At 46.0% G+C, this 144179-nt stretch overlaps 2 protein-coding genes and 2 non-coding genes across 6 annotated transcripts; 2 read left to right on the top strand and 2 right to left on the bottom strand.

Moving 5' to 3' along the window:
* Positions 1-36509: 36509 nt before the first annotated feature.
* LOC143816186 (chymotrypsinogen 2-like) lies at positions 36510-90838 on the top strand. 3 transcript variants are annotated; one of them, XM_077296272.1, is made up of 11 exons: positions 36510-36729; positions 55821-55933; positions 56253-56373; positions 63540-63760; positions 64942-65009; positions 65125-65273; positions 81526-81670; positions 83194-83429; positions 85591-85703; positions 88095-88264; positions 89047-90838. In XM_077296272.1, exons 2-10 carry the CDS (start codon positions 55883-55885, stop codon positions 88257-88259), a joined length of 1269 nt encoding a protein of 422 aa, XP_077152387.1. In that variant the 5' UTR covers positions 36510-36729; positions 55821-55882; the 3' UTR covers positions 88260-88264; positions 89047-90838. The 3 variants fall into 3 exon arrangements, with proteins under 3 accessions (XP_077152387.1, XP_077152386.1, XP_077152388.1); XM_077296271.1 differs by having other exon boundaries at positions 88095-90838; XM_077296273.1 differs by lacking the exon at positions 55821-55933 and having other exon boundaries at positions 88095-90838.
* Positions 71238-71455, top strand: LOC143763220 (small nucleolar RNA U3). Its single transcript, XR_013212304.1, has one exon. It is a non-coding gene; the product is annotated as a small nucleolar RNA U3 (small nucleolar RNA).
* On the bottom strand, positions 75263-75478 carry LOC143763260 (small nucleolar RNA U3). Its single transcript, XR_013212341.1, has one exon. It is a non-coding gene; the product is annotated as a small nucleolar RNA U3 (small nucleolar RNA).
* On the bottom strand, positions 89294-124973 carry RHBDD2 (rhomboid domain containing 2). The gene is made up of 4 exons (XM_077296274.1): positions 124683-124973; positions 120298-120699; positions 95444-95594; positions 89294-92551 (listed from the first exon to the last, which is right to left on the bottom strand). Exons 1-4 carry the CDS (start codon positions 124873-124875, stop codon positions 92254-92256), a joined length of 1044 nt encoding a protein of 347 aa, XP_077152389.1. The 5' UTR covers positions 124876-124973; the 3' UTR covers positions 89294-92253.
* Positions 124974-144179: the final 19206 nt, after the last annotated feature.

Genomic DNA, 144179 nt, shown 5'->3' with positions numbered 1-144179 from the left:
AGTGGAGTTTGGAGTCAGACTGTTTGAGGGTGTGCACAGGTGTCTTTTTATACTGATAACAAGTTTAAACAGGTGCCATTACTACAGCTAATGAGTGGAGGAAAGAGGAGACTCTTAAAGAAGAAGTTACAGGTCTGTGAGAGCCAGAAATCATGATTGTTTGTTTCTGACCAAATACTTATTTTCCACCATAATATGCAAATAAAATGATAAAAAAACAGACAATGTGATTTTCTGGATTTTTTTTTCTCGGTTTGTCTCCCATAGTTGAGGTCTACCTATGATGTAAATTACAGACGCCTCTCATCTTTTTAAGTGGTGGAACTTGCACTATTGCTGACTGACTAAATACTTTTTTGCCCCACTGTATTACATGCTGCAGACAAAACTGCGCTGGCATACTGCGCACTATTTTCTGCAGCATGTCATTTTGGTTTTCTTTGCGGTCATTCCACTGCTTTTTTTTAAATGTCATTGCTGATATTGAATGTTCTATAACAGACTGCAGAAAATACTGCGCTGAAATATTGCGTTGCATTTTCTGCATTTTTTTTTTAATTTGGGTTTGATGACATGCAACTGCTTTTTTTTCTGTCATTGGTCATTTTAAATGTTATATTACATGCTGCAGACAATACTGCGCTGGCATACTGCGCACTATTTTCTGCAGCATGTCATTTTGGTTTTCTGGGCGGACATTCCACTGCTTTTTTTACACCGGTTTCATGCTTGTTTGATTGTGTGTCCCGTCCTTAAAAAAAAATTAACAGTGAAATTAACAGTGCCATATTGAAACTTGTTGGTCTGTGCAATTTTTTCTAACATATTTTTTTTTTTTTTTTAAAGTTTCCTAGCTACGGGTGAATCTATGACTTCGCTCCATTACCAATTCAGGCTGGGCATTTCCACTATCTCTGGAATAGTGAAGGACACATGTCGGGCTGTTTGGACCACTTTGCAACCAGAGTATATCCCCCAACCATCCATGGAAATATGGTTGCGAAGTGCAGAAGAGTTTCAGCAAATTTGCAATTTCCCTAATTGTGTGGGTGCAGTTGACGGGAAACATAAGGATTGCGAAACCGGTAGGAACAGGATCGGAGTATTATAATTATAAGAAGTATTTCTCCATCGTCCTTATGGCTATTGCAGATGCCAACTGCAGGTTCCTTGCCGTGGACATAGGAGCGTATGGACGGTCCAACGATTCCCAAGTTTTTAAAAACTCACCAATGGGTCGTTGCCTTTATGGAGAGAGCTACGATTTCCCGTCAGCCAGACCACTGCCAGGAACAACTGAACCAGCCATGGAATATGTCTGTGTAGGTGATGAAGCCTTTCAACTGTCGCCGAACCTACTGAAACCGTACAGTAGCCGGAACTTAACCCATACCAAGCGGGTCTTTAATTACCGGCTTACTAGAGCACGAAGAGTCGTGGAGTGTTCTTTTGGCATATTGACGGCGAAGTGGCGAGTTCTGCTGACGGCTATCAAACTGAAAAACACAACTATAGATGAGGTAGTTAAAGCCTGTGTGGTGCTCCACAACTTTGTCCTTTCAAAGGAGCCCGTTTCCTTGGATGACGAAGAGTTGGAGACCACCTTGTGGGACTACCGCAGCAGCTCGGTTCGCTCTACAGGTTCTGTTACAAGGATGAGGGACCAGTTTGCCGATTATTTTGTGTCACCTGTCGGGCGGATCCCATGGCAAGACATGATTGTGTAACCTGTTTCCCATGTGTTTTGTTTATGTAAAAAATGTGTTTCTACCAAACCAAAAAAAAAAAAAAAAAAAGGCCCAAAAGCGTGGTTTTCTTGCTAGTAAAACCATTATGTTATACCTTTCACACGTCTGGTGTTTGTTTTTATTTTACCTTTTTTATTTATATTACCTTAATAAATCCACACACACACAAAGACTAGAATTTAAATCAGAGAAAATTTTATTTTAACTCTTTTTTTTTTTTAAATAATTTTTTTTTTTGCCAAAAAAAATATATTTTTATATTTTATTTTCCAATTTTTTTTTTGAAAAATTTGCACATTTTTGTAACATTTTGTAACATTTTGTAACATTAACATTTTAAATAAATTTTTACAATTCTTCAAAGTGTGGGGTGGAGATACGAGGGGAGGAGGGGCAGGAAGGTTGGACCACGTCGATAGGTGGGGAAACCCTACTTGTTTGGGGTGCAGTGGAAGGGGGGGTAAAACCAGGAGGCTGACCAGAGGGGGGTGGTGTTGGGGTAGGGGGAATACTAACTGGGGAAGGTAAGCTGGGCAAGGAAGAAAACAGTGGGGAATGAATTTGGTTTGGGGGCCGGGATGGGTATGGGGACTGGGTTGGGTATTGGGACTGGGTTGGGTAGTGGGACTGGGTTGGGTAATGGGGCTGGTGTGGGGATTGGGGCTGGGTTTGGTAATGGTGCTGGTGTGGGTATTGGGGCTGGGTTTGGTAATGGTGGGTATGTTGTGGAAATGGGGACTGGGGTTGGGCATGGTGTGAAAATGGGGCCTGGGGTGGGGCCTGGGGTGGAAATGGGGCCCTTGGTGGGGCCTGGGGTGTAAATGGGGCCTGGGGTGGAATTGTAGTGGAGGTGTGGGGAGGTGTGTGGGTAGATTGGGGGTCGTTAATGGCCTGCAGTAGAGCATTATGGCAGGTATTCATTACCCGCATCTGTTGCTCAAAAGAAAGATTCTCCATGCTCCTGAGCATGGATTGAAAAAAAATATTGGCCGGATCGGGACTTACAGCTGAATGCAGCCTATCCAAGCGACTGCTGGTTTCCTGGCTTGTTTCACTGATGCGGGATTACACCATGTTGAAACCAGCAGTCACTTGCTCTCCCAAAATTTTGAAAGAGCCTTGGAAGGATGCATTCAGGTGTAAGAACTCAGGAGCATAGCTCCTTTCCTGACCCCTCTGTCGCTGACGCCACGAACCTAATGGTGGTGTCGAGGTGGCAGGATCAGAGGGGTGGGGTAAAGGGAACGCTAACTGTTCAGCATCAGATGCGAGCAATGAAGCCTGCAATAATGCTCCACTGCTTGGGGCGTATGAAGTGGAGGGGACAGAGGGGTCAGAGGAGGGGACAGAGGGGTCAGAGGAGGGGACAGTGGTGTGGGGCCTACCGACGTGGCCCTCAGTGGCGGACTCAGGAGGGATCGCTCCAGAGGGCGCAGAGGAAGATGCAGGCGCACGGTGGCTGGAGAAGGTGCTGTGAAAGAAAAAACAAAAGAAATTAATACATTGATATGGAAAAGCCCTGACTGAAAGCAAACTAAGTAGACAGGTTAACATGGTTAGTAGTGGGCTGTAGAATACTTACACTCTGCTCAGCATGGTTCGCCTCAGGAAGGAGAGGGCCGGGCCATGTTTATATTTGCTCCTCTTCCTTCCTGCTGAGCCACTCGGGGCCTGCATCTCCAGGTTGAATTCCCTCTTAAAGCGATCCCTCAGTGACCGCCACCGCTTCCTAACCTTTCCACCTGTGAAGACAAGAATCAAAAGAAAAAAAAAAAAAATTGGTAAATGCAATACCTAACAGTCAGCTCAAAACATCACTGGAAAGTGAATACTTACCTAGTTTGCTCAGCTGCTGAGGATGAAGGCTCTCCCACCTTGGAAAGAGGTTGTGACACACTTCGTCCCAGAGCCGACGGGTGACACCGGTATCGGCATGCCTGCGGTCAGCCATGTTCCACAGCGGCTCCCGCTCGCGAACCTCCTCGATGAGACCATCTATGTCGATGTCGTCATCATCGTCATCTCCTGCGGGAGCACGCTGTGAAGCCTGTGCCAAAAAAAAAGAATAAGAAAAACAAACAAATTAGTACACTGAAACACTAAAGTACCAATAGAATCCCCCTCCCAAAAAAAAAAAACTCACTGATGGCCGACCGCGGTGACAAGTCCGCCGACTCTGGGAGTGTCAGGGAGAACCTTCAGCGGCAGCAGCAGGAGCAGCAGCAGCAGCAGCCTGAAATAAAGGAAACAAATTCTCAGTTAGGTAGGCATATATTTTCTGTGTTTAGTTATGTATGAAAATCTGTTTTGTGTATGGTGCAGTGTGATGTGCGAAGCAACTGTTTCACCACTACTTACACTTGGTTCCTCCTCCACTTGCATCTCTCCACCCGTCTCGCCCCCTTCTGAAAAAATTTTTGTGTTAACTTACCAATACACGCTGTTGCTGTGGAGGAGGGCTGTCAGAAGAGGACATTGTTTTGGTAGCAAGGCCGGCGGCTGTGGTCCTGGTGTCTCTGTAAAAGTTAAAATACACTTGCAATCTGCTCTACACATTGAAGTAGCAGATTGGGGTCTTCAAAACTTACTTTGAAAGTTTTGTGGCTGTGGTCCTGGTGGGCTGGTCCTGGGCTGACAGGCGGCGGCTGTGGTCCTGGGCTGACGACAGGCGGCGGCTGTGGTCCTGGTGTCTCTGTAAGTTAAAAGACACTTGCAATCTGCTCTACACATTGAAGCAGCAGATTTGGGGTCTTCAAAACTTACTTTGAAAGTTTTGTGGCTGTGGTCCTGGTGGGCTGGTCCTGGGCTGACGACAGGCGGCGGCTGTGGTCCTGGTGTCTCTTTAAGTTAAAATACACTTGCAATCTGCTCTACACATTGAAGTAGCAGATTGGGGGTGTTCAAAACTTACTTTGAAAGATGTGTGGGTGTGGTCCTGGTGGGCTGGTCAGTGGCTGCGGTCCTGGTGTATCTGTAATATGTATAATTGATTTATAGTTAGACCACCCCCTGAACTAGGTAATGTTTAACGATAAACACCCTGCAAAAATGATGTCAGAAATGTTCATTACAAGTGAACACCAAAACACCCCCAAAAAAGTTGCACGTTATAGCATTCATTTCCATGTCCCAAAAAATAACACTTTGAAATGTTAACCCACCATCCAAAAATATATTTGCCACATTTTATTTTAAAAAATCACCTCCCCCCCTAAAAAAAACCTTTACAGTATAACCTTTATTAAAAAATAAGCCCTCAACCAACTCTGTATTGCATGTGTAACCATTGGTACATACACCAGTTTAAAATTTACCTTTATGAAATGATACTACGGACATTTTTTTAACAAACATTTTATTATTTTCTTTTTTTTTCACTTTTTTTTTTTTTAAATCACAATTAGGAGCTGAAATGCTCTTTATTTTAAATACAAGTACATCAACTGCAAATGGTTTTAACAGTAAAATAAAATCAACACTTTTAAATAGAAAAAAAAACCACACTCACACATTCAAACCACAAGCTGCAGACCGCTAGACTTTTAAAAAATACATCAGATTTAAAAAAAAAAAAAAAAAAAAAAACACATTTAGGGTATGTTTCCACGGTAAGGAAACGCTGCTTGTTTGACGCTGCGCAGAGCTGCAGCGTCAAACAAGCAGCGTCCAGATGTTCCAGCATAGTGGAGGGGATTTGATGAAATCCCGTCTCCACTATGCGTAGAAACCCGCACGCGGCGGCCCTGCGACTACGGACATGCTGCGCGTCTTTTCAGATTGCAGCATGTCCGTACACCTTGCGGGGACGCAGCGTCCCCGCAAGGCATATCACAGGGCCCTATGGGAGAGCGCGATCATCCCGGATGTGAAGAGTTAACACATCCGGCATGATCGCGTCCCAGAAAGGGGGCGGGGCTTAGCGCCGAGCGGCTTCGCCGCTGCGGCGATACCGCCGGCCATCCTGACAGTGGAAACATACCCTTAAACCACATGCTGCACAGACCACTATACAGTCAATACATCAGAAAAAGGCAATTAACCAATTAAAGCATGGACAAATGCACATGCAATCAACAAGACGCACACAAACATGCATGGTATGTGTCCACATTCCGGATCGCATCAGGATTTGGTCAGGATTTTCCATCAGTATTTGTAAGCCAAAACCAGGAGTGTAACAATTAGGCCGGAGACACACTGGTGCGAGATACGGCCGAGTCTCGGTGGTTAAAAGCAAGCTGTGGCACCTGCACTCCGGAGCGGAGCGTGCAGCTGCATAGCAATACATGGAGCCGCACGCTCCGCTCCGGAGTGCAGGTGCCACAGCTTGCTTTTAACCACCGAGACTCGGCCGTATCTCGCACCAGTGTGTCTCCGGCCTTAGAGGGAAAGTTTAATAGGAAAACAGGCACACTTTTGCTTTTATCACCCACTCCTGGTTTTGGCTTACAAATACTGATGGAAAATCCTGACCAAATCCTGATGCAATCCTGAACATGGACACATACCCTCCCACATGAACAGGCATAAGATTGGCAAAGGCATAATAAGGTGCAGGCACATGAAGACATACTTACAAAAGCACACAGCCGTACAAAAAAAAAAAAAAAACACACATGCACGCACATAAGCTTTATGCAAATACACATATGTACAACAAAGGCAGAAAGGTGAACCCAATCAGAAGACGCATACACACACACACACACATTTTTACACACACACGTAAAAAAGGCTGGCAGTCCTCCGGCTGTAGCTGGATGTCTTCACAGTGTCAGGCCTCAGGGTGGATCTGGACTCTAGCATGGCACTGGCTGGTGCAGGACGATGGCAGGCCTCAGGTTCTCTTCAGGTTTTAAGCTCTTGCTGTAGTCAGTAGTACCTCATACACACAGAAATGCACAGGCACACAGATGCACACAAAAATTGCAATACTCACACTGGCTCTATGGTGGCTGGAGTCCTGTGGCTGGCTCCTTCCTGTGGCTGGCTCCTGTGGCAGGCTGGGGTCTTGTGGCAGGCTGGGGTCCTGTTGCTGGCTGGGGTCTTGTGGCTGGCTGGGGTCTTGCTGGCAGTCTTCTCCTCTCTGGGTCTTGCAGGCATATGTGGGGTTGAAGGCCCAGGCCAGGTTTATATAGATTTGGGGGTGTCTGGCCAATTGGCAACAAAATTCTGCTTCTGAGCATGCTCAGTGTAAAAAAACGTATTGCAGCGCTGTATTGCGTCGTACGACGTGTCCCGACGCATCCGTCGCTCATAGGCTTCCATTGCAGCCAACGACGTATGCCGCAGGATGCGTCGCGACACGTTTTTTAGGCGGAGACAAAAAACGTTACAATCAACGTTTTTTTGAGACGACGTGTCGCCAAATTTCGACGCATACGTCGTAAAACGTACGCGACGTATGTCAATCCGTCGCCAATACAAGTCTATGGGGAAAAAACGAATCCAGCAAAAACTTTTGCTGGATGCGTTTTTTCGAAAAAAAGACGTTTTGAGACGTAATGCAGTTAACGCTAGTGTGAAAGTAGCCTAAAAGGTTAACTCCTAGACAGGCCACATGGTCCTTGATTTTCTCTCGGTTTAATTATTCTATTACATTTAGGCCAGGGTCTAATAATGTGAAAGCTGATGCTTTATTTCTTAATTTAGATTCCATTTCTCCTCCAGAACCTCCATCCTCCCGTTATTCCTCAGGGTAATGTAGTGTCTATGGTAACCGCGGAATTGGAAGAGGAGATTCATAAAGTCCAGTCGTTGGCTCCTTCCACTTCCCCGATGGCCAAATTATTTGTGCCTGTGTACCTAAGATTGCAGGTGTTACAGGAATTTCATAATTCCGTTTTAAGTGGTCATACTGGGGTTACTGCCACAAAGAAAGCCGTTTCTAGACTTTTTTGGTGGCTGTACATGCAAATGATATTAAAAGGGGGTGATTTGAACTTTTATATTTTTTTCATATTTTTTTAAAAAAAAATTTTTAACTTTTGCCATGCTTCAATAGCCTCCATGGAAGGCTAGAAGCTGGCACAACTTGATTGGCTCTGCCACATAGAGGCAATGCTCAGATCACCTCTATGTAGTAGAATTACAGCATTGCTATGAGCGTCGACTACAGGGTGGCGCTCACAGCAATCCGGCATCAACAACCATAGAGGTCTCAAGAAGACCTCTGATTGACATGCTGACTCTCCGATGACACCCGATCACGTGATGGGGGTCACCGGTGCACGCATTTCCGGCCGGATGGCCGGAAGTGCTTGTTAAATGCCGTTGTCAGAGTTTGACAGCGCCATTTAACTAGATAATAGGTGCGGGCGGATCGCGCACCTGTTTCGGGCACAAGTCAGCTGTTCAAAACAGTTGACCTGTCTCGGCTTTGATGCGGGCTCACTGCTGGAGCCTACATCAAAGCGAGGGTTCTACCATCGGGTGTACTATTTCGTCCGATGGCAGAACGGGGTTAAAGGGAACCTGTCACCAGAAACAATGCTATTAACCTGCAGATATGGGGTTCATCTGCAAGTTAATAGGAGTTAATCTGTTAATCTGGGGTTAACCTGCTCAGCGCCTGCACTGTGTGGGTTCAGTCACTGCTCTATGTATAGAGAGGGGCGTCTGCAACCGCAACCCCCAGCCCTGACTGACAGTGGCTCAGCATCAGGGCTCGCTCAGACTGGCATATAGCCAGTGTATAACGCAGACGAGTGCTGTCCGATCTTTCATCGGCTAGCAATTACTTTAATATTATGCAATGGAGTAGTGCCAACTAGTGTCTATTTTCTCATGCCGAATCGACATGAAAAAAACATGGCTGAATCCTGCGATTGGCAGCATGTGTCAAGGGTGCATGCAAAACATCAGACTGCACTCTGATGCCTTCCGAGTGCAGTGTGAATACCGCAGACACCGACAATGGAGGAAATGTAGAAATTACTTATCACATCTGATCAGAGGCATAGCTAGGGTTTTGGCTCAGGGGGGGGGGGGCGAAGCTAATGAGTGGGCCCCTAACCAGATAACCTTGATTACAACTGGGTGACGCGCCCTAATAGTGGAGGAGATCCTCAGCAGATGACGGCCCTATTACTGAAGATAATCTCTATATAAAGACCAACATGGATATTACCGCCATATGGTCAGTGGTAGATACCAGTCCTACAGAACATATAATAGATCACAGCACAGTTACAGATAATGACTTACCGCTGACGTTCTTTCTGATGGAATCGTTCATTTTTCCCATCTATTCCATCTGGCCCAGACCGACATGACAACTTCTTCCAGACAAGACTCGTCTGCAGAGATTACAACAAAGACACGTTTCACTTCTCATATTCCAGCCCCACCACCATCTATTCCCAACCTGTACAAACTCCTCATCCTGCTGATATCCCAATACTGAGCCGCTGCTGCCGTATGTGACCCTATTACTGCACCTGCTGTGTGGTTCTTTGTGCCTTCTAAATTCTAAAGCACCCTTCTATAACATAGTAATGCCGGGTGCAAGTGCCCTAGAAAACAGTGCCCATATTTTGCCCCCTAGAAAGTAATAATGTCCTGTGTGTGCCCCTTTGATAGTAACAGTAACCTGAGTTCTCCTATAACAATAAGTGCCCACTTTACATTTAATAAAGTCCCGAGTCTCCCCCTCTACAGCTCCCCTATACACAGCATGATGCTCTCTTATACACATGCCCCCTCACTGTATAATACCATCCACACAGTATACTGACCCCTTAGTAGCCTCCAAACCGTTTGATGGCTCCAACACTGTATGATGGCCCCTTCACTGTAATCCCCACACTGTATGATGGCCCCATAGATAACCTCCATTTAGTATAATGCACCAGATAGTCCTAAATATAATACACTCCCCATAAGCCTTCATATAGTATAATGCACTCCCCATAGGCCTACTATATATTGTATAATGCACCCCCCATATGCAGGCTCTATAGCACAAGGCAGCCCCCATAGGTAAACTATATACTGTATAATGCATCCCCCATGGGCAGACTCTATTGTACAAGGCAGCACCCATAGGCAGACTCTGTAGTATCAGGCAGCACCCCATAGGCAGATCTTGTAAAATAAAGCAGCACCCCCATAGGCAGACCCTGTAGTATAAGACAGCACCCCTATAGGTAGACCCTGTAATGTAAGGCAGCACTCCTATAGGCAGACCCTGTAATGTAAGGCAGCACCCCTATAGGCAGACCCTGTAGTATAAGGCAGAACCCTCATAGGCAGATCCTGTAGTATAAGGCAGCACCCCTATAGGCAGACCCTGTAATATAAGGCAGCACCCGCATAGGCAGATCCTGTAGTATAAGGCAGCACCCCTATAGGCAGACCTTGTAGTATAAGACAGCTCCCCCATAGGCAGATCCTGTAATCTAAGGCAGACCTTGTAGTATAAAGCAGCACCCCCATAGGCAGACCCTGTAATATAAGGCAGCACCCCTATAGGCAGACCCTGTAGTATAAGGTAGTACCCCTATAGGCAGACCCTGTAATCTAAGGCAGACCTTGTAGTATAAAGCAGCACCCCCATAGGCAGACCCTGTAATATAAGGCAGCACCCCTATAGGCAGACCCTGTAGTATAAGGCAGTACCCCTATAGGATAGGCAGACCCTGTAATACAAGGCAGCACCCCCATAGGAAGATCCTGTAGTATAAGACAGCACCCCTATAGGTAGACCCTGCAGTATAAGGCAGCACCCGTAAAAAATAAATAAATACTCACCTCTCTTCCTCCGCAGCTCTGTGCGCCCGCTCATCTCCTGACAGCGGGCGCCGGCTAGTGAGGTCATTATGCCCCCTGTCAGTGTCTGCGTCAGTGACATCAGACGTTGAGAGGGGGATGATGGGAGAAGGATCGTAGCGCTCCTTGTCCCATCAATGCGATCAGCTGTATCGGCTAAATGCTGATTTTCTCCCAGCAGCATTCTGCTAAGTGCAGGCGCCGGGCAGGTTAGTAATACTATTAACCTGTAGATTAACCACACATCTGCAGGTTTATAGCGTTTTTGTCTGGTGACAGGTTCCCTTTAATATTCTCACTACTGCCACTACTTTCTCTGCAATCCAAGGCCGTTCTTCTCGTCTTCTCAGTGACGTTACCACAGTTACGACTGCCCGACTCACTCTATGCTCTATGTGTGAGCCGAAAGTCTCATTTACAATGTAAGTCTATGAATCCTCGTTTTGGCGCTCCATAGGCTTACATTGTAAAAGCCACTTCCAGTTTACACAGGGCGGAGAGTGTGAAGAGCGTAGGTGTCACTGAGAAGAGCACAACGGCGCTGGACACTGGAGAACGCCGCTGTAGGTGAGTATATTAATATAATGACAGTACACACCACAAACATACACATATTTAATGAAAAAAAATTCATGGAGGGGCTCCTTTAACCCCTTCATGACAGAGGTATTTTCGTTTTCTGTGCCCATTCTTCCCAGAGCCATAACTTTTTTATTTTTCAGTCAATATGGCCATGTGAAGGCTTGTTTTTTTGTGGGACAAGTTGTACTTTTGAACAACACCATTGGTTTTAACATATCATGTACTGGAAAATGGGAAAAAATTCCAAGTGCGGTAAAATTGTTCTGCTTTTTTTTTACCATGTTCACTAAATGCTGAAACTGACCTGCCATTATTCTCCAGGTCATTACGAGTTCATAGACACCAAACATATATAGGTTATTTTTTATCTAAGTGGTAAAAAAAATTCCAAAGTTAGTTAAAAATAAAAATTGCGCCATTTTCCGATACCCGTAGCGTTTCCATTTTTCATGATCTCGGTTTGCATGAGGGCTTATTTTTTGCGCATCAAGCTGATGTTTTTAAAGATATCATTTTGGTGCAGATATGATCTTTTGATCGCCTGTTATTGTATTTTATTGCAATGTTGCGGCGACCCACAAAACGTAATTCTGGCGTTTTTTCCTTTTTTCTCTTTTCTACATTTAGCGATCGGGTTAATTTTTTTTATATTGATAGATCGGGCGATTCTGATGGCGGCCATACCAAATATGTGTATATTTGATTTTTTTTTTAATTGTTTTATTTTGAATGGGGCAAAAGGGGGGTGATTTTAACTTTTATATTTTTTTATTTTTTAAATATTTTAAAAACTTTTTTTTACTTTTAACATGATTCTTTAGTCTCTATTGGAGACTAGAAGCTGCTATAACCCGATCGACTCTGCTACATACAGGCGATGATCAGATCGCCTGTATGTAGCATAATTGCTCACTTGCTATGAGAGTAGCAAGTGATCATAGCAATCCGGCAGTGACAACCATAGAGGTCTGCTGGAGACCTCTGGTTGTAATGCCAACCTATCGGCGACCCACGGTCATGTGACACGGGCACCAATGAGCAGGATTTCCGCCGCTCTTGTCAGAAGCGCATGTTAAATCCTGCTGTCAGAGTTTGACAGCAGCATTTAACTAGTTAACAGCCACGGGTGGATCGCTATTCCACCCATGGCTATTAGACGAACAGGTCAGCTGTTCAAAATAGATGACATGTGCCATAAAAGATGAGGGCTCAGCGCAGGAGCCCACATCAAAGGGAGGGTGTCCCATATCGGCGTACTATTATGCCCGATGTCGGGCACTATTATGCCCGAAGTCACAGTATTTATCTTTTTATACCCTTCCAAGTATTTGATGTAGTGCAAGTTACAAAATCTGACATAGGCCCCGGATTCATCATTTGGGGATTTTTTTGAAAGTCCGTTTCCTTTTTTATCTTCAGGTGTTAGTTGCCGTTTTAGCCACCAAACTCTTCCTTGCTAAGTCAAAAATGTACTTTTTCTTCTGTCTCGAAGTGTTTTTATGCAACCTATTAGTTCCAAAAGTTGCACATTTCACAAAATGCTGCAACTTTTTAAAAAGCCGCAGTTGAATCAGGCTAAAACATCTGGAATCGCCAAACTCTGCCCAGAAAGAGGAAAACAAAAAAAAAATGCATGCACATATAAAAGAGACTTAAATAAGGCGCAAATACAATAATGGTGAAACAAAAAAAACCCACAAAACTGCACAAAATACAGTTGAAAAGGCAATGAAGAATTGGGGCCATAGTATACTCTCCTCGCCGCTCATTTTTCTTGCCACCGTAACTGTTTTCCTCCGTCCTCTGCTGACCTCAGATGGCTTTGGTCTAACCAGGTACTGTCCTGACATTATAACTTGTGCCACATGAAGCCGCTGCATAGTGAGGACAGATGTGGAGCAGGACAGGAGGAACAGAAGACACCGGAGCTGGTGGGAGCCGATGGAGAACCAGATGGTGAGTTGCGAGGGAAGGTGAGTATATAATTTTTAAACCCCTTTCCTGACCACCATTTTGCTGGATTTGCATGAAGCTAATTACAAAAAATGGGACTTGGGTGAATCCAAATTTTCAATTTATTTTGTAAAATTCAAGGTGAATCTTCTCTAATTAGAAGGTACATGCCATGGATCTGTTGGTAAGTAGTGATGAAATGTTGGATCTCCCCCTGTTGTCCATAAGTGTCATTGCAGCCCCACATTTGAGGTTTTTTTCTATTCCCAATTATTCCTAATTATTAAGAAACAAAACAGCACTGTGTACTGGGTGTAAAAGGCTTAAACGTGTTAAGGCAGGCTCGACTTACAACGTACAGATAATTAGTTGGAAAAAAAAATGCAAACCAGAATATTTAACCTCTGACCCCATTACTGGTAAATGCCAAGCTAGGGTAGACAACTTATGAGGATGGTCATTTACACAGTCAGTTCTAACATCACATTAAAGGAAACCTGTTAGGATGATTTTACTACTGAAACTAGCAATTTGGCTGTATAGGTCCTAGCACAAAAATAAAAATGACACCAGTTTTATAGTAAACCGATGAGCCAGCACTGAGAAATCAAGCTTTGTGCCACATGCAATTAGCCTGGAGGTGCATTGAGGGCGTGATCATGCACTTCCGGGCTTTTATTAATACAATTAGACAATTAGGATGCATTTCTATCTGAAAGTGTCAACATCTAGTGTGCAGGAACATGGGAATGGAGTGACTCCAAGCCGCTGTTTGTGGAACACTGACTTAAGGTACCTTCACACTAAACGATATCGCTAGCGATCCGTGACGTTGCAGCGTCCTGGATAGCGATATCGTTGAGTGTGACAGGCAGCAGCGATCAGAATCCTGCTGTGATATCGCTGGTCGTTGGTTAAAGTTCAGAACTTTATTTGGTCGTCAGATCGCCGTGTATCGTTGTGTTTGACAGCAAAAGCAACGATGCCAGCGATGTTTTACAATGGTAACCAGGGTAAATATCGGGTTACTAAGCGCAGGGCCGCGCTTAGTAACCCGATGTTTACCCTGGTTACCAGTGTAAAATGTAAAAAAAACAAACAGTACATACTCACCTGCGCGTCCCCCGGCGTCCGCTTCCTGCACTGACTGTGAGATCCGGCCGTAAAGTACAGCACAGCGGTGACGTCACCGCTCTGCTATTAGGGCCGGTACTCACAGTCAGTGCAGAGAAGCGGACGCCGGGGGACGCGAAGGTGAGTATGTACTGTTTGGTTTTTTTACATTTTACACTGGTAACCAGGGTAAACATCGGGTTACTAAGCGCGGCCCTGCGCTTAGCAACCCGATGTTTACCCTGGTTACCCGGGGACCTCGGCATCGTTGGTCGCTGGAGAACGGTCTGTGTGACAGCTCTCCAGCGACGCTGCAGCGATCGGCATCGTTGTCTGTATCGCTGCAGCGTCGCTTAGTGTGAAGGTACCTTTAGACGCTAAAGCCTTATTCAGAACACAGCTGTGTTATGAATCCCCATTGTGGTAGTCAAATATACGGCATGCTTAGAAATGTATTGTCCATATTGTACAATATCCCGGTTCTTCTTCCATACAGAACATTTATTTACATGAAGAATTCTATAAGAAACAAAAAATGCATGTTCCATTGTTTGCACATCATGTTAAATGGGTATTCTAAAGAAGACTCTATAAAGGCAGACTGAGCGGTTAAAAGCCCCCATACCCATTAAAGTGGTCCGAGCCTGCTGACATTAGCTGACAGTCTAATGTACAGTATATGGGGGCCTCCCAATTCTTCCCAGTCAGTTTAAGTCGAGGAAGGTAGAATCTGACCATTGGAATTCCTCTTCTTCTCTGAATAGATAAGACACTACCAGAGGAGTCTAAAGGTACCTTCACACTAAACAACTTTACAATGAGAACGACAACGATCCGTGACGTTGCAGCGTCCTGGATAGCGATCTCGTTGTGTTTGACACGCAGCAGCGATCTGGATCCCGCTGTGATATCGCTGGTCGGAGCTAGAAGTCCAGAACTTTATTTGGTTGTCAGATCGGCGTGTATCGTCGTGTTTGACAGCAAAAGCAACGATGCCAGCAAGGTTTCTTCATGGAGCGAACAACCAGCAAGAACGATAAGTACGTCACTGGATCGCTCCTGCATCGTTCTGCTGTTGCCGGTGTCTGACCTCTCCTAGCGACCTAAACAGCGACGCTGCAGCGATCGGCTCGTTGTCTATATCGCTGCAGCGTCGCTTAATGTGACGGTACCTTTAGGCTATGTTCACATGTTACGGATTCGGCTTAGGAATTTCTGGTGCGGATTCTGTCTCTCCTGGCAGAAAAGGCACCTGCGGTTTTTTGTGCGGTTCCGCAGCGTTTTTTTGTGCGTTTTTGCTGCGGTTTTCTTGCGGATTTGTTGCGTTTTTTACCCCTGCGGTTTTCTATAATGGAGTGGGTACAAAAACGCTGCAGATTCACAAAAAAGAATTGACATGCTATTTCTTTAAAACTGCAGCGTTTCCGCAGCGGATTTTCCGCAAAGTGTGCACAGCATTTTTTTTTTCTCATTGATTTACATTGTACTGTAAATCAATTGCGGATCTGCAGCGTTTCTGCACCTCAAAAAACGCTGCGGATCCGCAGAGAATCCGCAACGTGTGCACATACCCTTAGAGTGGCTTTCCCCAGGGTCGTACCGATCGATCACAGTTACAGAGGGTCCGACTGTTAACAGATATATGGATGCAACAGCGCTGAGAAGGATGACTCAGTGGTAACTTAACCAACAGATGTTTATTTGATTAACACAGATATACGTGATGCCTGACACAATATCAAAGGGTTGAGCAAACAGTGGAATTACTGTAAATTATTATACAGTGCGAATGCAACAATTCTTCTATACTGGGTATTAAGACAGTTCTATTAACACACTATTGTTCTGTAATTACAAGTAACCAACTATTATCGTTAGTGGTGTCGAGGACCTGACATCTCAACCTGAAGTGTGTCACAGTACTATCCGGTCTGTCACCGTCGACTCTCAGCAATACGTACTGTCGTACAGGCCCTAACGGGAGTCTACGATACTCTGCCGCTAGGACGCAAGTCCCATATCGATAAGCAGGACAAGGACAAAAAATATTGGCGCCCCACCACCACCCTGATGAACTTCCAGGACCAAAGTAAAGGAATGAGTCAGGTAAATGTACACCCCCCCTTCACCCAAAAATACCGGCAAAACTAGAAAAAGTGATGTGCTTTAGGGGTGAGGCTCAACAGAGAGTGCGTTTTCAAAGTTAGATATGGAATGAGTCATTGTTTGTGGACCATTTACACAATACAAGGGATAAATGGTGATATTCATCCCTGATATCCTGTATTTTATGTCAGACCCAAGGACGGACATGGAAACTAATATGACTTAACTATAATGGGGGCTGTTTTGTTTCAAAGAGTCCAACATTTGGCTGACGCCCTAATGGAAACTAAACAGACCCCATTATAGATAAAAGGATATAGATACATATGATTGTTTTTAACCTCTTCACCACGAAGCCTGTTTTCACCTTCCTGGCCAGGCCAATGTTTTCAATTCTAACCACTGTCACTTTATGAGGTCATAATTATGAAACGCTTCAATGGATCCAACTGATTCTGGCTATGTTTTCCCAAGATTGTTGTGAATTAGACTTTTTTGGCTCCCTCTAGTGGTTACTAGTGATATGACTCTGGGATTTCCTTCCCTCTGTCTGCACCCAGCTGGGTCGTTACTTCAGGGGTGTTGCTATATAAACCTCCTGGAACCTTAGTCTAGTGCCTGGCATCGGTGTTATCAGACACATTCTGTTTGCTCCTGTTTGCTGGTCCTGGTTCGTGCTAAATTAAGCTAAGTCTTGCTTCTTTGTTTTTTGGGTTATTTGTTTGCTATCATTTTTTGTCCAGCTTGTACTAAATGTGATTCCTGACCTTGCTGGTAGCTCTAGGGGGCTGGTGTTCTCCCCCCGGGCCGTTAGACGGTTCGGGGGTTCTTGAATTTCCAGTGTGGATATTTTTGATAGGATTTTTTGCTGACCATATAAGTTATCTTTCTATATTCTGCTATTAGCTAGTGGGCCTCTCTTTGCTAAATTCCTAGCTCATTCTTATGTTTGTCTTTTCCTCTTACCTCACCGTTATTATTTGTGGGGGCTTCTATCCAACTTTTTGGGGTATTTCCTCTGGAGGCAAGAAAGGTCTTTCTTTTCCCTTCTAGGGGTAGTTAGCTCTCCGGCTGGTGCGAGACGTCTAGGATCAACGTAGGAACGTTCCCCGGCTGCTGGTATTTGTGGTGCTATTATTAGTTATATGGTCAGCCCAGCTACCACTGCCCTATGAGCTGGTTTTCTGAATTTACTGACTTAGCATTATTCCTGAGACCCTCTGCCATTGGGGTCATAACAGTATGCCAGGCCAATATTGAATGTTTAAAGCATTGCAGAAGTGGGATAATAAGAAAGGAAATTCTGAGTTTTTTTTTTCCTTCCTTCTCTTCCTCCCCTTTACCTTTGAGTGGCGTGTGCTTGCTGCAGACATGAATGTGCAGACCTTGATTACAAGTGTTGACCAGCTGGCAGCTCGTGTGCAGGGTATACAAGATTTTGTTACCAGTAGTCCTATGTCTGAACCTAAAATACCTATTCCGGAATTGTTTTCTGGAGATCGATTTAGGTTTAGGAATTTCAAGAATAATTGTAAATTGTTTCTTTCTCTGAGACCCCGTTCATCTGGAGATTCTGCTCAGCAAGTTAAAATTGTTATTTCTTTTTTACGGGGCGACCTTCAGGATTGGGCTTTCTCGCTAGCGCCAGGAGATCCGGCATTGGCGAATATTGATGCGTTTTTTCTGGCACTCGGATTGCTTTACGAGGAACCCAATCTTGAAATTCAGGCAGAAAAAGCCTTGTTGGCTATTTCTCAGGGTCAGGATGAAGCTGAAGTGTATTGCCAAAAATTTCGGAAATGGTCCGTGCTTACTCAGTGGAATGAGTGTGCTCTGGCCGCAAATTTCAGAAATGGCCTTTCTGAAGCCATTAAGAATGTGATGGTGGGTTTCCCCATTTCTACAAGTCTGAATGATTCTATGGCGCTTGCTATTCAAATTGACCGGCGTTTGCGGGAGCGCAAAACCGCTAATCCTCTGGTGGTGTTGTCTGAACAAACACCTGATTTAATGCAATGTGATAGAGTTCAGACTAGAAATGAACGGAAAAATCATAGACGTCAGAATGGGTTGTGTTTTTACTGTGGTGATTCTACACATGTTATATCAGCATGCTCTAAACGCCTAACAAGGGTTGTTAGTCCTGTCGCCATTGGTAATTTGCAACCTAAATTTATTTTGTCTGTGACTTTAATTTGCTCTTTGTCTTCTTACCCTGTTATGGCGTTTGTGGATTCAGGTGCCGCCCTGAGTCTTATGGATCTGTCATTTGCCAAGCGCTGTGGTTTTGTTCTTGAACCGTTAGTAAATCCTATTCCTCTTAGAGGTATTGATGCTACGCCATTGGCGGAAAGTAAACCGCAGTTTTGGACGCAGGTGACCATGTGCATGACTCCTGAACATCGGGAGGTGATTCGTTTTCTTGTTCTGCATAAAATGCATGATTTGGTCGTTTTGGGTCTGCCATGGTTACAGACCCACAATCCAGTCTTGGATTGGAAGGCAATGTCTGTGTCAAGTTGGGGCTGTCAGGGAATTCATGCTGATTCCCCGCCGGTGTCTATTGCTTCCTCTACTCCTTCGGAAGTTCCTGAGTATTTGTCTGATTATCAGGATGTATTCAGTGAGTCCAGATCCAGTGCTCTGCCTCCTCATAGGGACTGTGACTGCGCCATAGATTTGATTCCAGGTAGTAAATTTCCTAAGGGAAGATTATTTAATCTGTCAGTACCTGAGCATGCCGCAATGCGTTCATATATCAAGGAGTCTCTGGAGAAGGGGCATATCCGTCCATCCTCTTCCCCTCTTGGTGCGGGATTCTTTTTTGTGGCTAAGAAGGACGGATCTTTGAGACCTTGTATTGACTATCGGCTACTGAATAAAATCACTGTAAAATTTCAGTATCCTTTGCCTCTCTTGTCGGACTTGTTTGCCCGGATTAAGGGTGCCAAGTGGTTCACCAAGATAGATCTTCGTGGTGCGCACTAAGCAAGGTGATGAATGGAAGACTGCATTTAATACGCCCGAAGGTCATTTTGAGTACTTGGTGATGCCTTTTGGGCTTTCTAATGCTCCCTCAGTATTTCAGTCCTTTATGCATGATATTTTCCGGAAGTATCTGGATAAATTTATGATTGTTTATCTGGACGATATTCTGGTTTTCTCTGAAGATTGGGACTCACATGTGGAACAGGTCAGGATGGTGTTTCAGGTTTTGCGTGAGAATGCCTTGTTTGTTAAAGGCTCAAAGTGTCTCTTTGGAGTACAGAAAGTTCCCTTTTTGGGGTTTATTTTTTCCCCTTCTGCTGTGGAGATGGACCCAGTCAAGGTCCGAGCTATTCATGAGTGGACTCAACCCACGTCGGTTAAAAGTCTTCAGAAGTTCTTGGGTTTTGCTAACTTCTACCGTCGTTTTATCGCTAATTTTTCTAGCGTTGTTAAACCTTTGACGGATATGACCAAGAAAGGTTCTGATGTTGCTAACTGGGCTCCTGCAGCCGTGGAGGCGTTCCAGGAGTTGAAGCGCCGGTTTACTTCGGCGCCTGTTTTGTGCCAGCCTGATGTCTCACTTCCCTTTCAGGTCGAGGTGGATGCTTCTGAGATTGGGGCAGGGGCCGTTTTGTCACAGAGAGGCCCTGGTTGCTCGGTAATGAGACCATGTGCTTTCTTCTCTAGGAAGTTTTCGCCTGCTGAGCGGAATTATGATGTGGGCAATTGGGAATTATTGGCCATGAAGTGGGCATTTGAGGAGTGGCGTCATTGGCTCGAGGGTGCTAAGCATCGTGTGGTGGTCTTGACTGATCACAAAAATTTGATGTATCTCGAGTCTGCTAAACGCTTGAATCCTAGACAGGCCCGCTGGTCATTGTTTTTCTCCCGTTTTGACTTTGTGGTCTCGTATTTACCAGGTTCAAAGAATGTGAAAGCTGATGCTCTTTCAAGGAGCTTTGTGCCTGACTCTCCTGGAGTCACAGAACCTGTTGGTATTCTTAAAGAAGGAGTTATTTTGTCAGCCATTTCTCCTGATTTGCGACGTGTGTTGCAGAGATTTCAAGCTGGTAGACCTGACTCTTGTCCACCTGACAGACTGTTTGTTCCTGATAAGTGGACCAGCAGAGTCATTTCCGAGGTTCATTCCTCGGTGTTGGCAGGTCATCCGGGAATTTTTGGCACCAGAGATCTGGTGGCTAGGTCATTTTGGTGGCCTTCCTTGTCACGGGATGTACGGTCATTTGTGCAGTCCCGTGGGACTTGTGCTCGAGCTAAGCCTTGCTGTTCCCGTGCCAGCGGGTTGCTCTTGCCCTTGCCTGTCCCGAAGAGGCCTTGGACACATATTTCCATGGATTTCATTTCTGATCTCCCGGTGTCTCTGGGTATGTCTGTCATCTGGGTGGTATGTGATCGCTTTTCAAAAATGGTCCATTTGGTGCCTTTGCCTAAGCTGCCTTCCTCTTCCGATCTGGTTCCTGTGTTCCTTCAGAATGTGGTTCGTTTACACGGCATTCCTGAGAATATTGTGTCTGACAGAGGATCCCAGTTTGTTTCCAGGTTCTGGCGATCCTTTTGTGCTAGGATGGGCATTGATTTATCGTTCTCGTCTGCCTTTCATCCTCAGACTAATGGACAAACTGAGCGAACTAATCAGACTCTGGAAGCTTACTTGAGGTGTTTTGTTTCGGCAGATCAGGATGATTGGGTGACCTTCTTGCCGTTGGCTGAGTTTGCCCTAAATATTCGGGCTAGTTCCGCTACTTTGGTTTCGCCATTTTTCTGCAACTCTGGTTTCCATCCTCGTTTTTCCTCGGGACATGTGGAGCCTTCTGACTGTCCTGGAGTAGATTCTGTGGTGGATAGGTTGCAGCAGATCTGGAATCATGTGGTGGACAACTTGAAGTTGTCACAGGAGAAGGCTCAGCGTTTTGCCAACCGCCGCCGCGGTGTGGGTCCCCGACTTCGTGTTGGGGATTTGGTGTGGCTGTCTTCTCGATTTGTTCCTATGAAGGTCTCCTCTCCTAAATTTAAGCCTCGCTTCATCGGTCCTTACAAGATATTGGAAATCCTTAATCCTGTGTCCTTTCGCTTGGATCTTCCGGTTTCGTTTGCCATTCACAACGTGTTCCATAGGTCTTTGTTACGACGCTACGTTGTGCCTGTGGTTCCTTCTGCTGAGCCTCCTGCTCCGGTGTTGGTTGAGGGCGAGTTGGAGTATGTGGTGGAGAAGATCTTGGATTCTCGTCTCTCCAGGCGGAGGCTTCAGTATTTGGTCAAGTGGAAGGGTTATGGTCAGGAGGATAATTCCTGGGTGGTTGCCTCTGATGTGCATGCGGCCGATTTGGTTCGTGCCTTTCACGCTGCTCATCCTGATCGCCCTGGTGGTCTTGGTGAGGGTTCGGTGACCCCTCCTTAAGGGGGGGGTACTGTTGTGAATTAGACTTTTTTGGCTCCCTCTAGTGGTTACTAGTGATATGACTCTGGGATTTCCTTCCCTCTGTCTGCACCCAGCTGGGTCGTTACTTCAGGGGTGTTGCTATATAAACCTCCTGGAACCTTAGTCTAGTGCCTGGCATCGGTGTTATCAGACACATTCTGTTTGCTCCTGTTTGCTGGTCCTGGTTCGTGCTAAATTAAGCTAAGTCTTGCTTCTTTGTTTTTTGGGTTATTTGCTTGCTATCATTTTTTGTCCAGCTTGTACTAAATGTGATTCCTGACCTTGCTGGTAGCTCTAGGGGGCTGGTGTTCTCCCCCCGGGCCGTTAGACGGTTCGGGGGTTCTTGAATTTCCAGTGTGGATATTTTTGATAGGATTTTTTGCTGACCATATAAGTTATCTTTCTATATTCTGCTATTAGCTAGTGGGCCTCTCTTTGCTAAATTCCTAGCTCATTCTTATGTTTGTCTTTTCCTCTTACCTCACCGTTATTATTTGTGGGGGGCTTCTATCCAACTTTTTGGGGTATTTCCTCTGGAGGCAAGAAAGGTCTTTCTTTTCCCTTCTAGGTGTAGTTAGCTCTCCGGCTGGTGCGAGACGTCTAGGATCAGCGTAGGAACGTTCCCCGGCTGCTGGTATTTGTGGTGCTAGGATTAGTTATATGGTCAGCCCAGTTACCACTGCCCTATGAGCTGGTTTTCTGAATTTACTGACTTAGCATTATTCCTGAGACCCTCTGCCATTGGGGTCATAACACAAGATATATTGTACTTCATGATTGTGGTAAAATTTCTTTGATATGACTTGCATTTATTTGTAAAACAAAACGGAAATTTGGCGAAAATTTCACAATTTTCAAACTTTTAATTTTTACACCCCTAAATCAGAGAGTCATATCGCACAAAATAGTTAATGAATAACATTTCCCACATGGCCACTTTACATCAGCACAATTTTTGAAACATCATTTTTTTTGTTAGGAAGTTATAAGGGTCAAAAGCTGACCAGCGATTTCTCATTTTTACAACAAGATTTGCAAAACCATTTTTTAGGGACCTACCTCAAATTTGAAGTGACTTTGAGGGGTCAATATGGCAGAAAATACCCAAAAGTGACACCATTCTAAAAACTCCACCCCTCAAGGTACACAAAACCACATTCAAGAAGTTTATTAACCCTTCAGATGCTTCATTGAAATTTTTGGAATGTGGAAGGAAAAAATAAACATTTACTTTTCTTTCACAAAAAAATTCCCTTAACCCCTTAACGAATGTCAATACACCTTTTAACGGTGGTAGTTAAGGGTACTTAAACTTATACTGTGGAAAAAGTGTATAGCACCCCTCAGAGTCAGAGTTTGGATTAGGGTTAGGCTTGAGATTAGGGTTAGGGTTGAGATTAGGGTTAGGTTTGGGATTAGGGTTAGGTTTGGATTAGGGTTAGGGTTGAGATTAGGGTTAAGGTTGGGATTAGGTTTAGGTTTGGGATTAGGATTAGGGTTGAGATTAGGGTTAGGGTTGGGATTAGAGTTACGTTTGGGATTAGGGTTAGGTTTGGGATTAGGGTTACGGTTAGGATTAGGGGTGTATTGGGATTAGGGTTGGGATTAGGGTTAAGTTTGTGGTTAGGGTTATAGTTGGGATTAGGGGTAGGGGTGTGTTGGGGTTAGGGTTGTGATTAGGGCTATGGTTAGGGTTGGGATTAGGGTTAGGGGTGGGATTAAGGGTGTGTTGGGGTTAGGGTTGTAATTAGGGTCATGGTTAGGGTTGGGATTAGGGTTAGGGGTGTGTTGGGGTTAGGGTTTTGCTTAGGGTTATGATTAGGGTTAGGGGTTTGTTGGGGATAGGGTTGTAATTTGGGTTATATTTAGGGATGGGATTAAGGTTAGGGGTGTGTTAGAGTTAGGGTTGTGATTAGGGTTATGGTTAGGGTTGGGATTAGGGTTAGGGGTGGGATTAGGGGTGTGTTGGGTTACGGTTGTAATTAGGGTTATGGTTAGGGCTGGGATTAGGGTTAGGGGTGTTTTGGGGTTAGGGTTTTGCTTAGGGTTATGATTAGGGTTAGGGGTGTGTTGGGGTTAGGGTTGTGATTAGGGTTATAGTTAGGGTCGGGATTAGGGTTAGGGGTTTGTTGGGGTTAGGTGTTGTGATTTTGCTTTTTGCTCCCTCTAGTGGTCATTAGTGATTTGACTCTGGAGCTTCTGTCTTTTCCTATATCCTCACCTGGGCCGTTAGTTCAGGGGCGTTGCTATATAAGCTCCCTGGACCTTCAGTTCAATGCCTGGCATCGTTGAAATCAGAGCTAATCTGTTGTGCTCTTGTCCTATGATCCTGGTTCCTGTATTTCAAGCTAAGTCTGCTTCCTTGCTTTTTGCTTTTGTTTTGTTTGGTATTTTTGTCCAGCTTGTTCCAATCTGTATCCTGACCTTTGCTGGAAGCTCTAGGGGGCTGGTGTTCTCCCCCCGGACCGTTAGACGGTTCAGGGGTTCTTGAATCTCCAGCGTGGATTTTTATAGGGTTTTTGTTGACCAGATAAGTTATCTTGCTATATTCTGCTATTAGTAAGCTGGCCTCTCTTTGCTGAACCTGGTTCATTTCTGTGTTTGTCATTTCCTCTTACCTCACCGTTATTATTTGTGGGGGGCTTGTATCTTGCTTTGGGGTCCCTTTCTCTGGAGGCAAGAGAGGTCTTTGTTTTCTTCTCCTAGGGGTAGTTAGATTCTCCGGCTGGCGCGAGTCATCTAGCGATCACCGTAGGCATGATCCCCGGCTACTTCTAGTGTTGGCGTTAGGAGTAGCTATTTGGTCAACCCAGTTACCACAGCCCTATGAGCTGGATTTTTGAATCTCGCAGACTTACACGTTCCTCTGAGACCCTGTCCACTGGGGTCATAACAGTATGCCAGGCCAGTATTAAATGTTTAATGCATTGCAGAAGTGGGATTATAAGAAAGAAAATTTTGAGTTTTTTTTTTCCCTCTCTCATTTTTTTTTTTTTTTTCTTTTCCCCTTTACCTCAGAGTGGCTTAAGCTTGCTGCAGACATGAATGTCCAGACCTTGATTACAAGTGTGGACCAGCTTGCCGCTCGTGTGCAGGGTATACAAGATTATGTTACCAGAAATCCTAGGTCTGAACCCAAGATTCCGATTCCTGAACTGTTTTCAGGAGACCGATTTAAGTTTAGGAATTTCAGGAATAATTGTAAATTGTTTTTGTCCCTGAAACCTTGTTCGTCTGGAGACTCTGCTCAACAAGTAAAAATTGTTATTTCATTCTTACGGGGTGACCCTCAAGATTGGGCTTTTTCGTTGGCGCCAGGAGATCCGGCATTGGCTGATATTGATGCGTTTTTTCTGGCGCTCGGTTTACTTTATGAGGAACCCAATCTTGAGATTCAGGCAGAGAAAGCCTTGCTGGCTATGTCTCAGGGCCAGGACGAGGCTGAGGTGTATTGCCAAAAATTTCGGAAATGGTCCGTGCTGACACATTGGAACGAGTGTGCACTGGCCGCTAATTTTAGAAATGGCCTTTCTGAGGCCATTAAGAATGTTATGGTGGGTTTTCCCATTCCCACAGGTCTGAATGATACCATGTCCCTGGCTATTCAAATTGACCGGCGGTTGCGGGAGCGCAAAACCGCAAATTCCCTCATGTTGTTGTCTGAACAGACACCTGATGTGATGCAATGTGATAGAAAAACCGCAAATTCCCTCATGGTGTTGTCTGAACGGACACCTGATTTGATGCAATGTGATAGAATCCTGACTAGAAATGAGAGGAAAATTCATAGACGCCGGAATGGCTTGTGCTACTACTGTGGTGATTCTACACATGTTATCTCAGCATGCTCTAAACGTATATCTAAGGTTGTTAGTCCTGTCACCGTTGGTAATTTGCATCCTAAGTTTATTCTGTCTGTAACTTTGATTTGCTCACTGTCATCTTATCCTGTCATGGCGTTTGTAGATTCAGGTGCTGCCCTGAGTCTTATGGATCTCTCATTTGCTAAGCGCTGTGGTTTTATTCTTGAACCATTAGAAAATCCTATCCCTCTTAGGGGTATTGATGCTACGCCATTAGCAGAAAATAAACCGCAGTATTGGACACAGGTTACCATGTGCATGACTCCTGAACACCGCGAGGTGATACGTTTTCTCGTTCTACATAAAATGCATGATTTGGTTGTTTTGGGGCTGCCATGGTTACAGACCCATAATCCAGTCCTTGACTGGAAGGCTATGTCAGTGTCTAGTTGGGGCTGTCGTGGTATTCATGAGGATTCCCTGCCTGTGTCTATTGCTTCTTCTACGCCTTCGGAAGTTCCGGAGTATTTGTCTGATTATCAGGATGTCTTTAGCGAGTCCAGGTCCAGTGCATTGCCTCCTCATAGGGAATGTGACTGTGCAATAGATTTGATTCCAGGCAGTAAATTTCCTAAGGGAAGACTGTTTAATCTGTCGATACCTGAACATACCGCTATGCGTTCATATATCAAGGAGTCTCTGGAGAAAGGACACATCCATCCGTCTTCTTCCCCTCTTGGTGCGGGATTCTTTTTTGTGGCTAAAAAGGACGGATCTTTGAGGCCTTGTATTGACTATCGGCTTTTAAATAAGATCACTGTCAAATTTCAGTATCCTTTGCCGCTGTTGTCTGACTTGTTTGCCCGGATTAAAGGTGCCAAGTGGTTTACCAAGATAGACCTTCGTGGTGCGTACAACCTTGTGCGCATTAAGCAAGGGGATGAATGGAAAACCGCATTCAATACGCCCGAAGGTCATTTTGAGTACTTGGTGATGCCTTTTGGGCTCTCTAATGCCCCTTCAGTTTTTCAGTCCTTTATGCATGACATTTTCCGGAACTATGTGGATAAATTTTTGATCGTTTATCTGGATGATATTCTGTTTTTTTCTGATAATTGGGACTCGCATGTGGAGCAGGTCAGGATGGTCTTTAAAATTTTGCGTGAAAATTCTTTGTTTGTCAAGGGCTCAAAGTGTCTTTTTGGGGTTCATTTTTTCCCCTTCTGCTGTGGAGATGGACCCAGTCAAGGTCCGAGCTATTCTTGATTGGACTCAGCCCTCGTCAGTTAAGAGTCTTCAGAAGTTCTTGGGTTTCGCTAACTTCTACCGTCGTTTTATCGCTAACTTTTCTAGCATTGTGAAACCTTTGACGGATATGACCAAGAAGGGCTCCGATGTGGTTAATTGGGCTCCTGCTGCCGTGGAGGCTTTCCAGGAGTTGAAACGTCGGTTTACTTCGGCGCCTGTTTTGTGCCAGCCTGATGTCTCGCTTCCCTTTCAGGTTGAGGTGGATGCTTCAGAGATTGGAGCAGGGGCCGTTTTGTCGCAGAGAGGCCCTGGTTGCTCTGTTATGAGACCTTGCGCCTTTTTCTCTAGGAAGTTTTCGCCTGCGGAGCGAAATTATGATGTGGGCAATCGGGAGTTGTTGGCCATGAAATGGGCATTTGAGGAGTGGCGTCATTGGCTCGAGGGTGCTAAGCATCGTGTGGTGGTCTTGACTGATCACAAAAATCTGATGTATCTCGAGTCTGCTAAACGCCTGAATCCTAGACAGGCCCGCTGGTCATTGTTTTTCTCCCGTTTTGACTTTGTTGTCTCGTATTTACCAGGTTCAAAAAATGTGAAGGCCGATGCTCTTTCCAGGAGCTTTGTGCCTGATGCTCCTGGAGTCGCTGAACCTGTTGGTATTCTTAAGGATGGTATTATCTTGTCAGCTATTTCTCCAGATCTGCGACGTGTGTTGCAGAGATTTCAGGCTGATAGGCCTGATTCTTGTCCACCTGACAGACTGTTTGTGCCTGATAAGTGGACCAGCAGAGTCATTTCCGAGGTTCATTCCTCGGTGTTGGCAGGTCACCCAGGAATTTTTGGCACCAGAGATCTGGTGGCCAGATCCTTTTGGTGGCCTTCCTTGTCTAGGGATGTGCGGTCATTTGTACAGTCCTGTGGGACTTGTGCTCGAGCTAAGCCTTGCTGTTCTCGTGCCAGCGGGTTGCTCTTGCCCTTGCCTGTCCCTAAGAGACCTTGGACACATATCTCCATGGATTTCATTTCTGATCTTCCGGTGTCTCAAGGCATGTCTGTTATCTGGGTGATATGTGATCGCTTCTCCAAGATGGTCCATTTGGTTCCTTTGCCTAAGCTGCCTTCCTCTTCCGATCTGGTTCCTGTGTTTTTCCAGAACGTGGTTCGTTTGCACGGCATCCCTGAGAATATTGTGTCAGACAGAGGATCCCAGTTCGTTTCCAGATTCTGGCGATCCTTTTGTAGTAGGATGGGCATTGACTTGTCGTTTTCGTCTGCTTTCCATCCTCAGACTAATGGACAGACGGAGCGAACTAATCAGACTTTGGAGGCTTATTTGAGGTGTTTTGTCTCTGCTGATCAGGACGATTGGGTGACCTTCTTGCCGTTGGCTGAGTTTGCCCTTAATAATCGGGCTAGTTCCGCCACCTTGGTTTCGCCGTTTTTCTGCAACTCTGGTTTCCACCCTCGTTTTTCTTCGGGTCATGTGGAACCTTCTGACTGCCCTGGGGTGGATTCTGTGGTGGATAGGTTGCAGCGGATCTGGAATCTTGTGGTGGACAACTTGAAGTTGTCACAGGAGAGGGCTCAGCGCTTTGCCAACCGCCGCCGCGGTGTGGGTCCCCGACTACGTGTTGGGGATTTGGTGTGGCTTTCTTCCCGCTTTGTTCCTATGAAGGTTTCCTCTCCCAAATTTAAACCTCGTTTTATTGGTCCTTACAAGATATTGGAAATCCTTAATCCTGTATCCTTTCGCCTGGATCTTCCTGTGTCGTTTGCTATCCACAACGTGTTTCATAGGTCCTTGTTGCGGCGGTACGTTGTGCCTGTGGTTCCTTCTGCTGAGCCTCCTGCTCCGGTGTTGGTTGAGGGCGAGTTGGAGTACATGGTGGAGAAGATCTTGGATTCTCGCCTCTCCAGGCGGAGGCTTCAGTACCTGGTCAAGTGGAAGGGCTATGGTCAGTAAGATAATTCCTGGGTGGTCGCCTCTGATGTTCATGCGGCCGATTTAGTTCGTGCCTTTCACGCCGCTCGTCCTGATCGCCCTGGTGGTCGTGGTGAGGGTTCGGTGACCCCTCACTAAGGGGGGGGTACTGTTGTGATTTTGCTTTTTGCTCCCTCTAGTGGTCATTAGTGATTTGACTCTGGAGCTTCTGTCTTTTCCTATATCCTCACCTGGGCCGTTAGTTCAGGGGCGTTGCTATATAAGCTCCCTGGACCTTCAGTTCAATGCCTGGCATCGTTGACATCAGAGCTAATCTGTTGTGCTCTTGTCCTATGATCCTGGTTCCTGTATTTCAAGCTAAGTCTGCTTCCTTGCTTTTTGCTTTTGTTTTGTTTGGTATTTTTGTCCAGCTTGTTCCAATCTGTATCCTGACCTTTGCTGGAAGCTCTAGGGGGCTGGTGTTCTCCCCCCGGACCGTTAGACGGTTCAGGGGTTCTTGAATCTCCAGCGTGGATTTTTATAGGGTTTTTGTTGACCAGATAAGTTATCTTGCTATATTCTGCTATTAGTAAGCTGGCCTCTCTTTGCTGAACCTGGTTCATTTCTGTGTTTGTCATTTCCTCTTACCTCACCGTTATTATTTGTGGGGGGCTTGTATCTTGCTTTGGGGTCCCTTTCTCTGGAGGCAAGAGAGGTCTTTGTTTTCTTCTCCTAGGGGTAGTTAGATTCTCCGGCTGGCGCGAGTCATCTAGCGATCACCGTAGGCATGATCCCCGGCTACTTCTAGTGTTGGCGTTAGGAGTAGCTATTTGGTCAACCCAGTTACCACAGCCCTATGAGCTGGATTTTTGAATCTCGCAGACTTACACGTTCCTCTGAGACCCTGTCCACTGGGGTCATAACAGTTAGGCTTGTGATTAGGGTTATGGTTAGGAGTGTGTTGGGGTTAGGGTTGTGATTAGGATTATGGATAGGGTTGGGATTAGGGTTAGGAGTGTGTTGGGGTTAGGGTTGTGATTAGGATTATGGATAGGGTTGGGATTAGGGTTAGGAGTGTGTTGGGGTTAGGGTTGTGATTAGGGTTATGGTTAGGGGTGTGTTGGGGTTAGGGTTGTGATTAGGATTATGGATAGGGTTGGGATTAGGGTTAGGGGTGTATTGGGGTTAGGGTTGGAGTTAGAATTGGGGGTTTCCACTGTTTAAGTACATCAGGGGGTCTCCAAACGCAACATGGCGCCACCAATGATTCCAGCCAATTTTGCGTTTAAAAAGTCAAATGGTGCTCCCTCCCTTCTGAGCTCTGCCGTGCACCCAAACAGTGGTTTACCCCCACATATGGGGCATCAGGGTACTCAGGACAAATTGAACAACAGCTTTTGGGGTCCAGTTTCTTCTGTTACCTTTGGGAAAATAAAAAATTGGGGGCTAAAAAATAATTTTTGTGGAAAATTTTTTTTTATTTTCACGGCTCTGCATTATAAACTTCTGTGAAGCACTTGGGCGTTTAAAGTGCTCACCACACATCTAGATAAGCTCCTTGGGGGAATCTAGTTTCCAAAATGGGGACACTAGTGGGGGTTTCTACTGTTTAGGCACATCAAGGGCTCTGCAAACGCAACATGATGTCCGCAGATCATTCCATCAAAGTCTGCATTCCAAAACATCACTACTTCCCTTCCGAGCCCCGACATGTGCCCAAACAGTAGTTTTCTCCCACATATGGGGTATCAGCGTACCCAGGACAAACTGGACAACAACTTTTGAGGTCCAATTTCTCCTGTTACCCTTGGGAAAATAAAAAAATTGGGGGCTAAAAACAATTTTTGTGGAAAAAAATTATTTTTTTTATTTTCACGGCTCTGCATTATAAACTTCTGTGAAGCACTTGGGCGTTTAAAGTGCTCACCACACATCTAGATAAGCTCCTTGGGGGGATCTAGTCTCCAAAATGGGGTCACTAGTGGGGGTTTCTACTGTTTAGGCACATCAAGGGCTCTGCAAACGCAACATGATGCACGCTGATCATTCCATCAAAGTCTGCATTCCAAAACGTCACTACTTCCCTTCCAAGCACCGATGTGTGCCCAAACAGTGGTCCACCCCACATATGCGGTATCAGCATATTCAGGACAAACTAGACAACAACTTTTGGTGTCCAATTTCTCTTGTTACCCTTGTAAAAATAAAAAATTGTGAGCCAAAAAAATCATTTTTGGAGAAAATAAAAAGATTCTTTATTTTCGTGGCTCTGCGTTATAAACTTCTGTGAAGCACTAGGGCATTCAAAGTGCTCACCACACATCTAGATAAGTTCCTTGGGGGATCTAGTTTCCAAAATGGGGTCACTTGTGGGGGGTTTCTACTGTTTAGGCACATCATTGGCTCTGCAAACGCAACATGACGCCCGCAGGCCAGTCTATCAAAGTCTGCATTCCAAAAGGGCACTCCTTCCCTTCCGAGCTCTGCCATGCGCCCAAACAGTGGTCCCCCCACATATGGGGTATCAGCGTACTCAGGACAAATTGCATAACAACTTTCATGGTCCAATTTCTCTTCTTACACTTGTGAAAGTAAAAATTTGAGGGTGAAAATATAATTTTTGTGGAAAAAAAATGATTTTTAATTTTCACGGCTCTGCATTATAAACTTCTGTGAAGCACTTGGGGGTTCATAGTGCTGACCACACATCTAGATAAGTTCCTTAAGGGGTCTAGTTTCCAAAATGGTGTCACTTGTGGGGGGTTTCCACTGTTTAGGAACATCAGGGGCTCTCCAAACGCAACATGGTGTCTGATCTCAATTCCAGCCAATTCTGCATTGAAAATGTCAAACGGCGCTCCTTCCCTTCCGAGCTCTGCCATGCGCCCAAACGGTGGTTTACCCCTACATATGGGGTATCGGCGTACTCAGGACAAATTGCACAACAACTTTGGTGGTCTAATTTCTCCTGTTACTCTTGTGAAAATAAAAATTTGGGAGCGAAAATATTATTTTTGTGGAAAAAATATGATTTTGCATTTGCACAGCTCTACATTATAAACTTCTGTGAAGCACTTGGGGGATCAAAGTGCTCACCACACAACTAGACAACAACTTTTGGTGTCCAATTTCTCCTGTTACCCTTGTGAAAATAAAAAATTGTGGGCAAAAAAAATAATTTTTGGAGAAAATAAAAAGATTCTTTATTTTCATGGCTCTGCGTTATAAACTTCTGTGAAGAACTAGGGCATTCAAAGTGCTCACCACACATCTAGATAAGTTCCTTTGGGGTCTAGTTTCCAAAATGGGGTCACTTGTGGGGGGTTTCTACTGTTTAGGTACATCAGGGGCTCTGCAAACGCAACATTACACCCGCAGACCATTCCATCAAAGTCTGCATTTTAAAACGTTACTTCCCTTCCAAGCCCCGATGTGTGTCCAAACAGTGGTCCCCCCCACATCGGGGTATCGGCATATTCAGGACAAACTAGACAACAACTTTTGGTGTCCAATTTCTCCTGTTACCCTTGTGAAAATAAAAAATTGTGGGCTAAAAACTCATTTTTGTAGAAAATAAAAAGATTTTTTATTTTCATGGCTCTGCGTTATAAACTTCTGTGAAGCACATGGGGGTTCAAAGTGCTCATCACACATCTAGATAAGTTCCTTAAGGGGTCTAGTTTCCAAAATTGTGTCATTTATGGGGGGTTTCCACTGTTTAGGCACATCAGGTGCTCCCCAAAAGCGACATGGCTTCCGATCTCAATTCCAGCCCATTCTGCATTGAAAATGTCAAACGGCGCTCCTTCCCTTACGAACTCTGCCAATGCGCCCAAACAGTGTTTTACTCCCACATATGGGGTATCAGCTTACTCAGGACAAATTCCACAACATCTTTTTTGGTCTAATTTCTCCTGTTACTCCTGTGAAAATAAAAATTTAGGAGCGAAAAGACCATTTTTGTGGAAAAAATACGATTTTTTATTTTCACGGCTCGAAGTTATAAACTTCTGTGATGCACTTGGGGGTTTAAAGTGCTCACCATACATCTAGATAAGTTCCTTAAGGGGTGTAGTTTCCAAAATGGTGTCACTTGTGGGGGTTTCCACTATTTATGCACATCAGGGGCTCCCCAAATGCAACATGGCGTCCGATCTCAATTCCAGCCAATTCTGCATTGAAAAAGTCAAACAGCGCTCCTTCCCTTCCGAGCTCTGCTGTGCGCCCAAACAGTGGTTTACCCTCACATATGGGGTATCAGTGTATTCAGGATAAATTGCACAACAAATTTTGTGGTTCATTATCTCTTTTTACTCTTGAGAAAATAAAAAAAATTGGTTCTGAAGTAAAATGTTCGTTAAAAAAAGTAATATGTTAATTTTTTGCTTCCATATTGCTTCAGTTCCTGTGAAGCACGTAAAGGGTTAATGCATTTCTTGAATGTGGTTTTGAGCACCTTGAGGGTGTAGTTTTTAGTATGGTGTCACTTTTGGGTATTTTCTGTCTTGTACACCCCTCAAAGTGACTTTAAATGTGAGGTGGTACCTAAAAAAAAAAATGGTTTTGTAAATTTTGCTGTAAAAATGAGAAATTGCTGGTCAACTTGCTTCCAAAATTGTGCTGATGTAAAATAGACATGTGGGAAATGTAATTTTTTAACTATTTTGTGTGACATATCTCTCTGATTTAAGGGCATAAAAATTAAAAGTTTGAAAATCGCAAAATTTTTAAAATTTTCACCATATTTCTATTTTTTCATAAATAAACGCAAATAATATAGACGAAATTTTACCACTACCATGAAGTATAATATGTAATGAAAAAACAATCTCAGAATTAGTGGGATCCATTAAAGTGTTCCAGAGTTATAACCTCATAAAGTGACAGTGGTCAGAATTGAAAAAAATTGGCAAGGTCATTAAACTGGCTCAGTCACTAAGGGGTTAAGACCTAATTTTTTTTACTTTCGCATGGGTCACAGGAGAAAATGGACCATAAAATTTGCTGTGCAATTTCTCTTGAGCATGCCGATACCCCATAGGTTGGGGAAATCTACTGTTTGGGCACACAGCAGGGCTCGGAAGGAGCACCATTTCACTTTTTGAATGGAAAATTTGCTGGCATAATTAGCGGACGCCATGTCATATTTGGAGAGACCCTGATGTGCCTAAACAGTGGAAACCCCCAACAAGTGACACCATTTTGTAAACTAGATCCCTTAGGGAACTTATCTAGATGTGTATTGAGCACCTTGAACACACAGGTGCTTCACAGAAGATCATAACGTTGAGCTGTGAAAATAAAAAAAATCACATTTTTCCCAGATAAATTTATTTTAGCCCCAAATTTTGCATTTTCATAAGGATAACAGGAGAAATTTCAGCATAAAATTTGTTGTGCAATTTCTCCTGAGTGCGCAGATACCCAATATATGGAGGAAAACAACTGTTTGGGTGCACAGCAGGGCTTGGAAGGGAAAGAGCGCCATTTGACTTTTTGGATGTAAAATTTGCTGGAATAATTAGTGGATGCCATGTCGCATTTGGAGAGCCCCTGATGTGCCTAAACAGTGGAAACCCCCAACTTATACCTTTTTACATTGTCCCATCCTGGGACATCACTGTATAGTATGATATCGCTGCTCTGATACTCTGCAATGCATCTTCACTGCAGAGTATGGGGGCAGCATCTGACAGACAGGGAAGGAGGCATGTCAGCACCTGCTCTCAGCAGGCGCTCACAAGCCACCTTCCCTGCAGGACCTCGCTGCCATCTTATGGCCGGGGGTCTCCATGGAGACCATCAGGACAACGTGATCACATCTCATTGTCCTGATGGAAGCGCACAGGGAACTCATTCCCTGCGCAATGCTCCTCTATGATGCTGTCACTACTGACAATAGCATCAGAGGGGTTAAATTCCCGCCATCTGTGCTAGCACCAATCGTGGGCGTAGCTGCGGGGTGTTAGCTCTCACACAGAGCTGACACCCGTACCCAATCGCCGCGGCATTCAGCATTAGGCCGCGCGATCGTGGCACCGTACATATACTGCTGTTTGCAGGAACGCCCTGGCCCTGCTCACTCGACTCAGATCTCCCGGTTCTGGTCTCCCATCTCCTGTTCTGGTCACTCAGCCCAGTATCTGGTTACTTGGTTCTTCACTCGGTCTGGTGACTCAGTTCTTCACTCGAGTCTGGTTACTCGATTCCTCACTTTGGTCTGGCTACTTGGTTCTTAACTCGGGTCTGGTTACTTGGTTCCTCACTCATGATGGCAGCCACAGCTATCACCTGACCTGGTGTCTCCTCTAATCTCTTCCTTCAGGGAACATGCACTTCACTTTTCAGTCCCTACTATTGTAATTCTCTTTGCTCTCTCTCTTTTCCTATTATGTTTGATCGACAGATGGTGGTGCTCACTTGCAAACTCTCGATTTAGGCATTAACTGTGTGAATCTTCTGCCCGTTGCTTGCATGCTGAAGTCTGCTGCCGGCTACAGAAGAAGACACCGTGCGTCATTGGAGTGTGAGAAGCTGAGTAAAATCGTTTTTTTTTCATGAGTTAAAGAACAGCGGCAGAATGGGGAACATATACAGTATACCAAGTAATGAGACATATATACCGGATGTGCCCAGTATGAAGGACATATATACCAGGATGGAGGACATATATACCAGGATGGGCTCAAGATGGGGACATATATACCAGGTTGGGGGATATATATACTAGGAAGGGTCTCAGGATGTGGGACATATAATTTAGGAAGGGTTCCAGGATGGGGGAGATATATAAAAATATGAGCTCCGGATGAGAGAGACATATATACCAGGATGGGGGATATATACCAGAATGGAGTGCATTAGTAAAGGATTGAGGACATTATACGAGATGGGGGGGACAATACGTTTGTCCTTGTAGTATTTAGAATGCTACAACGGCCCATACATCTGACTAACATGTGGGAAGGGGGGCAGATTAAAATTTTGCACTGGGTCCCATCACACCACTTGCTCTCCCATAGAGAGCATGAAAGCAAATGGGGCATCCTGTGTACGGGGGGGGGGGGGGGGGGGGGGGGGGGATGGTTGTTGTTGCTTGAACGATTATTCAGTCAACAGCTATCTAATCTGTATGTGGGCCTTAAAAGTAGTCTAGTCAAGGCAATTTATCACTAATCCACATTATAGGTGGTATCTTGCTGATTGGTGACTGTCCCACTGCTCTGCCATGGAGCTGCCAGAAAAAAAATTGAGCGCAGCACTCAACAGTCAAATAGAGAATGAATGTAGAACAGGTCGAGCATTAGCACTGTTGCTCCATTCTAAAGAAAAATAAAATGCCACATTTGTCCATCTATCGTATGGATAGGTGATAACTCGTTTTAGCACTCTGAGAATATGCAGTCGCTCTGATATGGTACTATAAGAATCAAGGGATGGCACTCCATATAGATGCTGAAAATATTATTTATTCATCCCAATCAAATCGGTGTAATCACTTGAAAACTTGTTTTAATCAGACAACCCATTTTCTGCTCCAAAACAAAGTACGATAGGGGCTGTTGACTTTACAGTGTGCATGAGGATGAATGTTATGTGTATGCAGATTTACCATTATCTATGCTGACTAAAATAATATAGATTATATCACTGCATTTTAAGTATACCTCTGCCTAGCATCTAGCAAGCTTACAGAAGAAGAAAACAAGAGTTGAGCGCTTTGCTAGTGTCCTTGTTATCATATATGTCAACAGATACTGCCTGCATCATATGACAGGCTCACTGTGACACTGTATAGGATAAAGGATCCCAGATCTGAATAAATATTGTGCATTCGACATAATGGAGCCTGGAAAAATCCAACCAATGCCGCTCATTATTTGGTCAGGTGTCTCAATATAAATGGCTTTGAGGTTTGCTATTATTATCGATGTCTTGTACATTTGGAGCATCATTTCCTGCAGATGCAGAAGCCAGAGCTTCAGATACATGGAGGATTGTCCTTGTTAAAAAGATATAAAATTCATCAGAAGAGGAGGACTGGCGGCCAAAATTCATGTGAGTAACACAGAAAAGGATTGTTTAATGCCAACGGCTGCTTTTCCTTTAGAAATAACCTATTTTTCTTATGCTTGTTTCATAAGACACCAATGAAGTAATGCGTTCACCAAATAGAAATCAATATTTAATTATATAGATTCCATGTAACAATGTATCCAGACACAACCATACTATGCAAAAATAGCAAATGACAGTAGTGTAGACGTTACTCGGTGGCCTATGTGTCTTAGATGTTCCACCGTATCAGCTACAACCGACAATGAATTAAAGGAGTTGTCCCCTCTTATAGGGTCCCCCAAGTTTTGAGTTATTCGCTTGCCCCCACCAAGGTGGAATGATTACAACATTTTTGTTGTATTTTTTATTTTAACAATTTCCTAGTGAAAAGTTGACTTGAAAATCCATTTCCATATATTTTAGGGAATTTTGTGTTAATAGAAGGGTTTCCCAGTGACACGGAAATCCCACTGATATGAATGGGCACTCTGTATTTTCCCTGTGGCCGTGGGAGTGAGGACCCGCCTCCCTGGCTAAAGACAGGTATTTTGGATAAGTTTCAAAACGCTTTATTTTGGGAATACTTGAACCAAAAACTAAAAGAGCCACCTTGTTAGAATGCAGCATTACTGCTGCACAAGGTGGCTCTTTTAGTTTATAACGGCTGGAGGGGGGTGACAGTGGCCCTTTAAAGGAGCAGTGTCACAGCAACAGTGACCCGGTCTGTGGCCCTGGGCGTCCAATTAAAGGGAAAAATTGTAGTGGGTTCGCAATGACATGCTTACGAATGCGTTCGATGCGCATGCATACTTTAGACTGCACATGTCCAGAAAATGATGTTACCACCTCCACCATGTGCATAAAACCTGCAAACGCATGCCAATACGCATGCACATGCAGCGTTTTTGTTTGCGTCATGCGCAAGATGATGCGCAGGCGTAAGCATGCTTTTGCATGCGTTTGCGCATGCAGACAATATGCTGCGGACACATACGCAAATGTGAACTATTTATCACTTTTTTTCGTGTGACATAGAGCTCCTTCATGCTGGAAGAAGCACTGTCCATCACTAAATTTCTCATATATCATTGGGAGAAGTTGCCCTTGGAGGAGATTTAGATACCATTCATGTTCTAAGGGTTCCTACTCACTTGCGCGAGACTCGGATGAGCCTCGCATGTTAATACCTGGCGCTGCTGCCGGCACTCAGATCGGAGCATGCGGCCGCATAGGAATACATGCAGCCGCACGCTCCGCTCCTCTGTGCCAGGTGCAGTGCTGGGTATTGCCGTGCGAGACTCATCCGATTCATACGCAAGTGAGTAGGAGCTCTTAGGCAACTCAACTTAGCCCACTCCATGGATGAAAAGTCACCCCACACATGAATTGAGTCTTTGCATAAACATAATGTATTTGTCAAAAAAAGTGTAAAAATGTATAAAATGCTTACAACTGTACTCCTGTAAAGTGCCAGAGGGCAGTAACATAGTAACATAGTTATTAAGGTTGAAGGAAGACTTTAAGTCCATCTAGTTCAACCCATAGCCTAACCTAACATGCCCTAACATGTTGATCCAGAGGAAGGCAAAAAAAAACCATGTGGCAAAGAGTAAGCTCCACATTGGGGAAAAAAATTCCTTCCCGACTCCACATACGGCAGTCAGAATAGTTCCCTGGATCAACGCCCTATCAAGGAATCTAGTGTATATACCCTGTAACATTATACTTTTCCAGAAAGGCATCCAGTCCCCTCTTAAATTTAAGTAATGAATCACTCATTACCTCATCATACGGCAGAGAGTCATGGGCAAGCTGTTACTCTGTGTCTCCCTGGCACTCTACAGGAAATTTGTGTGCCCGATCAAATGAGCTGTGATGTGTGGTGTGCGCTGCACTCACTTGTAGGCTGCAGGTCTCAGATGCCTCAAGGTCTTCAGTATCAAGAGCCGCAGCACATGAATCAGGGGACATCAAGTTTGTTTCATCATAAAGAACTTTACTCAACAGTACGTGTACATCATAATGAAACTCATAGTGTTGGGCACAACACTTTCCATTTCCTGTGTCCACAGCATAGTACACTTCCAGATTTTCCTTCCGTTCTACCTGGACTATCCCTGCTGACCCTACTTCTGTCAGACCCAGGGATTCCCAGCCTAGTCCTGCAGTACATCCTAGCTCCATTACTTATCCCAGACGAGTCTCTATGTCAATCTTCTTCAGAATGCTGTAGATAAGCCCCTGATGCTGGTGGCCTTAGCTCATCTTCGATTTTGGGGGGTGATAGGTTCCCTTTAACCCAGGAAAGCTTCCAGGAGCTCTCAACTGAGATGATTAACCCCTGCACTGCTAAAATAAATTTACACCGTTTAATATGAAGATGAAGTTCTTCTAATCAGTGCAGGAGTAGGAGAAATCAAATGCTGGGGTCTTCTGGCTCCTCTCTGTCGTAGTAAACCCGTGATATTGACCTTTCTGGTGCCTCACGGAGTGTTGTGCCGTACCACCAGTTTTCTATTTCCGGGAGCAACCTGCACCTCACCATCATTTTTGTGTTATCTCTGCATCTGCTTTACCAACAATGGCGCCGACTCTCTGCTGTAGGCATTCTTCTCCCCTGCCTTCTGTTCTCCATTAGCTTGCTGCAACAGGCGAGGTTTCTTTTTCTTCCACCATGCCCACCTGGGGCAGATACAACTCCCAGGCAAAATGAATCTTGCCACCGTGTGGTTTTCCAACACAATGATGGGCGGAACTTCCTTCTCTCAGTGTACCTTCATCCGCCATCTTTGAACACACCGCAGTCGCCATCTTTCTCATCACAGGAGCCCTCCCCACATCCATCAATCCTGCTGACTATGCCACTTGTAAAGTGCCAGAGGGCGGTAGCGGTGGGCTAGCTCCTGCTCTGTCGCCCTGGCACTCTACAAGAAATTTGTGATCCCTATCAAATGTGGTGTGATGTATGGGGTGCATTGTATTCACTTGTAGGCCGCAGGCCTCACATACCTCCAGGCCTTCAGTATCAGGAGCAGCTCAGGGGACACAGAGTTTGTTTCATCACAAAGAACTTTACTTAACAGTCCACATACATCATAATGCAACTCGTAATATCAGGCACAACACTTTCCGTTTCTTGTGTCCACAACATAGTACACTTGTACTTGTCTCCATGTCAATCTTCCTCTGTATGGATGCGCTAAAGTGCTCTCCATAGCACCAGAATCAAGACTTATGCTCCAGATGTTTCAGGCAGGTATGGATGGGGCTGAAATTCAGCCCTGGCATTTGAAATCACACAGGCCCATGCTGCCCCATCCCCAAGCACCCTATTACTAATATTACCCTGGATGGAGGAAAGCAAGATTTACTACAAGACCAATATTTCTAATAATACCTGTGGCCTGCTGGGGTTTGTGACGGAGTCAGTGACTTTGTGCTCATCACAACTCTTAATAGTATGAGTGTCTTGAGAACACCGATTGTTAACAACGTAGCAGACAAGGCGGCCCATGACCAGACAGGCCCTTCTGGCATTTGCCAGAATTGCCAGATGGCCAGTCCGGCCTTGGTTTCAGGAGTATACAGCTCTGGCAAAAATTAAGAGACCTCTGCAAAATTCTCAGTTTGTCTGATTTTTCTCTTTATAGGTATATTTTTGAGTAAAATGTAAATTGTTCTTTTATTCTATAAACTGACAACATGTCTCCGAATTTCCAAGCAATACACTTTGTATTTTTTTTCTGAAAAGGAAAAATTGTCAAAATTAAAAAATACCAGTGCTTTCAGACCTCATATAATGCAAAGAAAACAAGTTCATAATCATTTAGAAAAAAACAATACTAATATTTTAACTCAGGAAGAGTTCAGAAATCAATATTTTGTGGAATAACCATGATTTTTAAGCACAGCTTTCATGCGTCTTGGCATGCTTTCCACCAGTCTTTCACACTGCTTCTGGCGCAAAAATGAAAGCAGTTCTTCTTTGTTTGATGGCTTGTGACTATCCATCATCCACTTGATTACATTCCAGAGGTTTTCAATGGCGTTCAGGTCTGGAAATTGGGCTGCCAATGACAGGGTTTTGATGTGGTGGTCTCTTAATTTTTGCCACAGCTGTATTTGCCCAGGGAACTTTAGTAATGCCTCGTACTGCCCAGAACGTGTACTCTTCCTTGCTGTCCAGCCCTTGCTTCATACATGAATGTGACCTTGGCCCAAACTGACTATCAGGAAGTTCCCCGCTGTCTTCCTACATAGCCCTCCCACTGTGGGCTAGTCCCAAACATCAACTCTTACCTTACCCTAATGTCATTACCTTATCCTACCTATCTGATGTCCCAAGCCGTATACTATGCTTTACCCTATGCTTTCCTACATTGTACAGTACCAGCACCATGCATTACTTTTACATTACTCATGCACTATACATTACCAAATCTCAATACGCAATATATATGTATGTATATATATATATATATACTGTGTATATCTATGTATATATACATGATATATGACATAGTCTATAATACAATACAGTGTGATTGGTGTCTTCAGGGGCAGGAATGCAACACTCCAGTCCACTCCTGTTGTGAATTAGACTTTTTTGGCTCCCTCTAGTGGTTACTAGTGATATGACTCTGGGATTTCCTTCCCTCAGTTTGCACCCAGCTGGGTCGTTACTTCAGGGGTGTTGCTATATAACCTCCTGGAACCTTAGTCCAGTGCCTGGCATCGGTGTTATCAGACACATTCTGTTTGCTCCTGTTTGCTGGTCCTGGTTCGTGCTAAATTAAGCTAAGTCTTGCTTCTTTGTTTTTTGGGTTATTTGTTTGCTATCATTTTTGTCCAGCTTGTACTAAATGTGATTCCTGACCTTGCTGGAAGCTCTAGGGGGCTGGTGTTCTCCCCCCGGGCCGTTAGACGGTTCGGGGGTTCTTGAATTTCCAGTGTGGATATTTTTGATAGGATTTTTTGCTGACCATATAAGTTATCTTTCTATATTCTGCTATTAGCTAGTGGGCCTCTCTTTGCTAAATACCTAGCTCATTCTTATGTTTGTCTTTTCCTCTTACCTCACCGTTATTATTTGTGGGGGGCTTCTATCCAACTTTTTGGGGTATTTCCTCTGGAGGCAAGAAAGGTCTTTCTTTTCCCTTCTAGGGGTAGTTAGCTCTCCGGCTGGCGCGAGACGTCTAGGATCAACGTAGGAACGTTCCCCGGCTGCTGGTATTTGTGGTGCTAGGATTAGTTATATGGTCAGCCCAGTTACCACTGCCCTATGAGCTGGTTTTCTGTATTTACAGACTTAGCATTATTCCTGAGACCCTCTGCCATTGGGGTCATAACAGTATGCCAGGCCCACATTGAATGTTTAAAGCATTGCAGAAGTGGGATAATAAGAAAGGAAATTCTGAGTTTTTTTTTTCTTTCCTTCTCTTCCTCCCCTTTACCTTTGAGTGGCTTGTGCTTGCTGCAGACATGAATGTCCAGACCTTGATTACAAGTGTTGACCAGCTGGCAGCTCGTGTGCAGGGTATACAAGATTTTGTTACCAGTAGTCCTATGTCTGAACCTAAAATACCTATTCCGGAATTGTTTTCTGGAGACCGATTTAGGTTTAGGAATTTCAAGAATAATTGTAAATTGTTTCTTTCTCTGAGACCCCGTTCATCTGGTGATTCAGCTCAGCAAGTTAAAATTGTTATTTCTTTTTTGCGGGGCGACCCTCAGGATTGGGCTTTCTCGCTAGCGCCAGGAGATCCGGCATTGGCGAATATTGATGCGTTTTTTCTGGCGCTCGGATTGCTTTACGAGGAACCCAATCTTGAAATTCAGGCAGAAAAAGCCTTGCTGGCTATTTCTCAGGGGCAGGATGAAGCTGAAGTGTATTGCCAAAAATTTCGGAAATGGTCCGTGCTTACTCAGTGGAATGAGTGTGCTCTGGCCGCAAATTTCAAAAATGGTCCATTTGGTGCCTTTGCCTAAGCTGCCTTCCTCTTCTGATCTGGTTCCTGTGTTCCTTCAGAATGTGGTTTGTTTACACGGCATTCCTGAGAATATTGTGTCTGACAGAGGATCCCAGTTTGTTTCCAGGTTCTGGCGATCCTTTTGTGCTAGGATGGGCATTGATTTATCGTTCTCGTCTGCCTTTCATCCTGAGACTAATGGACAAACTGAGCGAACTAATCAGACTCTGGAGGCTTACTTGAGGTGTTTTGTTTCGGCAGATCAGGATGATTGGGTGACCTTCTTGCCGTTGGCTGAGTTTGCCCTAAATAATCGGGCTAGTTCCGCTACTTTGGTTTCGCCATTTTTCTGCAACTCTGGTTTCCATCCTCGTTTTTCCTCGGGACATGTGGAGCCTTCTGACTGTCCTGGAGTAGATTCTGTGGTGGATAGGTTGCAGCAGATCTGGAATCATGTGGTGGACAACTTAAAATTGTCAAAGGAGAAGGCTCAGCGTTTTGCCAACCGCTGCCGCGGTGTGGGTCCCCGACTTCGTGTTGGGGATTTGGTGTGGCTGTCTTCTCGATTTGTTCCTATGAAGGTCTCCTCTCCTAAATTTAAGCCTCGCTTCATCGGTCCTTACAAGATATTGGAAATCCTTAATCCAGTGTCCTTTCGCTTGGATCTTCCGGTTTCGTTTGCCATTCACAACGTGTTCCATAGGTCTTTGTTACGATGCTACGTTGTGCCTGTGGTTCCTTCTGCTGAGCCTCCTGCTCCGGTGTTGGTTGAGGGCGAGTTGGAGTACGTGGTGGAGAAGATCTTGGATTCTCGTCTCTCCAGGCGGAGGCTTCAGTATTTGGTCAAGTGGAAGGGTTATGGTCAGGAGGATAATTCCTGGGTGGTTGCCTCTGATGTGCATGCGGCCGATTTAGTTCGTGCCTTTCACGCTGCTCATCCTGATCGCCCTGGTGGTCTTGGTGAGGGTTCGGTGACCCCTCCTTAAGGGGGGGGTACTGTTGTGAATTAGACTTTTTTGGCTCCCTCTAGTGGTTACTAGTGATATGACTCTGGGATTTCCTTCCCTCAGTTTGCACCCAGCTGGGTCGTTACTTCAGGGGTGTTGCTATATAACCTCCTGGAACCTTAGTCCAGTGCCTGGCATCGGTGTTATCAGACACATTCTGTTTGCTCCTGTTTGCTGGTCCTGGTTCGTGCTAAATTAAGCTAAGTCTTGCTTCTTTGTTTTTTGGGTTATTTGTTTGCTATCATTTTTGTCCAGCTTGTACTAAATGTGATTCCTGACCTTGCTGGAAGCTCTAGGGGGCTGGTGTTCTCCCCCCGGGCCGTTAGACGGTTCGGGGGTTCTTGAATTTCCAGTGTGGATATTTTTGATAGGATTTTTTGCTGACCATATAAGTTATCTTTCTATATTCTGCTATTAGCTAGTGGGCCTCTCTTTGCTAAATACCTAGCTCATTCTTATGTTTGTCTTTTCCTCTTACCTCACCGTTATTATTTGTGGGGGGCTTCTATCCAACTTTTTGGGGTATTTCCTCTGGAGGCAAGAAAGGTCTTTCTTTTCCCTTCTAGGGGTAGTTAGCTCTCCGGCTGGCGCGAGACGTCTAGGATCAACGTAGGAACGTTCCCCGGCTGCTGGTATTTGTGGTGCTAGGATTAGTTATATGGTCAGCCCAGTTACCACTGCCCTATGAGCTGGTTTTCTGTATTTACAGACTTAGCATTATTCCTGAGACCCTCTGCCATTGGGGTCATAACACACTCCCCTTTACACTTCAGTAACAATAGAAATATCTGGCTAAAAGATCTAAAAGCACTGAAGCAGCAAACTTTATGAAAAATCTAACTTTCTGTCAGTCCCAAAACTTTTGGCCACAAGTGTATAACACTACCAGCAGTACCCACCATGTATGGAGTAGGCTAAGTCCTGAGGTGGCCCCATGTAACATCAACCAAGTTGTGACACAAAATATGCATCACATGTCATGATAAGGTGAATATAGTGCTTTTCCATGTATCTAAACATTAATGTCAGTCTTAAATACGGTAGGTATTCTAAATAAATTATCAGTTATTCAATGAAGTGCTGATAATTGTTAAACTATTGTAGATTCCGCTATTAAGACCCTCACTGATTGCCAGAAAGCAGGACTAACATATGCCGCCCTCACCTGGTTTAACCCTGGCCACAATTTAGTGGCATAAACTTTGAAGGGAGCAGCAGGACGCAAATGCGACCAGCTGCTCCATTCAGCTCCTCCTAGTCATGGTTCACAAGTCCCCATTCTAGCATGTATCATCAGTTCAGTGAATAGCTGATTTATCTAACCAGGAATACCCCTTTAATGTTTATGCGTGAGAGTGAATCAGCTTGTGAGATTTGTACAATTTGAAATGCAATGCCACCCTGCAGACATACTAAGAATGAATATATGTGCAAACCTATTATACAATAAAAATCAACTTAAACTGTACATGCAGTATCCATTGTAAGATGTTGTATAACAGTGTTATTTGCTGGGAACAATTGTTAATAGAGCACCACCCAGTAAGCAAACAATCATCCATCTGCTTGTATACAGGATACCTTTAGGAACAATGCCAAGTCTAGTCCTAGATGAGGTCATCCAGTGTCCAAGATTCGGGGCACTCTTAACATGACACGCTAGCATTAGAGTGGCTGTGGCTCTTTCCAAAGTAAAGCAGGTCAGATACATTGGAGCGCTGTTGGCTGAACATTGGTTTGGCAATCGTTTGACCAGAAGCCATCTCCTTTGTCTCTCCTATACACCAGCGCTCTTTTGCCCAAGCGCTCCTGTGCACTCTATGGAAATGCCACCAGCGGTTCTAGGAGAACAAAGAAGTTGATAGTTTGAAATCAGACATGCCAATCGAGATGTCTCTTGATGATCAATTGGTTCCATGCACATTAGAGTGTCTGTGGGTTCTGCCAACATTAGTCTTATTTGCATGGGGGCCTTAAATATCTGGTTCTTATTCCATCTGTCAGGCACAGCTTCGTCAGGGGAAGTGACTCTGCCGAAGTTGTGCCTGACACGACAATACACATGGGGCCATGTCCTTGGTCCACTTATGCTCCTTAGGTCCATGTGTCCCTAGGATGACCAGAGGATTTCCTTCACAGTTACTAGAGGAAATGCACTATATTGTAGTGTCCCCATCTTTTGGAAGTTTTTTCAAGCCTTCCATGTTTGCGGTATTAATTGCTTATTGTTGTACATTATATTGTTATGAGCATTAGGACCTGGACCTTTGTATGGTTTTGTTTTTAAATGTATGACTTTAGCTTGTCAATAAATCTTTTTTATTTCATGTAGATTGTTTTGAGTGTGCACATTATTCTGTAGTTCTTTTTTCTTCTGCATTGCATTTTCAATGAAAAACTGTCATCGCTCTTATCATACTCTTTCTAAGACTGGCGTGTACAATGCCAGGCTTAATAAATTGCGCCCTCAGTGTGCTGTCGAGAGCATGAGGCCTTCATTTCATAATCTTTGTATTTTCTTTATATTTTTCTTTTCTAAATACAGCAGTTGGAGAATTTCTGCCTATATTCATGGCCAAGCAATCAGGTGCCCCAGGTCTAGTGTTTTTTTTGTGTATGGGTTTTTTCCTAGGATTATTGAGTTCAGCATAGCGTAGAACAGAAACGCAGAGCAAATATATGTGCAGACTCTTCTCAGAGAGGGATTCTGTCCTGTCTCTCTCTTCAGCTACAAGTCACATCAAGTCTCGTCAGCTTCCCTGAGCTGAATACCTAAGGTGAACAGCTAGCCTGGTTATATGCAGGCTAGCTGCGTGATCTAGTTAGAACCTGTGGAACTAGGATTTAACCCTAGCCTATATATACATTTTACATATTGTAGCAAAGCCAGGTAGGCTAGGGTTAAATCCTAGCCCCACAGGTTCGAATTAGATCACCAGGCTAGCCTGCATATTAGCTGTTCAACTTAGGCACTCAGCTCAGGGAAGCTGACCAGACAAGATGTGTTATGAAGCTGAAGAGAGAGAGAGACAGGACAGAATCCCTCTCTGATAAGAGTCTGCACATAGCCGTGAGCAGAGAACCGCAAGTATCAGTGGTTACTTTGACCAATAGCTGTTTTGCATGACCGAACTCAGGCTAGCTCAGCCATGTATGAGTGGCCAATGTCTGTTCTGTTTAGATAACGCCTGCACAAGGCTAGGGATTTATGTTTATCAGTTTGTTTTGGTGCTGTGTAACCTGTGGAAAGCAATAAAAATTGCACATGTTTGGACCAAAGCTGGATTGCCTGTGTGACCGCTATCTAAGGCCTAATGCCTAGCAGAAAGAGTGAACCCCTACAATATATAGCAGGGGATAAGGCATTTGTAGAAATGTGTCGGTAATGTAACCTGTACCAGTAATACTAGGTTACTGAGAGGGTTTAATGTGACTGGATTTTGTGTCTAGGTTTTTTGAATAACAAACAGAACCTGGCTGGGAAAAGTCGATCCTATGATCCAGTCTGGGGTATACAGGCCTAGTAACTGCAGCTGGGTTAGCTTAGCAGCCTAGAGTGTATTGAGACTGGAGAATGGTAGAGCTGATGGTTATTCTGCTCTGGAAAGAGAGGTGTGCTGGAGCCAAACAGACAAGTGTTTGTTTGGTGAACGCCTTTAATACAAATTTGATCTGCTGCTGGGAATACTGAGGAAGGTGAGGCTGTTACATTTCTGTTGTTTCATTCTGCCTGAAGAAAGAACTATTTATGTTAGGCATTTGTACTGAAGAAATGCTGTTTTTGTTTTGGAGCTGTAAAGTTTATGATGGCCATTAAACTACATGCTGTTTTCATCTAAACCCCTACATTGGTGCATATCCAAGCGACTACCAGAGAGATCCACTGCGTTTTAAGCACCAGCCTTGTACATGAGATGTTAAGATCTCTTTCGCACACACTGCAATAATTATCTGCAGCATACATTGACCACCTCTGTGTCACTGTATATTTTACCTCTGCAATGTCCATTGTAAAATGTGTGGCATACCTGCACCATTTTCACAATTATATCCGCAGCAAAAGGAAACACTGTAAAACTGTGAATGTCCCTTTACCATTCCCAAATTCAATTGGTTATACACATTCCTTATATCTGCCAACATACAGTGAAGGAAATAAGAATTTGATCCCTTGCTGATTTTGTACGTTTGCTCACTGACAAAGAAATGAACAGTCTATAATTTTAAGGGTAGGTTAATTTTAACATTGAGAGAAAGAATATTAAAAATAAAATCCAGAAAATCACATTATATAAATTTATTTGCATTTTGCAGTGAGAAATAAGTATTTGATCCATCTGGCAAACAAGACTTAATACTTGTTGGCAAAACCCTTGTTGGCAAGCACAGCAGTTAGATGTTTTTTGTAGTTGACGATGAGGCTTGCGCACATGTCAGGAGGAATTTTGGTCCATTCCTCTTTGCAGATCATCTCTAAATCACTAAGATTTTGAAGTCGTTGTTTGGCAACTCGGAGCTTCAACTCCCTCCATAAGATTTCTATGGGATTAAGGTCTGGAGACTGGCTAGGCCACTCCATGACCTTAATGTGCTTCTTTTTGAGCCACTCTTTTGTTGCCTTGGCTGCATGTTTTGGGTCATTGTCTTGCTGGAAGACCCAGCCACGACCCATTTTTAATGTCCTGGTGGAGGGAAAGAGGTTGTCACTCAGGATTTTAGGGTACATGGCTCCATCCATTCTCCCATTGATGCAATGAAGTAGTCCTGTGCCTTTAGCAGAGAAACACCCCCAAAAACATAATGTTTCCACCTCCATGCTTGTCAGTGGGGAAGGTGTTCTTTGGGTCACAGGCAGCATTTCTCTTCTTCCAAACACGGCGAGTAGAGTTAATGCCAAAGACCTCAATTTTTGTCTCATCTGACCACAACACCTTCTCTCAATCACTCACAGAATCATCCAGGTGTTCATTGGCAAGCTTCAGATGGGCCTGCACATGTGCCTTCTTGGGCAGGGTGACCTTGCGGGCACAGCAGGATTTTAAACCTTTACGGTGTAATGTGTTACCAATGGTTTTCTTGGTGACTCTGGTCCCAGCTGCCTTGAGATCATTAACAAGTTCCCCTTGTTTAGTTTTAGGCTGATCTTTCACCTTCCTCGTGATCAAGGATATCCCACGAGGTGAGATTTTGCATGGTGCCCCAGATCAATGTCAATTGACAGTCATTTTGTATTTCTTCCATTTTCTTACTATTGCGCCAACAGTTGTCTCCTCACCCAGCGTCTTACATATGGTTTTGTAGCCCATTCCAGCTTTGTGCAGGTTTATGATCTAGTCCCTGACTTCCTTGGAAAGCTCTTTGGACTTGCCCATGTTGTAGAGGTTAGAGTCTGACTGAGTAATTGAGTCTGCAGACAGGAGTTTTTGTTATAAAGGTGACTATGTAAGACAGGTGTCTTTAATGCAGGTAACGAGTTGATTAGGAGCGTCTAACTGTTCTGTAGGAGCCAGAACTCTTAATGGTTGGTAGGGGATCAAATACTTATTACTCCCTGAAAAATGCAAATACATTTTTATGATTTATACAATGTGATTTTCTGGATTTTATTTTTGATATTCTATCTCTCAATGTTAAAATTAACCTACCCTTAAAATTATAGACTGTTCATGTCTTTGTCAGTGGTCAAACTTAAAAAATCAGCAATGGATCAAATACTTATTTTCTTCACTGTACATTACCATTAGTGATGAGTGAATGTGACTAACACCTTATCTGAGCATGCTGGGGTGCTAACTGAGTGACTTCGGTGTGCTGGAATAATATATGTTCGAGTCCTCGCCCTTGCATGTCTCGTGGCTGCTCGACAGTCGAAACACAAGCAGGGATTGCCTAACAAACATGCAATCCCTGCATGTGTTGTGGCTATCGAACAACTGCGAGAAATGAAGCAACTGCGACTCAAACATATTTTTTGAGCACGCCAAAGTCACTCGGTTATCACAAGACGATGCTGGGATAACACCTTATCCGACCACGTTCGCTCATCACTAATCACCATGCATCTGATTATCCACAGGCTGTTTATTGCTGTGTCTGATATGGTTTATCTCCCTATAGAAATAAAAATACATAATAATAATAATTTTTATTTATATAGCGCCAACATATTCCGCAGCGCTTTACAACTTATAGAGGGGACTTGTACAGACAATAGACATTACAGCATAACAGAAATCACAGTTCAAAATAGATACCAGGAGGAATGAGGGCCCTGCTCGCAAGCTTACAAACTATGAGGAAAAGGGGAGACACGAGAGGTGGATGGTAACAATTGCTTTAGTTGTTCGGACCAGCCATAGTGTAAGGCTCGGGTGTTCATGTAAAGCTGCATGAACCAGTTAACAGCCTAAGTATGTAGCAGTACAGACACAGAGTGCTATTAACTGCATAAAGTGTATGAGAACATGATGCGAGGAACCTGATTATGTTTTTTTTTTTTTTTTTTTATTAGGCCACACAGGGATAGTTAGGTTAATGCGTTGAGGCGGTAGGCCAGTCTGAACAAATGCGTTTTTAGGGCACGCTTAAAACTGTGGGGATTGGGGATTAATCGTATTAACCTAGGTAATGCATTCCAAAGAATCGGCACAGCACGTGTAAAGTCTTGGAGACGGGAATGGGAGGTTCTGATTATTGAGGATGCTAACCTGAGGTCATTAGCGGAGCGGAGGGCACGGGTAGGGTGGTAGACTGAGACCAGAGAGGAGATGTAGGGTGGTGCTGAGCCATGGAGTGCTTTGTGGATGAGGGTAGTAGTTTTGTACTGGATTCTGGAGTGGATGGGTAGCCAGTGTAATGACTGACACAAGGTAGAGGCATCGGTATAACTATTGGTGAGGAATATGATCCTGGCAGCAGCATTCAGGACAGATTGGAGCGGGGAGAGTTTGGTAAGAGGGAGGCCGATTAGTAGAGAGTTACAATAGTCCAGACGAGAATGAATGAGTGAGACAGTAAGAGTTTTTGCAGAGTCGAAAGTAAGAAATAGAATTCTAGAAATATTTTTGAGATGCAGATAAGAAGAGCGAGCCAGTGATCGGATGTGGGGAGTGAATGAAAGCTCGGAATCAAGGATGACCCCAAGGCAGCGGGCATGTTGCTTGGGAGTAATGGTGGAACCGCACACGGAGATGGCAATGTCAGGCAAGACAATGTCAGGCAGACATACTTGCTGATCCAAGAATAAATGTTTATTGGGGAGTCTGTGACAAACTTTTATTCGTCTACAATGTTTTATTTAAATTAAAGATTAATGCATTGTTTAGAAAGCCGGTTAATCCAGTCTTTGTTAATCTGCATAACAAATTGCAATTTAGAGAGGATGGTACTAAATATTGTTAATAAGCCAGCAATAACCTTTTTATATATCCTCGGTGTCATACAGCAGGAACATATTACCTTGTAAATTCACTGTATTTGATAAGTAAACAACTACATCTAACTCCTCAAGCCCGGAATTGTTGCAACAAGAGAAGTATTAGCAGTACCTGGGTGTGTAATAGCTGGAAATAAGACAAAATAAATGTGGAACTGGTTCTGAGTAAGGTACAACATGTACTGTCTCCCGTTACACTTAAAAAAGTTATTCAACCTTTAAAAAAAAAGAATTGTAAAATCATCAGCAGATGTGATAACAAACTATGCTCCACTCTTTTCACCCAGTAATTTAACGCAGCACATCCAGGGACCCCCTTAAGTCTTTGTTTACATGCAGTCAGTATGTGACTACTACAGCCAATCAGTGGCTTCAGTGATCATGTGTCTTCCACTAGTATCGCTGCTTAACAACGACGTCCACAATGCCAGATGTATGACATGTGAGTGCTCAGGCCACTGATTGGCAGCAGTGGTCACATGCTTCCCACTTGTAACCAAAGACTGGGAGGACAACTAGTGCTTCTACACTTAGGGAAAAAGGAGATGACTATAGTTTTTATTATCGGTGGCTTCAAATTTTGTTTTTCAAAGCCTGGACTACACCTTTAAAGATTAACTTTTACTGGAACTAACATTATCGTGTCTCCAAATTTATCTCCCATGTCTCTTTACTGCATTTGGAAGTTTTTTTAGGTATTAAAAAAAAATTGGGAACTGTTCTTGGTCTTGTTCAATTGGAATTATTTTATTTTTCTACTATTTTCTACTACTATTATTTTTATTTTTTCTTATCTATTTATATAATTTACTGTGACTTGCTGTGATGGTGTGATATGTTATGTGGGTATCATTTTGTGTATATTTAAATTTTACTGATTTTCATAGTGTTCTCTTGTTGCCCTGTATCATTCCGTGTATTCCCCATATTGTCTAGAGTCTCAATTACCTTCCAACAGGCTGATAATTGAATTAGCTCACCTACTGTCTGCAGCCTCACTGTATCTATGCCTCTTGATGACCCCCTGTAGTGCCTTAATCCCTGAGGCACCTTTGTCAGGTCTGGGAGGCCTGAAAACCACCCCAACCTGTCTGACTACCCCTGGACATAAGAAGGGGGCTGGGGAGGACAGGAGCTGGGAAGTCAGATCCTGTGTGGAACTATGATGTGATCACAGCACCTCAGAGAGAAAGAAGAATATATGGACTATGTTATCCTCTGTCTGCTGGATTGTTGGACTCTCATCTCCCAGGGCTTTTATCCTCTTACTGAACTGCATTTGGCTTCTGGACTATCTTATCCTTTGTGTGGTGGATCGTATATGGACCTTTCGTATTTTTGCCTAAATAAAGGTCTTTGAATTGTTCACTATTCTCTTGCTCTGTTGATTGTGTGATACCAGAGAAGGACCCTGTGACACTTGCATATATGTATGCAGAAACTTTGCATTGTAAGGCCTGTTTCACCTTGCCGTAATTTTGATCTGAATAACATTGGAGTTGTACAGTGCCGAAAAGTGTATATAGCCCCCCAATACAGTTGTAGGCATCTCACTTCATATGTAGCCTTTCAATCAGTCGCTGTCTTTGGAGAATATGATTAGAATACATTCTGTGCCTTCAACTTCATGTGCTCTATTGAATACTATTTTTCTCTATGTTCTAAATGGATTTAAAATTCAGTAGTAATTTCTTAGTGTGTTTTTACCTTATTTCTAGCTTTGTTTTTTATGATACCAAGCTCTCGGCTCTTGTACAGACAGAGATGTAAAAGTTAACAAGATGGATAACTATAGTGTACCACGGAAGGGAGTTTAGGAACAAACAGCATTCCGCTATGCATGATGACCTATCCTTCAAATATGGTTTCGGTAGAGAGGTCTAATGACCATTATAGGTTCTTCCTGCATTTTGTTATGTGGCAGTTTATGGAAAAAAAAATTCTGCATATATTTTATATATATAAATATATTTTTTTTATTCTAAAAACTGATTTAACGGAATACAATGGATACATGGTGGATACGATTTCCGTCTGTCTGTTCCTAAACCTATAATTTCTTTATTTATTTTTTTCCTTTTGAGAAAATAAATTAATTTTTATTAACATTTTTCACTGGAAGTGGATGCATTAAAAAAATCCTAAGGTGCTTAGCGCCACATTTGCTTGGAGTTTATTTTCCCTTTGTGTTCCTAAACCAGGACAGACAAATGTAATTCCCAAGCATAGCCTTAAAAAAATCTTCTCTATTCAGTATTAATACTTACTACAAAGTTCCATCTACAACTACATCTAGGAGTGACAACAGAACACAAGGTTTTGAAAATGCATCTCTGTGATAAAGCAGCTTCACACACGCTTCATATTAAATCAAGCATCTGCTGGAGTGGTGTGGGCACTGGAGACATGTTCTCAATGGTGAAGGATCAAGTGAACCTACTAGTGATGAGCAAACGTGTTTGGATAAATTGTTTTCCGAGCATGCTCGTGTGCTGAGTGTCTTCGGCGTTCTTGAAACATATTTTCAAGACCCCGCGGCTGCATGTCTCGCGACAGTTAGGGAATCCCTGTATGTATTTCCTGCTGTCTAAGAGCCACAATACATGCAACATATTACTAGAGCACGCCAAAGATGCTCGGCTAGCACCCAAGCGTGCTAACACCCTATCAGAGCACATTCGCTCATCACTACTCATCACTAGTACCCACCTATCTGCAAATCTGGTGGAGGCAGGCTCGGACTGGCCCATAGGGTAACAGGGGAATCCCCCGGTGGGCCCCTGTGCATATCTGGGCCCCGAACCCCACTATATGGGCAGTACTTGGCATAATTCACATGATTTCCTCTGTACAGAAAAAAGCAGCATCTCATAATTCATTAACCAAACTACCCAGTCTATTATTATATAGAGACATAGGTAAATTTGTGAATGAGGGTAGTGTAATATTTGTATGCAGGTGCAAAGTGGGCCCTCAAAGTCATTGTTACTGGTGGGCCCTTGGCATCCCAGTCCGACACTGGGTGGAGGTATCTGGGTTGGTGGATGCTAGGAGAATGCACAGTGTCAATGAGACTTATTTTTCAAATACTATTTATTAAAGAATATATACAGTAACAAAGGTGGCAACAGTGCACTCTCCGATGCTGCTAACAGGGGCAGCTTTTCCACTTAAGCATCAGAGACACTGTATCTGGCGGGATTCAATCAGCTCAGAGGGGCGCTTGCAAGCTGTGTATCAAACAGTGTAAAGCACATGCTCCTTGCCTAGAAATCCAGCCACTCACAGTAACCTGGGCAAAAAGCTGTACACTACAGAATTAAAAAAATCCTCCGTTCTTGAGAACAGAGAGGATTTTTAATAAGAGGTAAATTGCAAAGTTACTTGTTTATACAAGCACTTCACAATTTCAATAGTGATGAGAGCGCGTGCTTGGATAAGGTGTAATCCGAGCACTCTCGTGTCCTAATTGAGCATTTTCGTCATGCTCAAAAAAATGCTCAAGTGGCCTCGGCTGCATGTCTCGCGACTATTCAATAGCCACAACACTTGCAGATTCCCTGTTTGCTAGGCAATCCCTACATGTGTTGTGGCTATTGAATAGTTCCGAGACATGCAGCCGAGGCGACTTGAGCATTTTTTTGAGCACGACGAAAATGCTCAATTAGGACACGAGAGTGCTCGGATTACACCTTATCCAAGCACGTTCGCTCATCACTACATTTTAACCATTAATGAACATTAGACAAGCTCTTTAAAGATGATTAGCATTGAAGTTGTTCCAATGTAACAACCTCTGCAATGTCTCCTTGAATTATATGGATGTTATCTCTATGTAAACGAGGATACAGCAGTTCAGGAGGATGTCACGTGCCCATTCATTTGAATAACCAGCACTTTATTTATTTATTTTACTCATTTATATAGCACCATTAATTCCACAGTGCTTTACATACATTATCGGCACATTATGAAACATTTTCACAAAGGCAGGCTCCTTTTGGAAAGGTATACGAGAGATAAAGTAAGCTGTGACTCGGTTTAACCTTCCAGAGCCATAAGGGGCAACTTAATGTCAGGAAACAGGACCTTCAACGATGCAAGAAGACTCATGGACTAATGAATGTGTACCAAAGCTCCAAAACACAAATGGTAAAATCCAGCACAGGAAAAGATGTTCCATAAAATCCAAATTCTTTATTTAGTCAGAGTATAAAAATACCACATAGGTGTTACAGTTAGCAAGAGTAGGTAGCTATATTTCGGTTAAGCGCACCAATAGTCATGGCTGCATTAGATATACCACAAACATATTTATAAAAAAGCTGACCAATGAACGATGGAGAAAAGTACTGTGGAACCACGTTATGACACGTTAAAATCATATATACCTATTCTGATCCAGGGACCAGTCCTATACTTACTGCACATATAAAGGACATGATTAGACGTTACTGTATGAGGAGGATCCACGTGCAGGTTCTGTGTCATCAGCAACTGCGGCGCCCCTTTATGGTGCATTTTTAATCTGACAAAAATAAAACTTTGGGGGTTTTATGGAACTTCTTTTCCGGTACTGGATTTTACCCCATGTCTTTCGGAAAGCCGTTGTCTTTATGAGAAAACCCTCTTTGAATTGTATAAGTATTCTGTTTTCTAACCTATTTTTTCTTTTAAAAGATGAAAAGAAAAATTTTGATTGGAAAAGATAGAAGTGCGTTCCTAGCAATCTGTTTTAAGTAATGGCTTTAATGACAGAAAAAGATGGAGATCAAAAGTTACTGCATAAGAAGGTATGAAATAAAATTCTCAGATTGCCGAACTTGTGAGACGACTAATGGCCATTACTGCATTCAACTTTTACCTACAATATCATTTGACACTCATATTTTTCGAATTTATTTATGTCCAAAAGATAGAAAATAGTACAATTAAAGGGGCACTTTGATTTGATCAACTTATTATAATGAATAGTGATAACTGTTAGTTTGGTGCGGGGGCAATGGGACACACACCAAAATGATTGTATTTTACATATTCTAAGAGAAATTAATGTATGAGGCAACCCCAATATATATAATCTTTATAATATCTTCTAATCTTCTTTTCCAGCCAAGGACAATATGCTGCAGTTGTTGCGCCTGCTGCTGTTCCCACTGCATTCAGTGCCTGAGTGGATTCTTTTTTCTTCTAGCAATAGCTGGTCTGGTTTTATGTGCAAGGTTTTTCTTGGGTAAGTAGGAAATATAAAACTTAAATTTACTAAAACAAACAAGCTATTAGCACTTTCTCCACTTCTACATTGAGTCTTGTTTCCAGGTACGTTATGCACATCCTTACCTATGAGCTAAATATCCCACGAATAATAATGAATTTATTGCACGTGGCACCTTTTCTTCTGGGATCCAATACAATTTATGAGCATTTATTGGACATTTATGATATTTGTTATGTTCAAGTGTAAAATAGACACATAACGCCAATCTATTGCGTACTCCTTTTTTTATTGTTTAAAGTCAGCATTGCTGGAAAGTTGAACACTATCAACTAAGGCCCAATTGCAAGTTCAATAATCTACAAACAGGTATTTAAAAGAACACTCATTATTAAAGGGAATATGCTGGTAGGTTTTTTTTTTGCTATGTATTCTGAGAGTATCATGATGCAGAGACCCTGATTCCAGTGATGTCATACTTATTGGTCTGCTTGATTATCACTAGAGGACTAGATGTCTCATGCCATGTAGTCCTCCATATTCACACTGTCCCCACCACTTTTTGGCACCTCTTTATATACAGTACACACAGAAAGTTGCCAATCAGTGTTGTTTGTTGTGAATTTGGATTCTGGGCTCCCCCGGTGGCCGCTTGTGGAATTGGACTTGTCATCCTCTTTCCTGTTTCACCTGGTTCCATCAGTAGTGGGTGTCGCTATTTAAGCTCATTTCTCTGGTGGTTTCTTGCCGGTCAACAATGTTATCTGATGCCTCTCAGTGCTTGTTCCTGCTTCTAGACAACTACTAGATAAGTTGGACTTTTGTCCATGTTTCGTTTTGCCTATTTGTTCCAGTTCACAGCTGAAGTTTTGTTACTGTGTCTGGAAAGCTCTCGTTGATCAGGGATTGCTACTCTGGCGTTATGAGTTAATGCCAGAGTTTAAGGTAATCTCTGGATGGTGTTTTGTTAGTGTTTTTCTGCTGACCATGAAAGTATACTATCTGTCTTCTGCTATCTAGTAAGCGGACCTCAAATTTGCTAAGACTATTTTCCTGCTGCGTTTGTTGTTTCATCTGAACTCACCGTCATTATATGTGGGGGGCTACTGTCTTCTTTGGAATATTTCTCTAGAGGTGAGCCAGGTCTTATATTTCCCTCTGCTAGCTATTTAGGTCTTAGGCCAGAGCTGGGCATCTAGCGATAAATAGGAAATGCTACCTGGCTATTTCTAGTTGCGCGGCAGGCTTAGTTCATGGTCAGTATAGTTCCATCTTCCGAGAGCTTGTCCCTCTATAGGCTTGCTATGATCTCTGCCTGCAGAGATCATGACAGTTTGACCGGCCAATAAAGTGTTAAAGACCCAGGTTGAGAAAGGAGAGTTATAAGAAGTCTGCTGGAAATTTTTTTTTTTTTTTTTTTTTTTCCCTCCAGTCTGCCTTGCTGCAGTCTTTTTCCTCTCTCTCCTCCTAATCTCTGTATGGCTCTGTGTGCACCTGACAATAATGGATCTCCAGAGTGTAACTGCGGGTTTGAATAATCTCATCACGAAAATACAAAATTTACAAGATTTTGTGGTACATGCTCCGGTATCTGACCCGAGAATTCCTTTGCCGGAGTTCTTCACAGGGAATAGAGCTAGCTTCCAGAATTTCCAAAATAATTGTAAGCTTTATTTGTCCCTGAAGTCTCGTTCAGCTGGAGACCCTGCTCAGCAGGTTAGGATTGTGATTTCCTTGCTCAGGGGTGACCCTCAAGATTGGGCCTTCTCATTGCCAGCAGGGGATCCTGCGTTACGCGATGTGGATGCGTTTTTTCTGGCCTTGGGCTTGCTTTATGAGGAACCTCATTTGGAACTTCAGGCAGAAAAAACTTTGATGGCACTATCTCAGGGGCAAGACGAAGCTGAAGTTTTCTGCCAAAAATTCCGTAAATGGTCTGTGCTTACTCAGTGGAATGAGTGCGCCTTGGCGGCAACTTTCAGAGAAGGTCTCTCTGATGCCGTTAAGGATGTTATGGTGGGGTTCCCTGTGCCTGCAGGTCTGAATGAGTCCATGACAATGGCTATTCAGATTGATAGGCGTCTGCGGGAGCGCAAACCGGTGCACCATCTGGCGGTGTCTATGGAAAAGACGCCAGAAAGTATGCAGTGTGATAGAATTCTGTCCAGGAGCGAGCGACAGAATTTTAGACGGAAGAATGGATTGTGTTTCTATTGTGGGGATTCTACTCATGTTATATCAGCATGCTCTAGGCGTACAAAGAAGCTTGATAAGTCTGTTTCCATTGGCACCATTCAGTCTAAGTTTATTTTGTCTGTAACCCTGATTTGCTCTTTGTCATCCATTGCCACGGACGCCTATGTTGACTCTGGCGCCGCTCTGAGTCTTATGGATTGGTCCTTTGCCAATCGTTGTGGTTTTGATTTAGAGCCTTTGGAGACTCTTATTCCTCTGAAGGGGATTGACTCCACCCCATTGGCTAATAATAAACCACAATACTGGACACAAGTAACCATGCGTATCAATCCGGATCACCAGGAGATTATTCGTTTCCTGGTGCTGTATAATTTACATGACGATTTGGTACTGGGATTGCCATGGTTGCAGTCTCACAACCCAGTCTTGGACTGGAGAGCAATGTCTGTGTTGAGCTGGGGATGTAAGGGTATTCATGGGGACTTACCTTTGGTTTCTATTTCGTCGTCCATTCCCTCTGAAGTCCCTGAGTTCCTCTCTGATTATCAAGACGTCTTTGACGAACCCAAGCTTGGGTCGTTACCTCCGCACCGTGAGTGCGATTGTGCCATAGATTTGATACCGGGTTGTAAATATCCAAAGGGTCGTCTGTTTAATCTGTCTGTGCCGGAACATGCTGCTATGCGGGAATATATAAAGGAGTCTTTGGAAAAGGGACATATTCGTCCATCTTCTTCTCCCTTGGGAGCCGGGTTTTTCTTTGTCTCAAAAAAGGACGGCTCTTTGAGACCATGTATTGATTATCGGCTTCTGAATAAGATCACTGTTAAGTATCAATACCCATTGCCATTGCTTACTGATTTGTTTGCTCGTATAGAGGGTGCTAAGTGGTTCTCTAAAATTGATCTTCGTGGGGCGTATAATTTGGTGCGGATCAGGCAGGGGGATGAGTGGAAGACCGCATTTAATACGCCCGAGGGCCACTTTGAGTATTTGGTCATGCCTTTTGGTCTTTCTAATGCCCCTTCAGTTTTCCAGTCTTTTATGCATGATATTTTCCGCGATTTTCTGGATAAGTTTATGATAATATATCTGGATGATATTCTGATTTTTTCTGATGACTGGGACTCTCATGTCCAGCAGGTCAGGAGAGTTTTTCAGGTTCTGCGGTCTAATTCTTTGTGTGTGAAGGGGTCTAAGTGCGTTTTTGGGGTCCAGAAAATTTCCTTTTTGGGGTATATTTTTTCTCCCTCTTCCATTGAGATGGATCCCGTCAAGGTGCAAGCTATTTGTGACTGGACTCAGCCCTCCTCTCTTAAGGGTCTTCAGAGATTTTTGGGCTTTGCCAACTTTTACCGCCGATTTATTGCTGGTTTTTCGGATGTCGTTAAACCACTGACTGATTTGACCAGACAAGGCGCTGATGTTGCTAATTGGTCCCCTCATGCTGTAGAGGCCTTTCAGGAGCTTAAGCGCCGTTTTGCCTCTGCCCCTGTGTTGCGTCAGCCTGATGTGAATCTGCCTTTTCAGGTTGAGGTTGACGCTTCGGAGATCGGAGCTGGGGCAGTGTTGTCGCAGAAAGGTTCCGACTGCTCCGTCATTAGGCCTTGTGCCTTCTTTTCTCGCAAATTTTCGCCCGCAGAGCGGAATTATGATGTTGGGAATCGGGAGCTTTTGGCCATGAAGTGGGCGTTTGAGGAGTGGCGCCATTGGCTCGAGGGGGCTAGGCATCAGGTGGTGGTATTGACTGACCACAAAAATTTGATTTATCTTGAGACTGCCAGACGCCTGAATCCTAGACAGGCGCGCTGGTCTTTATTTTTTTCTCGCTTTAATTTTGTGGTGTCATACCTACCGGGTTCTAAGAATGTTAAGGCAGATGCCCTTTCTAGGAGTTTTGACCCGGACTCTCCTGGTAATTCTGAACCCACAGGTATCCTTAGGGAGGGAGTAATTTTGTCGGCCGTTTCTCCTGATCTGCGGCGGTCCTTGCAAGAGTTTCAGGCGGATCGACCGGATCGTTGTCCGCCTGATAGACTGTTTGTTCCGGATGATTGGACCAGCAGAGTCATCTCTGAGGTACATTCTTCTGCATTGGCAGGTCATCCCGGAATTTTTGGTACCAGGGATTTGGTGGCAAGATCCTTCTGGTGGCCTTCCCTGTCACGAGATGTGCGAGTCTTTGTGCAGTCATGTGACGTTTGTGCTCGGGCCAAGTCTTGTAGTTCTCGGGCTAGCGGACTGCTGTTGCCCTTGCCTATTCCTAAGAGGCCTTGGACACACATCTCGATGGATTTTATTTCAGATCTGCCTGTTTCCCAGAAGATGTCTGTCATCTGGGTGGTCTGTGACCGTTTCTCTAAAATGGTCCATTTGGTTCCTCTGCCCAAGTTGCCTTCTTCTTCTGAGTTGGTTCCTCTGTTTTTTCAGAATGTTGTCCGATTGCACGGTATTCCTGAGAATATTGTTTCTGACAGAGGTACCCAATTTGTGTCTAGATTTTGGCGGGCATTCTGTGCTAGGATGGGCATAGATTTGTCTTTTTCATCTGCTTTTCACCCTCAGACTAATGGCCAGACCGAGCGGACTAATCAGACCCTGGAGACATATCTGAGGTGTTTTGTCTCTGCTGACCAGGATGATTGGGTTGCTTTTTTGCCATTGGCAGAGTTCGCCCTCAATAATCGGGCCAGCTCTTCCACCTTGGTGTCCCCGTTTTTCTGTAATTCGGGGTTTCACCCTCGATTTTCCTCCGGTCAGGTGGAATCCTCGGATTGTCCTGGAGTGGATGCGGTGGTGGAGAGATTGCATCACATCTGGGGGCAGGTTATGGACAATTTGAAGTTGTCCCAGGAGAAGACTCAGCGTTTTGCCAACCGTCATCGTCGTGTTGGTTCTCGGCTTTGTGTTGGAGATTTGGTGTGGTTGTCTTCTCGTTTTGTCCCTATGAGGGTCTCTTCTCCTAAGTTTAAACCTCGGTTCATCGGCCCTTATAGAATATTGGAGATTCTTAATCCTGTTTCTTTCCGTTTGGACCTCCCTGCGTCCTTTTCCATTCATAACGTTTTTCATCGGTCGTTATTGCGCAGGTATGAGGTACCTGTTGTACCTTCAGTTGAGCCTCCTGCTCCGGTGTTGGTTGAGGGTGAGTTGGAGTACGTTGTGGAGAAAATTTTGGACTCTCGTGTTTCCAGACGGAGACTCCAGTATCTGGTCAACTGGAAGGGTTACGGCCAGGAGGATAATTCTTGGGTCAATGCATCTGATGTTCATGCTTCTGATCTTGTTCGTGCCTTCCATAGGGCTCATCCTGGTCGCCCTGGTGGATCTGGTGAGGGTTCGGTGCCCCCTCCTTGAGGGGGGGGTACTGTTGTGAATTTGGATTCTGGGCTCCCCCGGTGGCCGCTTGTGGAATTGGACTTGTCATCCTCTTTCCTGTTTCACCTGGTTCCATCAGTAGTGGGTGTCGCTATTTAAGCTCATTTCTCTGGTGGTTTCTTGCCGGTCAACAATGTTATCTGATGCCTCTCAGTGCTTGTTCCTGCTTCTAGACAACTACTAGATAAGTTGGACTTTTGTCCATGTTTCGTTTTGCCTATTTGTTCCAGTTCACAGCTGAAGTTTTGTTACTGTGTCTGGAAAGCTCTCGTTGATCAGGGATTGCTACTCTGGCGTTATGAGTTAATGCCAGAGTTTAAGGTAATCTCTGGATGGTGTTTTGTTAGTGTTTTTCTGCTGACCATGAAAGTATACTATCTGTCTTCTGCTATCTAGTAAGCGGACCTCAAATTTGCTAAGACTATTTTCCTGCTGCGTTTGTTGTTTCATCTGAACTCACCGTCATTATATGTGGGGGGCTACTGTCTTCTTTGGAATATTTCTCTAGAGGTGAGCCAGGTCTTATATTTCCCTCTGCTAGCTATTTAGGTCTTAGGCCAGAGCTGGGCATCTAGCGATAAATAGGAAATGCTACCTGGCTATTTCTAGTTGCGCGGCAGGCTTAGTTCATGGTCAGTATAGTTCCATCTTCCGAGAGCTTGTCCCTCTATAGGCTTGCTATGATCTCTGCCTGCAGAGATCATGACAGTTGTTGCTGCATTTATACAGAATTCAGCATTCAAAGAACCGATAGATCTGATAGCTGATAAAACAGTGATTTTATCAAAACTGCCCCAAGCAGCTCTCTGACACATTCTGGAATTAGGGTCTCTGCCCCTTCATCATGCTGTGCTCAGATTACAAAGCAAAAATCAGGTGACAAATTCCCTTTAAATTATCAGTGGATGCATGAGCAAAATTTGGGTTTGGGCCACTCCATTGGAAATCTTCCTTCGTGAACGCTTTTCTAGATTTTTCTTCATTACTTAAAAGAACAAAACAGAGAAAATGTGTTTCTTTCTGGGCCCGTGCATGACTGTATTTTCAAAGTTATTCAATGGGGCTGTGCAGATGTCGATTTTTTTCATGAGACATGAAACAAAAGTCGTAGCATGCACTGGTTTCTTCTGTAAATCGGATGAGGCGCATCCAAGCCTATGGGTACGCATAAAAAAATTAATAAATAAATCGGATGCCATACGGAGCCACAGGATAGCATCTATTTTTTACGGATACATTGCAAATCCGTAAGATAGGAAGTTGTAAATTGTCTTGTAAATGATTAATAGCTGCTGATGTAAAAAAACGGATTGTGTATGGATGACAAGGGAGAAAAGGCTGACAATGGTAATATTACTACTGGGCAGCACCAAGCAGTAAAACGGCTTCAACAGTATAGGGGATTAGGCTGTATGCCACGATCAGATTAACCCCTGACATCACAACACCTAGGGTGGCCATTCACCCTTACAGTCATGTACAATAATGGTGTGTCTGCACCCATATTAAATCAATGACTTCACTGACTTTTCATTTTCTCCTGTAGGCCTCTGACAAATGTCGAATTATAAGAAATACTAAGACAATGTTAGCATTATTTTATCTTGCAGAGTTTCCAGTGATTATGAATGGCTTCAGAAACACCTGGAATTACACTGAGGAAACAGTTGATGCATCGCTTGCTGACTCAGGAACAAGCCAACCTGCTTCCACCCAGACATGCAGAATGTTTGTGGGCTCCTTTACATTAACAAATGAAGTGTACCTACCACCGTATAATGATACATCATCTGCTGACTTCCAGAAGATTGCTCAGCGCCTACAAACTACGGTAAGCTGACCGTCCCCATACTATCTGTACATGGACCATATGTTGTATAGACAAAAAAAAGGGCAGGTAGTCAGCTCACAGATGAATTATTTCCCAATTTTTTCCATAGCAGGAACCTTACTGAGATATATGTAAGAGGGAGTATATCTAAGTGTGGGTAACAAAGAGATAGAAGTAGATGGTATGAGAAGTAAGGCAAGCAATAATGTTATATCTACACTAAAATCAAAATTAAAGTTAGATTTCACTAAACATAATAAATACCCACATGACTCCAATACTGCAGCAAGGTGATTAAGGAGTCCCACTGCACCAAACGCGCGTTTCGCAAGGAATGCTTCATCCAGGGGTGACAAAGAATTCCTTGCGAAACATTTAGTGAGATCTGACTTTAATTTTGATTTGAATTTTATGTAGGATTCTTACCTAGATATACAAATATCAATTGCCTTAATTCTCTTACCATCTACTTATATCTCTTTGGTACCCGCATTTAGATATACTCCCTCTTACATATATCTGTATAAGGTTCTTACTATGGCTTAATTTCTGCCTTCTGGTGCCCCCCGTTTTCTTATTACCTGTGGAGTCTCATTTTTCTTATATGTTCTTTAATTATTGTGTTTTCTATATACTAATAAAAATTTGAGTATGATTTGAATGGCTTCCATTTTTTCCTTATTGGTGTTACAAATAAATGTAAGACAAATATAGACTGTATTCCCCTTGGTTGTGTATGTATTGGAGGCTGGAAAATTGGTGAATACAGAAAGAAAAATGCATCTTTTGTGTAGATTGCTGGAAATGAATACAGGATTGAAATGTTCCCAGTCATGAGCTTTCAAGGCAGAACAAAAAGAGCTGTCTGTGGAAATGGGCTCGACTATGTGATACGGGCAGGTGCATTACATCCAAGCCAGGTCAAAGTAATTACAGAGCTGTACTGAATCCTGGCTCTAGTAATCCTATTCACCTATTACCAGATTAATACAGAAAAAATAAAATAAATGTGCAATGAATGAGATCTGGCATGTCTGGCCCTTGTCACCTGGCACACAGTGTAGCCTTATTATCATTCTATTTACGCCTTCCATTTGTGTCCATTGTTTTATTATAGGTTTACTATTGTAAAGTGCAGAATATGTTGAAATGACAGAACTAAAAAAATTTTTTTTTTTCAGATAAATATGTCATTAAATAATAGTCTGCTGACAGGGAGCTACAGAAATGCATTGGTCTTCCTGCTAAGGTAAAGGTCCCAATATACACTATAAATGAGGACACCATCTTGGTTGCATGTACAAGAAAACAAACTAGTAGGTGACATGGCTGACCAGTGACGTGTGTTACATGTCTTGTTTCAGACCTAACCCCACCACGGCACATTTCCAGCTGCTGTTTTGCAATGATAATGCTACAATAAGTGGGATTAAGGCTGACACCGTGGTACAGGTTCTAGGAAATAACAGCACTGCCAGTATATCGACTAGCGTGGACAGCATCACAGTAGGAGGTAATAACACATTTTAATAAAATAAGAATCGAAAAGTACGGTAAGTAAAGGTCACCAAGACCACTGTGAGAAGTATGCCGCTGACAAGATCACACTGTATATATCAGTGCAATGGCACCTGATCTTCAGATGTGTTGGATGCAGAATAAATGGGCAATCAAAAAGATCTTAGGGCCAAATGTGATAGCTGGACAACGAAGTCAGAAGATCTCCAAAATGACAGATATTGTGGGATGATACTAGAATGCAGCTGCAAAAAGTGGTCATGCTGAACCCTGTCCACCGAAATAACCACCATCGAGTGGAGAGGAATGGAAGACGGTGGCCTACTCTGATGAATCACACATCACGTCTACAGATGGGTGTGCCACTTATCTGGGGAAAAGAAGGCACCATACCACATTCTAAGCAGAGGCAAAGGTACAGAGGTGCAGTGGATCAGCAGGTACTCCCAACCATGAGTAAGGCTCGTATGAGATAAAACGCGTAGGTCTTAGACACTGGTGGAGCCGCCATGTACTTTTACCTTGTTTTTCTACATTTTGGATTTTATTGCACATACCTGCTACTACGCTGGACCTCCTTTTGCCTCTGCTTACAGCCATCACATGGGCTTATCCATGTGAAGCAAACAGCAGGATCCATGCTGCATTGATACGGTGAGCTGACTCTCCTTCCCATTCCCCCTTTTTGTGTTCATAACACACTATGGGACAAAAGCAAGCAGGGGAGGCAGTGTAATAGCCTGTCATTCCTGCGGACGTTACTTTGACATGTCACCTGTATGGCAACAGTATTTACTCCACAGAATAATGTGTCATGTGGCAGAAAGTTAGAGAGGTTGTCCAGTGAAGAAACGTAACCACCTATTCAGAGATTAGGTGATAATCTAAAAATCGGTGGGAGTCCGACTGCAGGGACCTACACCAATAGGCAGGAAGAGCACTTTTATACCCATAAGAATGCAGTGCAAGTCTGTATGCCCAACTGCTGCTCCATTCACTCTCTGTTGGGCTGCTGCTTTTTCCGGTAGCGCCATAGGGAATGAACGGAGCCGCAGTCAAGCATACGCACTGCTGCTGCATGCTAAATGTCCTGTTATGTCATTCCCATTAGAAACCACAGTCAACAGTAAGTGCAAAGTCTAAGCCCCTCTAAACTCTCCCACCCACAATGTGATCATAAGGTGTTGATAGGCTGGAATAGGAACCAGGCTCCTATGTACAGTATGTGAGTCTAATCACACAGTAGATACATTCAGACACTGACTTCACCTCCTATAATGGGACATAGCATTGTAAACAATGTAACATTGTAGTTTAATTTGCTACAGATATTCTACTTGGAATTCACACCAAAAACCTTCCACTGCTGATCAGCTACATTATGGGATTGGATCTCATCACATCTACACTCAACTCCTGAAATTGCAACACCAAGCAGAAAAAAATCATAGAATTATGGGTATCAATGAGGTTATTAGGGATTGTTTGTGGAGTGCTCTGCCATGGCGAATCAACTTGGGCACACAAATCATCATGATCCTTGGACCATGGACTTGTTTTTCATTGAGCACATCTGGAACGTCGTTGGTGGGCATAGTGAGCTACCGCAACAGCTGTAGATGATTCTTGTGCCCAAGTGCATTCAGCATGGCAGAACATTGCTCAGACAACCAAGACCAACCTCACTGAGAACATGCAAAGAGTGTATTGGTGAGCAATACTGAGTAAACCAAGAGATTTTGAACATTTTGTTTAAAATTTGTCATCATTTGCATATCATTAACAGGTCTATCCATCCACCAATTTCCACAATTCCACAACTTCTTCATTGTTGAGGAGTGTTTATATAGGGCTCAATACAGCCAAGGGAATTTTGGTATGGCCAAGTTAACAATTACATTTAGGCCATACAGTCAAAGACGCTTTCCAGGATTTTGAAAGTTCTTCATGTAGGCTAATTTGAAGACAAACCCTTGACATTGCTCTGGGTTTGTGACTTGTTTTCGACTGGTTTGCAGAACAGAGCCTAAAGGAATTAGCATTTACGGGAACATAATAGTAGTATTCATTAAGATATGGATGATTCAGGATAGTGTGTGCTCTGGATGGTGCTGGTGTATTTGTAGCATTTATTATTTATAATGCATTTATTATTTATAATGACAACCTGATAATTGGAAATTGCTGCAAATTAAAAAAAAAAAAGGCCAGAAAAGTTCTGCAATTTACACTTGATGCCTTGGCCCTTTGCCTTGTACACAGAACTCGAGATTAGGGCTTCACTCAACCCTGATATTCATTACTTCAAGCAGCGCTCAGGCAGAAGGAGAAGTACAATACAGTATAAAAAAGTCAGGCTCGTGTTTTTTGCTGATTTTTTTAGTTTGGTGACATATTGTCCCATGGCTGCATTGCAGAAAAAAGTTACGGTATGTCCAACCAAATACCAAGGGCAGGAAACAATTTTACATATATTTGAGGCCAAAATCTTTTTCATCACTATAAGGTAAAAATGCCATATTTTGTGATTCTCTATGAAAATGGGTGGGAAGCACCACTTTGTTATCTTTGTCAACTGCGTGTTCTCCCCATTAGCGTAACGGAATGTAGTTTTTTGTACATGTTTTGTTTCATTTTTATCTGTTGTCATTTCTGTTTGAAAGCAGAAAATGTTTGTGAAGTGGTTTAATTCTAATTTTTAAAAAATATATGTAGCAATGCAGTAAAGGTAAAGTCCACTGTTTTTAAATGAGGTGTGAGTACTCCAGGGGGTACCCTACCCACCATGGCCGAGTATACAGCCTGCGCTGATCCTGTCGCTGTGCATGGTAGCCTGCGTGTGTAGCCCGTTACTCGTAGGCTGAATGTAGGTAGAGAGCATCGGAGGTGCAGGAGGTGTGGTGCCAATAAAGGGAAGGGGGGCGAGTCCTAAGACGTCAGTATACTGAGGCTTTGCACGTCATCAAACTAGGCAGGCTATTATATTGAAGGGTCCATAGATGTTGTTATGCTAGGATGAGGGTCTTATTATAATGGTCCTATGGATGTCATTATAGTAGGGTGCCTATTATAATAAGGTGGCTATAGAGGTCATTGTGCTGAGGATTCTTTCAACTTTGAACAGGTGAGGGATATTGTTGTTTTTTAGATTTGTTTGTTTACAGGGGACAATGGCTTCAGAGGATTAGGTGTTAAGGTGAGTATAAAGTGATTTTTTCATTTATTCTTAATTTTACACCTGAATGTAACTCTCAGCATTGTCCCCTGCTTGCGCTTGGGCTGGCCACAGACCTCCCAACCTGAATGCAACACCTTAAGGGCCCGTGCACATATGCAATATTTTTGGCCAGAGTGCAATCCGACAAAACATCAGATGGCACTCGGACCAATGGTATTTTATGGGGTTTTGCACATGTCCATTTTTTTCTGCAGTTGGCAATGCAAGTCAATAGGTCTGTAAAAAAAAAAATATCAAATTGCACTCTGATGCAATGCAAGGGCTGCCTGATTTTCGCAGACTGACAGATTGGAGAAGATAGAGAAATTATTTTTTCCATCTTCACCGCATCCAAGGAATTCGGATCAGCATAATTGGACCAATTTTTCTGGGATAAGTCGTGTGACACTTGGACCACAACTTACAGACATTTGTATACGGTCTAAAGCCTCATTCAGACATCAGTGATTTTTCTGGTATGCAGAAAAAAGTTCTGATTTTCACCAGTATTCCAGTATTTCTGGTGTGAGTTTCATCACAGCGCTCATTTTTACCAACAGGGTTTCATCAGGGAACTTCTTGTCTGAAAAAAAATATAAACACATTTTATATAACTTCTCTTATTCATTCTATTGTAAATCATTGATCGCATGTGGACTCATAGACTTGTATGAGTTATTCTGATCCATGACTTGCATCAAACACGGACGTATCTCTGTGATTTTTTTAGTCACACAATCTGTTAAAACACCCTGGCCATGTGAACAGCTCCATAGACAATAATGGGTAGGTGTACTATCCGTGCAAACTACAGATAAGACAAGTTTGTGAAAAACAGAGGTCTGGATGAAGCCTTCGGGTAAGGTTAGATGGTGCAGAAAAAACTATAGAGTAGCCATCAGCCAGTGAAGCGAGCACTGTTCTCCAAGGGACACAGCGGTTTCATCCACAAAACCACACAACTGACTGTAATGGTCGCATGGTTTTGCAAGTGAAACAGCTGTTCCCCTTCAAAATGAAATTATTAACAAGTGATCTGAAAACTGCAGTGTCTGACTGCCTCAGGTCTGGCCTAAGGGGCTGTTCACATGCCTGTGTATAAATCACAGACATGTCCCTTTTTTATTAAAGCACCAATACAATCCATGGATCTGTGAAAACCATGGTCCGCAAATGGATGGCAGCAGTTTACAATCTAAGATTAACATTGCAATGAACAGAAGAAGCTTTTTATCTGTATGTGCTAATAACTGAGGAAACCCCGATTGGTAAAAACTGACACATGGAGCGTGCAAGCCCTGATGACGCAAGGAGCGAGCAAGCGAATGACGCAAGCAAGCCCAGATGACGCAAGGAGCGAGCAAGCCCTGATGACTCACGGAGCGAGCAAGCCCTGATGACGCAAGGAGAGAGAAGCCCTGATGATGAAAGAAGCCCTGATGATGCAAGGAGAGCAAGCCCTGATGACTCATGGAGCGAGCAAGCCCTGATGACTCACGGAGCGAGCAAGCCCTGATGACGCAAGGAGCGAGCAAGCCCTGATGACGCAAGGTGCGAGCAAGCCCTGATGACTCACGGAGCGAGCAAGCCCTGATGACTCACGGAGCGAGCAAGCCCTGATGACGCAAGGAGCGAGCAAGCCCTGATGACGCAAGGAGCGAGCAAGCCCTGATGACGCAAGGGGCGAGCAAGCCCTGATGACTCACGGAGCGAGCAAGCCCTGATGACTCACGGAGCGAGCAAGCCCTGATGACGCAAGGAGAGAGAAGCCCTGATGACGCATTGTCATGTTATGTGTAAATTATGTGTAAATGAGAAACCATGGCAGTGTGACTGGGGCCTTTGCTGTGTGGAAGGAGCTCGGCGCCCGCACACCCGTGGTGGTCAGTCTGCAATAACCAGCAGTTCCCACCCCGGGTCCCAGCACGTGGTTGCCGTCACTGGCGCTATCGGGGCTTATTCCTGCGCACCCGCCCATGGGGCCAATGACGGCCATGAAGCCCATAGACTCCCTTGTGCTCCGGCTGACCTCCTAGTCGGCAGTGTGCGCCTCTCTGACACGGGCACTAATCTCAGGACATTTTTGTGGCATCCTCAAGAAAACAAGCGGACGCTGCGGACAGTCTCGTCAGACAGATCCGCCTGAATCCCGTTTTTGAGGCCTTCACATGGAACCGCTGAGCTGTGGCAAGCTGCGGAACAGCCGGGAGTACATGATGTCCCGACACTCCAGCTCCGGGTCACAACAACCATCGGGGAGATAAGGAAGCAAAGAACCGGACGGCCTGCCTGTATACCCATCGGTAAAACAGGAGCGGACCGCCCACCTCTCCGCCATCCGCAGCCATCATACTGCGCCAGCGCGTCAGCATCACACGACGTCACAGTACGCGCGCCGGCCGCACACGACCCCTGACCTCGTCCTACATTAATAAGCTACCACTTCCGCATGCGCCTGCGCACTTTCCCTAACCTGCAACTGCAGAAGGGAGTTTGATACTGCACCCCGATTGGTTGGTGGGCGTGTAATATGCAGATTTACAAGAAATGGTTTCTCCTTGCGTCTTAGAGCTTAGTTACTACATTTATTACTTTATAATCCGGTAATGAAGCACGGGGCTGTGCGCTGTGGGAGCGGAGCGGGCTGTGCGCCTACTAAGTAGGGGAACACAATGTTGTCTCTCCATGAGGTGCAGTGGTAGTGAGCAAGGTGTGGAGTGTGATGGCCGCGGGTTACAGGTTAAGACTATACTTTCAGGGATCATTTCTATAGTGTGTAACTTGAGAAATGTGCTCTAAAGTGTCCAAACTTCCCAACCACGAGGAGGAGCTGTAGTGATCTCTCCTGAGCGTGAAGTGAGCTCTCAGTTCTGCTTCATTGCAGGGGCTGATTGCTGGTGATGATCGTTCTCCTTCTCTTTTACAGAGAGGGTAGAGGGAGAGGTCACAAGCTGAGTGGCTGGGATGTTTTTTTCTACAAGTGAAAAATAGAGAAATAACTATGATCTTTATTTTTATATAGCGCTAACATATTCCGCAGCGCTTTACAATTTTGCACATATTATCATCGCTGTCCCCATTGGGGCTCACAATCTAAATTCCCTATCAGTATGTCTTTTGAATGTGGGAGGAAACCCACGCAAACACACGAACTCTTTGCAGATGTTGTCCTGAGTGGGATTAGAACCCAGGACTCCAGCGCTGCAAGGCTGCTGTGCTAACCACTGCGCCACCGTGCTGCCGAGAAAGATGATGTAGTATTATGTAAACTTTACGGATATATTGTCTGTGTAAGTACAAGACTGCTTTTATAGTATTTAACTCTGAGCAGCGCTTCCTTTGGCGTCCTGTGTGATCAGATCCCACCAATGTATGTAAGGCTACGTTCACATTTGCGTTGTGCGCCGCAGCGTCGGCGCCGCAGCGCACAACGCAAACAAAAACGCAGCAAAACGCATGCACAACGCTGCGTTTTGCGCCGCATGCGTCGTTTTTTTCATTGAATTTGGACGCAGCAAAAATGCAACTTGCTGCGTCCTCTGCGCCCCGACGCGGGCGCCGCAGCGACGCATGCGGCGCAAAACGCAAGTGCGCCGCATGTCCATGCGCCCCCATGTTAAATATAGGGGCGCATGACGCATGCGGCGCCGCTGCGGCGCCCGACGCTGCGGCGCTGGCCGCAAATGTGAACGTAGCCTTAGGTATTTCTGTGGGATTCTTCCAGCTTTGCTCATACTGACAGGGAATTTAGACTGTGGACCTCAATGGGGGCAGGAATGACATCTGCAAGGCGCTGTGGAGTCTGGTGGTGTTATATAAGGGCAGGTGCGGACAGGGCCGTATAGTTGATCCGAGTGTCATCCTACAAGACATCAGGTTGCACCCGAATTAATGTTAGTCTATGGAGCCACGCCGTATATCCAAGTTTGATCTGATCTTAGGATCGCACTCAGCTATGACACTCATCGAAGTGTGTGGAAACCATCGGACTGCAGTCAGATGACATCTGACTGCAGTCTGACTTCTGCACACTGACACAATCGAGAAGATGGAGAAATTCAGTGTGCTCTGATTTTCTCATGCAAGAGAATCAACTCAAACGCTGATCAGAGTGTCATCAGCATAACCGGCCCGATTCTCTCCGATGAGAAACTCTACAGCCGTCTGCACCTGCCTTAAGCTAGTAAAATAAATATATAAATTGGTGCATAAGTTACTAAACACACTTATTGCATTTTTTTAATTAAAGGGAATTTGTCACCTTGAAAAATGCTGTTTACCTGAATATACAGGGTTAGGCTGCCGTCACACTATCAGTAGTTGGTCAGTATTTTACCTCAGTATTTGTAAGCCAAAACCAGGAGTGGGACAATTAGAGGAAAAGTATAATAGAAACATCTGCACCACTTCTGTATTTATCACCCACTCCTGGTTTTGGCTTACAAATACTGAGGTAAAATACTGTCCACATACTGCTAGTGTGACGGCAGCCTTAGTGTGCATGTAAATAGCATTACGTAGCACGGCTACGGAGAGCCATTGGCTTTTATTAATAAGTGATGGCTTCCAGTGAGCCGCGGCTGTAAACACGCCCTGGAACAGTCAATCACAGTGCCAAGGCCATGATCACAGTATAGGGAGCTGTAGCCTCTCCCGTACACGACCCCATTCATAAAAGAGGCTCCCAGGATGAAATCTATGCAGAGTCTCTCAGTAGACAGCAATGTCACACTATGTGCCTGCAGATTAACCCTATGCCTGCAGGCATATACCATTTTACAAAGTGACATGTTCCTGGGACTCTTTCATCAGCAAAATACAGAGGCTTATTCAATATGCTGTCCAACAATAATACTGCTCTCGTGAGTATGGAGGTAGGATGACGCTCGGACCAACTACAGGTCCTTCTCAAAAAATTAGCATATAGTGTTAAATTTCATTATTTACCATAATGTAATGATTACAATTAAACTTTCATATATTATAGATTCATTATCCACCAACTGAAATTTGTCAGGTCTTTTATTGTTTTAATACTGATGATTTTGGCCTACAACTCCTGATAACCCAAAAAACCTGTCTCAATAAATTAGCATATCAAGAAAAGGTTCTCTAACCGACCTATTACCCTAATCTTCTGAATCAACTAATTAACTCTAAACACATGCAAAAGATACCTGAGGCTTTTAAAAACTCCCTGCCTGGTTCATTACTCAAAACCCCCATCATGGGTAAGACTAGCGACCTGACAGATGTCAAGAAGGCCCTCATTGACACCCTCAAGCAAGAGGGTAAGACCCAAAAAGAAATTTCTCAACAAATAGGCTGTTCCCAGAGTGCTGTATCAAGGCACCTCAATGGTAAGTCTGTTGGAAGGAAACAATGTGGCAGAAAACGCTGTACAACGAGAAGAGGTGACCGGACCCTGAGGAAGATTGTGGAGAAGGACCGATTCCAGACCTTGGGGAACCTGAGGAAGCAGTGGACTGAGTCTGGTGTGGAAACATCCAGAGCCACCGTGCACAGGCGTGTGCAGGAAATGGGCTACAGGTGCCGCATTCCCCAGGTAAAGCCACTTTTGAACCATAAACAGCGGCAGAAGCGCCTGACCTGGGCTACAGAGAAGCAGCACTGGACTGTTGCTAAGTGGTCCCAAGTACTTTTTTCTGATGAAAGCAAATTTTGCATGTCATTCGGAAATCAAGGTGCCAGAGTCTGGAGGAAGACTGGGGAGAAGGAAATGCCAAAATGCCTGAAGTCCAGTGTCAAGTACCCAGTCAGTGATGGTGTGGGGTGCCATGTCAGCTGCTGGTGTTGGTCCACTGTGTTTCATCAAGGGCAGGGTCAATGCAGCTAGCTATCAGGAGATTTTGGAGCACTTCATGCTTCCTGGCACCTGCTCACAGTGCCAAAACCACTGGTAAATGGTTTACTGACCATGGTATTACTGTGCTCAATTGGCCTGCCAACTCTCCTGACCTGAACCCCATAGAGAATCTGTGGGATATTGTGAAGAGAAAGTTGAGAGACGCAAGACCCAACACTCTGGATGAGCTTAAGGCCGCTATTGAAGCATCCTGGGCCTCCATAACATCTCAGCAGTGTCACAGGCTGATTGCCTCCATGCCACGCCGCATTGAAGCAGTCATTTCTGCCAAAGGATTCCCGACCAAGTATTGAGTGCATAACTGAACATTATTATTTGATGTTTTTTTTGTTTGTTATTAAAAAACACTTTTATTTGATTGGACGGTTGAAATATGCTAATTTATTGAGACAGGTTTTTTGGGTTATCAGGAGTTGTAGGCCAAAATCATCAGTATTAAAACAATAAAAGACCTGACAAATTTCAGTTGGTGGATAATGAATCTATAATATATGAAAGTTTAATTGTAATCATTACATTATGGTAAATAATGAAATTTAACACTATATGCTAATTTTTTGAGAAGGACCTGTATATGGCCCTGTCCGCACCTGCCCTTATATAACACCACCAGACTCCACAGCGCCTTGCAGATGTCATTCCTGCCCCCATTGAGGTCCACAGTCTAAATTCCCTGTCAGTATGAGCAAAGCTGGAAAAATCCCACAGAAATACCTCGCAGACATTGGTGGGATCTGATCACACAGGACGCCAAAGGAAGCTGCTCGGAGATAAATACTATAAAAGCAGCCTTGTACTTACACAGATAATATATCCATAAAGTTTACATAATACTATATCATCAGTCATCTACTTTTTACTTCTAGAAAAAAATATCCCAGCCACTCAGCTTGTGATCTCCCTCCACCCTCTCTATAACAGAGAAGGAGAACGATCATCACCAGCAATCAGCCCCTGCAATGAAGCAGAACTGAGAGCTCACTTCACGCTCAGGAGAGATCACTACAGCTCCTCCTCGTGGTTGGGAAGTTTGGACACTTTAGAGCACATTTCTCAAGTTACACACTATAGAAATGATCCCTGAAAGTATAGTCTTAACCTGTAACCCGCGGCCATCACACTCCACACCCTGCTCACTACCACTGCACCTCATGGAGAGACATTGTGTTCCCCTGCTCAGTGTGTGCACAGCCCCCCCACTGCACTGTACCATTGACTGCACTGACTGCACTGTACTATTGTGGGGTAAAAAAAAGAATTATCTTCATGAAAATGGCAGTAAGGGTAAGTTCACACAGGACGTTTTTGCTGCGTATTTTTTTCTGCAGCAAAACCTGATCATCTTGGCAGGAAAGAAGCTGTGTCAAAAACGCAGGTTTAGGTGTGTTTTTTGTTGCTTTTTTTGGTGCGTTTATTTTTTCTCTTTGTCCAGGCTAATGTCCTTGGATTTTCAGCAGCAAAAACATAGCAAATAATGATACCTGCGTTTTTTCTGTATTTTTGCTGCGTTTTTTTCAACGCCCATTCAAGTCAATGGGTGAAAAAATGCAGCAAAAATGCTGAAAGAAGTGACATGCGCTATGTCAAAAAACGCAGCAAAGCACAAAATACTGATCAAACAAAAAAACAATGTGTGTGCATGAGATTTCTGAAACCTCATAGGCTTTGCTGGTACTGTAAAAAGCAGCTGAAAATTAGCATAAAAAAAGCAGCAAAAATACGAGGCAAAAACGTGCTGTGTGAACACCTGTGCAGTTACTTCTATCACCTTCCAATAGATGCTACTGCGCAAGTGCTGCTGGTGGTGCCATTTGGCTGCAGCCCAGTTTTTTAGAATGGCTGCAGCAAATGGCATGAGGCACAAGAATCCTATTAACTGAAAACTACAAATAAAGATTAAACAACAACCACAAGATGGAATTCATCAACCAAGGTATCATTGTAATCAGTATAACGGTGCCAACTTGACAATGTCTGTAGGTTACTGTGCACAATCCTGCTGACAGGTTCACTTTAAATGTAGGTCTTTATTATTAAGGGAAAAATAAATCCAAACCTGCAGGACCTTGTGTGAAAACATGATTCCACCCTAAACCTAGTAACTGGGCCACCCCTAGCAGCAACAACTGCAATCAAGCATTTGCAATAATGGGCAATAAGTCTTTTACAACACTCTGGAGGAATTTTGGTCCATTCATCTTTGCAGAATTGTTGTAATTCAGCCACATTGGAGGGTTTCCGAGCATGAACCGCCTTTTATAAGGTCGTGCCTCAGCATCTCAATCAGATTAAGGTCAGGACTTTGACTAGGCCACTCCAAAGTCTTAATTTGTTTTTTCTTAAGCCATTCAGAGGTGGACTTGCTAGTGTGTTTTGTGTAATTGTCCTGTTGCATAACCCAAGTGCGCATCAGCTTGAGGTCATGAACAGATGGCCGAACATCCTCCTTCAGGATTTTTTGGTAGATAGCAGAATTCATTGTTCCAAATTAAGTTTCAACTGCAACTACGGAATACAGCCTATATCAGAGTCATCTTTAGAGAATGCATGACACTCTTCTCTCAGCATCTGTTTTGCTATCGCTAGATCTTCAGCACACAAGTGTTCCAGGGGTACTGGGGATCCCAGGATCCCGAGGTGGGTCGTGCAATTTCCTCCCGCTTTGATGGTTTCAACGTGACCTAACACAGTCTTTGGATCCAGTCTAATTTCGTGTTTCATGGTATTCATCACCGGCAGTGTCACTTGGGCAAACCCACCAGTAGGAATCATAAACACAGTCTCACCTTGAACTAGGCCTTCTGGAAGTTCGGAGGAGTCTTTTGCCACGAACAGTCTCTTCTGGACTTTTCTTCCCGGTTCCACCCTGATTCCACACCTCACTCCCACTATTTGTTTTGCAGGGATGATCGTTGGGCGCAGGCCTACCTTGACTTATTTCAGGTCCATTGTATTCTGTGCTTTCTTTACTCTATGAATCACACTTTCTGCCACAGCGTTGGGTATTGTGAACGATGTGGCAATTGCATCCACCATCAGTGCCCCTGACTTGTGTTTCGTGATGACCTCTTTGATTATATTATAACCCAGGATGGGATCCTCTGTCACGTTCTGAATACTGGTCACGTGAAAAGATACCAAAAGCTCGATGGTGTTGCTGTGGCCCTGAGTTGGAAATTCACTTCCACCCAGCCTATGAAAGGAATTTCGGTCTGGCTAACGGCTTTGCCGTGGAGTTCCACTGGTCCTAAGAGTTCCTCTAGCGACTGAAGGCAGGTAAGTGGCAGGTGGCGCCTTCTCCATTCTTCATTTAAAAGGCTCGCTTGGGCTCCTGTGTCCCACAGTGCTTTTACCAGGAGTCCATCTAGCTGGCACTGTATATAGCACCTTTCACCGATTAGGCTGATGAGGCTATCTTTACTGACCAAGGAATCCTCCTCCCAGGAGTACGACGTTAGACCTCCACACTGGGCATTAAGTAACTGTCGGATCCATGTCTCTTGCAGCTGTTGTAGACGGGAACACACTTGGGGATAGTGCTGATGCAACCATTTTACCTCATGTGCCGTTCTGGGGGTTGGTGGGATTTGGATTTGCTTCTGGGGCCTCCTCCGTGTCGCGGTTACAGTAGCCCCATACTGGCAACCTCCTGTCTTTTCACCCAAACGACCATGACCTTTGACATTCCTTGGCATAATGTCCTTCCTCCCCACATCTTAAACAGTGGACACCTACTGCACTCTGATTGGATGAATGGCACGCCTCACAAGCCGGGCATCTTCTGTTTTGGAACCCACTCCTGGGTCTGAGAGATACAGATTCTGGCCTTGAACGAATCAACTCTTTCACCTCCATCAGCTCAGCTCGCAGTTCTCCTATTACTTCTTCCCAGTCAGCACTGGCTGTCCTCCATTTGTTGGTGGTTTAAGGTTCACTCTAGGCGGTGGTACTGGACGGTCTTCATCATGATCTTCGGACTGGCAACCAGGGGCCTCTAACGTCAGCTGACTCATTTTGGTAGTTTTAAGAGCAGAGCCCTTATTTAACTTCTGTTCGCTCTCTGTCTCCAAACTAGCTGCTTCATTCATTTTTTCAATTAGGACTTCGTCCAGAATGCCAGGATCTTCTAGGTACTGTTTCAGCTGTAATTTAATATATTTGCTCGTTAAGCCCCTTCCCAACGATCTCAAGAACTTCTTCTGGACTAGCCCAGTATCAAACTTCTCTGTCCCTACATCTCTGGATGCGAACAGCAGTCTATCCTTAAATTCAATCGCTCTGAACGAGAAACTATAGGGTGAATCATTATTGTTCTGTGAGATGTCAATGAGTCGGTGGAACAATTCTGAAGTAGTCTCTTTATAATGCCCTTATAAAATCTTCCTCAACTGGGGTAGGGTCAATTGACTTTTCATCTCTAGCATACTGCGGAGGTTCAGTCCAGGGTTGATCGCTTTCACCAACCCCTTAATGATCTCATCTGGCTGGTAGCCTTTCAATAATCCTGCATCGATCTGGTGCAACAAGTTCATATAAGGCCGGTTTCACATTAGCGTTTGGAGCTCTAAAGCTCCGTGAAGCCCCGCACTCGGCCGCACCTCCGCCTCTAGCTCCGCCTACTTCTGCATGCGGCCGGCATGTGGCCTGCGTACCTATCTTTAACATTAGGTATGCAGGTCGTGCCGCTGTATGCGGATGCTTCCGCATGCGTCGTTTTGACGATGCGGTGACCAGCGTAAGACGCAGCTTGTAGCAATTTTTTTTTCTCCTCATCGTCAAAACGACGCATGTGGAAGCATCCGCATACAGCGGCATGACCTGCGTAGCTAATGTTAAAGATAGGTACGCAGGCCGCAGGCCTGCCGCATGCAGAAGTAGGCGGAGCTAGCGGCGGAGGTGCAGCTGAGGGCGGGGCTTCACGGAGGAAGTCTGCAGCCCTCCGCAGCTCCTCAAAACGCTAGTGTGAAACTAGCCTAAGACAGTTTCTCTTTCTGCTCACACTCTCCAATCTGTCAAAGGATCTTGAACTCTTTCCTTATGGTGATTTGTGGTGTTGGCAAGTACTGTTTTCCTGATTTATCAAACCCAAGCAGGTTAAAGGTTCTGTCAGAGTTTGTCACACGTTCAGAGGGTTGGGTAGATTTCTGCAGTGCTGTTGTTAAGCCTTTGAATTGTTCTTTCAATTCCTGTAGTTCTGTCTGCGGCTCTTGGTCTGTTTGGCTCTTGGTATTTGGCGCCGCCCTTCCATCTTCGAACTTCAACCGGGTTAGAAACTGTGTTAGCTCCTGGAGGAACATCCTCATGACATCTTCAGCTTCTTTCTCCCCCAGCTCATCCATCTGTGTATTAATGGTGGCTACAAGTTGTCTGTGGGAGCGTGCTTTAGAAATCTGTTCTTCTGACATCTTTATATGTTCTGCCACTGCTCTCAATTCCACACATGTTAACTAAAGAAGCAATTCACCGATCCTGTCCATTTGTATTTCCACATCCATTGCTGCTAATGAGTTCTCTTTAGGGCTGGTCCCCTTTAACTGGTGTAGCAGAGTTGAGGTGATGTGCTGCTTTAGAGTTGGTCCCCTTTAACTGGTGTAGCTTAGTTGAGTTGAGGTGCTGTGCTGCTGTATTTTCCAGGCACTTTTTTTTTCCTCTACACGCTAATTCCCACTCAAAATTCCCCATACGGGCTACCAATGTTACATGTACGTCGCTAGGTTCAGACAGGGGTGGGACAGGTCTCATGAATTCTTTGTAACTCTAGGGGAACCGTTACTCAGGACAACCATGTACTGCAGCTTCCTCAGGCACAAGATGGATCCACTTGCTCACACAGATACATTTGATAGAGTCCTCATGAACAGATGAACAGTGTAGTTTAATGTCAATCACAGCACATTCAGTGCAATTCAAGTCTCTTAAGCACAGGCTTCATAAACAATACAGCTGCTTCTTAGAGGCACATTGACTAACAGTCTGGTTTGATAGCACAGTTCATCACAGATCAAGACCCTTTACAAAACCACAGTAGTACACAGCATTCCTTCTAGCACAGTATAATGGAGGAGGGAGGGGGTTTGCTGTGGGAGATTATCCCTGTTAATTTCTTCCAGTCCTTATCTTCCTGCTCCTGATAGACTTTCTCAACCAGCAGTACAGAGGGTTAACCCAACTCCACTCTGTAATGGAATCCTGTGTCCCTATCTTTCACTTGCCTGAACTCTTGTGAGATAGATCACAGAAACACACACCACTCATCCCTTGGCTGCTGCCAGAACAATAAACAAGTTTCCTACAATTCCCCTGGGGCTCTGCTAACCACTCCCTGTCTCCTGTGACTGTGTTAACCCCTCTAGTTGCAGGATCCTTTTTAAGCACAACATTTAGCCCTACTTCTGCATGTTACATAATGATCAGCCTCATTGTAATATTGAGACGATATTGCAACCTGCTGGCAGCATGATGGTAAAGTGGAAGGCCCCACGCGTATTGCCACCTATAAGCGTGGCGTCCCCAGACTCTCTCCTTCATTAACACTGCTCAGTTATCATTATGATTACTCAGAAATGAGCAAATAATCATCACGGCCCTAGGGAAGTGTAAATAGGCCTTTAAGGCTTGGTTCACATGCCCTAGTGTGTTTGTTTAGCTGCCATTTTGCTGCTACTCTTAAAAACCTCTGCAGAACAATGCCTTATACTGCGAGGGGAAAAAAACGCAACTTGGTGGCAAATTGTGAATGCATTCTAAATGTGCACAATTTGAGCCACTTAACTTGTACGTGGGAAGCTCATGGTTTTAATATGTGTAGTACGGACAAGCCATGTGGTTAAAAAATATACCATAATGCAAAACGGCAGTAATTTGTGGTACGCTCGCGTTTGGTTATTCTGTGTGATTCCCGGCTATTTGGCACACTACAAATCTATGGCTGCATTGTGTTCAAGCACCATAAGATCCAATACCATACATAATGCCCTAGTGTGATCTGTAAATCCTACCTTCTATGTGAACCCATCCTAATGTGGCATTCCTGAAGCAACTTTAAATGAGAGCCCTTTGCAGAAACCATTGCAGGAGATCCCAGCTCACAGGCCCCCAAGGATGTTATTATGACATTGTAATCTATGCTTGTTGTTTTTACAGGGGGGACACCGTGCCCAATATTTTTGAACTCAAATCAAACTGGGCCATGGCTCGTAATTCTGCAAGAAAACAAAATTGCCTTGTGCACTGGAAGCTTATTGAGTAGCTTCTGGATACTGAGCTCAGCTAGCTGTGTTACAAAAAGGTGAGTTTATGTAGATTTTAATGTAGAACACTTACCGGAGATTAGAAGCAGCAGTCCAAGAGTGAAAGAGACAAAAAAATGAAGTATATTCACCCACACATAGACCATCAATACTTGATTAGTGGGCAGAGACTGGAGCAGCAGGGGAATGGGAAAAGGTGAGGTTTTTTTTTACTCAATGATTACATTGTGGGGGCCATTATACTATTTGGAAGGCTATGTGGAGGCCATTATACTATTTGGAAGGCTATATGTGGGCCATTATGCTATTTGGAGGGCAATGTAGGGGCCGATTCTATTGTTTGTAGGGCTATATGGGGGGCTATTATACTGTTTGGAGGATTATGTGGGGGCATTATATTTTTTAGATGATTATGTGGGGTCCATTATATTATTTGGATAATTATGTGGGGGTCATTATATTATTTGGGAGATTATGTGGGGGCCATTATATTATTTGGGGGCCATTATATTATTTGGATGGCTATGTGTGGGGGCCTGTATACTGTTTGGAGGGCTAGTGCAGGCTATTATACTGTATACAGACTATTATACAGTGTGGAGGATTGTGTAGGGTCCATCATACTGTGTGGTGCGCATTATACTGTTTGGAGGGCTAGTGGGGGTCATTATACAGTCTGGATGGTTGGGTAGGGTCCATCATTTTGTGAGGGGGCTGTCAAACAATGTGGAGGTGTGTGGGGGCCATTATGCTATATGGAGGGCCATAATACTGTATGGAGGGCTATGTGTAAGGTCTGCAGCGTTGTGAGATATGCTCTTCCTTCTGTGTCCCTGCCAAATATTATTTATTTTTTGTTCGGGGTGGCAATTAGGACTTCTGCTATGGGGCCTCATGATTTCTATGTATGCCCCTTCTCTGCCTACTTGGCAACAAGCTATAGACAATATATGACACAAGCTCTCATAGCAGGAGAACAACAGCAGATAGCAGAAACAAGCCAACTGCGGTGATAATTACCATACAGGGAGGGCAGTGTATAAAAATAATTTTTAAAAGTATGCCAGACTGCAGGGGTGCATAGAATGGATCACTATTATTCCAACTTGGAGCCACCTACTGTGATGGTAGCAGTTTATTAGCGGGAAACCTGATGACAAGTTCCCTTGAAGACCATTGATCATGTTCTGATGCCCAGATGTGATGATGAGTGTTTGGTTCTCCTGAAGAAAAGCGAGATTCAAAGGATTTTAAGAAAATTTTGTTAAAAATTTAGCTTGCTTGAATACAACCAAATTGCATATATTTCTTTGCCCCAAGAGGTTGAGTACTATACAATATAAACTACTACAGTGCTTTTTAATTTTGTCAATTTCATGCGATTTTATAAACTTGGGGCATGAAAGCAAACCTTAACTTTCATGCCTATATATATGAAATATATGGAGTAAAAATGCAAATAATTGACAATACAAGTGTGGTCAGGATGTATTCTTGTCTAAATATAACTAGGGTCCAAAATCTAAAGGTATAACTGAACCACTGGTGTATCTTTTCTCAGGGATCTCTCCTTGCTGTCTATAAAGGGGAGCGATGGACAAATATCTTTAAGAATAGAGTCCGTTATCCAACACCCCAACTTCACAACTTCACCCGTATTAAGCAACTTCGCCTTGATTCGCCTTTCAACACCGATGTGGTTCACGTCATCCATGCTTCCCATCTGCCTCTCACAGGCGTCACAGGACCCAGCTATTGGAAGTGTGTGTAGTACCGTGGTCTGGAATACCTTGACTAGTAAGTAATCCGACCTTCCTAGTGTAACTATAACAACAAAGAAAACTGAAAGGCGTATTCCCAATTCCAAGATCCTATCCCAATATGTAGCAGATGTAATAATATTAGCAAATATCTCTAATTAGAAATGTAGTATAGTTCTTATGATTCAAAAGGTCACTTACCCTATGTGTAGGGCATAGTCTTAGCTTAGGTATCCATGGTTACGACCACTGATATAGTGACAGTTGTTAGTGGTCGTAACCATAGATAACCTGCTGGATTTTACTGTGACTGCATTCACTCTCATTGCAATTTTATAAGCATAAGATTGCTTTTGTCGTGTAACCAAAGTCACCATGGAGCCTTTGTCTTTATGGAATGATTGACAATTCATATCTTTACTCGAGTACGTCCAGTGTTTTTACCATTTTACCATTTTTTTTTTAATTATGCCCCTCATATGCCAGTTTGGCATGATATTGGAAGGTGGATAGTATGAATAATTCAACTTGCACACCCACATGGTGCCTTAAGGGTTGGATTGGAAGTGAAGGGATGTCTTTCCTATTCCTAAAGAGAAAATCATCATAAACTGTTTTCAGATGGGTTGCATAAAGGGAATGTATCATCAGAAAATGAACTATTGTTTAAATCAGGTTTATATTAAAGAGAACCTGAAAGCAGATGCAGGCTACCTGATCCACAGGCAGCAAGTATCAGACGGTGCCTATATGATTTCAGCCAGGTATGTTTAACATTGATACGCTGCAGCGTTTCAGAGAGCGCCCACACGGGAGACTAGTCAGACCGGTGGCTCCCAGATGGCTTATTCCCTCTGCGCCACTTGAGTGATCTCCCTATACATGCAGGGATAGACCTGTCACTTTTAGGCAGTATGGGGAAGAAACTGCTGTTTTTGTAATAGAGATCATGATAGGAAAAAAAACATTTTTTTTTTAAATAGAAAAAAATCTTGACTTAGCCCCTTTTTGCTTTTAGGATATGAATAAAGGTCCCTGGAAGGGCCCACAAGTGTGGAGAAGGCTCAGGAGCTGATCTCCAGCTCTATGCAATAGATGCTGACTATATCACATAACTGGCCTCTTTGTCTAACACTCTGAAAGCCCCATGTTGATACTCCTGTACATTGCAGATTATGATATTTCCTACATACTGTAATACTGTGGAATTTAAATATATAGCAATTAAATAATCTTAAGTCCATCTCCCCTAAAGAGATTAAAAAGTAATGTAAAAAATAAGTTTTTAAAAAGGTACAAAAACAAATAAAATTTCAAATCGCCCTCATTTTCACTAAAAACAAAGGGTAAACTAATAAACATATTCGGTATTGCTACTCAAATAAAATATTAAATTGATTAACCTGTATGGTAAACACCATAAATGGAGAAAATTGAAAATGCTAGAACTGTATAATTTATCTCCATAAAAATGCAATAAAAAGTAATCAAAACATCATATGTACCCCAAATTGGTATCAGTAAAAAAAAATTGACTCACCCCACAAATAACAAGTCCTCAATCAGCTCCATCAATTTGAAAAATATTTTTTTACAAGTTTTGGAAAATGGCACAAACCAATTTTTTTTTTTACAAAGTTTTGAAAATATAATATTTTAAATCATTTAATTAGATAAGAAATTTTAAAAGTTTGGTATTTTCACACTGACCTGGACAATCATATTTCCAGGTAATTTTTGCCATACAATTAGAATCCCAAAAATAAAACAATGGCGGAATTGAAAGGGGTTAACATTAGATAATTTTCTTATTAAACATTCCATTTAAAGGCGCAGGTCTCCCCACAATGCACCATCACTCAGGCACAATTAGTGTGAAATTAATTATTATACATTACTTACCAACATGAAGATTGGTAAAATAAGAATGTGCTATTTGGGCACAGGTTACATAACCCCATCTCTATTCTGACTCGATTATGCCAGGATTGCTTCACATATTTCAGGGCTGTTGGCAACTATTGGGATATGTTATTGAAACCCCCTATTATGTCCTTAAAAAAATCAAACCCAGGTACGAGACAAAGGATATAACACTTGAAATCAATCTGCACTAAATTCATTCAGAGCCAAAAAGTCGTTTAACTGACCAATTGCCTAGTCTAGGGTGAATAAAAACAGAAGCTTTTGCTTAACAGGTGGCTTCTCAGGTTTGGCTGGAACTGTGACCTCGGAACTGACGTGCCTCAGTAACACTGAACAAGGGACTCTCTACTTCCAGCCGTCCACATCAAAAATCTTACTAAACCAGGTAAATAAGTCTGTTATGGGAGCTGTTGGTAAATGGCCATCTCTTCCCTGGAAAGGACATAGTTTTCAAGTTATTTGTGGCTTTCACTGCCGAGGGCCCCACCAATCTCTAAAGTTGGAGATGCTTTGTCCCGAGTCTCCCTTGACACAATTCTTGACTTTCATCATCCTATCATATTTCCAGTGGATAGGTGATCATTTATATAGACTGGCAGACTGCAGCCCAGAGGATGTGAAAATCCCAAAACGATGGTGTGTTTTTCAATGTTATATAGTACCATAAAAATGGGTGTGATCAGCTGATTGGGCCACGTCCAGGTAATAATGAGCATTCGGGGACCTGCTGAAGGAGAAAATGTAGTCTATAGGAGCAGATAGTCGGCTGTATTTCTTGTGCGAGGATCGCATCGCAATCCTCGGACTGGCTGATGGCTCTCCAGACCTGAGAGTGACAGCTGTATAGAAATACATCACACTGTCATGCTCAGGTCAGGAGAGCCATCAGCCAGTCCGTGCACTGCTGTAGGATGCGATGCTTGCAGTCTGTCTGCGCCCTTAGGCTGTGTTCCCACAATCAGCTTATGGTGAGGTCTTGATGTTGCAGATTCTCTTCAGCATTTCTGCACCTATTTTGTAAAGTAGGTTACTTGACTTTTTGCCATAGCTTTTTTTTTTTACATTAGTTTTTATCGCGTTTCGGAATTTGTGTTTCTTGTCTGTTGTTGGTATGTCATGCTATAACCCCTTAACAACCACCGATACGCCTTTCAACTGCGGCAGTTAAGGGGCCTTATTCCTCAGCGCCACTTTTCAACGGGGCTGAGAAATAAATGTATAGCGCCCACCAGCGTTGGAAAATCTACGGGGTCTCAGCTACCGGGGTTAGCTGAGACCCCAGAGAACATGACTCAGATTGGTTTTTCCATCCTCAGTCACATGGTTGCCGTTATTCACTGAATAACAGCGATCACAAAAAAAAAAAAAAAGTATGAATTTCCGTTAATTTCTCTCTCCTCTGATATGATCTAGCATACCAGAGGAGAAATGGGGTCCTCCAATCACCCCTGGTACCTACACCATCCCCGGCCGCTCTTCGATCCCCTGGGTCTCCACGTCATCTTCCTGGAAGAAAATGGTGGGTGCATGAGCAGTGCGCCCGCTGAGATCTGCCAGCCGGTACCCGGCAACAATAGATTTTTCCTATTTGTTCATTTTGATCACTGCGATAGACCCCATCACAGTCACAAAAAGAAAAAATGGTAAATCAAACCCTGCTTTGTCACCCCCTTAGACAAAAATAATAAAATAAAAAAAAGCTAGGGGTTAGGGTTGTGTTGGGGTTACAGATTAGTGTTGGGGTTACAGTTGTGTTGGTGTTACGTTTGTTTTGGGGTTAGGGTAGTAGTGTTGGGAATTCTGAATATTCATTTCTCTTAAGTATTGGCACACGTGACCGCCGGCCTCAGCAAGGAAGGCTCCTGCTGACACTGCGCGCTACTGAAGAGGAATGGATACTCAACGCTCTCTATGATGAACGGTCCTGATGAGTATTCTGGCAGCTGTACTCTGCTTGTGAGCAGCTCATGATGTCCCTGCTATGCTTTGCTTACAAGCATGAAGCAGCTGCTGGCACCGAAGCAGGATGCTGCGAGGGAGCGCCGTGTAGGTGAGTGTAATGTTTTTTTTTGTTTTTTTTTAAATCTTTCCTGATGGGGCCATGCATATTAGGAACGGGATGGGGCCAATTATAAAAGAAAAGGGATGGGACCAATCATACCAGGAACAGGATGGGGCCACTTATACCAGGATGCCAGAAAAATGAAAATGCATTGCCCTCCATGCCCATGGGCGTGGAATGCAGTGCATATTCATTTCTCTTTAGCAGCGGGCACAGGAGTTAGCCGGATCTGCCGGCTCCAGCCTCCTGTGACCCGATGCTCTGCTGAAACCGCTCCCCCATCTCCCCACCACAGCCAGAGCCCATATATCCGGACTATAAGACGCACACCCCAGTTTCCTCTACATTTTGGGAGGAAAAAAGTGCGTCTTACAGTCCAAAAAATACAGCAAATTTCCTGATGTCTTCGGAGTGTGGCAGGAAACCCTGTGCTGCAAAGCAACAGTGCTAACCACCGAGCCACCGTGCTATCCACGCCTATTTAAAAACTGATCTCAGGTGACTGGATGTTATATGTAATTTTACCAGAAAAATAGCGCTGCATGCTGCACTGTTATTATTGGTGCATTTTTCACAGTGTCTATGATGGAGGCTCTTGATAGAGCCCTCAAATCAGATGAGTAAACCTAAGTGCCCTAATCATGATGTTAAAATGTATCAATTCCATCAAACTCTCTATTACACTAATGTATGAAGTTCTTGTTTCTTTTGCAGACAGACACAGGGAATGCACTTGTGTGCATGAATGCAGCAGATGGCACCGCTTACCTTCAAGGCATTTCAAGTCCATCCGACAGCAGCCTCCTAGACAGCCTGTGTCAGACCTTCACTAGTATTGGACAAACCATTAGCTGGATCAACTCTTACTTACTAATCTGATCAGTGTATGTTCAGCAATAAGTCATAGATCAGTAGCAATACTGTCTCATCTTTTAGATAAAAGAAAACAGTCATCCCCGTTTTCCTCCCTGATCCACTACCAACGCATTATCTACCCCTCACACTCCTTAGATGGTTGTAACAGAGAAACCAGTTATTTTTTGCCAATAATTTTGGCAAGAGGGTACACTAGTTCCCATCCCTATGAATAGTGTAGGTGAGCTAAAAAAATTGATAAGGCAATAATGTAGGAATGCTTTCAAGAGGGCAGATAAAGTGCTAGTGGTGCCAAAAGGGGAGGAAATCTTGATGACTGGTTACCTGGGATTTTTTTTCATTAATTATGCTCATGTTAAAAATGATAAACTCCTTCCACTATTCCAATCTTTGTTTGTTTTAAACTCTCATCCACATTTCTACTTTGGATTTTCCATATACAAATCTTGCATTTTTGCAATGATTTACTGCCTGTTACTTTTTTTTTTTTAAATTAGACCAAGCGAGTAGTCCAAGAGGCAAATCCCCAAGCCCAAAGCTAGACTGGCATGTCTAACCCCATACACATGGGGAGAGGCCAGTCATTGTGTGTGATGATGGGGGCACACCATGTGGACTACTAACCTAGCTCAGGGTGGCACTTTCATAGGAGTTATTTGTCTGTACTAATATGCGTTTGTAATATAGGAACTGGTCTCCAATTCATGCTACCCATGGTACGGCGGCATGAATCAAGTAACAGGTTCCCTTTAATGTTCGTATCTGAATAATGATTGCTTGATATCAACAGGGCTGTGCTAATTCCGGCCTACAATAGTCCTTGTCATCAGGTCCCTGATCCTGAGGTCGACGCTGGGGGTGCATTTGCAGCTTATGGATTGTGACTAACAGCATCGAACATCTTCTGTCCAGCTTTATTATTCAATACTTCATTGAATACGCTATGGGACATGACTAATTGTATCACACAATCATGACCTTTGCATGTAGACAGCTTTTTGTGAACACAGAGAAACGTGATAAAAGGAGGACAATCATAAAATAGAGAATGGATTTTATTTTTAATAAAAACATGGTATATAGTTGCCAACTTGCCAGCATATAAAAATAAAGCTTTCCCTTATCCAGCTGTGGTTTTATTATTCTCATATAACATGGAAAGCAAAATGTACAGGAATACATAATACATATAGAGAGACTTTGTGAATCCAGTGACACTACTTGCAATGCATAGCGCACTTACCGTATTTTCTTACCTATAGGAGGCAGCTTACTATAAGATGCAAATATTAGATTTCCTATTTTATGATGAGTTTATTTTCTACTAATTAAAATTTCTGATGTTGTAAATAAGCCAAGGGGTCAGTAAAGTGTTCAGAGGAGTTTTATGGGGAGGTAATAGGTAAGCAGTCAGCTCTCCTATCAGTGTCCTGTGCAGCATTCACATTATCTACACAACTGTGAAATGCACACAACACTGCTGCAATCACAGCAGACACACACCACTGTTGCATACACACACAGCTCTGCTACATGCACAGTAAATACACAGTTCTGCAGCATGCATAGTAAATACACAACTCTGCTTCATACACAGTAAACATACACAGCTCTGCTGCATACACACAATGCTGCTACATACATATACATACTGTATATACACACAGCTCTTTTGCATTTTTTTTTTGCGTACACAACTTTGCTGCAGGCATCCTACACCAATTACATAAGGCGGCCACAGAGCTCACCCCTCCTTCAGGGGTCGGACATTTGTCAGAGGGAAATGTGAACGCCGCAACCATTGATTGGTTTGCCATTTGAACGCTGCAGTCAATGGCAAGCAAGGGAAAGGTGACCCGATGAGAACATGATTAGAACGGCACAAGTGTAGGGGGCTAAGTATCTGTTTTGTGCCCCCCCCCCAATTTTACACTCGGCAATACAGCATTGAAGGTATTATCATAGTAGTAGATAAACTACTCATGATTTAAGGGGTTAGTACCAGGTATGAAGTCTTAATATTCCCATTCCAGCTTACTCAATGCATGTGACCGATATCCTGGATGCGTCTTTATCTCCAAGGTTCAGTAGTGTGCAAGACATGCAGCATGGTGCGAGACTCTGCAGGTCCAACTTCCGCTGCTGTCCTGATCAAATAGATCAATGTCAAAGAAAGAACTGTGCCATTGCATAGATCCAAAGATCATGAAAGATGCAATACGAGGCTCCTCTCAATCAGATGAAGATGTGTCCAGACTATAAGATGTCCACAATTATTTAGCTACATATTCTCTAAAAAGTGCGTCTTAGGGCGCAGTCAGACGGTGGTATAACACGGACAACGATCACATCTCAATGCTTGGACTGGCTGACGGCTCTCCTGACCCAGTCGTCACAGTATATATTCCTCTGCAGCTGTCATGCAAGCGCCGCCGGTCAGTCCGAGCATTGCAATGCATCTGTGGTATATGGAGTAAAAAAATTACGGTACATGGTGTTTTAAAAAGTGCACAGGAATTCAGTCATATTTGGTGTCACAGTTCACCATTCTTCTACTTATTAGAAAAGCAGCAAAAAAACAATTTATCAGACATGTGCCATGCTTCATTACTTTCATACGTACTTGCCCCATTCAGGAGTGTGCGTCTCAGTAAATATTCCCAAAAACTATCATCTCCTCACACTGGTTACACAAACCAATATTCATTACTAATTTACACATAGTATTACTCTACAAAGCCGATTGTAATCACTTAAATAACAGGAGACAATTTATGAACATCATAAAAAAGAAAAAAAAATACATTTTCAAGGCACATTGGTCAGTAGGCTCCAGAAATCTGTCCAGCAACCCTCACATGCGTATTTGGGATCTGTATTACACAGGTACCGAAAGTGACCAGCATTAGTTTCCGTGGGGGAAATGAATGTATTTTTACATCACAATGTTTTTATTTAATCAAAAATGCAGCTTACACCATCAGTTTCCTTATATCCAGGGCTGTGGGGGTGGTAAGAAAAACCTCCGACTCCTCAATTTTCCTGATCTCCAACACTGCCTCACTACTGAGCATGTGCATAAAGTGCAGCACAGATTCATTTCAACTAAAAGCCGAGATCCCTAGATCAGGAACAGAACAGACATTTATAGAACATTTCATAACTATCCCAAATCATGAAAACATTTACAGCCAATCCTGCATTGTACTACTGTACCCAATTTATTATATATTTTAAGAGTTGGACCATTTTATACCAACTCCACCAAAAATGGTCACTGACTTCACAGCCCTGCTTATATTGAACTATAGTCTAACTTTGGAAGATACTACGAATGTGGTGCAATACATGGAATCCAAAACATACCAGTAAAGGTCACAAAAAGGTCTCCAATGTGGGTCAATATACCCACCGTGAAGATTCATTAAACCTAGAAATGGCTGAATGAAATAAGAAACACAAACCCTTTTCATTGTGGACTGAGCTCATATACAAGGCTCCTATTACTGGACAGAAGCAGTTGAAATATGCCGCCTTATGAGCCCTCTTTGGTGTTTCTGATTGGCCAAAAAAGAACAGGCAAATTTATTACAGCATAATAATCATTAGAATAAAAGGATGAGTCTGATGAAAGATATCCACTAAGAAAAAAAGACAGAACAAAAGGCAAATCCACAATATAAGAAGGTGTAGTCAGTGCAAAAATTAAATAATATGTCTTTACCAATGGGCAAAATTTAGATAATCAATAGAAAAATCAGCTGAAATCTATATTGTTAACGATGAGAATACCAAAATGAAGGCATAAGTGGTGCTCCCTGGTATAAAAGAATAGGTTAATATTTATACAGAATGACACTTCAATTCCTATTAAGCTTCAGTAGAATAGGGAAGACACTTAAGAATCTGCCCCCCCCATGATAACATATGGCAAGAAAGATCACTGCGGCCTTGAAATCGTCCCAGATGTCTTACAGTTATTAAACTTGCCCTCTGTTTACTGTGTCTGGACTTGCTGTAATTCTGGTTGATCAGAAGAGATCCCCAAGTCTTTGTGGGAATGGGCGTTCAAATGTGATAAAGAATCATTATCATCGTTGCTACGCGTGTCCCCTTCATGGTAGCCATGGCTGTATGGTTGCCCAGAAGCCACTCCTGTTGAGTACAACGAGGCACCAGCAGGTGGCCATGTCCCGCTTGGCTTCATGTGATGATATGGAGAGTAGGTATCAGGAAGGCCTTGAGGTGGTGTATAATACTGCTGGGTTGGGTAAGATCCAGGAGGTGGGTTGATCCTTTAGGGGAGAGGAGAAATAAACAAAACTAATTAGAGGTCATATATAAAAATGTAAGCAATTACTAGAAAATGAGAGATCATTGATGTACATCACAAACGTTGAACTTGGAAGGGGTGAGGGGTCTGGCAGCCGGGTCTACTACCAATCCTACAAATATGCCATATAGTATGTGTGACCAGCTCACTCCTTGGTAAAGAACAAGACCAGCTCATGCGCACATGTGCTTGAGATACATGAACAGCCATACTCCATTTGGCTTGTACAATAAATTACAACATATACAAATAACAATTACAATAATAATGTGTGCAGGTTGTTAGTAGCCAAAATAAAACTAGGACATTTAATAAAGGCGTTAAAGTAGGACTCCAATATTTTTACAATTAGTGTCAACTCTCATATTCTAGCAGTATCATTTGTTTCAGCTCCGTTCAGTTACCCCTATATATTGTCTCCCCTTTATAAAGAGCAGTTGGGTTATGTGATCTCCAGTTTGACAACCAGTCCATGCTCTCGTGTGGACAGGACGACAGTCTCCGATTTCCAGTAAATTACATAATCAGCTATCAGATCCCTCCTAAAAGCACTCCGACACCTCTACTCCCCCAACTCGGCTCCATCCATGAAAAGTGAAGCAGTTTTCTTGGTTAAAGAACATCTTATAGTCCTCTGTCTGCTGGACATTGGTTCTAAGAATAATTAGGCTTACCTGTGATTGAATTCTTGTTAATTCGAATTTTGTGTTCTAAACATTAGTTTTGCTCCTAAGACTTTCATTGGAGTATACTCATTTTTGCATCACAGTCTTGAATTAGGTTAGTAAAACTACATTTTTTTGTGGTGTGAAAATCAAGTCTTGTTGGCAATCAATGGGCCACATTTGTGAGAGTATTTTTTTTTTAAGTATGGTAAACCTTAGAAAATGCAGATTTTGAAAACAAAACCCATAAAGGATTTCTGACAAATCTGTCATTTATGCTGAGCACAGTACATTGCAAATACACTGAATCCTGCTGTACACATCACATAGGATACATTGAGACTGCTGTAAACATCACACAGGAAATACAGACTGCTGCATACATCACATAGGACACACTGAGGCTCGGCTGTATACATCACATAGGAAACACAGACTGCTGTATACATCACATAGGAAACACAGACTGCTGTATACATCACATAGGAGACACTGAGGCTCAGCTGTATACATCACATAGGACACACTGAGGCTCTGCTGTACACATCACATAGGACACACTGAGGCTCGGCTGTATACATCACATAGGAGACTGCAGCTCTATGGCACTGATCTATCACTGCAAACCATTAGGCAGAAGCAAGAGGATTATGATAAGATTCTGGCATAATTAGAAATGTTGTCTGTATTGGGTGAACCATACGTATAACTACTTTTCAAAGAAAAGGACCATCATGGTCAGGGTGATGGGCGGGCCACTTATTTCTAATAGGCGTAGCACACAAATCAGGGACGTATTGGTCCGTAACAGTGTATCCAATCCCAGACTGGGATGGTTGGAACAGTTGGCTCCCAGAGGGAACTTTCGTTGTGGCCATTGCATTTCTTGTAGGTACCATATCACTGGACGGGTGCTTAATATAGGCCTCGTCAGTCATACTGTCCAGCAGTTTATTTCGTGTAAGACCGATTATGTGGTCTACGTGGTACTTTGTCCTTGTAAAAGATTTTACATAGGGAAAACCATTCGTCAATTATGCGTCCGTTTTAGGGAGCACTTCAGGTCAATTAGAACAGGTAAAGGGGTACCCAGGTTAATCGAGCACGTTAGAGATGCACATTCAGGGGATCCGGAGGTTCTTAGTTTTGCGGGGGTGGAAAGGGTGGTCTTACCTGTACAAGGGGGCGACCTGCAGAAATTACTATTAAGGAAGGAGGCTAAATGGATAATGCGCACGCGCGCGATGGGTCCGGCCGGTTTGAATGACAGGTTGGACATGTCAGTCTTTCTATAAGCCTCCAGGGATGTCTGAGGCATTCCTGATTTTTCGGGTGAACTGTCAGTGGGCGATCGGCTCCCGGTTTCCTCCCTCCCTCCCCTTCCCGCTGGACCCGGTAAGAATGTCTATTTGAGATATGGGTGTTCGCATATTAACCAAAGGATGCCGGGTGGGAGTTATAGTTGCGTACGGTTTGAATACCTTTTGAAGTTGTGATGACACTGGAAAATTCTGAGGACTCTTATCTCAGGTAGCTTGTGAATAGGTCTGGTCTTTGTTTTTAATTGTTTTTATTGTCACACACGTTGCACTTTGTCCCGGGATGGTAGAGGGAAGGGGGCGTGGAACCGGAGGGGAAGGAAGGAGGGGTTTTTCCTCCTACTAACCTATTTACGTCCACGTCACTCCTCTGCACCCCAGACCCGTAGAAGCGCCGGCACAGGCACGAAACGGCCGTCGTCACATCCTGCTCACCTCCTCTCCTGTGTAATTTCCCCGTGCCGAGGATGGTATTGTTGTTTACACCTCAATAAAGCATTTGGACCGCACCTGGATTGGTGAGTGTTGCCGCCTTTTTTCTACGTATTTTTTCGGCACTGATCTATCACTGCAAACCGTTAGGCAGAAGCAAGAGGATTATGATAAGATTCTGGCATAATTAGAAATGTTGTCTGTATTGGGTGAACCATACGTATAACTACTTTTCAAAGAAAAGGACCATCATGGCCACATGGTAGCCATAAACCAAACATCAAGAAAAAAATTGCTTTTACAGTTTATAGTCAGGATAAGACTTCTCCACTGTGTATGACAGAACAGCAACACTACCTTGACAATACGTCACCTACATACAACATAGGCAGCCATTTTGCCCGCTAAACAAATTGACATGAACACAAAACAACTTACTTTCTGGATTGAGAGGCATTCCTTTCTGTTGAAGTCGCAGGGATGTACCTCCAAATTTGGACTCTCTTCAATAACCTGAATGGTATCATCTGATCCATTCGTGACAATAATGATTCTGAGGGGTCCAAGAAAAAGCAGCCACCCAAACCATCTGTTTTTAAGTTAAAGAATATATAGCAGATGTAAATCAAGCAAAGCAGTACATACATTCATGTCCCCGTGTAACGTCACTGGTTTTATTTTGAGGCTGTTCACTACAGGACAACCCTTTCTCAACGGCTAAGGGCCTCACAAAAAAAAAAAATCACATACTCACCTCCCCCAATGGCACTGTTCTGTCTCAGAGACGCCTGCTCTGAAGGAATAGTGAAGACTGTAGCTGGTCAGCAGCTGCTGATTGACTGAAGCGGTCACTCACATGAAAACACTGGTAGGAGAGACAACAAGGAAATTGCAGGAACAACATTGGGCCGAGAGATATTTTGTGTTATTTTATGTGGTTCACTTTAACAGTTATGAAGTTGTTGTTCTATTGAGAAAAGCAGATTACAATCTAACCGGCACATGGCTGCAAGTATGAAAAGCACATACATCACGTGACCACAAAATTGTGCTGCAAACACAGGGGAATTGTGACAGTGTGTGCTTTACTCTGTCACAGTATAGCAGTCACAGAGTAACTGCAGGCTTTTATTTAAGTCCAGAAAAGCCCTCTAATGTTAGGACTATGCAGCCATTCTGATGTGGAGCTTTAGTGTACACCCGCCTCATCAGGTCTAAGAGATCTACTCAATCTATTCAGTTTGCATGTGAAATCTAGTGACCTCAACACATTTTTGGGAATAATTTGTATCTAGTGTAAGGCTGGGTTCAGATGTGGTAAAATATTGGATCAATGTCTGCCACAACACATTTCACATGTAACACAAGTTTTGCTTCACATTTCACCCTATGCCTTAAAGTAGTTGGTTGCATGCAAAGTTTCACAATATTCTCTACCACTTTCCATCTGTCCTTTGTGGAAAAAACTGAAATTCATTAATGGATAGGATTTCACTTAACACGCCAAAACTTCTCTTGGATCATACAGGTTGGCTTTTCCTTTTGAAAACAAATATCAACATTGCTGTGCACTTTTTCTGTCTATGGTGACTTCACTGAACAGCTTCCGGGATCGGACACCAAATTGGTAAAAGAAGAAGCATGTTCACTCTCAGTGTCACAATTCCTGTGCTCAGAGTGGCTGGGACTCTGTGATGGACAGCTCTGTCATCCTATCCTGTGCTGGGATGTGCTGAGCTGTTCGTGCTTTCATTGACAGCTTGGTTCACCTATCTGACTGGAGAATACAGAGATTTCCACAGGTGCTCCAGGTTCCTGGTAATTGCCCTGCTATTTAGCTGAGCTGTCTGGCTCGGATCATTTAGATACAATAAACTGGCCTGCACGCTGTCCAAATGTGAGGTGCTGGTGGAATGGGCCCTTGAGACCCTGAATCCAAATGAAGAGAATTCACCGCACACTATCCGTAAGGTGATGCCAAAAAATAAGTTTATGTGGTCACACATAATATTTGTAGAGAAGAGAAAAACGTATATGAGCGACTCTATTCGACCGATCTCCGGTCTTATTATAGTGCTTTGGAACAAAGCACTATACTGTTATTCCACCGTGGTAAACTTCTTCTTATTCTTATTATTCAGTCCGCACGTAATGCGGCCCGAACTGCTAAACTCACAGACTCCAGTGAGGTGTCATTTCGAAGCCAGCGTTCCTGAGAGGTGTGCTAAGTATTTTTCGTGTCGATCGGATTTGTAGTTTTTGCGCAATTTGTGTTTGAAAAAAGTCTTTCAATGCGTTTCAATGGAGAAATTTTCCTATACGTTTATAATGGGCTGGTTTCTGAGGCAATTTCTAAAAATAACTGCCACCTGGCTGATTAGCTCATTGATATGCGCAGTCAGACACAGTTACTATGCCAACTCCTATGAAATCTACATCAGCTCACCAGGTCACAAGTTTTGTCAGATAATATCAGCTCTTAAAGTGACAGTACAGCACAATTCCAAACCACTATCCTTAGTCTTATGATTATTAGACTGTGGCCCGATTCTAACTCATCGGGTATTCTAGAATATGCATGTCCACGTAGTATATTGCACAGCCACGCAGTATACAGTGCAGAGCCGCGCAGTACACAGCGCAGAGCCGCGCAGTACACAGCGCAGAGCCGCGCAATACACAGCGCAGAGCCGCGCAGTACAAAGCGCATAGTCGCGCAGTATAAAGCGCAGAGCCGCGCAGTACACAGCGCAGAGCCGCGCAGTACACAGCGCAGAGCCACGCAGTACACAGCGCAGAGCCACGCAGTATAAAGCGCAGAGCCGCGCAGTACAAAGCGCAGAGTCGCGCAGTATAAAGCGCAGAGCCGCGCAGTACACAGCGCAGAGCCGCGCAGTACACAGCGCAGAGCCGCGCAGTACACAGCGCAGAGCCGCGCAGTACACAGCGCAGAGCCGCGCAGTACACAGCGCAGAGCCGCGCAGTACAAAGCGCAGAGTCGCGCAGTATAAAGCGCAGAGCCACGCAGTACACAGCGCAGAGCCGCGCAGTACACAGCGCAGAGCCGCGCAGTATACAGTGCAGAGCCGCGCAGTACACAGCGCAGAGCCGCGCAGTACAAAGCGCAGAGTCGCGCAGTATAAAGCACAGAGCCGCGCAGTACACAGCGCAGAGCCGCGCAGTACACAGCGCAGAGCCACGCAGTACACAGCGCAGAGCCACGCAGTATACAGTGCAGAGCCGCGCAGTACACAGCGCAGAGCCGCGCAGTACAAAGCGCAGAGTCGCGCAGTATAAAGCGCAGAGCCACGCAGTACACAGCGCAGAGCCGCGCAGTACACAGCGCAGAGCCACGCAGTATACAGTGCAGAGCCGCGCAGTACAAAGCGCAGAGTCGCGCAGTATAAAGCGCAGAGCCGCGCAGTACACAGCGCAGAGCCGCGCAGTACACAGCGCAGAGCCGCGCAGTACACAGCGCAGAGCCGCGCAGTACAAAGCGCAGAGCCGCGCAGTACAAAGTGCAGAGCCGCGCAGTACACAGCGCAGAGCCGCGCAGTACACAGCGCAGAGCCGCGCAGTATAAAGCGCAGAGCCGCGCAGTACACAGCGCAGAGCCGCGCAGTACACAGCGCAGAGCCGCGCAGTACACAGCGCAGAGCCGCGCAGTATACAGCGCAGAGCCGCGCAGTACACAGCGCAGAGCCGCGCAGTATAAAGCGCAGAGCCGCGCAGTATACCGCGCAGTGCACAGCGCAGAGCCGCGCAGTACACAGCGCAGAGCCGCGCAGTATAAAGCGCAGAGCCGCGCAGTACACAGCGCAGAGCCGCGCAGTACACAGCGCAGAGCCGCGCAGTACACAGCGCAGAGCCGCGCAGTACACAGCGCAGAGCCGCGCAGTACACAGCGCAGAGCCGCGCAGTATACAGCGCAGAGCCGCGCAGTATACAGCGCAGAGCCGCGCAGTACACAGCGCAGACCCGCCCAGTATACAGCGCAGAGCCGCGCAGTATACAGCGCAGAGCCGCGCAGTACACAGCGTAGAGCCACGCAGTATACAGCGCAGAGCCGCGTAGTATACAGCGCAGAGCCCCGCAGTATACAGTGCAGAGCCCCGCAGTATACAGCGCAGAGCCGTGCAGTACACAGTGCAGGGCCGCGCAGTACACAGCGCAGAGCCGCGCAGTATACAGCGCAGAGCCGCGCAGTATACAGCGCAGACACACGCAGTACACAGCACGGACACGCGCAGTACACAGCGCAGAGCCACGCAGTACACAGCGCAGAGCCGCGCAGTATACAGCGAAGAGCCACGCAGTATATAGCGCAGAGCCGCGCAGTACAAAGCGCAGAGCCGCGCAGTATACAGCGCAGATCCGCGTAGTATACAGCGCAGAGCCGCGTAGTATACAGCGCAGAGCCACGCAGTATACAGCGCAGAGCCACGCAGTATACAGCGCAGAGCCACGCAGTTATACTGCCCAGTCACGTAGTATATTGTCCAGTCACATAGTATACTGCATATCCCTGTTAAAAAAAAAAAAAAGAATTAAAATAAAAAAGTTACATACTCACCTCCTGGAGCGGCCGGTATCTGATGGTTGTTGCACCTCCTAGAGCGGCCGGTACACGATGCTTGTTGCACCTGGAGTGGCCGGTACCCGATGCTTGTTGCGCGCTCCGGTCCCAAGAGTGCATTGCGGTCTCATGAGATGATGACGTAGCGGTGTTGTGAGACAGAAAGACGGAAGTGCCCTTAGACAATTATATAGTAGATTACCCCGCTCACCAAATCGGACCCCGAGGGGCCCGGCTCACCAAATCGGACCCAGAGTGACCCCGCCCACCAAATCGGACCCAGAGTGACCCCGCCCACCAAATCGGACCCAGAGTGGCTCCGCCCACCAAATCAAACCCAGAGTGACCCCTTCCACCAAATCGGACCCAGAGTGACCCCACCCACCAAATCGGACCCTGAGGTGCCCAGCCCACCAAATGAGACCGAGGTGCCCAGCCCACCAAATCGGACCGAGTGACCCCACCCACCAAATTGGTCCCTAAGGTGCCCCGCCCACCAAATCGGACCCAGAGTGGCTCCGCCCACCGAATCGGACCCAGAGTGGCCGCGCCCACAGAATCGGACCAAAAGTGACCCCGCCCACCGAATCGGACCTAGATTTACCCCGCCCACAAAATCAGACCCAGATTGACCCAACCCACCAAATCAGACCGCCTGAGGGGCACCCAAGTGTGAAAGTCTTGCAGGGGCAGCCCGGGCACCATTCCAAAGCACTATCTGTAGTTCCTTCAGGAAATACCCATCTAGTTATAGTGCTTTGGAACAAAGCACTATACTGTTATTCCACCGTGGTAAACTTCTTCTTATTCTTATTATTCAGTCCGCACGTAATGCGGCCCGAACCGCTAAACTCACAGACTCCAGTGAGGTGTCATTTCGAAGCCAGCGTTCCTGAGAGGTGTGCTAAGTATTTTTCGTGTCGATCGGATTTGTAGTTTTTGCGCAATTTGTGTTTGAAAAAAGTCTTTCAATGCGTTTCAATGGAGAAATTTTCCTATACGTTTATAATGGGCTGGTTTCTGAGGCAATTTCTAAAAATAACTGCCACCTGGCTGATTAGCTCATTGATATGCGCAGTCAGACACAGTTACTATGCCAACTCCTATGAAATCTACATCAGCTCACCAGGTCACAAGTTTTGTCAGATAATATCAGCTCTTAAAGTGACAGTACAGCACAATTCCAAACCACTATCCGTAGTCTTATGATTATTAGACTGTGGCCCGATTCTAACTCATCGGGTATTCTAGAATATGCATGTCCACGTAGTATATTGCACAGCCACGCAGTATACAGTGCAGAGCCGTGCAGTACACAGCGCAGAGCCGCGCAGTACACAGCGCAGAGCCGCGCAGTACACAGCCCAGAGCCGCGCAGTACACAGCGCAGAGCCGCGCAGTACACAGCGCAGAGCCGCGCAGTACACAGCGCAGAGCCGCGCAGTACAAAGCGCAGAGTCGCGCAGTATAAAGCGCAGAGCCGCGCAGTACACAGCGCAGAGCCGCGCAGTACACAGCGCAGAGCCGCGCAGTACACAGCGCAGAGCCGCGCAGTACACAGCGCAGAGCCGCGCAGTACACAGCGCAGAGCCGCGCAGTACACAGCGCAGAGCCGCGCAGTACACAGCGCAGAGCCGCGCAGTACACAGCGCAGAGCCGCGCAGTACACAGCGCAGAGCCCCGCAGTACACAGCGCAGAGCCGCGCAGTACACAGCGCAGAGCCGCGCAGTACACAGCGCAGAGCCGCGCAGTACACAGCGCAGAGCCGCGCAGTACACAGCGCAGAGCCGCGCAGTACACAGCGCAGAGCCGCGCAGTACACAGCGCAGAGCCGCGCAGTACACAGCGCAGAGCCGCGCAGTACACAGCGCAGAGCCGCGCAGTACACAGCGCAGAGCCGCGCAGTACACAGCGCAGAGCCGCGGAGTACAAAGCGCAGAGTCGCGCAGTATAAAGCGCAGAGCCGCGCAGTACACAGCGCAGAGCCGCGCAGTACACAGCGCAGAGCCGCGCAGTACACAGCGCAGAGCCGCGCAGTACACAGCGCAGAGCCGCGCAGTACACAGCGCAGAGCCGCGCAGTACACAGCGCAGAGCCGCGCAGTACACAGCGCAGAGCCGCGCAGTACACAGCGCAGAGCCGCGCAGTACACAGCGCAGAGCCACGCAGTACAAAGCGCAGAGCCGCGCAGTATAAAGTGCAGAGCCGCGCAGTACACAGCGCAGAGCCGCGCAGTACACAGCGCAGAGCCGCGCAGTATAAAGCGGAGAGCCGCGCAGTACACAGCGCAGAGCCGCGCAGTACACAGCGCAGAGCCGCGCAGTACACAGCGCAGAGCCGCGCAGTATACAGCGCAGAGCCGCGCAGTACACAGCGCAGAGCCGCGCAGTATAAAGCGCAGAGCCGCGCAGTATACCGCGCAGAGCCGCGCAGTGCACAGCGCAGAGCCGCGCAGTACACAGCGCAGAGCCGCGCAGTATAAAGCGCAGAGCCGCGCAGTACACAGCGCAGAGCCGCGCAGTACACAGCGCAGAGCCGCGCAGTACACAGCGCAGGGCCGCGCAGTACACAGCGCAGAGCCGCGCAGTACACAGCGCAGAGCCGCGCAGTACACAGCGCAGAGCCGCGCAGTACACAGCGCAGAGCCGCGCAGTACACAGCGCAGAGCCGCGCAGTATACAGCGCAGAGCCGCGCAGTACACAGCGCAGACCCGCCCAGTATACAGCGCAGAGCCGCGCAGTACACAGCGTAGAGCCACGCAGTATACAGCGCAGAGCCGCGCAGTATACAGCGCAGAGCCGCGTAGTATACAGCGCAGACCCGCGCAGTATACAGCGCAGAGCCGCGCAGTACACAGCGTAGAGCCACGCAGTATACAGCGCAGAGCCGCGCAGTATACAGCGCAGAGCCGCGTAGTATACAGCGCAGAGCCCCGCAGTATACAGTGCAGAGCCCCGCAGTATACAGCGCAGAGCCGTGCAGTACACAGTGCGGAGCCGCGCAGTACACAGCGCAGAGCCGCGCAGTATACAGCGCAGACACACGCAGTACACAGCACGGACACGCGCAGTACACAGCGCAGAGCCGCGCAGTACACAGCGCAGAGCCGTGCAGTACACAGCGCAGAGCCGCGCAGTATAAAGCGCAGAGCCGTGCAGTACACAGCGCAGAGCCGCGCAGTACACAGCGCAGAGCCGCGCAGTACACAGCGCAGAGCCGCGCAGTATAAAGCGCAGAGCCGCGCAGTACACAGCGCAGAGCCGCGCAGTACACAGCACAGAGCCGTGCAGTACACAGCGCAGAGCCGCGCAGTTTAAAGCGCAGAGCCGTGCAGTACACAGCGCAGAGCCGCGCAGTACACAGCGCAGAGCCGCGCAGTATAAAGCGCAGAGCCGTGCAGTACACAGCGCAGAGCCGCGCAGTACACAGCGCAGAGCCGCGCAGTACACAGCGCAGAGCCGCGCAGTACACAGCGCAGAGCCGCGCAGTACACAGCGCAGAGCCGCGCAGTACACAGCGCAGAGCCGCGCAGTACACAGCGCAGAGCCGCGCAGTATAAAGCGCAGAGCCGCGCAGTATAAAGCGCAGAGCCGCGCAGTACACAGCGCAGAGCCGCGCAGTACACAGCGCAGAGCCGTGCAGTACACAGCGCAGAGCCGCGCAGTATAAAGCGCAGAGCCGTGCAGTACACAGCGCAGAGCCGCGCAGTACACAGCGCAGAGCCGTGCAGTACACAGCGCAGAGCCGCGCAGTATAAAGCGCAGAGCCGTGCAGTACACAGCGCAGAGCCGTGCAGTACACAGCGCAGAGCCGCGCAGTACACAACGCAGAGCCATGCAGTACACAGCGCAAAGCCGCGCAGTATAAAGCGCAGAGCCGCGCAGTATAAAGCGGAGAGCCGCGCAGTACACAGCGCAGAGCCGAGCAGTACACAGCGCAGAGCCGCGCAGTAGACAGCGCAGAGCCGTGCAGTACAGAGCGCAGAGCCGCACAGTATAAAGCGCAGAGCCGCGCAGTATACCGCGCAGAGCCGTGCAGTACACAGCGCAGAGCCGCGCAGTACACAGCGCAGAGCCGCGCAGTACACAGCGCAGAGCCGCGCAGTACACAGCGCAGAGCTGAGCAGTACACAGCGCAGAGCCGCGCAGTACACAGCGCAGAGCCGCGCAGTACACAGCGCAGAGCCGCGCAGTACACAGCGCAGAGCTGCGCAGTACACAGCGCAGAGCCGCGCAGTACACAGTGCAGAGCCACCCAGTATACAGCGCAGAGCCGCGCAGTACGCAGCGTAGAGCCACGCAGTATGCAGCGCAGAGCCGCGCAGTATACAGCGCTGAGCCGCGTAGTATACAGCGCAGAGCCCCGCAGTATACAGTGCAGAGCCCCGCAGTATACAGCGCAGACACGCGCAGTACACAGCGCAGACACGCGCAGTACACAGCACGGACACGCGCAGTACACAGCACGGACACGCGCAGTACACAGCACGGACACGCGCAGTACACAGCACGGACACGCGCAGTACACAGCGCAGAGCCGCGTAGTATACAGCGAAGAGCCACGCAGTATATAGCGCAGAGCCGCGCAGTACAAAGCGCAGAGCTGCGCAGTATACAGCGCAGAGCCACGCAGTATACAGCGCAGAACGCGCAGTACACAGCGCAGAGCCGCGCAGTACACAGCGCAGAGCCGCGCAGTACACAGCGCAGAGCCGTGCAGTACACAGCGCAGAGCCGCGCAGTACACAGCGCAGAGCCACGCAGTATACAGCGCAGAGCCGCGTAGTATACAGCGCAGAGCCGCGTAGTATACAGCGCAGAGCCACGCAGTATACAGCACAGAGCCACGCAGTATACAGCGCAGAGCCACGTAGTTATACTGCCCAGTCACGTAGTATATTGTCCAGTCACATAGTATACTGCATATCCCTGTTAAAAAAAAAAAAGAATTAAAATAAAAAAGTTACATACTCACCTCCTGGAGCGGCCGGTATCTGATGGTTGTTGCACCTCCTAGAGCGGCCGGTACACGATGCTTGTTGCACCTGGAGTGGCCGGTACCCGATGCTTGTTGCGCGCTCCGGTCCCAAGAGTGCATTGCGGTCTCACGAGATGATGACGTAGCGGTGTTGTGAGACAGAAAGACGGAAGTGCCCTTAGATAATTAGATAGTAGATTACCCCGCTCACCAATTCGGAACCCGAGCGGCCCGGCCCACCAAATCGGACCCCGAGGGGCCCGGCCCACCAAATCGGACCCAGAGTGACCCCGCCCCCTAAATCAGACCCAGAGTGACCTCGCCCACCAAATCGGACCCAGAGTGGCTCCGCCCACCAAATCGGACCCAGAGTGACCCCTTCCACCAAATCAGACCCAGAGTGACCCCTTCCACCAAATCGGACCCAGAGTGACCCCTTCCACCAAATCGGGCCCAGAGTGACCCCGCCCACCAAATCGGACCCAGAGTGACCCCGCCCACCAAATCGGACCCAGAGTGACCCCACCCACCAAATCGGACCCTGAGGTGCCCAGCCCACCAAATCAGACCCTGAGGTGCCCCCTTCCACCAAATCGGACCGAGTGACCCCTTCCACCAAATTGGTCCCTAAGGTGCCCCGCCCACCAAATCGGACCCAGAGTGGCTCCGCCCACCGAATCGGACCCAGAGTGGCCGCGCCCACAGAATCGGACCAAAAGTGACCCCGCCCACCGAATCGGACCTAGATTTACCCCGCCCACAAAATCAGACCCAGATTGACCCAACCCACCAAATCGGACCGCCTGAGGGGCACCCAAGTGTGAAAGTCTTGCAGGGGCAGCCCGGGCACCATTCCAAAGCACTATCTGTAGTTCCTTCAGGAAATACCCATCTAGTTATAGTGCTTTGGAACAAAGCACTATACTGTTATTCCACCGTGGTAAACTTCTTCTTATTCTTATTATTCAGTCCGCACGTAATGCGGCCCGAACCGCTAAACTCACAGACTCCAGTGAGGTGTCATTTCGAAGCCAGCGTTCCTGAGAGGTGTGCTAAGTATTTTTCGTGTCGATCGGATTTGTAGTTTTTGCGCAATTTGTGTTTGAAAAAAGTCTTTCAATGCGTTTCAATGGAGAAATTTTCATATACGTTTATAATGGGCTGGTTTCTGAGGCAATTTCTAAAAATAACTGCCACCTGGCTGATTAGCTCATTGATATGCGCAGTCAGACACAGTTACTATGCCAACTCCTATGAAATCTACATCAGCTCACCAGGTCACAAGTTTTGTCAGATAATATCAGCTCTTAAAGTGACAGTACAGCACAATTCCAAACCACTATCCGTAGTCTTATGATTATTAGACTGTGGCCCGATTCTAACTCATCGGGTATTCTAGAATATGCATGTCCACGTAGTATATTGCACAGCCACGCAGTATACAGTGCAGAGCCGTGCAGTACACAGCGCAGAGCCGCGCAGTACACAGCGCAGAGCCGCGCAGTACACAGCCCAGAGCCGCGCAGTACACAGCGCAGAGCCGCGCAGTACACAGCGCAGAGCCGCGCAGTACACAGCGCAGAGCCGCGCAGTACAAAGCGCAGAGTCGCGCAGTATAAAGCGCAGAGCCGCGCAGTACACAGCGCAGAGCCGCGCAGTACACAGCGCAGAGCCGCGCAGTACACAGCGCAGAGCCGCGCAGTATACAGCGCAGAGCCGCGCAGTACACAGCGCAGAGCCGCGCAGTACACAGCGCAGAGCCGCGCAGTACACAGCGCAGAGCCGCGCAGTACACAGCGCAGAGTCGCGCAGTATAAAGCGCAGAGCCGCGCAGTACACAGCGCAGAGCCGCGCAGTACACAGCGCAGAGCCGCGCAGTACACAGCGCAGAGCCGCGCAGTACACAGCGCAGAGCCGCGCAGTACACAGCGCAGAGCCGCGCAGTACACAGCGCAGAGCCGCGGAGTACAAAGCGCAGAGTCGCGCAGTATAAAGCGCAGAGCCGCGCAGTACACAGCGCAGAGCCGCGCAGTACACAGCGCAGAGCCGCGCAGTACACAGCGCAGAGCCGCGCAGTACACAGCGCAGAGCCGCGCAGTATACAGCGCAGAGCCGCGCAGTACACAGCGCAGAGCCGCGCAGTACACAGCGCAGAGCCGCGCAGTACACAGCGCAGAGCCGCGCAGTACACAGCGCAGAGCCGCGCAGTACAAAGCGCAGAGCCGCGCAGTATAAAGTGCAGAGCCGCGCAGTACACAGCGCAGAGCCGCGCAGTACACAGCGCAGAGCCGCGCAGTATAAAGCGGAGAGCCGCGCAGTACAAAGCGGAGAGCCGCGCAGTACACAGCGCAGAGCCGCGCAGTACACAGCGCAGAGCCGCGCAGTACACAGCGCAGAGCCGCGCAGTATACAGCGCAGAGCCGCGCAGTACACAGCGCAGAGCCGCGCAGTATAAAGCGCAGACCCGCGCAGTATACAGCGCAGAGCCGCGCAGTACACAGCGTAGAGCCACGCAGTATACAGCGCAGAGCCGCGCAGTATACAGCGCAGAGCCGCGTAGTATACAGCGCAGAGCCCCGCAGTATACAGTGCAGAGCCCCGCAGTATACAGCGCAGAGCCGTGCAGTACACAGTGCAGAGCCGCGCAGTACACAGCGCAGAGCCGCGCAGTTTACAGCGCAGACACACGCAGTACACAGCACGGACACGCGCAGTACACAGCGCAGAGCCGCGCAGTACACAGCGCAGAGCCGTGCAGTACACAGCGCAGAGCCGCGCAGTATAAAGCGCAGAGCCGTGCAGTACACAGCGCAGAGCCGCGCAGTACACAGCGCAGAGCCGCGCAGTACACAGCGCAGAGCCGCGCAGTATAAAGCGCAGAGCCGCGCAGTACACAGCGCAGAGCCGCGCAGTACACAGCACAGAGCCGTGCAGTACACAGCGCAGAGCCGCGCAGTTTAAAGCGCAGAGCCGTGCAGTACACAGCGCAGAGCCGCGCAGTACACAGCGCAGAGCCGCGCAGTACACAGCGCAGAGCCGCGCAGTATAAAGCGCAGAGCCGTGCAGTACACAGCGCAGAGCCGCGCAGTACACAGCGCAGAGCCGCGCAGTACACAGCGCAGAGCCGCGCAGTATAAAGCGCAGAGCCGCGCAGTATAAAGCGCAGAGCCGCGCAGTACACAGCGCAGAGCCGCGCAGTACACAGCGCAGAGCCGTGCAGTACACAGCGCAGAGCCGCGCAGTATAAAGCGCAGAGCCGTGCAGTACACAGCGCAGAGCCGCGCAGTACACAGCGCAGAGCCGTGCAGTACACAGCGCAGAGCCGCGCAGTATAAAGCGCAGAGCCGTGCAGTACACAGCGCAGAGCCGTGCAGTACACAGCGCAGAGCCGCGCAGTACACAACGCAGAGCCATGCAGTACACAGCGCAAAGCCGCGCAGTATAAAGCGCAGAGCCGCGCAGTATAAAGCGGAGAGCCGCGCAGTACACAGCGCAGAGCCGAGCAGTACACAGCGCAGAGCCGCGCAGTAGACAGCGCAGAGCCGTGCAGTACAGAGCGCAGAGCCGCACAGTATAAAGCGCAGAGCCGCGCAGTATACCGCGCAGAGCCGTGCAGTACACAGCGCAGAGCCGCGCAGTACACAGCGCAGAGCCGCGCAGTACACAGCGCAGAGCCGCGCAGTACACAGCGCAGAGCCGAGCAGTACACAGCGCAGAGCCGCGCAGTACACAGCGCAGAGCCGCGCAGTACACAGCGCAGAGCCGCGCAGTACACAGCGCAGAGCTGCGCAGTACACAGCGCAGAGCCGCGCAGTACACAGTGCAGAGCCGCGCAGTACACAGCACAGAGCCGCGCAGTACACAGCGCAGAGCCACCCAGTATACAGCGCAGAGCCGCGCAGTACGCAGCGTAGAGCCACGCAGTATGCAGCGCAGAGCCGCGCAGTATACAGCGCAGAGCCCCGCAGTATACAGTGCAGAGCCCCGCAGTATACAGTGCAGAGCCCCGCAGTATACAGCGCAGACACGCGCAGTACACAGCGCAGACACGCGCAGTACACAGCACGGACACGCGCAGTACACAGCACGGACACGCGCAGTACACAGCGCAGAGCCGCGTAGTATACAGCGAAGAGCCACGCAGTATATAGCGCAGAGCTGCGCAGTACAAAGCGCAGAGCTGCGCAGTATACAGCGCAGAGCCACGCAGTATACAGCGCAGAACGCGCAGTACACAGCGCAGAGCCGCGCAGTACACAGCGCAGAGCCGCGCAGTACACAGCGCAGAGCCGTGCAGTACACAGCGCAGAGCCGCGCAGTACACAGCGCAGAGCCACGCAGTATACAGCGCAGAGCCGCGTAGTATACAGCGCAGAGCCGCGTAGTATACAGCGCAGAGCCACGCAGTATACAGCACAGAGCCACGCAGTATACAGCGCAGAGCCACGTAGTTATACTGCCCAGTCACGTAGTATATTGTCCAGTCACATAGTATACTGCATATCCCTGTTAAAAAAAAAAAGAATTAAAATAAAAAAGTTACATACTCACCTCCTGGAGCGGCCGGTATCTGATGGTTGTTGCACCTCCTAGAGCGGCCGGTACACGATGCTTGTTGCACCTGGAGTGGCCGGTACCCGATGCTTGTTGCGCGCTCCGGTCCCAAGAGTGCATTGCGGTCTCACGAGATGATGACGTAGCGGTGTTGTGAGACAGAAAGACGGAAGTGCCCTTAGATAATTAGATAGTAGATTACCCCGCTCACCAATTCGGAACCCGAGCGGCCCGGCCCACCAAATCGGACCCCGAGGGGCCCGGCCCACCAAATCGGACATAGAGTGACCCCGCCCCCTAAATCAGACCCAGAGTGACCTCGCCCACCAAATCGGACCCAGAGTGGCTCCGCCCACCAAATCGGACCCAGAGTGGCCCCTTCCACCAAATCAGACCCAGAGTGACCCCTTCCACCAAATCGGACCCAGAGTGACCCCTTCCACCAAATCGGGCCCAGAGTGACCCCGCCCACCAAATCGGACCCAGAGTGACCCCGCCCACCAAATCGGACCCAGAGTGACCCCACCCACCAAATCGGACCCCGAGGTGCCCAGCCCACCAAATCAGACCCTGAGGTGCCCAGCCCACCAAATCGGACCGAGTGACCCCACCCACCAAATTGGTCCCTAAGGTGCCCCGCCCACCAAATCGGACCCAGAGTGGCTCCGCCCACCGAATCGGACCCAGAGTGGCCGCGCCCACAGAATCGGACCAAAAGTGACCCCGCCCACCGAATCGGACCTAGATTTACCCCGCCCACAAAATCAGACCCAGATTGACCCAACCCACCAAATCGGACCGCCTGAGGGGCACCCAAGTGTGAAAGTCTTGCAGGGGCAGCCCGGGCACCATTCCAAAGCACTATCTGTAGTTCCTTCAGGAAATACCCATCTAGTTATAGTGCTTTGGAACAAAGCACTATACTGTTATTCCACCGTGGTAAACTTCTTCTTATTCTTATTATTCAGTCCGCACGTAATGCGGCCCGAACCGCTAAACTCACAGACTCCAGTGAGGTGTCATTTCGAAGCCAGCGTCCCCAAGAGGTGTGCTAAGTATTTTTCGTGCCGATCGGATTTGTAGTTTTTGCGCAATTTGTGTTTGAAAAAAGTCTTTCAATGCGTTTCAATGGAGAAATTTTCCTATACGTTTATAATGGGCTGGTTTCTGAGGCAATTTCTAAAAATAACTGCCACCTGGCTGATTAGCTCATTGATATGCGCAGTCAGACACAGTTACTATGCCAACGCCTATGAAATCTACATCAGCTCACCAGGTCACAAGTTTTGTCAGATAATATCAGCTCTTAAAGTGACAGTACAGCACAATTCCAAACCACTATCTGTAGTCTTATAATTATTAGATGGTGGCCCGATTCTAACTCATCGGGTATTCTAGAATATGCATGTCCACGTAGTATATTGCACAGCCACGCAGTATACAGTGCAGAGCCGCGCAGTACACAGCGCAGAGCCGCGCAGTACACAGCGCAGAGCCGCGCAGTACACAGCGCAGAGCCATGCAGTACACAGCGCAGAGCCGCACAGTATTAAGAGCAGAGCCGCGCAGTACACAGCGCAGAGCCGCGCAGTACACAGCGCAGAGCCGCGCAGTACACAGCGCAGAGCCATGCAGTACACAGCGCAGAGCCGCGCAGTATAAAGCGCAGAGCCGCGCAGTACACAGCGCAGAGCCGCGCAGTACACAGCGCAGAGCCGCGCAGTATAAAGCGGAGAGCCGCGCAGTACACAGCGCAGAGCCGAGCAGTACACAGCGCAGAGCCGCGCAGTAGACAGCGCAGAGCCGTGCAGTACAGAGCGCAGAGCCGCACAGTATAAAGCGCAGAGCCGCGCAGTATACCGCGCAGTACACAGCGCAGAGCCGTGCAGTACACAGCGCAGAGCCGCGCAGTATAAAGCGCAGAGCCGTGCAGTACACAGCGCAGAGCCGCGCAGTACACAGCGCAGAGCCGCGCAGTACACAGCGCAAAGCCGCGCAGTATAAAGCGCAGAGCCGCGCAGTACACAGCGCAGAGCTGCGCAGTACACAGCGCAGAGCCGCGCAGTACACAGCGCAGAGCCGCGCAGTACACAGCGCAGAGCCGCGCAGTACACAGCGGAGAGCCGCGCAGTACACAGCGCAGAGCCGAGCAGTACACAGCGCAGAGCCGCGCAGTACACAGCGCAGAGCCGCGCAGTACACAGCGCAGAGCCGCGCAGTACACAGCGCAGAGCCGCGCAGTATACAGCGCAGAGCCGCGCAGTACACAGCGCAGAGCCGCGCAGTACACAGCGCAGAGCCGCACAGTATAAAGCGCAGAGCCGCGCAGTACACAGCGCATAGCCGCGCAGTACACAGCGCAGAGCCGCGCAGTACACAGCGCAGAGCCGCACAGTACACAGCACAGAGCCGCGCAGTACACAGCGCAGAGCCACCCAGTATATAGCGCAGAGCCGCGCAGTACGCAGCGTAGAGCCAAGCAGTATGCAGCGCAGAGCCGCGCAGTATACAGCGCTGAGCCGCGTAGTATACAGCGCAGAGCCCCGCAGTATACAGTGCAGAGCCCCGCAGTATACAGCGCAGAGCCGTGCAGTACACAGTGCAGAGCCGCGCAGTACACAGCGCAGAGCCGCGCAGTATACAGCGCAGACACGCGCAGTACACAGCACGGACACGCGCAGTACACAGCGCAGAGCCGCGCAGTACACAGCGCAGAGCCGCGTAGTATACAGCGAAGAGCCACGCAGTATATAGCGCAGAGCCGCGCAGTACAAAGCGCAGAGCTGCGCAGTATACAGCGCAGAGCCGCGCAGTATACAGCGCAGAGCCGCGCAGTATACAGCGCAGAACGCGCAGTACACAGTGCAGAGCCGCGCAGTACACAGCGCAGAGCCGTGCAGTACACAGCGCAGAGCCGCGCAGTACACAGCGCAGAGCCGCGTAGTATACAGCGCAGAGCCACGCAGTATACAGCACAGAGCCACGCAGTATACAGCGCAGAGCCACGTAGTTATACTGCCCAGTCACGTAGTATATTGTCCAGTCACATAGTATACTGCATATCCCTGTTAAAAAAAAAAAGAATTAAAATAAAAAAGTTACATACTCACCTCCTGGAGCGGCCGGTATCTGATGGTTGTTGCACCTCCTAGAGCGGCCGGTACACGATGCTTGTTGCACCTGGAGTGGCCGGTACCCGATGCTTGTTGCGCGCTCCGGTCCCAAGAGTGCATTGCGGTCTCACGAGATGATGACGTAGCGGTGTTGTGAGACAGAAAGACGGAAGTGCCCTTAGACAATTAGATAGTAGATTACCCCGCTCACCAATTCGGAACCCGAGAGGCCCGGCCCACCAAATCGGACCCCGAGGGGCCCGGCCCACCAAATCGGACCCAGAGTGACCCCGCCCCCTAAATCAGACCCAGAGTGACCCCGCCCACCAAATCGGACCCAGAGTGGCTCCGCCCACCAAATCGGACCCAGAGTGACCCCTTCCACCAAATCAGACCCAGAGTGACCCCTTCCACCAAATCGGACCCAGAGTGACCCCTTCCACCAAATCGGGCCCAGAGTGACCCCGCCCACCAAATCGGACCCAGAGTGACCCCACCCACCAAATCGGACCCTGAGGTGCCCAGCCCACCAAATCAGACCCTGAGGTGCCCAGCCCACCAAATCGGACCGAGTGACCCCACCCACCAAATTGGTCCCTAAGGTGCCCCGCCCACCAAATCGGACCCAGAGTGGCTCCGCCCACCGAATCGGACCCAGAGTGGCCGCGCCCACAGAATCGGACCAAAAGTGACCCCGCCCACCGAATCGGACCTAGATTTACCCCGCCCACAAAATCAGACCCAGATTGACCCAACCCACCAAATCGGACCGCCTGAGGGGCACCTAAGTGTCAAAGTCTTGCAGGGGCAGCCCGGGCACCATTCCAAAGCACTATCTGTAGTTCCTTCAGGAAATACCCATCTAGTTATAGTGCTTTGGAACAAAGCACTATACTGTTATTCCACCGTGGTAAACTTCTTCTTATTCTTATTATTCAGTCCGCACGTAATGCGGCCCGAACCGCTAAACTCACAGACTCCAGTGAGGTGTCATTTCGAAGCCAGCGTTCCTGAGAGGTGTGCTAAGTATTTTTCGTGTCGATCGGATTTGTAGTTTTTGCGCAATTTGTGTTTGAAAAAAGTCTTTCAATGCGTTTCAATGGAGAAATTTTCCTATACGTTTATAATGGGCTGGTTTCTGAGGCAATTTCTAAAAATAACTGCCACCTGGCTGATTAGCTCATTGATATGCGCAGTCAGACACAGTTACTATGCCAACGCCTATGAAGTCTACATCAGCTCACCAGGTCACAAGTTTTGTCAGATAATATCAGCTCTTAAAGTGACAGTACAGCACAATTCCAAACCACTATCCGTAGTCTTATGATTATTAGACTGTGGCCCGATTCTAACTCATCGGGTATTCTAGAATATGCATGTCCACGTAGTATATTGCACAGCCACGCAGTATACAGTGCAGAGCCACGCAGTACACAGCGCAGAGCCGCGCAGTACACAGCGCAGAGCCGCGCAGTACACAGCGCAGAGCCGCGCAGTATAAAGCGCAGAGCCGCGCAGTACACAGCGCAGAGCCGCGCAGTACACAGCGCAGAGCCGTGCAGTACACAGCGCAGAGCCGCGCAGTATAAAGCGCAGAGCCGTGCAGTACACAGCGCAGAGCCGCGCAGTACACAGCGCAGAGCCGTGCAGTACACAGCGCAGAGCCGCGCAGTATAAAGCGCAGAGCCGTGCAGTACACAGCGCAGAGCCGCGCAGTACACAGCGCAGAGCCGCGCAGTACACAGCGCAGAGCCGCGCAGTATAAAGCGCAGAGCCGCGCAGTACACAGCGCAGAGCCGCGCAGTACACAGCGCAGAGCCGCGCAGTACACAGCGCAGAGCCGTGCAGTACACAGCGCAGAGCCGCGCAGTTTAAAGCGCAGAGCCGTGCAGTACACAGCGCAGAGCCGCGCAGTACACAGCGCAGAGCCGTGCAGTACACAGCGCAGAGCCGCGCAGTATAAAGCGCAGAGCCGTGCAGTACACAGCGCAGAGCCGCGCAGTACACAGCGCAGAGCCGCGCAGTACACAGCGCAGAGCCGCGCAGTATAAAGCGCAGAGCCGCGCAGTATAAAGCGCAGAGCCGCGCAGTATAAAGCGCAGAGCCGCGCAGTACACAGCGCAGAGCCGCGCAGTACACAGCGCAGAGCCGTGCAGTACACAGCGCAGAGCCGCGCAGTATAAAGCGCAGAGCCGTGCAGTACACAGCGCAGAGCCGCGCAGTACACAGCGCAGAGCCGTGCAGTACACAGCGCAGAGCCGCGCAGTATAAAGCGCAGAGCCATGCAGTACACAGCGCAAAGCCGCGCAGTATAAAGCGCAGAGCCGCGCAGTATACAGCGCAGAGCCGCGTAGTATACAGCGCAGAGCCGCGTAGTATACAGCGCAGAGCCACGCAGTATACAGCACAGAGCCACGCAGTATACAGCGCAGAGCCACGTAGTTATACTGCCCAGTCACGTAGTATATTGTCCAGTCACATAGTATACTGCATATCCCTGTTAAAAAAAAAAAGAATTAAAATAAAAAAGTTACATACTCACCTCCTGGAGCGGCCGGTATCTGATGGTTGTTGCACCTCCTAGAGCGGCCGGTACACGATGCTTGTTGCACCTGGAGTGGCCGGTACCCGATGCTTGTTGCGCGCTCCGGTCCCAAGAGTGCATTGCGGTCTCACGAGATGATGACGTAGCGGTGTTGTGAGACAGAAAGACGGAAGTGCCCTTAGATAATTAGATAGTAGATTACCCCGCTCACCAATTCGGAACCCGAGAGGCCCGGCCCACCAAATCGGACCCCGAGGGGCCCGGCCCACCAAATCGGACCCAGAGTGACCCCGCCCCCTAAATCAGACCCAGAGTGACCCCGCCCACCAAATCGGACCCAGAGTGGCTCCGCCCACCAAATCGGACCCAGAGTGACCCCTTCCACCAAATCAGACCCAGAGTGACCCCTTCCACCAAATCGGACCCAGAGTGACCCCTTCCACCAAATCGGGCCCAGAGTGACCCCGCCCACCAAATCGGACCCAGAGTGACCCCACCCACCAAATCGGACCCTGAGGTGCCCAGCCCACCAAATCAGACCCTGAGGTGCCCAGCCCACCAAATCGGACCGAGTGACCCCACCCACCAAATTGGTCCCTAAGGTGCCCCGCCCACCAAATCGGACCCAGAGTGGCTCCGCCCACCGAATCGGACCCAGAGTGGCCGCGCCCACAGAATCGGACCAAAAGTGACCCCGCCCACCGAATCGGACCTAGATTTACCCCGCCCACAAAATCAGACCCAGATTGACCCAACCCACCAAATCGGACCGCCTGAGGGGCACCCAAGTGTGAAAGTCTTGCAGGGGCAGCCCGGGCACCATTCCAAAGCACTATCTGTAGTTCCTTCAGGAAATACCCATCTAGTATTATTATTGTAATCCGAACGTGGAAATCTTATTATTCAGTTTTTTTCCGCAATTAATGCGGCCCGAACCGCTGCACGCACAGACTCCAGTGAGGCGTCATTTCGAAGCCAGCGTCCACGAGAGGTGTGCTAAGTATTTTTCGTGTCGATCCGATTTGTAGTTTTTTAAAAAATTGCATTTAAAAAAAAAATTCCCATAGGAAATAATGGCGAACTTTCCATTACCCCCAACTTGACCTTCCAAAGATGGCAGCTATGCAAATGTATGGTGTCCATTTTAGGACATGATCATTTATCAAAGTCAAACATCAGAATAAAGTGACTATGACACCCTCTCATCCCGTTTGTGAAAAGTAAGTGCACCCCCGATCCCGTGTGAAAAGTAAGTGCACCGAGTGGCCCCGCCCCCCAAATTGGACCCCGAGTGGCCCGGCCCACCAAATCGGACCCAGAGTGGCCCGACCCACCAAATCGGACCCAGAGTGACCCGGGCCACCAAATCGGACCCAGAGTGACCCGGGCCACCAAATCGGACCCAGAGTGACCCGGGCCACCACATCGGACCCAGAGTGACCCGGGCCACCACATCGGACCCAGAGTGACCCGGGCCACCACATCGGACCCAGTGACCCGGGCCACCACATCGGACCCAGAGTGACCCGGGCCACCAAATCGGACCCAGAGTGACCCGGGCCACCAAATCGGACCCAGAGTGACCCGGGCCACCAAATCGGACCCAGAGTGACCCGGGCCACCAAATCGGACCCAGAGTGACCCGGGCCACCAAATCGGACCCAGAGTGACCCGGGCCACCAAATCGGACCCAGAGTGACCCGGGCCACCAAATCGGACCCAGAGTGACCCGGGCCACCAAATCGGACCCAGAGTGACCCGGGCCACCAAATCGGACCCAGAGTGACCCGGGCCACCAAATCAGACCCAGAGTGACCCGGGCCACCAAATCGGACCCAGAGTGACCCGGGCCACCAAATCGGACCCGGAGTGACCCGGGCCACCAAATCGGACCCGGAGTGACCCGGGCCACCAAATCGGACCCGGAGTGGCGCCGCCCGCCAAATCGGACCCAGAGTGACCCGGCCCACCAAATCGGACCCAGAGTGGCCTCAACCCTGAGGGGCTACAACTACCAAACCAGCGCCTGAGGGGCACCCAAGTGTGAAAGTCTTGCAGGGGCAGCCCGGGCACCATTCCAAAGCACTATCTGTAGTTCCTCCAGGAAATACCCATCTAGTTATTATTATTATTCAGTCCGCACGTAATGCGGCCCGAACCGCTTCACTCACAGACTCCAGTGAGGTGTCATTTCGAAGCCAGCGTCCCCAAGAGGTGTGCTAAGTATTTTTTGTGTCGATCGGATTTGTAGTTTTGGCGCAATTTGCGTTTGAAAATGTTTTTTCCCCTCATTGTAATGCATTTCAATAGGGAAATTTTCCCATAGGTTATAATGGCCGGGTTTCTGAGGCAATTTGAAATGTACCTGCCACCTGGCTGATTAGCTCATTGATATGTGCAGTCAGGCCCAGTTACTATGCCAACGCCTGCGAACTGTACATGACCCCAGCACAGTTTTGCCAGATAATATCAGCTCTTAAAGTGACAGTACAGCACAATTTCAAAGCACTATCTGTAGTCTTATTATTATTACAGTACACAGCGCAGAGCCGCGCATTATACAGCGCAGAGCCAGGCAGCATACAGCGTGGAGCCGCGCAGCATACAGCGCGGAGCCCCACAGTATACAGCGCAGAGCCGCGCAGTATACAGCGCAGAGCCGCGCATTATACAGCGCAGAGCCCCGCAGCATACAGCGCAGAGCCCCGCAGCATACAGCGCAGAGCCCCGCAGCATACAGCGCAGAGCCCCGCAGTATACAGCGCAGAGCCGCGCAGCATACAGCGCAGAGCCCCGCAGCATACAGCGCAGAGCCACGCAGTATACAGCGCAGAGCCCCGCAGCATACAGCGCAGAGCCCCGCAGTATACAGCGCAGAGCCCCGCAGTATACAGCGCAGAGCCCCGCAGTATACAGCGCCCACCAAATCGGCCCCTGAGGGGCCCCACCCACAAAATCGGACCCAGAGTGGCTACAACTACCAAACCAGCGCCTGAGGGGCACCTAAGTGTGAAAGTCTTGCTGGGGCAACCCGGGAACCATTCCAAAGCACTATCTGTAGTTCCTTCAGGAAATACCCATCTATTTCTCTCTGTTATCAGCCATTCCCCGTACTGCTGTCAGTCTATTTCTCTCTGTTATCAGCCATTCCCCTGTCCTGCTGTCAGTCTATTCTCTCGGTTATCAGCCATTCCCCGTCCTGCTGTCAGTCTATTTCTCTCTGTTATCAGCAATTCCCCTGTCCTGCTGTCAGTCTATTCTCTGTTATCAGCCATTCCCTTATCCTGCTGTCAGTCAGAGTGACCCGGCCCACCAAATCGGACCCAGAGTGACCCGGCCCACCAAATCGGACCCAGAGTGACCCGGGCCACCAAATCGGACCCAGAGTGACCCGGGCCACCAAATCAAACCCGGAGTGACCCGGGCCACCAAATCAAACCCGGAGTGACCCGGGCCACCAAATCAAACCCAGAGTGACCCGGGCCACCAAATCGGACCCAGAGTTGACCCGGGCCACCAAATCGGACCCAGAGTGACCCGGGCCACCAAATCGGACCCAGAGTGACCCGGGCCACCAAATCGGACCCAGAGTGACCCGGGCCACCAAATCGGACCCAGAGTGACCCGGGCCACCAAATCGGACCCAGAGTGACCCGGGCCACCAAATCGGACCCAGAGTGACCCGGGCCACCAAATCGGACCCAGAGTGACCCGGGCCACCAAATCGGACCCAGAGTGACCCGGGCCACCAAATCGGACCCAGAGTGACCCGGGCCACCAAATCGGACCCAGAGTGACCCGGGCCACCAAATCGGACCCATAGTGGCCTGGCCCACCAAATCGGACCCATAGTGGCCCGGCCCACCAAATCGGACCCAGAGTGACCCAGCCCACCAAATCGGACCCAGAGTGGCTCCGCCCCCCAAATCGGACCCAGAGTGGCGCCGCCCGCCAAATCGGACCCAGAGTGGCGCCGCCCGCCAAATCGGTCCCAGAGTGACCCCGCCCGCCAGCTCGGACCCAGAGTGGCGCCGCCCGCCAAATCGGACCCAGAGTGGCGCCGCCCGCCAAATCGGACCCAGAGTGGCGCCGCCCGCCAAATCGGACCCAGAGTGACCCCGCCCACCAAATCGGTCCCAGAGTGGCCTCACCCCTTTAGGGGCTACAACTACCAAGCCAGCGCCTGAGGGGCACCCAAGTGTGAAAGTCTTGCAGGGGCAGCCCGGGCACCATTCCAAAGCACTATCTGTAGTTCCTTCAGGAAATACCCATCTAGTTCAATATGTCACCTTATGCTGAGAAATGCTTGAGTGGTCCTGTGAAGTGGACGTTATGGGCAGCGCTCCAGCACTTTGCCCCCTTGAACAGTGTGCTTAGGCTGCGTTTGCTCTCTGCTGCTGGCGTTTCCATGTGGGCGCCGCACACGGACACATCCGCATACAACGCATGTCCCTGCGTACCCAATGTTAAAGATAGGTATGCAGGGAAATGCTGGTCGCAGCCGGCAGTAGGCAGAGCATGGGCAGAGCTTCGCCAAGGAACGCAAGTCTGAAACCAGCCTAAGCTTGTGCTCTCTGGTGTGTTTGCCTGTACTCTGTGCTGTAAGTTTTGATCTTCTTCTGCTGCTGACCTTTTGGACTGTGTTCGGACTACCCGTTTGTTATTGCCCCATTGCATCTAATATTCCGCTGCTGACCTTTGGATCATGTTCAGACTACCCGTTTGTTATTGCCCCTTTGCCTATCTGCGATTTCTCTGGTATTCTGACCCTGGCATGTGACCTGACTTACGACTTCGTATTTTCCCTTGGTTTACTACATGATCTTTTGGTATTGACCCCGGAACATCTGACTGCACTGATTCATGGCCTGCCGTGGGTTGTGACTAGCGTTACTCTCAGGACGTTTTCTACTAGGAAGACACCTGCTAGTTATAGTTTAATAAAAAATAAATAAAAAAAATAAATAAAAAAGCCACCACAAAAGTAACAGCCATGCAGCTTCAGGGAAAAAAAAAAAAAAAGACCGCCAACTATTTACAGAATCATCTTTTCCTAGGAAAACTAGTTCGCCACTGGATATAAGACATCATGTGCACATACTCCCTAAAGCCCCCTTAAAAAAAAAAAAAAAAAATTTGAAGTTTCAGGTTAGTTTAAAAGCTCATCAAAAAGACGCAGTATGTACATAACCTTAGAACTGGCTATACAAGACGTGTCTAAGTGAGTGACATGTCACTGGATAATTTCCCCCCTAACCATATCTCTTCTACAGGCACCCTGTTCCTTTATGTGGGACATTGCTGCAGAAGAACTATTTGTAGAAGGTTTTGTAAAACCTTGGAAATTTGCCAATTCTTCAGAGCCTGGAAGGTCTCCTTTTTTGCGGAAGCCACCCAAATATTTCAGGAGAGTTGGCAAATTTCAGATTTGATATTGTCAAAGATATTTGGTGGATAGAAGCTGTATAATTTTTCTAAAATGCAAATAATGACAAATACAACATCTACTACTTGTAAAAGGATACAAATAACTCCCACCAGTATGCCACATACATTACTGAGGACGGTGGCATGTGGTATAAAGAAAGCAGGGATCAGAAACAACAGTGGCATCACTTTTGTGTGTACCATGAACCCAAAGAATACGAGTCGTCTCAGGCTGGTGCGAATAATAAAGACGCTGAGCATTGAGAAAGCAACCGATGTAAATCCCTGGACCTTTCCGCCCACCTGAAGGCTGCTGCCTACGGCAATAACGAACACGTAGAGAAGTCCATTGCATATAGCAAACAGAGGCGTGAGGAAGCAGAACTTTACTGTGCCAACATTCTCTTCAAAACCACCACCAAAATACCAAACGATTAAGCAACTGCAGATTAACGTTGGGAGATCTTCATGGAAGTAAATATATGTGATCAACCTGTGGACTGAAAAATAGAAAGATCTTGTGAACAGAAAGTGGAAACCCCATCAACAACACTCATGCCTTACCCCAAAAGAAGAGAAACTCATATCTGTACACAGAAATACAGGCAGAAAATCTACTGATATGTAAAAGGTAACACAATGGATAAAAAAATAACCAAAACACACCACTGGAGAAAATATATAAGATATAGTCTTTATTATCAATATTAAAATTTCAATACATCCAGTAACAAAAACATGAATCAAGAAATAAGACATTTATGAGGAGACAATTAAAAGAAGGATAGTACTCAAGTACAATGGGTGGTAAGGTGGATTAGTAACAGATCATGAGATAGCAAGGTAATAAATAATAATCTTTATTTTTATATAGCGCTAACATATTCCGCAGCGCTTCACAGTTTGCACACATTATCACTGTCCCCGATGGGGCTCACAATCTAAATAAATAAAGCCCTAAATAGGCAAAAAAAAGGAAACCCGTACGGTCTGGCTAATAATAAAGTGCATATAGTGCAGACCATGCTGGTCTACGTAAAGTAGTCATAGAAACAATCAAAGGGAATATATAATTTATAGCTTACCCATAGTGTTGTATGAAATGCCCGTCCACGATACCACGAACGCCCCGAGAGTGGGAGTGTGAAACGCTCATATACATGTCTCATTTATTTCTTGATTCATGTTTTTGTTACTGGATGTATTGAACTTTTAATATTGATAATAAAGATTATATCTTATATGTTTTCTCCAGTGGTGTGTTTTGGGTATTTTGTATCCATTGCGTTAGGTTGTATAGTTATAACACACCCATCCTTTCAGTATATAATGGGAACAATGTTTTTCCTTATTTAAGGTCCCTTATGGACTAGTGATATGTTTAAAGACATTGTGCTTATTATGATATGTAAAAGGACATTAGAAGAGTTATCTGCATATTAGATGCTGCTCAAGACCCGATGCAGAAGTGGGCAACGTCTGAGAACAACTTCAATAACCTGAAAGCAAATTAGCTCTCCTCTGAGAAAGAATATTGGTCTCTAGCGCCAAACAACTTGCACCAGTTTTTTATTGCACCACTGGAGTGGTGCTTTAAAGGGAACCTGTCACCCCCAAAATGGAAGTTGAGCTAAGCCCACCGGCATCAGGGGCTTATCTACAGCATTCTGTAATGCTGTAGATAAGCCCTCAATGTATCCCGTAAGATGAGAAAAAGAGGTTAGATTATACTCACCCAGGGGCGGTCCGATCCAGTGGGCGTCGCGGTCCGGGGCCTCCTAACTTCACAGGATGACGTCTTCTTCGTGTCTTCACGCTCCAGCGCAGGCGTACGTTGTCTGACCTGTTAAGGGCAGAGCAAAGTACTGCAGTGAGCAGGCACCGGGAAAGGTCAGAGAGGCCCAGCGCCTGCGCACTGCAGTACTGTGCTCTGCCCTCAACAGGGCAGACAAAGTACGCCTGCGCCGGAGCCACAGCCTGAAGACCAGAAGAGGACGTGATCGTAAGAAGATGGGAGGCCCTGTCCCAAATTATATATAATATTCATTATGTAAACAGCGCCATCTTGGACAAGAATTTTTTTTTCCTCTATCAAGATGGTGCCACCGCCGGTGTCTGCAGAAGGATAGGGATGAGGGTGCCATGCCCACCAGGACAGGGATGAGGGGACCATGCACACCAGGACAGGGATGAGGGGACCATGCACACCAGGACAGGGATGAGGGGACCATGCACACCAGGACAGGGATGAGGGGACCATATATACCAGGATAAGGATGAGAGGGCCATGCACACCAGGACAGGGATGAGGGGACCATATATACCAGGATAAGGATGAGAGGGCCATGCATACCAGGATAGGGATGAGGGGACCATGCAGATAAGGATGAGAGGACAATGTATACCAGGCTTATACTTGAGTCAAGTTTTCTGTGGTAAAATTAGGTGCCTCGGCTTGTACTCGAGCATATTCGGTATATTAATTCTTCACTTTATTAGAAACATAAACTACATGTAAACGCAACAAATTGACAAGGACATAGTAAAAATATAAAAAAAAGCTCAGGAGGGGGAGGTGTATGTCCAAAGAGATATAGATAAGTGATATACTAAAAAACCTTAATAAAATTATTTATACTACATAGCAAGATGACACTCCAGACAGTCCAGTATACAGCAATCATGATATATATATATTATATATATATATATATATATATATATATATATATATATATATATTACAAATGTTCAGTGACAAGATATTAAATAAATTATAAAGTGCACATTCATAGCTAATTGCTATGAGGTATAAACTGTATTGAAAATAGGGATCTAATTTATGTTCTATATAATACAATGTATGTCTTCTAGCATTTACCGTATGTTGTGCTACTTCTTATATAAATTCATGCCTCCTAGCATTTAGCCGATATTTCCAATACAATTTATACCTTATAGATATTAGATACGCATGTGCATTTAATAATTTTATATCTTGTCACTGCACATTGATATTAAAGTATATATATTTTTCTATGGTATGTTTACTGAGCTATCTGGAGTGTCATCTTGCTGTGGATATACAATTGTATTAAGGTTTTTTAGTATATTACTTGACTGTATCTTTTTGCACATACCCCTCTCCCTCCTGAGCTGTTTTTTTATATTTTTAATATGTCCCTGTCTTTGCTTTTACATGTATTTTATGTATCTAATAAAGTGAGTATTTAATATACCTGTTTTTGCCTGACACTTTCACTCTAAAAAATAAACTGCAAAGCTTCTCCTACCCATACGTCTGAATTTTCCACGTCAAGAAAAACAGACTGATCATTCTGATCAGAGTGTGGTCCGAGTGTCGTCAGTTTTTCTTGTATGTGAATTAAAAATAAAATGTTTCTGCATCTTCTCCATTCTGACAGTTTAAGAAAACTGGACTGCACTTGGATTTCATCCAAGTGCTGTCCAATTTTTTCACGGACCCATTGACAATTTTGATCCGACCCTTGGATCAAAGTCGGACATGTTTCCACGATTTTCCACGGACCTCTTGGTCTGGGATAAATCATGGACATGTGAATAGCCCAATAGGCTATCACGGGTACAAGGCGTTATCCATGAAACCCACTGACAGAACTCGCACGTGAAAACTGCAAGTCTGAATGAGCCTTTACAATATTAATCAGACTGCACGCGGATCACACACTCATTTCACAGACCCACAGACTAGTATGGGCCACGCTGATCTGTGACTCGGATCAAAATTGGACATTGTGTTTTTCCTGCAAACACAACGGACATGTGATCAGCTCCATTGACTATAATGGGATGCATTCTATTAGTGAGAAGCACAGGTCCCGTATGCGAGACACGATCGTCTGAGCCTTCTGTAAGTGATGATTACACCCATCACACATGACCACTTACATATAGCAAGTCACTGGAAGTCATTTTTAAAACACAGCAATGTGATTTAATGTCATTTTCTGCCCATATACTGGACTCGTGCAATGATGGCAGAGATCTGATGAGTATTCAAGAAACAGGCAGCACGGGGTTACAGAGAAATTAGTAACAACAGCCTGTGCCCATCCTGGGCTGTGAGACTCACAATGGCGCAGTGACAGCACCTGTAGGACTGGGGCTGTGATCTGGCAATTTCCTCCAGGAACATGCAGGACAATGGCTGATCGAACAATTCCCAATATTCGGTTACATGCTGGTGTCAGTGTAATCGCTGCCCTCGGGCTGGTGATTGATTTCTAAACCTGCACTATAGAAAAGGGAAATAGCTTCCAATGGCAACAACCTATCAGCTGCCACCTTACATCACAGAGCGGCCCTTTGGAGAAAGAAAGCAACAACCTAATTGGCTGTCAGTGGTGAGCACTTGACTCTTCCTTGCACTAGCCGTATTAGGTTTTCCGCTGTGTGTATGGCTCTCACCCACCCAGACCTGACCGGACCGCGGCGGCCATACCTGTGGCGCTCTCCAGCACCCCAGCCTCCAGGTCCAGGCTCCTTACAACCGGTGTCTCCCTCTTTATTGCTGGGACCGATATCGCCAGAGACAGCAATATGGTAAGAGTACAACCAGGAGTGAGGCGCAGGTCCGGCAACCAGGACGCCAGAACTTTACTCCACGACCGGCTCCCTGTCTGCGCGTCCTCCATCTTGTTGGAGACCAGTAACTAACAACTTCAACTTGTGGCTGAGGAGCTTCCTAGTGGGGCTGTCACGTGGTGTGGGCGGTCACGTGATGCCATGAGGACAGTCCGGCTCTTTTTTTTTTTTTTTTTTTGTATAGAAATACGTTTCCACTGTCATGGTTCCCGGTCCACTGTCATGGTTCCCGGTGTTTGCCTGTGCAGTGAGGGCCTCATTACACACCTGTATAAGTCTCTAGTGAAGCAGTACACACTGTGTTTAGCATTGCTGGTTCCTCAGATTGTTCGCTCTTGTGAACAGCGCCCCTCTGCTACTCGGTTGTAGTCTTAGCGTATTACTTTTAATATGTGGCAGTTTTTGTACATTGCTGTAGTCATTCCCTCTTGGACACAATTTATCTGCATCCGTATTTTCTCTGCAAACGCACGGCACTGCATCCTGATCAGGATTTGGTTGGAAATGTGAAATTCTGACTTCTGGGGCAGAGGGGAGAGACTGGTGAAAGTGTAAGGAAAAAAGATGGTTCTCCGAGCCTGCTCAGTGTGACATCCACATGCAGATTGGACGCGTCTACATTAACAATCATGTTTTTTGGACGCGCTGCCAGGTACCAGGATGTCTGCAGATTTTTTTAACACCCAAAATTCACAACAAGCTGCATTTTGGGAGCACATGAAAAATCCTGATGCAAACGCAGCTCCATGCGTCCCTATGTTAAGTGTAGGGATGCAATCTGGAGCAGGATGCATCAGGATTGCTACACGTCACACCATACCAAAGCGCTAGTGTGAAGGCAGACCCACTCGTGCAGCCCCTAACCAGGAGCCCCCAATTTATATACATGCTCCCAATACATTTTATTACCATTAGCACACTATAACATAGGGCACAAGCCCTTCTAGTGCGGCCGCTCACTGTATGACAGCACATATGCAGAGTCTACATTATGTCTGCATCCTGTTCCCATACAGTTTCATCACTTTCCCATACAGCGCATCCCTTGCTTCTGAGCATGCTCAGTTCCACATAACGGATCCCTGCACATGGAAGCATACAGATCCGTGCTCCATGGTAATTCCAGACGTGTAGCCACGGGTCCGTCCGTGTCCCTGCGTGTTTTTCAGACGACACAAAACTGCAACAAGTTGCATTTTTGTGCGTCTGGTAAAATATGCAGAGAGTACGGAAGGCTAGCACTCGGCAAACGTGGAAGTGAAGGTGCAAGTGAACGGAACCAATGGTCCTCTCAGTCACAGAATATATAATCACTGCACTCATACGATGGAAAAACTTGATTCATGTGAATACTTTTATTGAGAAAATGTTCGGGTAAAGCGATAAGTACAAAACGTTTCGGCCAACCCGTGGCCTTGATCACTTAATCGCCTTAAGTAGAAATTCTTTTTTCTAGAGTGTAACTGGTGCTGCTAGGGTATCAGCCAAAAAATAGGGGTAGACAAACCTTAATCTTATTCGTGCAGCGGCCGCTATACACTCACTGGCCACTTTATTAGGTACACCTGTCCAACTTCTTGTTAACACTTAATTTCTAATCAGCCAATCACATGGCGGCAACTCAGTGCATTTAGGCATGTAGACATGGTCAAGACAATCTCCTGCAGTTCAAACCGAGCATCAGTATGGGGAAGAAAGGTGATTTGAGTGCCTTTGAACGTGGCATGGTTGTTGGTGCCAGAAGGGCTGGTCTGAGTATTTCAGAAACTGCTGATCTACTGGGATTTTCACGCACAACCATCTCTAGGGTTTACAGAGAATGGCCCGAAAAAGAAAAAAAATCCAGTGAGCGGCAGTTCTGTGGGCGGAAATGCCTTGTTGATGCCAGAGGTCAGAGGAGAATGGGCAGACTGGTTCGAGCTGATAGAAAGGCAACAGTGACTCAAATCGCCACCCGTTACAACCAAGGTAGGCCTAAGAGCATCTCTGAACGCACAGTGCGTCGAACTTTGAGGCAGATGGGCTACAGCAGCAGAAGACCACACCGGGTACCACTCCTTTCAGCTAAGAACAGGAAACTGAGGCTACAATTTGTACAAGCTCATCGAAATTGGACAGTAGAAGATTGGAAAAACGTTGCTTGGTCTGATGAGTCTCGATTTCTGCTGCGACATTCGGATGGTAGGGTCAGAATTTGGCGTAAACAACATGAAAGCATGGATCCATCCTGCCTTGTATGGAGCATCTTTGGGATGTGCAGCCGACAAATCTGCGGCAACTGTGTGATGCCATCATGTCAATATGGACCAAAATCTCTGAGGAATGCTTCCAGCACCTTGTTGAATCTATGCCACGAAGAATTGAGGCAGTTCTGAAGGCAAAAGGGGGTCCAACCCGTTACTAGCATGGTGTACCTAATAAAGTGGCCGGTGAGTGTAGAAAGAAGTCGGTTGCTATATCCATCAAAGGCTGTTAGATTGAGAAGCCTATCAAGGCGAGTGCCTGGTGCTTTAAAAGGGGTGGACCCGTCTTCTGGAAAAACCTGCCCGGCTTCTTGTTTAAGGAGCCAGCCTGTGCTAATGTGCGTTAATTTCAGCACGATAGACCCGCAGGGTGAGGGAGTCAGTGTAGATCCGTTCCTCACGGTTCCGTACACTCAGTGGCTGGGATCCACGTTGGTGGATAAGTGGGATGTGCAGACACAGGCTGTGTCAATGCATGTGGCAGCCATGCATGTAACCCCTTTTTACCCCATATCCCACTGCTACTCGGGAGTGGGAAGAGAGGGGCTAAGTGCCGGAATTGGCACATCTCACAAATGCGGCATTTCTGGGGCGGCTAGGGGCTGGTATTTGTAGCCGGGGGGGGGGGGGGGCAATATCCATGGCCCCTCTCTAGGCTATGATTATCAGCTCGCAGTTGTCTGCGTAGCCTTTCTGGCTATAAAATATAGGGGGACCCTACGTCATTTTTTTTGGGGGGGGTCCCCCTATTTTAATAGCCAGTAAAGGCTATTCAGACAGCTGCGGGCTGATATTCATAACCTGGGAGGGGCCATGGGTATTACCCCCTTCCCAGGCTACAAATATTGGCCCCCGGCCATCAGCTCTCCCCCTCTGGCGCAGAAAATTGCACAGAAGCCCATGCCATTTTTTTCCATTTTTTTTTTTATTAAACGTTCACTATGAAACATAGGCCTTGCTATTATATATCTATGGATATATCTATAGATATATCCATAGATAAATCTATATATCTATACATGGATATCTATGGATATATGTATAGATATATCTATAGATGGATGACTATGGCTATATCCATCTATAGAGACTCAAAAAAGAGGCAGCACTCCATATTCGTAGTGAAACATGTGGCAGGTTTAATCGACCCACATAGCCGGGCGACGTTTCAGCTCAAACTGAGCCTTTATCAAGCAGTGAGTGACCATACCTAGTGCTTATTTATACGTGCTTCAACAAGTGTTCCATAACAATCCATCATAATATACATTTCATAATTAATAAAAGGATTTACACATTGCTTAATCATTATATATGTAAGGTGCCCATATAAAGTGCTAAGTGCTAATGTGCAATGAGATATTTAATATCTGTTACTCATCAGGCAGTCCTGCCAACATGTCTATCGTTTTTAACATAAATAGCACTAAGAAGCTCTGTATTATTAGTTTATTCGATAATTAGTGCTATGACTTTTTACACTTACTTATGACCGTTGGTGGGCTCATGGAGGACGCTGTTTTGAGAGGTCGGCGTTTACTACTATACACTGCGCATGTCTGGATTACATCATCAGGTCAGGAGGTCTCATGGCCCAATCACAAGCTCTGTGTGGCAATTTACACACTGCTCATGCGCAGTAGCGTCTACTGACGCCATATTGGTAGTGGCTGTCTATCAGCAGCGCTGCTTCTGTGCATCTGCGCACTCTTACCTATCTATTAATACAGGCAAGGAAGTGCTGCATATAACTATTAGCACTGTGTAAGTGCACCAGCGCTAAAGAAAGACAAGATAATAATAATGCTGTATCTTAATCTTGTCACATACTTTACTGTCTCTGCTCAAAGGCAGACTTCAAGTTAAGTTATCTATACCTCCCAGGACTCTGTCATATGGCCACACATTAATAAACAAAACGTTTACCTCTAGACCAGATCAGTCACCCAATTATATATACATATGTATTTTTATATATCATTTATTATTAAATAATATTTCATTCTAATATTTTTTGTTTAATATTACTAAAGCAAATATAAATCTTACGTTTAGTGGTGTTATGGTATATCCTGGTAGCACGGGTAACCATATTTAATACAGCTCCCATGCACCAATGGAGTCAGCCTGCCCCACAGTTGTCCCTCCGGACTAAAGTGTTGCAGCCTAAAACTCCATATAATAACCGCACACCGAATTCATATTAGTTGTTTTGTAATTAGTGGATCCAGGGAGGTACTAAGGGTCAAAGTTCTATTGCTCATATAGATATCTATGTACTTAAACCACCATAAAAAACCTTAACGGGACCAAACCCTTATGGCTATTATTGTACATAAATAAATCCTAATCCTCCAACCCCATAAATCACACACTCAATTTTTTATTCTTTATATTTGTTATTTTATTAATGCAATTAGGTGACTCATCCAATCAATATATCAAACATATCAAATATATTATATATCTATGTGTGGCCGCAAACAGTATCCACAGGTGATACATAGCGTAGATAAAAAAGGAATATATATATATATATATATCAAAAAGAAAAAATAAAAAAGAAAATTTCGTCCTCCATGTGCCCCTCTCACAGCCATTGTGATAAATTCTCAGGACTGCCATCTAAGGAACAGAAAGTGCATATATTATTCAGAGTATAAAAATTTAAAAACATCAGGGTATACATTACAAACACAGAGAATAAGTCATGAATACTCCCCTAAAACACCGTATAAATATTATAGTCCGCATTCAGACCCTTTGGTTTAAGTGTTTTAAGCTCATAAATCCACTTGAGCTCTTTCTTTTTTAAAATTTGTTCTCTATTTCCTCCCCTCCTTTGCATTGGGACCATATCAATTATCCTAAATTTCAAATCCTTCTCCTGATGGTTACTTTCTACAAAATGTTTGGGTACCGGGAGATCTTTCCTTTTCTTACGGATTGTATACCTGTGCTGGTTCATCCGAACCTTAAATGCACATGTTGTCTCACCTATGTACCATAGATTACATGGACACGATAAAAGATATATAACATGGTCTGTGTCACATGTCATAAATTCTTTAATCTGATAGACTTTACCTGTTTCCGGATGTTCAAATGTGGATCCCTTTATCATGTGCGAGCAGTTCACACAAGATAAACAGGGAAAGCACCCCCTTCTTTTTTTGCCTGTCAAAGTCAATTGTTGGTTACCCACTAGTGATCCAATATCGGATCTAACCAGATAGTCTCCAATATTCTTACTCCTTTTATACGAGTAAAGCGGTGGCTTAGTAAACTCACTGATTCCTGGATGACTCCTACCCAACATACCCCAATGCTTAGAGATAATTTTTGTCACCTCTCGGCTTTCCTCTACATACGTGCTAACAAATGGGACCCGATTGATCATTTTATTCTTCGTGTTTGTAGCTTTCAAGATCAATGCCTTCCTTTCTTTGTTCTTTACTTCTGCTTTTGCTGAAACCAATACTCTTTTTGGGTACCCTCTCTCTCTAAATTTTTTTATTAATAGTTCTAATGCTTCATCCACATCTTCCTCTCTTTTAACAATACGGCGTACTCTTAGCAATTGGCTCAACGGTATAGATTCTATCATTTTACGTGGGTGTTGACTATCATATGTTAACAAGTTATTCTTATCTGTTTTTTTAACAAAGAGTTTAGTAATCAACTCCTTGTTCTCCTGAAGAATCATAACATCTAGGAATTGTATCTCTGTATTTGATGACACTAATGTGAATTTTATGGTTTCATCTATAGTGTTAAGATATTGATAAAAATCATAGAGCATCTCACTCGTACCTGTCCATAGGAGGAAGACGTCGTCTATGTATCTCCACCACGCCTTTACATATTGGAAGTGGTGGGACACATAGACGAAGTCCTCCTCCATGACCTCCATGGTCAAATTTGCATACGATGGGGCCATATTGGCCCCCATGGCCGTACCTCTTTTTTGAGTATAGAAGATATCCCCAAATAGAAAATAATTCCTTGTTAGGATAATCTCCAATAACCTCAATGCAAAATTACTACCCTCTTGCGTATACCCAGCCAGTTCTAATTTCTTTTTAATTGCACTCAATCCTCTCTTGTGGTCAATAGATGTGTAAAGCGAAACTACGTCAAATGACGCCATAATTATATCTTCACTTAATTGTATATCCTCCAATTTCATGAGGAAGTCGGTTGTATCCCTTATATATGATTTACCTTGTTTTACAATAGGGTTTAAAATTTTATCCAAAAATATACCCATATTACTAAATATGGACCCCACGCCTGCAATAATAGGACGTCCTGGCGGGTTATCCAACCTCTTATGTATTTTAGGGGTCACATAAATCGTCGGTGTTCTAGGGGTTTCAACCTTCAAATACTCATATAACTGCTGGTCTATAATGTGCATATCCAGTGCTTCTTTTAGGCAGGTATACGCAAGAGGGTAGTAATTTTGCATTGAGGTTATTGGAGATTATCCTAACAAGGAATTATTTTCTATTTGGGGATATCTTCTATACTCAAAAAAGAGGTACGGCCATGGGGGCCAATATGGCCCCATCGTATGCAAATTTGACCATGGAGGTCATGGAGGAGGACTTCGTCTATGTGTCCCACCACTTCCAATATGTAAAGGCGTGGTGGAGATACATAGACGACGTCTTCCTCCTATGGACAGGTACGAGTGAGATGCTCTATGATTTTTATCAATATCTTAACACTATAGATGAAACCATAAAATTCACATTAGTGTCATCAAATACAGAGATACAATTCCTAGATGTTATGATTCTTCAGGAGAACAAGGAGTTGATTACTAAACTCTTTGTTAAAAAAACAGATAAGAATAACTTGTTAACATATGATAGTCAACACCCACGTAAAATGATAGAATCTATACCGTTGAGCCAATTGCTAAGAGTACGCCGTATTGTTAAAAGAGAGGAAGATGTGGATGAAGCATTAGAACTATTAATAAAAAAATTTAGAGAGAGAGGGTACCCAAAAAGAGTATTGGTTTCAGCAAAAGCAGAAGTAAAGAACAAAGAAAGGAAGGCATTGATCTTGAAAGCTACAAACACGAAGAATAAAATGATCAATCGGGTCCCATTTGTTAGCACGTATGTAGAGGAAAGCCGAGAGGTGACAAAAATTATCTCTAAGCATTGGGGTATGTTGGGTAGGAGTCATCCAGGAATCAGTGAGTTTACTAAGCCACCGCTTTACTCGTATAAAAGGAGTAAGAATATTGGAGACTATCTGGTTAGATCCGATATTGGATCACTAGTGGGTAACCAACAATTGACTTTGACAGGCAAAAAAAGAAGGGGGTGCTTTCCCTGTTTATCTTGTGTGAACTGCTCGCACATGATAAAGGGATCCACATTTGAACATCCGGAAACAGGTAAAGTCTATCAGATTAAAGAATTTATGACATGTGACACAGACCATGTTATATATCTTTTATCGTGTCCATGTAATCTATGGTACATAGGTGAGACAACATGTGCATTTAAGGTTCGGATGAACCAGCACAGGTATACAATCCGTAAGAAAAGGAAAGATCTCCCGGTACCCAAACATTTTGTAGAAAGTAACCATCAGGAGAAGGATTTGAAATTTAGGATAATTGATATGGTCCCAATGCAAAGGAGGGGAGGAAATAGAGAACAAATTTTAAAAAAGAAAGAGCTCAAGTGGATTTATGAGCTTAAAACACTTAAACCAAAGGGTCTGAATGCGGACTATAATATTTATACGGTGTTTTAGGGGAGTATTCATGACTTATTCTCTGTGTTTGTAATGTATACCCTGATGTTTTTAAATTTTTATACTCTGAATAATATATGCACTTTCTGTTCCTTAGATGGCAGTCCTGAGAATTTATCACAATGGCTGTGAGAGGGGCACATGGAGGACGAAATTTTCTTTTTTATTTTTTCTTTTTGATATATATATATATATATTCCTTTTTTATCTACGCTATGTATCACCTGTGGATACTGTTTGCGGCCACACATAGATATATAATATATTTGATATGTTTGATATATTGATTGGATGAGTCACCTAATTGCATTAATAAAATAACAAATATAAAGAATAAAAAATTGAGTGTGTGATTTATGGGGTTGGAGGATTAGGATTTATTTATGTACAATAATAGCCATAAGGGTTTGGTCCCGTTAAGGTTTTTTATGGTGGTTTAAGTACATAGATATCTATATGAGCAATAGAACTTTGACCCTTAGTACCTCCCTGGATCCACTAATTACAAAACAACTAATATGAATTCGGTGTGCGGTTATTATATGGAGTTTTAGGCTGCAACACTTTAGTCCGGAGGGACAACTGTGGGGCAGGCTGACTCCATTGGTGCATGGGAGCTGTATTAAATATGGTTACCCGTGCTACCAGGATATACCATAACACCACTAAACGTAAGATTTATATTTGCTTTAGTAATATTAAACAAAAAATATTAGAATGAAATATTATTTAATAATAAATGATATATAAAAATACATATGTATATATAATTGGGTGACTGATCTGGTCTAGAGGTAAACGTTTTGTTTATTAATGTGTGGCCATATGACAGAGTCCTGGGAGGTATAGATAACTTAACTTGAAGTCTGCCTTTGAGCAGAGACAGTAAAGTATGTGACAAGATTAAGATACAGCATTATTATTATCTTGTCTTTCTTTAGCGCTGGTGCACTTACACAGTGCTAATAGTTATATGCAGCACTTCCTTGCCTGTATTAATAGATAGGTAAGAGTGCGCAGATGCACAGAAGCAGCGCTGCTGATAGACAGCCACTACCAATATGGCGTCAGTAGACGCTACTGCGCATGAGCAGTGTGTAAATTGCCACACAGAGCTTGTGATTGGGCCATGAGACCTCCTGACCTGATGATGTAATCCAGACATGCGCAGTGTATAGTAGTAAACGCCGACCTCTCAAAACAGCGTCCTCCATGAGCCCACCAACGGTCATAAGTAAGTGTAAAAAGTCATAGCACTAATTATCGAATAAACTAATAATACAGAGCTTCTTAGTGCTATTTATGTTAAAAACGATAGACATGTTAGCAGGACTGCCTGATGAGTAACAGATATTAAATATCTCATTGCACATTAGCACTTAGCACTTTATATGGGCACCTTACATATATAATGATTAAGCAATGTGTAAATCCTTTTATTAATTATGAAATGTATATTATGATGGATTGTTATGGAACACTTGTTGAAGCATGTATAAATAAGCACTAGGTATGGTCACTCACTGCTTGATAAAGGCTCAGTTTGAGCTGAAACGTCGCCCGGCTATGTGGGTCGATTAAACCTGCCACATGTTTCACTACGAATGTGGAGTGCTGCCTCTTTTTTGAGTCTCTGTGAATCTGCAGTAATCTTTGGACAGATTACTTGGGGCCCTGCACCCGAAGATAAGTACCTATGTTGTGCTGTTCCTTTTTTCTTATTATATCCATCTATAGATATATTTATAGATAGATAGATATATCTGTAGATACATAGCTATATCTATCCATATATCTATCTGGCTACTTTCACACATCAGGTTTTTGCCGTCAGGCACAATCCAGCAAGTTTTGAAAAAACGGATCCGTGGGTTTTTTCCGCCGGATCCGTTTTTTTTCTCAGGGTTGTATTAGCGCCGGATTACGCCTGATGGCCACACGTTTCATCTGTTTTTTTGTCGGATCTGTCAGAAAAGCTGTTTCCGGCGGACGGAGAAAATGTACAGAAAAACTTTTTTTTCTGTCTGGCGAAAAAACGCCCAGCGACGGTTCCGGCGAAAAACGTATGAAACTGAGATATGAAATGATGATTCAGGCCTCCGAATCCGGTTTTTCATGCATTTTTCCATTGAAATCATGTATATTTTCCATTCTCTCTCAAAAAAACGGATCAGTTCCATCAGTTTTTCACTATTTGCAACGGATCCATTTTTTCAAAAATTCGCCGGATCCTGCCTGACGGATAGATGTAGATAGATATATGGATAGTTAGGCTACTTTCACACATCAGTTTGTTTCCATCAGGCAGGATCGAGCAAATTTTTGAAAAAACGGATCTGTTGCAAATAGTGAGAGAGAGAGAGAGAGAGAACGGAAAATGTACATGATTTCAATGGAAAAAATGCATGAAAAACCAGATTCGGAGGCCGGATTCATCATTTCACATCAGTTTCATACGTTTTTCGCCGGATCCGTCGCTGCCCGATTTTTCGCCGGACAGAAAAAACTTTCCTCTGTACTTTTCTTTTGACGGATCTGGCAAAAAACGGATGAAACGTGAGGCCATCAGGCGCAATCTGGCGCTAATACAACTCTATGAGAAAAAAAAACGGATCCGGCGGAAAAAAAACGGATCCATTTTTTTCAAAACTCGCCAGATTATGCCTGATGGCAAAAACCTGATGTGTGAAAGTAGCCTAACTATCCACATATCTATCTATCTATCTATCTATCTATCTATCTATCTATCTATCTATCTATCTATCTATCTATCTCATTCCATCTATCTGTCTGTCTATCTATTTGTCTATCTGTCTGTCTATGTGTGTAATGGAGTGTGGGTTGGACAAATGTAAAAGAGGAGGTTGGACAAGACATGACATCACAAATCTTTTTTTTTTTTTTTTGTTCAATAATACATCTTGATTTAGCTTTCAAAAACGCATACAAAACTGCATAAAAAAACCGCATCAAAACCGCGCAAAAACCGCATCAAAACCGCATCTGCGTTTTCTGCCAAGAGCTGCGGATTTAAGGTACCTTCACACGAAACGACATCGCTAGCGATCCGTGACGTTGCAGCGTCCTGGCTAGCGATATCGTTTCGTTTGACACGCAGCAGCGATCAGGATCCTGCTGTGATGTCGCTGGTCGCTGAATAAAGTCCAGAACTTTATTTGGTCGTCCGATCGCTGTGTATCGTTGTGTTTGAAAGCAAAAGCAACGATACCAGCGATGTTTTACACTGGTAACCAGGGTAAACATCGGGTTACCAAGCGCAGGGCCGCGCTTAGTAACCCGATGTTTACCCTGGTTACCAGCGTAAAAGTAAAAAAAACAAACAGCACATACTTACATGCGTCCCCCGGCGTCTGCTTCCTGACACTTACTGAGCGCCGTCCCTAAAAGTGAAAGTGAAAGCACAGCGGTGACGTCACCGCTGTGCTGTTAGGGCCGGAGCTCAGTCAGTGTCAGGAAGCAGACGCTGGGGGACGCATGTAAGTATGTGCTGTTTGTTTTTTTTACTTTTACGCTGGTAACCAGGATAAACATCGGGTTACTAAGCGCGGCCCTGCGCTTAGCAACCCGATGTTTACCCTGGTTACCCGGGGACCTCGGCATCTTTGGTCGCTGGAGAGCGGTCTGTGTGACAGCTCTCCAGCGATCAAACAGCGACGCTGCAGCGATCGGCATCGTTGTCGCTATCGCTGCAGCGTTGCTTCGTGTGAAGGTACCTTTAGTGCAGAAAAATCCGCAGGCAAATCTGCAACGTGTGCACATACCCTTATACCTGCAGTCTGGGGGCACTTAAGGGTTAACAATAGGAAGCCATTTGTTTCTCTTTTCCCATCTACCCTGTCCTGTGCTTGTCTGCAGTGCTCACATGCATTTGCAGCGCCCCAGGGTCCTGGTCATTGCAGTAATGTAATTTTCCTCTAGGGGGAGTTATGTTACATTTGGAGGCAATGAAGGAGATCTCTTTGTCAGGTAACACAATGCATGCAACATGTTCACACTCCAGACCAGAAGGGGGAGCTCTAAGCCTGTTTAAGGTGAACTCCCCTATAAGAACATCCTGATCTGGAGGGAAAGAGTTCAGTTCCTGTCCGGAAGACAGAGGGAGAGAAAGCATAGGAGCCGTGTAGCCTGAAGTGCTACAGCTCCTGGGAAGAGACATTCAGAAGGCAGAACATATTGCAGTGAGCGTGCAAGGAAGTCATAGCAAAGGAGTGGATACCAGGAGGAGTTCTGCCCTACACAGGCTGCCTCCTTCTGAGTCGCAGGATCCTGGTAGCCAGAACACCGAGGGAGCAACGACCCTTTATGCCTTGCTCCAGAGACCGTCAGGACAGCTAATTTCACGTTACCTGTCCGCCCTACACCCAGGAGACAAGGTGGCACCCCTTAGAGGCTGGGGCATGATAGAGTCCCTGTAAAACGCCTCAAGCCACCAGTAATACGGGTTTGTCCTATCCATCTGGGAGACAGAGAGAGAGACATAACATCTACAACATCTGTGAGGACCTTATGAGAAGCTTAGTAGTAAGGTACTACAACACCACGGCGCTAAAGGAAGGCTACTGATTTCCACCTGGATAAGGGGACTCTGGATTTGCCTTCGGACCGGCCGGACTCTGCCTACCCTGTGGTCTGGTGCTCTGGACTGTGGATGCTGAAGCCACCAGTAAAGGTAAAGAGACTGCAACCTTGTGTCCTCGTTCTTCACCTCGCCTCTCACCATCCACCATCTACACACTAGGAAGCCCTGGGGATACACTTCACCTGTGGGAAGGTACACCATCTAGCTGCCATAACATCACCCCAGCGGATCCCTTAAAGAAGCGTCGGTCACCCTGACCGAATACCACAGGTGGCGTCACGAACACTTCCCCTTTAAAGACCTTTCCCTTTTACACGGACGTCCCTAGGGCCACGGACCGGGTCAGCCACCGTGACGTCCCCCTGCAAACCGAAGGACCCGGTACCGAGTACCCCGCTGCCCTTGGGGGTGCTCCAACTTTGGCGTCACAAACAGGATCTACTCAAGCCTGAAAATCGGGTCATGTGCGCCTAGAGACTGTGCCGGAATTGTGCTTGAAATGTGATTTGCTGAAAGACTGTGCATTGCTGCCAAAAATTGCTGACAAACTCCGCCATTGCCGTGCTGCGTGGAGCGCAAGGGGGAGGAGACGTACCTTCGTGGGCGGAGCTAGCCAAAAAGAGCACGAAGCAGGAAGAACGGGTGCCGCGCTGCTGCCTGTTCGGAAGTGAAGACGTCGTACAGCGGAGCCGCAAAAGGAGATGCCGGGTTCTATCAGGTTAGCGAGGGGGAAGAACAATGTCTAACCCGGGAGGGGAGTTGGCAGCGGTCGCAGCTGCGAACCTAATAGCACCCCCACGACTGCAGCGGATGTGCCCGCAGGCCCAGTGATGCCCCTGAGCCCCGCGGAGAACGCAGCCGCAGCTCCCATAGGCCAGCCAGACACCGCCACAGCTACAACGGCCATCATGCCCTTGTCCATGCCATACATACCTGGAGCAGCCTGGCTCCCGCAATATTCTGGAGAATCGCATACGTTAGCTGACTTTACTGTATTTACGACTCTGCTTGAAGTTTATGCCCTGACAGAGCATCAGAAAGTTCACATTGTAACGGGCCAACTGCTTGGAGCGGCCTTGAGGGAGGTGAAATCCTGGCCAGCTGCGAATAAAGAGACTGTGCAGCGGGTCTTTGCTAAGCTTTAAACCAACTTTGACACCCGCACCGCTACAGAAATCAAATTGAAGTTTTATGGGTGCAAGCAGAGGCCGCAGGATAGCCTACGGGACTATGCCCTTAATCTCCAGGAAGCACTGCGGGCAATCAGGCAGGTTGACCCTAACAGCGTGCAAGATGAAGACAAACTCTTAAAAGAGCGGTTCATTGAGGGACTCCTGTGTAATAACCAAAGGGCCCAACTGCACCTCCTGGCCATGCAGAATCCGGACCTAGCCTTTGCACAATTCAAAGACACGGCCATCCAGGTGCTACAGGAACGTTAGCCCAGCCGTGCAGTACTCCCCAGGCGTCAAGCCCTCACGTACCACCAGGAGGTGGCGCCAGATCCTCAAGTCCCTGCTGAGGCCGATGCCCAGATCCTTGAAGATGATTCTCCCGCAGGACTACGCCTCCAGCTGCAGGAGCTGACGAAGAACTTGCTGTGCTAGCCCAGACCGTGCAGTCCCTACAGGAGGCCCCCAAGGAGAAGATCAAGCTGGCTTCCAGACCAGAGGATGTTCCCTGGCAACGACAGTAGAGGATCCCACCGACCAGAGGAAGACACGACGATCGCTATCATCAGGATGGACGACCCATCTGCCGCCGCTGCAACCAGGCAGGCCACGGTCATTTAAACGAGCGACCCCTGGGGCAGAGGGCCAATCCCCAGGAGTAGGACGACCAGGCCCACAAAACTGGAGAGCCAAGTACGTTGGAGGATGACCTGTTCTCCCCATTGTGATCGACGGTATCCCCATGAACGCTCTGTTGGACACCGGTTCTGAGGTGACAACTATGCCTTACATCCTTTATAAACTTATTGGGCTGACACAGACATTACTCGTGGCCCTGACGATGATTTCACAATAGTAGCCAGTAATAGTCAGCTATTACCACAAGTGGGATACAAAGAGGTCACCATTAAAGTGGTACGGGTAGAGTTAAAATCCCAAGGGATCGTGATTGTTAATATTGATCGACGTGAATGTAACCCCATGATGACCATTGGCACTAATGTTATTGAAAATTGTCTGTCCGAGGTTATTGTCTTATTTCAACAGGTGGCCGAAACTGCTGGTTCCAGTGAGCAACGTATTTTGCAGAAAGAAATCAGAGCTCTGGTACAGAGACAGCAGGTAGAACTATCTGGTGGAGAGATTGGCCATAACACAGTGAGTGATTCAATCCCCATCGTGGTACCCCCCATGAGTGAAATGTTAATATGGTGTCGGGCAGCAATAGGCCTCAGAGGTAAAGACTACCAGGTCGTGGTAGAACCTGTGTATTCAGATAATAGGCCCACAATCCTGACGGCCCGAGGGGTGGTTGAAGTCCGCAAGGGGAGGGTGCCAGTACGTGTCCTTAACTGTGGAGAGAAAGAGGTCCACCTAACCAAATATGCCACACTTGCCAAACTGTTTACTGTTGATAATAATGTGATACACGCAACAGAACCCTTGGTCCCGTCCAACCAGGCGGAGGACAATGGCTCTGCAGGACAAATGGAAGATTGGTATCAGAAACTACACATGGGCACTGATTCTACACCGTCACATCAGAAACAAGGGGCTTACAGGGTGGTCCATGAGTACGAGCGGGTATACAGCAAGCACCCCCTAGATTTTGGGCAGGTAAAAGGGGTTCAGCATCATATCCCCATGGGAAATCATCCACCCACTAAAGAAAGATACCGTCCTGTACCTCCAGCTCATTATCAGTGTGCCAAAGACATGTTACGAAAGATGAAGGAGGCTGGGGTAATTAGAGACAGTTGTAGCCCCTGGGCAGCTCCATTAGTCCTCGTCAGAAAGAAAGACAACACGATGAGGATGTGTGTAGTTTACAGGCAGATAAACCGCATTACACACAAGGATGCATACCCTTTGCCTAGAAAAGACGAGACATTAGCTGCTTTAAAATCTGCTAACTACTTCTCTACCTTGGATCTCACCAGTGGGTAGTGGCAGGTTCCCGTAGCAGAGGCGGACAAGCAAAAGACGGCCTTCACCACACCGATGGGTCTCTGTGAATTCAACTACATGCCATTCGGACTGTGCAACGCCCCAGGAACGTTTCAGAGAATTTTAAAACTGTCTTGCTGTATCTGGACGATGTCATCGTCTTCTCCAAGACTTATAAGGACCATCTGGAACACCTGGCCGAGGTGTTCGAAGCACTGTCTAGCTTTGGTCTGAAGGTAAAGCCATCCAAATGCCATCTATTACAGCCCAAAGTGCATTAACTGGGCCATGTGGTGAGCGCCGAAGGAGTGGCCCCTGTTATGACCCCAATGGCAGAGGGTCTCAGAAATAAATACCAAGTCTGCAAACACAAAAAACCAGCTCATAGGGCAGTGGTAACTGGGCTGACCGTATATCTAATCCTAGCACCACAAATAGCAGCAGCCGGGGAACGTGCCTACGTTGGTTCTAGACGTCTCGCGCCAGCCGGAGAACTAACTAACCCTAGAAGGGAAAAGATAGACCTTTCTTGCCTCCAGAGAAAAGACCCCAAAAGTTGGATACAAGCCCCCAACAAATAATAACGGTGAGGTAAGAAGAAAAGACAAACGTAAGAATGAACTAGGTATTTAGCAAAGAGAGGCCCACTGACTAATAGCAGAATATAGTAAGATGACTTATACGGTCAGCAAAAACCCTATCAAAATTTCCACGCTGGATATTCAAGAACCCCCGAACCGTCTAACGGCCCGGGGGGAGAATACCAGCCCCCTAGAGCTTCCAGCAAAATCAGGAATCACATTTAGTACAAGCTGGACAAAAAATAAGAGCAATGCAAATAACCAAAAGACAAGGAAGCAGGACTTAGCTTAATTTTGCAAGAACCCGGACCAGCAGACAGGAGCAAACAGAAAGGACCGATTACAACGATGCCAGGCACCAGACTGAGAATTCAGGAAGTTCATATAGCAACACCCCTGGACTAACAACCCAGGTGGGTGCCAAACTGAGGAAAGACAATCCCAGAGTCATATCACTAGTGACCACAAGAGGGAGCCAAAAAGGTCTAATTCACAACAGGCCCCAGACCCTGACAAGGTCACTGTGATCAGAGACTGGCAGAAGCCCAGCAACCTCCATGAAGTCCAGCAGTTCCTCCGGTTGGTAGGCTACTACTGAAGATTTATCAAAGACTTCACCAAGAAAGCCGCGCCACTACAAGACCTGTTAGTGGGCCAATCCAAGAAAACCAAGGGTAAGAATACCCCATTTGATTGGGACGACGGACTGGAGAGATCCTTCACTGGTTTGAAGTTGTCTCTGACGGGAAATGAGGTACTGGCTTACCCTGAATATGACCAACCGTTTGTGCTGTACACCATAACATGGGACTAGGAGCCGTGTTGTCCCAGGTCCAGAAAGGCAAAAAGAGAGTAATTGCCTACGCCAGCAGGAAACTTCGTCCCACTGAAAGGAACCCTGAAAACTACAGTTCGTTTAAGCTGGAGTTCCTCGCCATCGTCTGGGCAGTGACAGAGAGGTTCAAGCACTACCTGGCCTCGGCAAGATTCACCGTCTTCACGGATAACAATCCACTGACACACTTGGACACAGCAAAACTTGGTGCCCTGGAGCAACGGTGGATGGCCCGGTTGTCCAATTATGATTTCACCATCAAGTACCACGCAGGGCACAAGAATGCGAATGCTGATGCATTGTCTAGAATGCCCAACTTGCCAGAGAAGGGAGAAGATTCGGAATCACTCAAAGAAATAGAATTGCCAGTTTTCCATCGCCCCAAGGCAACTCAGTATTCTCATCATGTGAGGAATCAGCACAGAAACAAGCCAGAAGCCACGCTGAATCCCCTGCCCCACCATGGATGGGCAGAGACCCAGGATAGAGACCCCGCGGTCCGTCTGGTGAAAGAACTCCTGATGCAGGCAGGTTCACACCCTGGCCCAGATGATCCACAAGAGTTGCAACAACTGTGGAAGGAGAAAGGCAAACTATTTATCTACGATGGTAAGCTGTGCCGGAGAAACATCGATCCACGCACTCATGAGTTGGTTTGGCAGATAGTGGTCCAAAGACAAGATGCGCCAATGGTTGTGGAAGCGTACCACGATGGAGCAGGACACTTCGGATGGAAGAAGTTGGAGAGTCTACTTCGTGGAAGGTTCTACTGGGTTGGCATGAGAAAAGCCATCGAAAAGTGCCGAGAGTGTGGCCCGTGTAGCCTGCGCAGAAAGGACCGTGACAGTCAGAGGGCTCCCCTACAGCCCATAGTCACCAAACAGCCACTTGAACTGGTGGCCTTAGACCACGTGAAGCTAACACCAAGCCGGTCAGGCTATGTCTACGCCCTGACCATCGTGGATCACTACTCCAGATTCCTGTCAAGGATCTGACAGCAAGAACAGCAGCCAAGGCCTTTCAACGGTACTTCTGTAGACCACATGGATACCCAGAGAAGGTCCTTACTGATCAAGGTCCAACCTTTGAAGCGGAAGTGTTTCAAGAGTTCTGCAACCTGTATGGATGCAAAAAGATCAGAACAACACCGTATCACCCACAGACTAATGGAATGTGCGAAAAGATGAACCAAGTAGTGATTGACCTACTGAAAACCTTACCTATACAGGAAAGGAACTTATGGCCAGAAAAGTTGCCAGACTTGGTAGATTTGTACAACCACATTCCAGTGAATTCCACCAACTGTACTCCAGCATACCTGATGAGAGGAAGATCCAGCAAATTACCTGTTGATCTAGATATGGAAGTCCTAACCCCAGAAAATCCATCATCTGATGCAGATTGGGATACAGAAAGACAACAAAGGTACCGCCAAGTACAAGAGTGTGTAGAAAGAAGTCTATCTCAAGCCAGACAAAAACAAGAGAGAGACTACAACCAACGTGCTCCTGCAATTCCCTTGTCACCAGGTGAACAAATGTTAAAGCGTAAAAGGAGAATGAACAAACTTGATGATCAGTGGGAAGCAGAAGCATATTCCATCTTACCGTCCTACTTTGACAATACTAAAGTCTGTCTTATCAGCAAGGATGGAGGAGAAACTTCGACGGCAGTATCCAGAGACCATCTCAAGAAATGCCCTGATAAATTGAGGAACAGAGAAACAGATCCAGGAATATCTCCACCTATGGAAGAGAAGATGATACACACTGTTCTTAGATATTTTCCCCAGTCCTGGACTCAAGTAAATCAGGCCATTGTGATACCTGTCTTGAGTTTTCCCCAGCTGGAAATACCAGAACAGAATGTGATTCCAGACCATCCTGAACCAGAAGAGGCTCTGCACCAACAGGTTCAAGCAGCAAATGTCACCCCAGCAGTGGAACCAGAGACTACACCCTCTGCTATTGGTGAATCTGTCAGACCTATGGTGAATTTAAGAAGACGCAGACTCTTGCCCAGTTTACCTACACAATGCAGGCCTACAGATAGTACGCACACTAGTGGGTCCATTACAGTAACAGCGGGCATGCTAGATCAGGAACCACACAGGTCTACACGTAGTACCAAAAGCCAAATTCCAGCCAGGTACAAGGATTAAAAGTGTTAACAATTGCTGTTACATGTTTGAATTG

The sequence above is a fragment of the Ranitomeya variabilis genome, chromosome 3 (assembly GCF_051348905.1).
Source record: "Ranitomeya variabilis isolate aRanVar5 chromosome 3, aRanVar5.hap1, whole genome shotgun sequence".
NCBI lineage: Eukaryota > Metazoa > Chordata > Amphibia > Anura > Dendrobatidae > Ranitomeya > Ranitomeya variabilis.
Note: the sequence above shows the minus strand (reverse complement) of the source record. Positions and strands in the feature narration are given on the sequence as shown.

What these genes read in the sequence shown, in the direction of transcription:
- LOC143816186 (XM_077296272.1), top strand. Translation starts at nt 55,883, where the DNA reads ATGGCTTTAATGACAGAAAAAGATGGAGATCAAAAGTTACTGCATAAG. An exon ending in CTCAGCGCCTACAAACTACG is followed by an intron (nt 63,761 to 64,941) that starts GTAAGCTGACCG and finishes TTTTTTTTTCAG; the next exon opens with ATAAATATGTCATTAAATAA. An exon ending in GGTCTGGAATACCTTGACTA is followed by an intron (nt 83,430 to 85,590) that starts GTAAGTAATCCG and finishes TTTGCTTAACAG; the next exon opens with GTGGCTTCTCAGGTTTGGCT.
- RHBDD2 (XM_077296274.1), bottom strand. Translation starts at nt 124,875, where the DNA reads ATGGAGGACGCGCAGACAGGGAGCCGGTCGTGGAGTAAAGTTCTGGCG. An exon ending in CATACTGGTGGGAGTTATTT is followed by an intron (nt 95,595 to 120,297) that starts GTATCCTTTTAC and finishes ACTTAAAAACAG; the next exon opens with ATGGTTTGGGTGGCTGCTTT. An exon ending in AATGCCTCTCAATCCAGAAA is followed by an intron (nt 92,552 to 95,443) that starts GTAAGTTGTTTT and finishes TCTCCCCTAAAG; the next exon opens with GATCAACCCACCTCCTGGAT.